Genomic DNA, 108500 nt, shown 5'->3' with positions numbered 1-108500 from the left:
TAAGAAAGGCTGAGGACATACTGGTGGGACCAGATTTCATCCCAGTGAGTTTCATTTCTGTTGAGATCAAAGTGCTTTGTGAAATCAATATGAATTTGAAGAGATTATGTTAAGAGTGGGAGAAAGGCGCAGTAATGTCAAAGTACCACATTCAATGTTATTTGGGGTGTAAGATTTTGGATTTATTTTGAAACAATGTATGCTTTCGAGAATTGGTTTGCTTTTATTCTGTTCTAACACAAAATACAAAGTCAAAAAGAACAGTTTTGAATTGCATGAAACTGAGGGGAGCAGCTTTTTGCCATCCTCCTCCTGAGAACTGTATGAACTGGGGCTTTGTCTCTGAGTCATAGTGATGCTAAATTTAAAAAGCCTTTCGAAGTAGGGCTCAGCCTTTCTCACAACTCTCTTCATAAGAAGCTCAATGTTGAAGCGATAATGTTCAGAACAAAGAACACTTAGGATAAACATTTAGCTTGTACTAAATAAATTACATTTGGTCTTACAGTCACGTTATTGGTGACAGCTTGTACAGCCTGCACCCTTCCCCTGTAATGCACCAGAGCGAAGCAAATATACATTGTTGGGAAAAATTCCTTGTCTTTTGTCAAAGAGCCCAACTGCTGTCAGCAAACATATTGTGGGAATATGAATCTGGAAACAAACAGATCATTAGAGGGTGAATTAAGGTTTTGTGATTTAATTTTAAACATATTGAGTGAGGGAACCAGAGATGTGCAATGCCAGAAAAACTACGCACCAAAAGGGTTTTTTTCTTTAATGAAAGCTGGTATTTTTATTGAATACAAAGTGATTTGGGTGACAAAGATGGTTACATATGGAAAAAATGAATTTCTGCTTGTTCTGGAGAATTATGAAGATCACTTGATTAGAAATAACATTGTGCCGATGCAAGTCTTACATTCTTTCCTTTGTGGAAAATATTCATCCATTTACAGAATTTTATTAACAGAGTACAATAATTTTCCAATGTTAAAAAGAGAATGTATATAGAGGACCTCTGCTTGCACAGAAAACAGTGACCTGGGCTTGTGCAGTCACATCTCTGGTTGGATTTCATCTGTGCTTTACCCTGTTGCAACAGTAACAGGATTGAGAAAATAAAACAACTTCCCTGATCAGAGCATCCCTGGTGGGAAGAGCCTGAGTTGGGGTCATGGTACTGCCCAGCCTGCTCTGACTGCTGGAGCCACTTGGGTCAAGGATTGTCAGGAAGGCAGGGAGCCAGAGGAGCTCTTTGGAGGTCTCCTGAGAGGACTTAGAAATCATCTGTGGAATCCTAGAGGGCACAACTGTTCTCAGCCTTTTAGAGAAATGCAGTCACAGCAGGGCAGGAGGAAGGGAGCCAGGCCCCATTCCCCAGCATGAAACCCTGCATCCCCTGGGATGGACTGTGACCAGGCTTGTCCCTCTTCTGGACTTTAGTTCTTGTGACACATCTCAAAGCCCTCCCCCGTGTCTGGACACATTACTGTGGAACAGATATCCCGATCTGCCTCTGCAGGGACAGCCACAAGACAGTCTGTGGCCTTGTGTATTTTGGCAGATGCTGGAGCTTGCACTCTCAGGGAAAAGCTGCTTTGGTCTCTTCCCTTGCTATAGCCAGACAGCTACTGTCTTGGCCCTACTGCTATCCTAGTGGCAGCCTGAGCTTGCTCCACTGTGCTTGAGAGAAGGTTAGGGCAAGGAAGCAGCAGGACATCTCCAAATCAGAGTGCCCCACCAAGCCCATGCAAACCTGGAAGCCTTCAAAGGCAGTTCCTCTTGTCTGGCACCTTTCCCTGGAGCACTTTCTTCAGGCAATAGCAGCTCTGCCATTAGTGGTTACATCTAATGATGGTCTGAGGTGGTCAACCTTGTTTACCCTCTAGCACATCCAAGCACATCCTGGTTTCCCCTAAAATTCAAGGATTTGCTTCCTGCAGTGTTCAGAGTATCCCACCTGCTCGATTAACCCAAATACAAATAGGACATTAGAAAGTGGAGAAAAACATTAATTTCTGAAAGTCTTTGACAAGATAGCAAAACATTCCTCTTCCTCAGGAGCAGAAAGATGTTTTTATTGAAGTAAATCGCCCTGGAAAGCTGGCTGCAGCCCCATGAGCTGCTTGTGGCTGGGGAGACCCTCCCTGGGGGGAAAGAGGAGCTCAAACTTGGAGGTGGCTTCAGCTGCCCCTGCCTGCTACGTGCCAGAGTCTTTCTCAGTGCCGTCAGCACATCTTCTCTTGCCTGGCCCTTCTGCTGTGCTGTTTGCAGTGTGGTCAGGCTTCCAGTTATTTCAATACTGAGTTTTATATGCTGTTAATTTTATAGTGAGGCAGAGGTTCATCAATACTTTCTGCTATTTCCTGACTTCTCTCAGAACACTGGTTCAAACAAACCAAAAACCCCAGCCAGCTCTGTGAATCCAGCCCAGTACTCAGGGTATAGTCATGAGGGATGCACAGAATGTTCCAATACTCATCCCAGGGTGAAGGAACAGCTTCTTGCTGCCCTTCATTTCCACCTGGGAGAGAGCACTGATGCAGGGGCAGGCTGTGAGAACAAAGGAGCACTGCCTGGAGATGTTGGGCTGTCACAGAAGATACCAGGTGATAGTTTCAGAGAATATGCCCATCGGGATCTGAGGTTCAGAAGCGCTAATGGCAGAGATAGTGTGTTATTTATTGCAAACAGGCATTTGCAGTGGCCTCAAAGGTCTGGGTGTCTGACTGCCCTACTACATGTATCAAACCCTTCTTAAGAGTTTCAGCCTCAAATTTAGCCTCCAAAGCTAAACGGTGATGGTATCACATTCGCTTTTCATTTCTGTGTGGGCACTGTGCCCATGCAGTTACAACACAGCTGAGTCTGATTTTCGTATAGTTCATTGTTTACTTATGACTTACTATAAAGTTGAGCTTGTCTTATTTATGAGCAGCCATGAAGATATGGGATTTCATCCACTGGGTGATGACTCATTCATTGGGTTGGACTCTTTAGCTCTTAATACGTGACATATTTTGGACTATTGGATGAACAGCCATTTCTGCATGAGCCCAAATTAAATGAGGTGAATGGAAATAATTAGTTGTTTGTTTTTAAAAATCATGTTTGTAGCTGGGTTTGTGCTGGTTCAGCTCCCAGCTCATTCTACCAATCTACACAAGGGCAGGATGAGTTGCTATTTGGATATGGTGGAGAGGTGATGTACAGCATTTCAGAGTCAGATGTCTAAACATGTCAGGAGTTACTTTGCTTTGTTTCTGTTGCACAGGGAAAAGCTTTGTGGCACTGGAGCATTTCGTACTTTCTATGAACTTCAATGACTGCAACATTTCTTGTGCTGCTGCAAACAATTTGAGAAACTAATTTGTTAAATCACTCATAAAAATCTCGTGTTCTTTCTGTGATAATAAAGCTCCTCATCTGGAAAAAGAAATACAAATCCTCAGAAAAAGCAGCTCAGCAGGAGTGTACTTCAGCCACTCTTGTCTCGGGCATGCTCTCCCCTCCAGTGGGTGCGTCATGCCCCATGAGTTCACAGGAAGGATTCATGCACAGTCAGAAATATCACGCCTGGTAATGTTCAGCTATGTAAGGAAAATCAAAAGTTTTTAAAACCTTTTCCCCCTCTTCCTGCCCCCGGTTCTGCGGAATGGGACTGGGACCATGGGAAATGTCGGAGTAACTTTGTCGCAGTGAGCGGTTGTTACGGCTTACAAGTTTTCACAGCCAGGAGCCCTGCCAGCAGAAATTTATGCCTCTATTTCAGCAGTAACGATGCTTCCCAGAGCTGTCGGCCGACGGCCGGCTGGGAGGCTGCGGCGGGGCGTGTGGGGGACTCGCCATGACATAACCACATTCCTGAGGCATGAGGAGATACTCCCAGGCCTCGGCAGGGGCAGCACAGCCCCTTCCCTGCTTCCACCCCACTGCTGCAGTTCCCAAGACTTGGGGTGAGATCAAGTGAACCCGTCAGCTGCAATGGCTTTGGGTGATTTTGGGGCAGAGTGGCTGGAAAGTTGCCCATTGGAAAAGGCCTGGGGGTGCTGATCGATAGTGGCTGAACATGAGCCAGTGCGTGTCCAGATGGCCAAGAAGGCCAATGGCATCCTGGCCTGTATCAGCAATAGTGTGGCCAGCAGGACCAGGGCAGTGATTGTACCCCTGTATTCCTCGTGAGATACCTCAAATCCTGGGGTTAGTTTTGGGCCCCTTACTGCAAGACACGCATTGAGGTGTGTCCGGAGAAGGGCAATGGAGCTGGGGAAGGGGCTGGAGCACGAATTTGATGAGTGGCTGAGGGAGCTAAGGGGTGATGTCTCTGAGATTAACTCAGTTGATTAGAACATGGTGCTAATAACACCAAGGTTGTGGGTTTGATTCCTGTATGGGCCATTCAATCGATGTGGGTCCCTTCTAACCCAGAATATTCTGTGTTTGCCCAGGAGAAGAGGAAACTCGAGGGATCTTATGGCTCTACAACTACTTGAAAGGAGGGTGTAGCCAGGTGGGGTCGGCCCCTTCTCCCAGGTAACAAGTGGAAACAGCCTCATGTTGCACCAGGGGAGGTTTAGATCGGATATTATGGAAAATTTCTTCACCAAAAGCACTGTCAAGCACTGGAACGGGCTGTCCAGGGCCGTGGTGGAATCACTGTTCCTGGAGGAGTTTAAAAGACTTGTAGATGTGGCACTGAGGTACATGGGTTAGTGGTGCCTTGGCAGTGATGGGTTAATGGTGGGCATTGGTGATTTTAGAGGGCTTTTCCAACCTAAACGATTCTATGACTCTATGATTTCACCGCCGCAATTTTTTTTTGTTTGTTTGTTGGGTTTTTTTCGGGGATTTTGATCAAATTAAAACTATCAAGGCGTTTCGCTGGGGCTTGTCCGGCGACGGGAGCGGCGAGGCCGCCGTGAGGGCCGGGCCGGGCGGGGCCGCCAGGGGGCAGCAGTGACAAGGGTTTGGGGGGCGGTTCGTTCTTCGCGGCGGGGACGGAGCTGGGCTGTGCCCACAGAGACCCCGGGCTGTGCCCAGAGACCCCGGGCGGTGCCCACAGACACCCCGGGCTGTGCCCACAGGGACCCCGGGCTGTGCCCACAGAGACCCCGGACTGTGCCCACAGACACCCCGGGCTGTGCCCAGAGACCCCGGGCTGTGCCCAGAGACCCCGGGCTGTGCCTTCAGACATCCCGGGCTGTGCCCACAGAGACCCCAGGCTGTGCCCACAGACACCCCGGGCTGTGCCCACAGAGACCCCGGGCCGTGCCCTTAGGCATCCCGGGCTGTGCCCTCAGACGCCCCGGGCTGTGCCCTCAAGCACCTTGGGCTGTGCCCGCAGAGACCCTCCCTGCCCTTTTCCACTTCATTAGTGAAACTGTCAGAGGGGCTGGATCTGCTGGGAAGGGAAGCCTCCCTGCCCCAGCCGCTGCCCTGCTGCCCTTAGCCTTCCAGGCCCTGCTACAGACAAGGAAGCCGTTTTCCACTTGCACTAAACTGGTTTGCAACCACTTTGTCACCTCCCACCACTCCACTACTGGAAATTTCTGCTGTCAAGGAACCTCAGAGGGCATTTCTGCTTTGCAGAAGGAAAATTTGCAGCTTCTGCGAGAGCCACAGAAAACACAGAAGACACTGCTGAGGCTGGCAGAGGAGCAGAAGGAAGGCTCCTGTAGGGCCAAACCAGCCTGTCATGGGACAGGGAATGTCTTGTCTGTCTGCATGGAGCTCCCAGGCCCTGGGCTGTGGCTGCACCACAGTACCTGTGCCAGCTGGGCACCAGCAGCACCAGTATTTTAACAGCCAGATTGGTGCTTTCCTTGCAAGAGTGAAGGCTGTCACTGCAGAATCTTCCCACCATTGCTGCTCCCAGAGAGATGAAGATAACACAGGTGTACTGGCATGTGCCCCACTTAGCCCCATGCTTTAAGACACAGTCATATCAGCTGCTTGCCAGCCAGTGATGGCTGTGCCAAAGGGACTAAAGTCCATGCAGAAAGAAGAGTTTTACATACAAAGTTTAACAAAAAGGAGATATATCCAGAAGACTACTGCCATGCAGAAAGCAGAAGGGGGCTTCTTGTGGGTGCCCCTGGCCCTCCTGGTGTGTGTTGCAAGCTGGAAGGTGTTTCTGGTCCCTTGAAGACCGTCTCCCTCCCTAGGCTCAAGCCTCAAAGAAACCAAAGGCAAACAGGGGCCCTTGGAGGCACCTGGGCGGCCACCATGCTGTGCCTGTGCAAACAGCCAGTGCCTCTGAGAGGGCAGCAGTGACAGCGCAGAGCTTTGCAGGGCCCCTGCAGCCCTGCCTGGGCACGGGTGGTGTTGCAAATGCCAGGCTCCTGTGGGGCCCCCACAGAGAACGACTGGCCCCAGCTGGATTAGATCACCTTCATCCCGCTGCAACCCATGTTATCACCATGGCTGTAAAGATAAAACTACACACCTGAGGCTGTTGTATCTGTAACTCACTCTTTCCTCCCCCTTCTCTAACACCACTACTGCAGCAATGGGGCAGCTGGAACTAAGGCGCAGTGTCCACCCTCAAAAAAGGGTCAAGCCATGCCCCAACCCTGCTCCCCTGTTCCATTTTGTTCTTGCTCACTCTGATTAATAGGATTGGGCTTGGTAAGGCTCTGTTTTTACCCTCTGTGTCATACCAGACTCTTGGTTGGTGTTTTAACCTGTAGGGAAATGACAATGCTTACAAAGACAGGGTTCCTTGCTGCGAGCGCTGTACCAGATGGCTGATGTGAAGTGCAGTGCCAACTGCTGCAGTATGACTGAACTGCCCTTTGAAATACGCTGTTCTTTCATTGAAAAGGATCTGTTTTTACTTTTTGGTCCTTTTCAATCAGACAATGTGTGACCGGGCTTGTTTTTGATATTATCTCCCATTTCGGATCTCTGTCAGGCACATGGAGCAAGGCACCAGCTGTCCAGCCTAGCTCCACCAGTAAGACCTTTCCGATGCCATCTTCTCCCAGTAGCATACCTTTTATTGCCTTTTTTTTTTCCTGGTGATTTTGGATCTGCTTTGCAAAATCGAGGAACCACCATTTCGACACAAGCAGGAACATGGGAATTGCAGGTTTTGCCCTACAAGATAAGGACTGAGTCAGAGCAGAGCCAGGATCCCCGCAGGGAAATCTCACATTTTTTTAGGAAATATTTACACCCAGAGAAGTTCCTAGGAATAGGTAAGGCACTGATTGTTCTGTGGCGATGGGTGATCTGCTCAGCTTTCTTCCTGCCCTGTTTTCTCCCATCTGGGAACTCCAGTTTCTCTGGATAAACCCCTGCCAAGCCACCCCTGGATACCCAGCTGCCTAGTTCCTCTTGGAAGCTGTGCCAGCACACACAGCCCAGGGTTTCCCAGGCTGCCACCTTCCTCCTGCCCACCCTGGAGTGGCATGTCCCATTTTTTCTGGGACAGTGGCAACACCCTGCCCTTTGCCCCTGGCTGGTGCTTCTTGCACCCGCACACCCGCCTCCGCCTTCCGTCCTCACAGGGTGTTGCTGGGCAGAGCTCAGCTGCAGGATATTGTTATGCTGCAGTATATTAACGGGAGAACTGACTAACAGCTACACAGGGGGAACGGTGATTTGAGGCTGCTGACTGCTGGCCAGGTCCAAGTGCTTTTCTTCCACCCTTTATTATTCCTAATTCTCACTCATATCAATGTCATGCTGTCCACAGAGGCCTCTACCATTCCTTCTGCTTCTGCAACATGTTCGAAATGTTAGCTTCCTTTCTAGTAGAGAAATGCCCCCAAATACACGGTCTTACATGTACAAGCATTTATGGAGGAAGTTAAATTCTCTAATTGCTTGGCTGGATCAAGCCCAGGCTGCTAGCACTCCACCAGGCTGAGCAGCAGAACAATGCACAGCCCTTGTGTCCTTATGCACCAGGCAAGGCTTATCAGCCCATGTAGGGGCTAATAAAGCAGCTTTCAAAATGAGTCAGTAGACTTAGGGCTTCTTATGCAAGATTTCTGTCTGGGAGTATTTTCCTGAGAAATGTTTAAAATAGAGAAAGGAGCGTGACTTCAGAAAGCAAATCCACTTAAAATGCAACCAACTTTTTGAGTTGGTTGCTGCTCACCATGAGAACACTGTGATGGGGATGGTGGCTGTAAGTACTGTGCAGCGTCGTGCCTTTCCTCTGAAATAGCTGGGAAGTGCGTGTTTTCACTCACCCCGTGCCCTGGCATTCTCATCCGCGCGGCTGCCGCATCCCGGGGCGTGTGCCAGGAGAACCGAACGACCTCCCCCTTTGGCTGCACATAGGTCAACAATTTTGTTTATGTCACACAGAAGAGTTTTGGTTTGTTTAAAAAAATATAGGCTGTTGCCCTGGAAAGCGTTCCTTCCTACGCTACCTCCAGCTGTCCCAAGGAGGAGCTTGGCCGCTCCTCTGCAGTCAAACACAACTATTTATCTCCATCTCAGGTTAAAACAGCTCCTGAAGAGTAATTGGGGAACACTTGGAATTCTGTGCAGTTGATGAGCTCTGGCAGATGTGAGATGTTTAATTCTGATCTTACACTGCCACTCCTATGAATTCCAACACGCAGAGTAAAAGCACAAGGAAAGAAATTCAAATCCTGAGAAAAATGGGTGTATCATCTTAGGAAGAGAGCTCTGGTTACTCTGAATGCAAACACAAGCAGTAGGTAAGGTTGGAAGTAAGCACAGAAATGTTTAACGAGGCCCGTGCCTGTGGTATCTGCTAGGGGCAGGAAGCTGTGATTAGCTGCACACTGGAGCATTGTGTGGGTTTGTATAGGATCTGACTTCCCAGGTCATGAAATCAGATCCTGAGTTATTTTAAAAATGAGCTGCTATTTCAAATTATTTTTCAACCTCGTGTTTGATATGTCAAGTCACATTTATTTGGGTAAGCTATGTTTCGCTCGGACACCCACAGAGTGGCCATTGCTGCATTCCTGGTGCTCAGTGGGGGTTCTGGCTGAGAGCAGGCACTGCCCTGGGGATGTTTGCACTGCCAGGCATCGTCCTCAGGTACAAACACAACTTCTTTTGGATTTTGGAAAGATACATACTTATCCATGGCTGTGAGTATATGCTTTTTTCATTTAAAACCATCTTCACAAATTAGAAATTAAACACCCTGCAGCAGTTTATCAATCAGAAAAATAGATGAACAAAGAAAAAAAGATGAACTTCACAGCATTTTCATGAGAACAAGCAGCAAGGGTATTTTGGACAAATAAATGAGGTGAATTCCTGCATGAGACACTCCCAGGGAATGCCCTGTCCTTGCTCTTCCAGTATGTGCTAAACAGATTGCAGTTTGGTTGTCTCCTCTGATTTCAGGATAGCAAAAAGCATAAGCAGCCTTGCTCTTGGGCTGTTTACAGCCTGTGTCAAAAGCAGAGCTTTAAATTCCATTTGCAAGTCTCCCTGAAACCCAAAGCAAGAGCAGCACTGTAAGTTCTGGCAAAGCACTGTTTGCCAGATGGATGGCTGCTTTTGGCACCAGTTTCAGCTTCTGGATACATATATAATGCAGCAAGACATATATAAACACATATATAATGCAGCAAGAACTCTGCACAGAAGAAAAATCCTACTCTTTCAGACACAGAGAGATGAAAAAATGCCCCAGACACAACTGCTACTACAAGCAACTGTTGCCTAAATAGACTTTCAAAAGATTAATTTCAATACAAAATCTAGAACAAGTCATATTTTTCAGCACATTTCTAAAGATTTCTCTGCCTGAAGACATCCCTCTGTCCAATTTGGACCAAACTTTTGCTGCATACCCTCATATTGCTGTCTTCCCTGGGTAACAGAGGTAGGAGGAAAAAGAAGATGGAAAAACTCAGAACAAGTTGTATCAAATGCCCCAGCCAGTATTTGTATAATGCAGAGCTTCTTTGCCTTCCATATAGCTGAATAAGGAAAACGCAATCCATGACGCAATCCATGGGATTCATGCTTTGACTTGAATGGCTTGTCTCGGTTTTGCTTCGCTTGGTAGAGATCACGGTAACGAAAGGAGAGGCTTAATGACTGCTTCATCAATCGAGAAGAAACACCTCTATTGTCTTTCAGAACCCAGTAAATAGTGTAACGGGTGAAGAAAATGTGCGGAGTGTTTGGAAACCTCTGACGCGGCAGGCTGGGTGCTGCTCCCGGGGACCCGGCTGTGGTGCTGAGCCAGGAGCGGTGCTGCCAGCTGTGCGGCACTGCCATTTATGGTCACTTAGTCATGAAATCCCATCGCGTTACAGTGCCTGCGGCTTCTGAAAAAGCAAACCTTTAACTACTGTGAGCCTCAGCTGCTCTGTCTTTAGCGTTACTGGCTGGGTGCTGGGTTAGCGGATGAGCTGCCCCGCAGGCTGTGAGGATTAGCATCTGCACACTGGTTTGAATGTGCTACAATTTATTTTATGGCATTTGCTGTGCATGGCTTTTGTTTTAATGCACAATGCTGTCCTGTGTTTGGATAAGGCTATTATGTGCCAAAAAATTATAAATATTTAAAATCTCCTGATAAATTTCTAAAGCTACCCGGGTGCTATAGCACATGGCCCAGTTATCCTTTTTCCAAGCCAGTGCCCTGACAATTCCCAAGTTTTGTCAGCCCCAGGGTATGAACCCTCAGTGTGCTACGGTTTTGACAGAAACCTTTGGAAAGGATGGAGGCATCTTGCTGGTTTTTCACCACACATTTCTGCTGAGACATGATGCATCTTCCAAGCCATTTGTATGGGGTTACTTGTAGTGTGGGGGAAAAAAATCATTGCTCCTCGTGTATTAGCAGCTCCACTGAAATCTCTAAAAGATAACCTTTCTAGTTGCACAGATCCTCAGAGAGGTGATAACTGAACCACGATCTGCCAATGGCAGAGAAAAGCCCTTCCATCTGTGAAGACTCAGCCTGAATGCTCAGCCATGGCTGATTCTGCTCTGAGAAAACTGTGCAGATTGGGTTGATATTAATTCTGATTCTTGTCCTCTTACAATCAAAGCAAGCTGTTGCTGAACAATGCGTCAAGCAGAGAGCATGTACAATGTCCCAAATGGCTGGGATCTTTCATATATGGCCCATGACTTGGAAGAATCCAAGAACAAATCATCACATGAGACTGTGACAAGTTAATTACCCTGAAGCAGTCCCGACTTCATTAGTCACCCCATCTGCGCTGCCTGTCCACTGATGTCAGCGGGGGCCTGCTCCCCACACCCTTCTGCTTTTGCAAGCCAGGCTTCAACAGACCTTTCCTCAGTGAAACAGCCAGAGTCAGGGCTGCCATTTCCCTCTGCTATTAGGATGCTCCAAAAAACTAATGGCAAATGTCCACTGTGGAGTCCCATGCTACAGTTCCAGGGCCCTGGACGATATGATAAATAATCTGTGCTGAGATTAAATTTTCATTAAGGATTATCACAGATCCCAGTAAGAGCAGCAGCAGACCTGTAAAGGCCAACCAACCTTTATTTACCTTTACAGTTTAAACTATGCTCCTAATTTTTTTTATTCCTGCCAACAAAGCAACTCCCTGTAAATTCAGGGAGCCTAATGCCATATTCTGGTTTGAGAAACATTCTGCAGTGTCTTTTTGCTAAAATGCAATAAGTAATTGCCCTTGCAATTCATGCCATTTGTCAAGGCTGTATTTTCAAACACAGCATATATTCTGAGCAGTTCCATGATAAAACTGTGAGTGTGTGGCAGTGGAAGCCCTCTGCTGCTGAATTAAACAGGGTCTTTTTAAACCCAGCCTTGCAGTGAATGACCATAGAGGAAGAGTATTTTTAAAACAGTGGAAAAAATTCATTGCTGTGTTTTTGCAAGTGCTTAAGCAGAACCAAAAAAGCAATGACAGTGTTCTTCCTTCCTTATATCTGCATCTAGTGAACAAAGGAAGAGTGGGATGGAAAGATCCTTGTCATAGAAGACAAATCAAATGAAAAAAGTATCCACCCCAGACTGTAGTGTTGAAATCTCCCTCCCTTTCTGCCTATATACATACATCCACACAAACATCTACTCATATAAATATACACATAAGGTATTTCTGCAAGGCATACATTAGTTCATTTGTAATAATATACAGTACCAAGACGTTATTCCAGCAAGTACAGATTCATGGCTTAGCTTGTTTTTACTTCTCTGCCTCCTGATGAAACTTGAAACACAGGTTCACTTGTGCTAAAGTGTCTTCCAACTTTATTTCAAAGGAAATGCAGCTTTTCAGGTTGAATGTGACCCCAAGAAGAATTCGATCACAGAGCAGTACAGGCAGACTCTCTCATTGGTGGGTGAGGACAAGGCATTGATGCCCAGCACAGCAGTTGCTGCCACCACTGGATATCACACTTGGGGCCTGGCAGGTCCCAGACAGGGCACCTCTCTTGATCTCAGACAGCCAGGCAGGTGATGGGGTGCACACAGGGGCTGCCTCTCTCTGCTGCCTGTCAACCAGAAACATTGATCAGACCATAGCTGTGAGGGTCATCTGTGACTGGAAAGGAAGGAAGGAAACAAGATATGTTCCTCAGAGCAGAAATTATTCTGCTTTTTTTCATTCTCTTCCCATAAAGCAGTCTTTGTTTCCCAATAATCCTGAAAGCAATCAGGATGCAAAAGGCTGAATTCTGTTCAAAAGCCCTGTGATGTGCAGGGAAGGGCAGATGTGACATGGGCCGCTGCGACGTGGGCTGCTGCATCCAGACCACCAGTATCCCACCGACCTCACGCTGTCCCGAGCAGCAACAGTCCTGACTGTGCCACTGCCCTTCTCCCAAGGCTGGCAGGGTGAGCTGGGTTTGCATGTCTGTGCCAGAACTTTGCTGAGCACTTCACATCTGGTTTTGAGCCTTAGTGCTTCTGATGGGATGGATGGATGGATGGAGTGGTGCAAACTCACTCAAAGAAACTGCCATCCCTATATGTGCACAGCATGTTGTTGCACAATACATAGGATGAAAATTTTCTTTGCTGAATCTATGGAAAAAAATTATTGAAAATTTTAACTAAATATTTAGGCTAAAAATAGAGGTCCTGATACTAATTCTGCCTTCTCCCTGTTTAATGTCTACTCACTTCTTTTCTTGCAGAAAAAAAATGTCTGAAGCTTCCAATTTCAGTGTGGCATGGGCACAAAATGATATTAAAGAGAGTGTGCATTACTAGGTGTGGGAGTGGAAAGGAACGGAAATTAAAATGTTATAAGCAATCAGCTAATCCGGATGTGGAACGGTTGCTAAGGAGTCCCAACCCAGGCCAAAGTCAATAAGCAATTAGCACCTATTAAAGATGAAGTATAGGATGATGGGAGAAAAACCCTTGAGAAAAGACTCAGCTCCATGTTTCCAGGCTGCTTTCCCCTGGGCTGGACCAGCCTGTGCTGACAGCAGAGAGCTGCTCATAGAGGCACAGCCTGCCCTGGCTGCAGCATCTCTATGCCCTGTCCCTGGTTTTGCTGTGTAAAAACAATACCTCAGTTAAAGTCAGTTTTTATTTGAATCCTTCCTGCTGCTTGGCTCAGTAATTTGAGGAAAGGGCAGTGGCTGCTATGGCATGAGATACACCTCAATATTTTGGTGTAATGAATCTGATCTCCAATACCTTTGGTAGTTTTAAAACAGGAGGCAATGCTGGTTGGGGAACAATGGAAGTTTAGGCATAACTCTCACTTTACCTCACCTTCATATTTTCTTCTTTCTTATTTTATTGTCAACAAATGAAACTAATATAACTTAGTCTGGGGAAATGACCTGTTAGATCACTGGAGAGAAACTACAGTGTCACGCTTTAGGGGATGCATTAGAATAAAACCCTTGAAAGAAAATAGTTAGAAATCTGTATTCCAATTTTAGCTGAGAGTGGCTATAGTAATATAATTAAATCACACTTTATTGACTGTGTCTTAATGGATTTGTTTTCTCTGACAGAATCCTGCACTTTTCAGTGTGGCAGCCTTGATGTAAATAGATACACACGTTGCTTGAATTCGTGGAGCAGCTCCTGGTAGCAAAGCCAAGACTGTAAGTGTGTGCAAGATCGGACTCCAAGGAGAGCGTGAGCGGGTGGGCACAAGCTTCCCTCGGGGCAGGGACACGGAGGGACACCTCACCACAGCTTTCACTGACCCAGTAAATGTCATGAGATGTCCCGGCGGCCTGCACAAACCCAGCATGTAGCAACGGCAGCTGGAGTAGTTCTGTTGACTCTGCTGTCGTTAAATGAGTCACAGTCTTGTAGGTCAGCAGGGAGTGGCGCGCCAGGAAATCAGTCACAAAAGTGGGGGAGAACCCCCAAGAATTCAAGCCTTAACTGGCTGCTTTTAGAAGTTTTTATTTTCTTCAAATGGCCCATAGAATCGTGTGTGTCGGCACAGCGGTTGCTCTTCTTTCGCAGAACCGCATCTCGTGCGAGCACCCTCGGCCTCCCCTCACCCGGACTGTGCAGAATGGAATCCCCCCAGCCCAGAGCCCGGGATCTGCCGACCCCGGCGCTGGGTCACCCACCCACGGCTGCCTCTACCCCCGGCCGTCACCCGGCCGGCGGCCTGACCTGCCCGAGAGAGGCTGTGGTGGGGGTGCGCGGGTGGGTCGGGGGCTGCGCTCCTGTTCCCACTGCGGGGCTTGGTTGTGTCTGTGGGGCGAGGGGGCTGTACCCCGGCCGGGCACTAGCGCCAGGCCAGCTGCGCTCCCGCCCGTGCCCCGGTGCCAGGGGGTCGCGCTCCCGCCCGTGCAACGGTGCCCCCGGGCCACGCCCCGACCCCGCCCGGCGCCTCGGCCAGGTGAGGGTCGGCGCAGCGGGGGCCCTGTTACGCCAAAGGCTCTTCCAACCCAGCCCAACCCAGCCCACAGCCCAGCCCTGCCCGGTGCGGCGGGGCGCGGGAGGCTGATGCGGCCGAGGGCGTGCCGCTCCCGGCGGATAAAGCCGGGCGGCGGGCGCGGGGCCGCGCAGAGCCGGGGAGCGGCGGCGCAGCGCGGAGCGGGCGGGCCGGGCCAGCGGGGGCGGCGGCAGCAGGAGGAGCGGTCGCAGCATCCAGCAGCAGGGCGGCCGCGGAGCGCCGCACTCCTTCACTCCCTTCCCTCCCTCCCCGCAGGCGGGCGGGCGCGGCCGGGCGGGGCGCGGGCGGAGCGCAGCGGGCCGAGGAGGCGGAGCGGGGCCGGCCATGAGCACGCAGGCGCGGGGCCAGGGCGGGCGCAGAGCGGCCGATCCCGACGGCGAGATGCCGGCCACCGAGAAGGACCTGGCGGAGGACGCGCCGTGGAAGCGGATCCAGCAGAACACCTTCACCCGCTGGTGCAACGAGCACCTGCGCTGCGTCAACAAGCGCATCGGGAACCTGCAGCATGACCTGAGCGACGGGCTGCGGCTGATCGCGCTGCTGGAGGTGCTCAGCCAGAAGCGCATGTACCGCAAGTACCACCAGCGGCCCACCTTCCGCCAGATGCAGCTGGAGAACGTCTCGGTGGCCCTTGAGTTCCTGGAGCGGGAGAGCATCAAGCTGGTCTCCATCGGTGAGTGCGTCTCCGGCGGGCGGCTTTTGTTGTTTTCTCATTTTATTGTGTTTTTTTCCTGCGCCGGACCTTTGCCTGGGGAACCGTGACGGGCTCAGGGTGGTGGGGGCTCGGAAGCTGACGGGTTGCTGCAGCTTCTGTCCTTAAAGAGCTGTGTTTGCCGTGAGGTTGCCCCACAGCCCGACTGTCGGGGCTGGCAGTGCTGTGTGTGCCGTGGGGCTGCACAGCCCGGCTGCCGGAGCTGGCAATGTGCTCCTGTGCTCCTCAGCGTCTCTCTTGGTCACTACTTCATAGGTGAGGCTTTGCTTTCTGGTCTTTCCTGAAGAAAGCCAGTGCTAGAGCACGTTCTCTCCTTATGTAGCCAGTTTCCCCAGGCACTGACCCCTCCAGCAGCCCGGCAGGAGATGGGACTGGGGCGATGCCTGCCTTAGCCGGGCGTACCTGGGCTCTGGCAGAGTGCTGGAGCCAGACTCTCACAGCCGTGCGGAGATAGCTGCTGCCGTAGGTAGTACAGGAGAGTGAGGAGACTTTTCTTGCTCACCACAGCCCAGTAGATGATGCCAGTGTTCAGATTAGCATTGATGCTTTCCTAAGCACAGTTGTAGCTTTTGAACAGGATTGCACTTTCTCCTCAATCTTTCTGCTGCGGTAGGTTAGGGTAGGAAATGTACAAGGAACCCTGCTGACCCTAGGCAATGGGTGCTCTGAGGTACCGCCACCCTGGCTGGCATGAGATTTGCCCGTCCGTGCCATACTGGTAGATAACTGGTGGCTTGCACAGGAAACGAAAGCTGCTGGCATGCACGTCAGATTTCAGATCCCTCAGGAATGCATGCGGTGACCGTTTTGGGAATAGCTCAGGTGTGGCCACAACGTAGTCTGCAAAGCAGTAATTTGAATGCCTGAGAGATCTCTGGGAAGGAATGTGACTGTCTTTTCTAGCTCTTTGCCAGATAATTCTAACTACTACCTCCTGATGACTGGCCTCGATGAATTGCACAGCTGAATTTCGGTGAGTGCAGCTCTCCTCAGTTGTCTAAAACTCTTGGCCAAGGTGAAAGCTGTTTCCCTTCAAAGGATTCAGCAACAATAACAAGAAAATAGAAACTTCTGCAGTTTGGGGGAGACCTACCCCCCTCTGGAAACCGGTGGCTAGGTGGAGTAGCTGGATACTCTACTAATGTGTAAAAGCAGCTTTGGACAAGTAGAAGTGAGTACTGTTTGTGTCCCGAGCAGCTGATTATCCTCCCAGGGCAGAACAGTGAACGTACTTGCAGCTGGGAATGGAGTTGGTGCTAATTATTTACTTAGAGATGAATTCCCTTCTCACACGGTGGGGTTCGAGTTGCAGCTGCTGGCTCCTGGGCTGAGCTTTTGCTAACATCGGCTCTCACCTTTCTGTGGCAGCTGCTGGACTGGCTCCTTACAGCCACAACACAAACACCAGGCCAGCGCTCCTTTCTTATTATATTGTTTACTCTAGAAGAATGTTGCTGCTCCAACTGCCTTCCTATTTGTCTGTGGGACTTCCCGACGGCTGTGGTTTTGAGAGATCAAGGTTAGTCCAGCCAGGTCTGGCTTCCAGTGACTTCCTTTCTAGAAACACTGCTGCAGCAGCACAGCTCCCTTACAGGATTAGGCTGCGCTGCAGGGTGGCTGTAATCATTTAAGACACATCTAATTGTTTTACAGCTTACTTGCATTGTGTTGGCTATTAAAAAAAACAAAAAAACCCCCAAAAACCTAAACAAACCCTGAAAAAACTTGAAACTTTGGCAGAATGGAATGACTATGACTAGTAACACCTTTGCCATGTCCCAGCCTCTGCATGAAGGGATATACAGCCTATCCATGCTCTGCTACCCATGCTGGAGCCAGGAGGGTAGCACAGGAGCTCTACTGTGCAGTCTGTCCTGGATAAATTGAGCCAGTCCTGAAGAAACATCCTGAATGTCCTTTCCAAAATGATATTCCAAGTGAGCCTTGCAGTGGTCCATTGGGTTGAAGGGCTGAAGCTCTCAGCATCTTTCCTGCAGGCACAACATCTGCTGGGATCACTACCTGTTCCTGCTGTGATTCTCCCTGCAGGTTCTGAAGAACTTGGAGCTTTCTTTTTGTTTCTATTGTTTAGTCTCTTTTGTATTGCTGAACAAAACCAGGACCATTGCAGGTCCTGGAGCTAAAGTGAAAAAAAGAAACCAGTAAAGGCTTTAGGTGGAGAACTTTTATGACCATGTTGGTGTTTAGGGCCAGCTCTGGGCCAAATCAACAGGGAAAACCTGACAGCTGCGCCTGCTGGATTTCTGGCATTAATAATGCCATCAGACCTCTGCTAAGTGGATGCAGTGCCTGTTCCAGTTATTATTTAACTTCCAGGAACATTTTGGAACCCATGTATTATGGCTCAGCTACCGCTATACTACAACCACACTAAACCTTTTCAGTAGCAAGCTTTTGGCGTTCAGTGTTTGTCCATTTAAAATAAGTCTGCTTATACACAGAGAACTCGGTTTAATTTACAGTGTTTGACCACAACTCTTTCTGGATGCACATTAGCAGCCCAACCTCTCCTGCTCTTGTTACCCCTTGTTTAGTGTCTGCTCAGAGTCTTTTGGTAGTTTCAGGAAGCTTTTCTTCTAGGCATGAAGTTCCTTCAGTGCAAGTTTGAGTGCATGTGTGATCTACTGTAAAAAAGGCCATGAAGGACATGGGTGCTTTGTGCCATCCAGCGAGGATGGGACTGAACACTCTGAAAGAGTTGCTCCTGGGGGCACGTGACTTCATGGAACCTTCTGCTCAACATGAGGTGGCTGCTGTGCTGCTGAAGTGCTAACAAATGTTAAGTCTAGCTTTTTTCCTTGTCTGCTAGACTGAGATAATTGCAGATTCCTGGGTGCTGAGTGGCATGTGGCATGACAGGCACTGAGAGTAGGATGCCAGGAATGTGGAGCACAAGGGCTTTGCTCTTGGCTGAAGGGGCTGATGGACTCTACAGATTGCTTAGCAGAGAAGGGAGGGGGGTGAAGCTTATTTGGCACTGAGCTTGTCCCTAGAAATCCTGATAACTGGCAGTAGGAGTCAACTGATTTAGTTTAGAAACAGAGGAGTTGGGTGTCTGAAGCCTAGCAAGAGGTTTTGGGCTGTGACCTACCAAGTTACCCACAAGCTTGCAGCCAGCACACCCTAGGAGTGTACTCTGATGCTGCTCAGTGCCTGTTGACAGTGTTCTCTTGGCTACTGCTTGCCCAGCAGCCTCGTGTCACTGGCAGAGGTGGGATGGATGCCAGGCTGGCTTGTTCGATAAAACTGCAGTCTTGGGCTGCCAGAATCAGACTCATCAAACTGAAAAATGTGGTTTCTCTGCTAGATTGCACATTCAGCAGGTAAGTGAGCTGATCTGGCTTGCCTTGCAACAGCAGGATGTCAAGTGGTGATGCAAGTAAGTGGATGGGCAGTGGCAGGTCTGCTGCCTTGGCACTAGGATCTGGTACTGGCCTTGGCTACAGCTGTGTGGTTTGTTTTCAGGGTTGTCTTTGTGGTGGTCCTGAGTGCCACGACAGTGCCTGCAGGGAGTTGAGCTATGCCAGGAAGGCGATGGATGAGGAGACGATGGGGTTATAATCGTGGTCTGTTGGTACTTGCCTCATGGATACTTTGGTGGTCTTGGCATGTCTCAGCTGCAGGAGTATTTCTGGAAGGGCTGTCTCTGACCAAGCCTAACCTGTGTGCGGGGTGGGGTTTTGGTTAATGACCAAGTACTTGATGCACTCACTGTGGTCTATAGTGCAGACCTCCAGCATGCACTAGAGGTGAAAGTATCTTGACCTGTGAGTCTGAGTACCTTATGGAAATCTCATTTTAGGAAAATGATTGAAAACCAACTTTCTTTCCTAGATTGTTGATACACTAAAGGATGATAAAACAAACTTTACATTTCTAGAGGAAAACTAGTGTCTCCTAAAACTTGGTGAATGTGTTGTCCTGTAACACCTAGACCTAGGTCCTTGAAAACTGAAAAAAAAAAAGGTGTTTTCAGCCTGTGTACATTTAGGGGCCCTTCTGTCTCACTCCTTGTTCTATTAACACATCATAAGGAGGTAGTCAAAATACACTTGCATTTTGTCTGCCACTTATCTGTGACTTCCCTGGAGGCTGTTTTCTGGAAAATATCCAGTGTATCTTGGAAGCAGATTTGTGCTTCTTGGAAATGTGACACTTAATCCTTCCCCTTGAAAACAATTTTTGACGAGAGTCAAAAATTTTGACAAGACTGGCAGTGGACATCACTGCTGGAGACTGGAGGGGGCTTCAGCTTCAGAGGGTCCTTGGTCTCCTCAGGACCTTCTGTTTCAGTTAGACGGCTGGTCTAATGAAAAAGTGCCTTTGGCTGAAGTATTAGTTCCAAGTTACAGGAAACTTTAAGGTAGCTTACACAGACTGTTCTTGCATTCTTTTACATATGAGCGGAAACTTGTAAAGTGATCAAACTTCAGTAAAATTACTTGGGACCAGTTAGACTAATGTGCTAAACAGCTTTTTATTTAAGGCACTGAAAGCTATGCCAGCTATTCAAGAAGGACTGAAGTCTTAACTGCTCCATATTCTAATGCTATGTCCTGTATTGACTTACATGGGGATGTTTAAATGGGTTACGATAACTCTTTTCTAGCCTGCAACTGGAATCTAAGAAGGTGGTTAGCCCTGTGTGTGGCCGTGCTGCTATGTTGCCAGCATTGTTCTGTGTCTGCTTCAAGCAATGGGAAGTAAAACAATGGTCTCTGAATCCCCCAGGCTGCAGAGGAATTCTGTTTTCTCTCTGCCCCTCAGAAACAGACTTTGATGCGCAGCTAGTTTGGGCCCTGAACAAGGGTTTGCCAAGTTAGACCACTAATGCATGCAAGCTCACCAGAGTGAGAGTGTGTTGGAGGTAATGCTGGTGTGAACAAACCTCTGCTGTGCTGTGACACCAGGTCCCAGCTGCCAGCATCAGTTGGATCTGTGTTCCTTTACTGCCTGGCATGATACTCAGCTCATGAATGTGGCACCTGGCCTGTAAGTCATTGCAGTAAAAGAGATGCAGAGCTCAGTGACCTGGGGTTTGGCTCTATTAGGGCTTGGTACAGTGTGCCCGAGGAGCCTGTCACAGCAGCTCTTGCTTACAGAGCATTAAGCCTGACTCTGGCTGTTGGTGAGGCAGCCAGGCTTTCTGTAGAGAAACCTGTGGGTGGAAGTATGTGAGGATTGGTAGCTGCAGTCTGCTTGGATGTGGCAAGAAAAACAGAATCAGATATCAGACCAAGTGTGTCTCTTATGGAGGAAGGAAATGCTGTGTAGCTGAATGTTAACTGTTAGGGGAAGAATCCAAAAAAAATATATGTAGAAAAGGCTAGGGGAAGACATTGCCCACCCTTATAAGGAGATCTGAGCAGTCTGTTACAGCCTTCAAGGTATGGCGCTGCTTTGTTTTGTTGCAGGTTGAATTAATGCAAATAGTGGTAGCGTTTGGGGAAATAAGCGTAGCAGTTTTCATGAAAATACTGTATCTGTGAAATTTGTGCTATCTGCTTCTGTATCTACTCTTGATTGCTGTAGATGTATGTGTGTGTGGTAGAGGTGGATACTCACCCAGCCTCTTGAAACCACCCACCGAGTGGGGTGAGTGGAGCTACCCTTGCTTTTCCTAGGAACTTGACCTCAGGTTCAGAGTTGTCAGCTGAGATTCAAGGTTCTGTGCAATGGGCTAAGTGAGCTCTGCCTGTTGATTTGGATTAATGCAATGAAGCTCTAATGAGGTTTTTCCCCTAGGCCTTGCTTCTGGGGACTTGGTGCTGATTTTTTTCCCCACAAGGCAAAAGTTTTTGTAGCTTGCAATCTGCCTGTTTGTGTTCCTCCTGAGGAGGAACCAGTGCTCTGTAATCTAATAGGGAGGACTTTCTTCAAGGTCATCATTAGGAGATAAATCCTAGTCCTGTACTCAAAAGCTTTGCAGTAAGTGTATGTTGTATCTTAACCAGATGGTTCTCTGGACTCTGATGTGGTCGCTAACCTGTTAGTTTGGCTTTCTGTCCCTCCTGCAACTAACTTTGAGTTTTGAAGGTGTCTCCATAGTATCTGGTACATCATAGTGAGGATTGTATGTGGTGTGGTGAGCTTCAGCTAATGGATTGCAATTCCTTGTGTAAGCACCATTCTGCTGTAAGCAGTTAAGTCTAACATCTGTAGTGAGATGTATGCAATGTCTAGTTCCTACTGTGGTGGTACATGGCAACGATAATACAACCGCTGCAAGAATAAACCGGATTTTTTGTGTTAGTGAGAACAAGCTAGGCCACTTCAAACAGCAGCCAAACAAAGCTTTGCTCAAGTTCCTGGGGAAGCAAGGGTTGCCTGACACATCCTCCCTTGTGCTGAGTAACCCAGCAGACACTGCCCTGGGCTGCCTGAGGGTGGGCAGAGGGTGGAGCAGCTGAATCCTGTGTCCCCTGGTGTGATGGGTTGGGGCTGCTTGGACCTCCTGCTGATACTGCCCTTGAAAGAAGCCATGTCTCTTTAAACTGTCGGAAAAGAGTGCCCACACATACAGCTGCACTGTCTAGTTGCTAGTGAGATGCTTCCCCTGAGTCAGAGGTGATGATCCTCCTTCCTTACAACTCGTAGAAGTAGACAACTAATGGGAAGGAATCAGTAAATACAGAAGGCAGTCTCTAACTTTATAAAACATAAATTCAGCAGTTACCTTCAGAATTAATTTCTCTGGGTCACTGAAATATAGCAAGTTTTACTGATCAGGCTGGTAAGCTGGTAGTGGCAGAGCTTTGGTCATCCAGGCTGGGGCCTTTCTTGCAAAGGGACAAGCTGTTTTCATCTAGCAGCAGCAGCAGGTTGCATGAACTCTCCTGCCAATGTTACCCAGTAACAGCACAAAAATCACTGTGGGCTGCAATGACATCATGGGCTGTGGCTCCTTCTCCCTTGCTTCAGGCCATGCCATAAATCATGACGCATTTATTTGTCAGTGCATTGAATTACTGCAGCATGAGCTGGCCAGGCTGCGTGGCAGCACAGCTCCCAAACGATGGGTCCTCTGGGGGTGAGGTGGGCACAGGCTGCCATGCTGACACCCAGGCTGCCTGCTGAGAGGGACAAATTGGGCAAGGGCTGTCTCAGCAGCACGTCCCAGTGTCGCCCACGCTCATTGCTGCGGGTGGTGCTGGCATGGTGTGAGTGCTGTGCTGAGCAGCCAGGCAGAGGCTGTCAGATGCCCTCTGCTCTCCCCACGCTGCCAGGGTGGCTCTTGCTGCCTCCTGCTTGCCTGGGTGGGGTGCAGGCACTTGTGACACTGACCACATCCCTCTGCACGGCCACTCTGCTGTGGAGCAGCAGCTGAAAGCAGTGGAGCCACCCTTCCTGCTAGCCCATGGCCAGTGTGCTTCCATCCGCTTTTTGTGCTGAAATCTGGGGTTTCAGCTCTCTGTGCTGAAACTTGTGCAATGAGCTCTGGGCTGAGCTGTTAAAAGCTGCTCTGAAATGCCAACTCCTGTGCTTTGCATGGGTGCTGTGAGCACATCTGGACCTGGGGGCTGCCTGAGCCTGACCTGGGAGTAGGATGCTGGTGGCTGCTCTCCTCCATGGCTTGCAGCCTACGGCAATTTTGGGCTACCCTGTATGCTTGTGGCTGCCTACTGCTTTTGATTAGTCTGTGGTTGCTCTTGGGAGGAGACAATGTATGTGTCTGTATTTCTGAGCCTATATGAAAGGGCACTCTCGTGGTTGGTGGGCCCAAAATCAGCTGTAGGTGGCAACTGGTGAGCTGTGTTGTGTACACAGCTTTGAAAGTCTGCTCTGGAGCCCTGCAGCAGAAGGCAGGGCATACAGAGCTATGCTGAGCAAACACTCATGATATGTGCATCTGAAGGTTATTCAAACACAGAAGAGGAAATACTGTTCCCCTTGGCTAGATACTAACATGCTCTATCTATGCTTCCTTTAATTGGTGTAATTAACTGTTTTGCATTCCCTTTTCTCACAACAACCTTGCAGTAGTAGGTGCAGCAGTTTTAGTGGACTTTCCATAGGCAAATACTGGCAAGCCAGGTCTTGGTTTAGGTCTCAGTGCTAAGACACTGACAGATAGATCTTGGAGGTGAACTTTACCTTTTTGCAGATCCTCCTCTTGTTATAAGGTGAGTGATAGGAGCAGATTGCCCTGGTCTTGAACTGCAGAAGTGAAGAGCCTGAGCTGAGGGGTGTGTGCAGGATCCTGCAATTGTCTTTGCATTTTTCTTGCTGGGAACTGGCAGTATAACAAATACACCTTGTATCTGTCATAGTGCGAGACGAATCTTGGATTAATCTGTCTGCTTTTGATCCTTGCTACAGAACAGGAAACGCTGGCTTGCTAAACAAAATTGGTGTCTAACTGTCGTTTTGATGGTGCAAGTGTTACCTCACCATCACAACTAGACAGTGAATTTCTGCAGGGTTTCCTTTTCTCTGCAAGGCTGTAAGTAATTCTACTTGTCAGTCTCCCAAATAATCTGAAGCCCAGACAGCTGTGAGCCTGCTCCAGCACCTGGGTGCTCCTGCAGAGCTACTGTTTGCTGGTGTCACTCCAGTTGCGGTGGTGCTCTGAGCAGTTGTCGCTTGCTCAGACATGGCTTGTTATCAAATTCCCTTGCGGGGGAAGAATTGGTGTCTGAGCAAACTTAACATACAGGCTGTGGGAAGACTGGGGATGCTAATCGTGTTGTTTCAGCTTTGTTCCGGCTGTTGATTAACAGTGTGGCTGCATGCAAATATCCGATAGCTCATGTAACCGCTGGAGCAAGATCAATGATCTAATTAAAAGTCAAATAGAAACAGCTTTAGTAGTCTCTGGGGATTATTTCTTTTGGTAACTCTTTTAGGCATGTGGTAAAAATGCTATGAAGAAGTAGAAACACTAGGCTGGTGACTGCCAGGAAAATTCGTGGTGATACTTGAAAGGGCAGTGACTTCCAGTGCCCCAGCCCAGGCTCAGCAGCGCTAGACATTGCAGCTGTCATAAGTCAGGACATGTAGGCTTTTAAACTGGGACCATGGGATTCTCTATAGTCATGCCTTCTTAATGCTCCCAATGCTTTGTGATCATGTAGCCCTGTGCTATCCTTGTGCTGGCTGAAGTGAGTTTGTTGCTCTTAACAGAGGATGCAGCATATATGCTGGACAACTGAGCAGCTACATCAAACATGGGTGGCCAAAGGGAGGAAGGTGACTTGTGACCGCCCAATGCAGCTGCTGTTGGAGAAGACTCTGGCTGGCAAAGCTTGGCCGCATGTTGATAAACCAGCTCCTATAATAATAGTACTTCCCTGGCATCACCTGAGTGCTGAGCAAGAGCAAGGATTGCCAGCTCCACCAAGTCACCAAAGACCAAGTGAGATGTCCACTTGAGAGGCCACGAAGTCAGGCTACCCAGGAGTGCCTGCAGATCCCCGTGGCCCTGAGCTGCGGTGTACCCCAGGGCCATGCAGAAGCAGGCACAGCTCCCAGGTAGCCAGTTATATTTTGTGCATCCAAAAAAGTTAGAAGAGCTTGAGATAGTCTTCCAGTGGTTCAGACTCTCCCCAAAACCATGAGTGAAGAAGCCCTGATTGCATTCAGCTCACAGCCACTGTACAGCGGGGCGGCTCAGCACTGCCCTTGGTGCTGTCACACCAGATGATCCGTGGCTGCTCAGTCAGCATTGCTGAGCATGCTAATGACTTGCAGACATCTGCAGTTATAGGGATAGGAGCATGGGGAACTCTCCTGGACAAGGGTATTGCAATGCCCTTGTCCCAGAGAATTAACTGCATTGCCGTCAGGATCCTCACCTGAGTATATCCCTACGTCCTGATTTCTGGAAGGAAGCAGTTTGGAGCTGCTCTGTGAGGGTCATCTCATGGAGGTGGTTTGCTGTGCTGTGAAAGCAGCATGAGCAGCAGACTTCAGTGAGGAGCTGCTAGTTCAGGCCCTGGAAACAGTGGAAATGTCTGGCGTGTCCTGGATGGAAAGCTCTGCTGAACAACATTGGACTCAACTAGGGAAGCCTCCTGAAGTTAGTGGCATAAAACCCTACTTCAACAAATCCACTTCAAATTTTGCTGTGGTTTTGTAGCCTAGCTCGGAGTTCAGTGTTTAAGAGTGAAGAAATACTTCTTCTGATATAGATAAATAAGAAAACTATGTCCCTTTGACAAGTTCTAATTGCAAAGAGAAAAAATGAACTGCTTCACACAAAGTGCTGCAGCTATTGGTTGAAAGCACTGCCTAAGGTAGAGGAAGCTCAAATATTTTAATTAACCAGCTTTATTACTTAAACATAGGCTTTAACAAGCTGCACAATATTTCTTACTCTACCTGTAAGAAAAGTAACTCAGGCTCCTGAAGCATTACCTGGACAGCAAGAATATTCAAGCTCAAATGTAGAAGCTGAAAGAAGCAGCCCAGTATTCATCTAGGAGCAAGATAAACACCTATGGGGCTCTTGTTCTGTCTGGGTATAGGTAATAGCATGCTACTAAACATTTTTTCACTGCAGAATGGAGGAATTGCTAACAAATGAGGTGGCCTAATGCTGTACTAAACCTGGTAGGCAACTGGAAGAGTTATGGGAGATCAGGCAGAGCAGCGTAGCTTGTGATGTTACTGCAACTATTCCAACTCTCGAAAAATTGCCCCTAGAGCGAGTGCTTTATTTCTGTGTGCTGTGTTAAAAATGTGAAATACAATAGGCTTGCAAATGTGAACAATGTGAGACTGCAGATTAAAAATGAGATCTTGCAGCTGGTGAGGATTTGGGTAATTGCCTGCACCCTGCTTGGTCAGCATATGTGTGGTGGAGTGCTGTCCCTGAAGACTAGGGAGAGCTGCAAGCTTGTGAAGTTTGGAAAGACTCGTGTGAAGCCTTTAGTTGGAAGATTTGAAGTCCAGCCTCTGGAGAGGAAAGGTGGTATCCCTCTGAGTGCTGGCTGGTTTGGAAATGCTGTTAGCATCCAGAGCCTGTTACGGCTGAGCAGCTCCCAACAAAGTTGGATTAGGCTGATGGTGTCAAATGAGCGGAGCTGCTTCTGCCTCTTGCTAAGAGCAACCTTTGGGGGGGAGAGGAGGAGGATGGCCACTGAACAGAGCCCTTGCATGGCACAGGACCTATGGGGCAGGAGGGTAGCTCTGGGGGCTGGGGCCAGCCAGCCCATGGCAGCTGGGGTGAGACGAGGGGGTCTGCTGGACTACTCAGGGCGATGCAAAAGCCCCATGTTGGAAGCAAAGCTTTGCTGTGCAGTGACTGAGTGGGAGGAGGGGGTACATGGTCTCATGAACTCACATTGCACAGCTGGGGCTAATGTGTGCTCAAGCTGTACCATTAATCCCATATGGTCCTCTTTAAGGTGCTTAGAGACCACCCGTGCAGACTGTGCCTCTGCAGATTCACCACCACTCTCCCGCTCATGAAAGCTCCTCTCAAAAGAGGTCTGTCTGATAGTGGCTGCCACCGTTGGATGAATTACCTGGGCCTCAAGCCAAGCGTCTATTCCTTATGTTAACGGCTTGTAGCTGAAACTGTATAAACACAGGGCTGTCGTGTGTGGGATGTTAAACACACAGGGCTGAAATCGCCACCGTGCAGGGGCCAGCCTTGTGTGATCTGCAGATGGAAGTGTGTTTACTGCTGGTTTGCATAAGTATACAAAAATGTGTTCAAACAACTTCACTGTTCCCCCAGAGAGAGGGGAAAGCTTCCTCCTTCAAGAAGCGGCTGCACAACACTGAATATTTTTTTATTTAAGAATTTACATTCTAGGAAGAAAACGACCTTCCTTCTTTCACAGGGATGGTCATGGTTTTCTGTGGAGGGAAGAATAGGTGTCTGTGTGTGAAAGCTCATGAAGGGTTAAATCTATCTGGCTTACACATAGAAACATTAAGACATCTTCATAGTGGTCAGAAAAAGTAGCAGTGCTTTCCTGGCCCATGCGTGTGCTTGTAGTGACTGTGTCCTGAGCATCCTCACTTGATGTGTGGCTGCAGAAAGCAGCCTGGATGTGCAGATGTGTCACCCCCTCCTGATGGGCCCTCACGTGGCAATGCTGTGGCAGTGGCTGGAGCTGGGAGGTGGGATGATGGCTGGTGTTAGTGAGTGCAGGGCTGCTTCTGGTGCTGTGTGTTTGTGTTAGAAGGGTGTGCTATGTCTGAATGTCAAAATGAACTGGTGAAATGGTTCAGATGTTGGAGGGGTGTCTCCAAAGCGGCTGTTCCTATCTGCAGTGGGGGTATGGCAGCTTGTCGTGGTTTAAACCCAGCCAGCAGCTCTGCCCCGTGCCGCCACTCACGCCCCTCCGGTAGGATGGGGGAGAGAATTGAAAGAGTAGAAGTGAGAAAACTCGTGGGTTGAGATGAAGACAGTTTAATAAGCAAAGCAAAACAAGGCATTCATTCACCACTTCCCATGGGCAGGCAGGTGTTCAGCCATTCCCAAGAAAGCCAGGCTCCATCACACGTAATGGTTACTGGGGAAGACAGGCAACATCACTCCAAACATCCGCCCCTTCCTTCTTCTGGCTTTGTGCTGAGTGTGACTCTATAAGGTATGGGATATCTCTGGTGTCAGTGGGGGTCTGCTCTCCCTTCCCAACTTCTTGTGCACCCCCAGCCAACTTACTGTTGGGGTAAGAGGCAGAAAATGCCTTGACTCTGTGTAAGTGCTGCTCAGCAGTAACGAAAACATCCCTGTGTTATCAACACGGTTTTCAGCACAAATCCAAAACACATCCCCATACCAGCTACTGTGAAGAAAATTAACTCTAGCCCAGCCAAACCCAGCACAGCAGGTTAGCATTTAATTACTTTTCCTGTTGCTTCTCAGGGAAGTGGTTGGACTGAGATAGCTGACCTGCTGATATCTTCTGGAATAACTGTCATTAAGCTGCAGAGGGCTTCAGAGCACCTGTAACGTTGTACCTGGGTTTATATGCTTCAGAACAAGCCTGCATAGAGCAGTGCTGTTAGGTGCTCAGAATCAGAGACTATCAAAACTGAGACAAACCACAAATCTTTTGCATAGCTAAAGTAGTTGGCAGGGTGCTTTCTGATGTGTTACCAACCCCAGACCACAAAGTGTGCTCCAGTCCTGTGCTTTGCTGCTGCAGTGTGGAGATGGGTTGAGCTGTGCAGGGCTGCATGAATGGGGATTTCCTTTGAACAGCCCTGTGCACAGTGAATCACAGTCACTACCGCAATTCTGGTTTCAAATGGAAAAACTGAATCTTAGTGTCTGTTGTGGCCAAGGATTTCCCCAAACAGTAATCACTTCTGATAATTTCTAATGTGTTGGTTTTGGCTTCAGAAAGTCCATCCATTGCAGCTTTTGTGCCTGGTGTCTGTTGCACAGAAGATGTTAGACAGCCCTATCTGAATGGGCTCGTTTATCTGAGCAGGATTTTACATGCTGTTTCATATAACTATCTTGACCTACTCCCAGTGTGAGTAAACACACTGTTAGCAACACAGGGGTCACTCTGCTGTCTGGAAACCTCTGGATTATTCGTTGCTTCTTTGGTCTCGCAGAGGCATCTATTTCCCCCCCCCCCCCCCCCAGCTGTATCTTTTGCAACTTTTTCATCTCCAATGTACTCTGGTGGCTGAGGGTGGACCTTCCCTTTGTCCTCTGCACCAAAGCTTGGTAACCTTCCTTCAGTAATGTGAGATACAGCAAAGCACTAATGGCTCGTCACCTAATGCCTCTGCCAGCTCCTGGGAGGCTTTTGCAAGAACTAGACAGTTTTTTGACCTTGGTGAGACCTGAAGTAACCTGTGAGATTTAGGATTACCTTAATCCTGCTGAGATGGTTACAGCACTCTCACACTTCAGAGACAATTCATTGCTTTGTTGTGTTACTTGTCGAATTCTGACTCTACAGTTGTTTTTATCAGTTCAGCCTTGCTGATGAAGAGTTGGCTTTCTAGTTATGTAAGCACATGATGTGTTATGAGGAGGTACTTTTTTGTTTGCATGCCTGAATGAAATAACAACCTTGAGTTGATCAGGCTCCTAGACAAGTATTTCACGCGAGGCTGAGACAATTCTGCATTTGACTAAACTTTTAATGTCTTATTTAAAGTGAAACTCGTTTCCTGTGAATTGGCCAGTGGTGTTGCCAACTAAAGTGTAGCTGCTCACTCTGATGGGAAGGTGAAGCCTTCCTGTGTCATGGCAGCAAATGTACTGACCCATAGGGAGCACAGACCTTGTGGAGGATCATTCCCCTTTCACTCCTGCCTCATGCCTAGAGGAGGGACGTGTAGTTTGTGTCGAATCACTTGGTTTCAAAAGCTGAGCCAAGTGTTTCTCAGCAGAGTGTGTCAAAGGCAGGAGGATCCCTTTTCTTCCCCATCCCTCCATCATTTAACAGAAATCCACTCTCTGGCATGTTTGAGTCCCACTGCAGGGACTTTCCTTCCTGACCAATTCCTGGATGATTAATTGGCACTTGAGTGCCTTGTGTTACCCTGTCCTCACTGCTTTCTGGAACTTCCCTTCTCCAAGCTCTGACCCTGGGGCAGTGTTGGGTGTGTGTCTGTGTGAGTGCTGTCCTGCAGCCCTTCTTACAAACCCATCCCACTGTGCCAGGTGCTGTCTGGGGCCTTTCCCAATCCACTTGTTGTCCAAGAGGTTGATGCGGTGGGTCTTGGCATGATGCCAGCCATGCTGTCCTGGAGGATGGGGGTCTTCTGCATCACCCTGAGCCCCTGGGGAGCAGGAATGTCCCTTGCGGGCTCGGGCTCTCTTGGCACAGCAAAGCATGAAGGGGCTGCTGTCCTGCCACACAGCTGCCACTCATTCGTCACTGGAAATGCGGATCTTTGCCATCGAGGGGATTGAACATCAACTGCTGGTTCAGTGCCGGTGCAGGGCGCTTCCGCCGCCCGCCCCCGGCATAGGCAAGTGGGAGCCGTGGTGTCTCAGCCGCTCCTGGGGCCGGCAGCAGCACCGAGGGGCGTTGGGATGAGCTCAGCAGCAGGGAATGCGCTTTGCTGGGTGCAGGGACTGTGCTTGCAGGGCCCATTGTCGGTGGTTTTGGCAATGATGCCATGGCCGGTGTCGTGCCGAGGCAGGCCCGGAGCGCGCTGTGCCGCCAGCCATGTGCTGGGCAGGAGCTGCAGGTGGGGCGTGGGGGTTCCTGGCGATGTGTCCTGCCCCACGGCTGCCGGCGCTCGGCCGTGCTGGTTCAGGAGCCGAGCCGGGTTTTGGGGTCAGTGTGGCGGTGGTGTGGCGGTGGTGTGCTGGCAGGCTGCCCCGCCAAGCTGGCGAGGGGCTGGTTGGCTGTGGACAAAGCAGCACTCATGGCAACTTGCTGCTGTACAAAGGCTGAACATTCAGGCTCCCTCTTCCCCCCGCCCCCCACCTTCCCCCAAATAAGAATCTCAAATAATTAGCACAGCATTCCTGTGTGCCAGCTTGGCTGGGTATCTGTGCTGCAGTCCTGCATCTGTGAGTGGGGACCTGCTTGGCAGGGAGCAGCTGAGTCCGAAATAGCCAGTGTGAATGGCAGTTTTTATTCTTCTCTGTTGCATCCTTGCTCACTGCTAATCCCATCCCAGCAGCATGCAGGCAGTGCGGAGCCCTCCTGGTGCTCACGGGGGAGATGCTCCCTAGGACCACTCATGGCAAAGGTTGGACATGCACTAACACCTGCCTGCAGCTCTTCCTGAACAGTAACGCATTTACCTTCTCATATTGTAACTTGGTATATGTCTCTTATGGCAGCTGAAACCTTAGGTGTGTTCAGATTGAAAGTATTAAGGAATTTGATCATCAGCCACCCGCAGTTTGACTTTTTTCCCCACCCACCCTAACAATTCCTAACTTTGAAATTCTTGACTTCTCTTTCCCGCCCCCTTGGGTGATTTGAGTTTCTCTTGGAGAAGCTGGGTTGGTTTCTGCTGCTGTTACATTGCTGGCTTAAACTTGCTTTGTGTTATGCCTTTCTCTTCTGGATGTGAGACATGAGTGGTCTCTGGGTTCCTATTACAAGGTAGGGCAGAGCTATTTTAATCTGTGTTTCACTTCTGTGAGCTCCACTGTTTGATTATTTTTATTCTTTACTATATTAAAAGTCTGTATGATTTTTTTTCTTGTGAAACCTACACTGAAAGGACTGGATTTGAACTTATTTTTTCAGTTTTCAGTTCCACCTCATGAGATCCTTTCCAGAGGCCCAACATGCACCAGTAGACAGTACAGGGTGATAGATGCAACAGTGGCCTGAAGTTCTCTGACATAAGTGGTTTCAAATCCAGTTAAAGTAAAAACTATTTTAGTAGTTTAAAAACCTCTGAATTGTGATGTTTAATGTTTCGAATCCTTAAATGTGTCTCACAAAGACATGTTACTTTTTTTTTTTTTAAATAACCAGACACCCTGGTAAGCATAGAGGAAAATGGTTTCCATCTCCTTGTAAAAAAATAAAAACCCAAATTTTTTTTCCATCCTTCTGTCTGTGCCCAGATCATCACTCTGTTACTGTTCTTACAGCCCTCCAGTGAAAAGTCATTCCTCCTCTGGAAAACCTACCTTGTAAAAAGCTTAGTAGGTCTCTAAGTGTACATGGTGTATCACTTAGGCTTCCTGAAGATACACTTCCTCAGGTGACAGAGTCCCTGAGGCTCGTCAGTGAAGCTGAGTGCTGGCTGTGCCTCAGCACAGGGCAGGAGCTGAGCTGGGAGCAGATGAGCCCAAGGGTATTCAGGTAATCACAGGTAAGCTGGATGCTGAGAACCAGCTCTCCTAGGGGTCATAGCACCAGCTGCACATGCTGCTGAGAAGCAGAGGTGCAATGGGGCTGGAGCATGTGGCTGTTAGAGGCTGGCAGGTTACAGCCAGGAACCCACAGAACCAGCCCGAGTTCCGCCAGCCCGGTGCCAGCTCTGGGCAGGAGGCACAGCTGTGCTTCTGGGGGGTGAGGGCTGCACGTGGCTGGGTAACAAGCGATGGGCTGAGCCCTGGGGAGCTGAGAGGTGGACCTGGGCTTAAGGGTCACTGGAGGAAATGGTTGCAGTATGTTCTCAAAGCACAGAGGAACCCCTGTAATTGATTTAAAGACATATTATCCCTACAGAGGATGTCACTAATGTCTTTAGCAGGTACAGTAAGCCTGTGAACACATACTGTATGCTTCAGCAAAGAATTTCTTTAGGCAGCTTGCTCAGCTCCCTCTCATCTGTGTACTTCTGTTTGGCATGCAGGAGCCAGGCTTCTGAAGAGCTCTGTTCAATGTGGAGTTTTCTTTGTTCCAGAAGATTAAGCCCTAATGAGGCCTTAATTTTTCATTCCTCCAACTGCTATAGCTGTTTAACTATATGTATAACTATATGTAAGGTGAGAATAATTAGAGGTAGGGAAATGCTCAAGACTTAGACATCAGGGGTTAAAATTCTTGCAGTCTCTACATAAATGATCCACAATTGAGATGAACTTTGTGTGCCATACAAAGTTCCTTCCATGTCTGAAAATAAGGATAAGGGCTGCTGGTAATACTGCTCCTTTGTTTTGTATTAAGGACCATGCATCTTGGGTTCTCCCCATAGAACAAAAATTAAAGTAGGGAAGACATAAAAATTGAAGAGGATGACCTCTTTTTAGAGAAGCTGGATGAAAAGATCAGTACTGGTTGTGGTTTAACCTCCACATGTGAAAATCAACAGGAAAGCTTCTGAGATGACTTTGCTGAGACAGCGAACAGGCTGTGTTGACTGCAGCCTCAGCCAAGAAACTATTTAAATAAAATAAAATTCACTACTCAGAAGTTGCTCTTTCAGTCTTTCATTTGTTTTGCAAGACTTCCACAGTCTGTATGACTAGCTCGACTTAGTAAGGAAGCTGTCTGCTTCAGTAGCTTATCTTGTTTCCACTAATTGTCCAACAGAGAATGACTTGCAGCTCTGCTGTGGGGCAGAGTTTAAGGAACATTGCTGTAGTTTGGGTAGTGCTTAATCTGAACGCAGAGCAGACTTGCACATGAACAAAAAATACCAGTCACAAACTTGTTTGTAACACTGGTTTTGGTTTGGATTATTTATTTATTTATTTTTAATTGTAGAATTATAGACCTAATGAAGGTCATATAATTCAAGAGCCGTGTGCTCCAGGTAGAGTTTAGGGATCTCTACTGGAGTAAACAAATGTGCAAGCCTCAAACCAATGCCAAATTTCAGTTCTGGCACTTGCTCCTGGGGCAGCTGCAAGCACTAATGCAGAGGACCCAGCACTGGCAGTTTTCTGCTTGGTAGGTTGGGTTGGGAAGTTTTTTGTGGCCCAAGCCTTGAAAATGACACACATTTGTCTCAAAGTGGTCACGTTGCTGGCTCAGACTAGTCATGCTGCTGGCTGAAGCCATGGCACTTTAACGTCTTTCTTTGTGCTTTGAGGAGTGTGATTTTAAGAGTCCAAGTGTAACATATCGTATTAATATTTAGTATAGAGCAACAATTATAAATCAGTTTGAGCAGTTGAAACTTGGTTCCTTTTCAAGACTTGAGACTGGTGGTATGTACTGCTGGCCTATGGAATTGCCATAATCCATTTTTTGGGCTGGTTGCCACTTAATTAATAGGATAATAAAAGGGTAAGAATTACAATCTAGACTTAGAGGTGTGATGGGGGAAGAAAATGACCTCTGGTTCAGTCTGTTTTCCTCTTCACCCTACCAGGCAGCCGCTTAAATCCTAATAGCTGACTAGGAAGCAGGATACTTCTACATAAAACTTAATGTTGGAGGCTATATATAGGCTTTTCTTTTTTTTTTTTTCTTTTTTTTTTTTTAAGAAGAATGAGTGCTCTCTTGTTCAATGCTGGTGTTGATTCTGCAGAACAGCTTAAATTTGGCTGGCAGATTTTCCCCAGCAGTCAGCATGTCGAGATGTATCCCGACAGCAGGACCTCGGCAGTGGGCTGACAGCAGCCCTTCCCTGCAGAGGCTCCTCCTGAATGGGGGCTGTGTCTGGTGTGATGGCTGCTGCTATTTTGTTGACCTTGGATTGCCATCGGGTACTTTTAGAGAAGGAAAGCAAGTTGCAGCTGGAGAGTTGAAGCTAAAATGCACGTTGAACAGTGTAAGTGGGAATGAAGGTTTGTGTTAAATCTGAACTTGAGCGTTTCTGCTTTTTCTGCTTCTTGCTGGTTCAGGACAGCATGTCTAGCCATGAGGACTTGCAGACTGTCTGAAAGTGGTCACCTTACAGCATTCAAAATTTCAGAGTCCACAGCAGAGGGTCAGGAGGACTTGCATGTAACACCACCAAATTTCTTAGTTCTAATGGAAAAAAACAACAAACCAAAAGAAAAAAAAGCAAAACCAACAGCACAAAAAAACCTCTCCAAACCCTTCACCCACTGGCTCTTCTAGATGGTACCTCTAAAGTTGTCTGTTTCTGGTTGAGCCAAAGTCCTCCCAGTTGCTGATCTGAGGCAGGCAAGATAGCCTGTGGCATGGGTTCCTGCTTCATGCCTGGGCTTCCAGAAAAAAGGTGTTTTTAGAAAGCAGAAGTCCAGTGGCTGTCATCATGTATGAGTCAGCTGTGCAGGGACTTTGATCTCCAAAGCACACATCTCCTACCGGGAACAGGGGAACAGTGTGCTCTGGCACGCCTGTAAGTGCATCTTGCAGATGTTAACATAAGCACTGTGACGTGAATAAAGCAAATTATGCAGATGACTACGCTTTCTCCAAAAAAGGTTATATTGAATCTGTCTACAATGATGCTGTAAAGAGTAGGTTCAGCCTCATTAAATTATCTTGGCGGATGAGGTGTGACAGCTCAGTTCCTCCGAGCCCCGGGAAGGTGGGACCTGTGTGGAGAGGGCTCCTTTAATCTGCAGAAACTCAGAGTAAACACTCTCTCCATTTCAGCAGAAAGCAGGCAATTTGTTCCCATCCACCTAACTCAATGAAGCTGAAAGCCAAATGCAGCTGGGAGTGGTAGAAGTGAATTGTCAAGGGGCCAGGCTGCTGCCCTGTGGTTCTGAAACACTGACCACAAGTGTGCATCTCTATGTTGTAAATTTAGTATGAGCTTCAGAGGAGCAATTGAGAAACGTGGCTTTGAAGGCTCTGTAAAGTATTGATTGTACGAGAAATAAGTATGCTTAAAAGTAATTTTCCTAGTAGGAAAGCAGTGGTGCAAGTCTGCTTTTTATGTAATCCATTTTCCAGCCTGGAATGGCCAGAAAGTGTCTTGAAGTAAACCAGGAAATAGGGGGGAATTCAGTGGAAAGCCAACTGAGCTGGGGTACACAGCATTGCCTGCAGTAATGATTGTTGGTCTTAAGTGTCATTGGAAACATTTTTTTCCACCTTGGCGGTATTGCACTAGCAATGTGCGCTCAGAGCTGGTGAGGGATGCCTGCAGATTTGGTTGTACTAAAAGTGTTCTCAGGGCCAGCTCTGTGCTCCCTGTGCAGGACCTGTGAACTGATGCGTGTCTTCCTGGATGTCCCTTACATCTTAAAGCCCAAGAGACCTCGAGGAGAATGCACTGAATATTTTTAGTCAGTTAATGAAAAAGGCAGCACTAATGTGGAAGCTTTTCTAGGAAGGCTGAATGCTCAGGTGGAGTTGAGATTTACAGCAGTGCTTGGAAGCCAAGCCTGCTTTGAGCTGAACTTTAGTCTTCTCTTGAGTGTGGAAGGTCCTTTTATATAGCGATAGAGATTGTGCTCCAGCGTTGAGCTGCTGGTGAGGTCCCCCATAGCTGGGAGCGGGGTGCCTGCGGGAAGGGCATGTGGGCAGCTCTGCTGGGTGCTGATAAGGTCTCCTGTCCTGCCCATGAGTTCTTCTCCCTCCCTCCTCCCCACCCCAAATGAAAGCAGACAAGCCCTCTTAAAAGCAGGCTTGGAAAAAATTACGTCATGAGATCCCTATGCCTGTCAGGAAGCCGGGAGGCTGTGAGAGCTTGCTAACTTGCTAACAAAGTGCAGTCGTGGCGATGGCATCAGCCCCAGAGAGGAAGAGCCGTCCCATTCCTGCGGTGACCTTTTCCTGTCATCAGGGCAGCAGCTCTGTGCCCGGCCTCTCTGGAAGAGGCTGATGAGATGTGATATTCTTACTGTCAATGTGAAGCTGTTTTCTGTACAGGCTGCTTTTTTCCCAGGTCAAGGACCACAGCCCAGCTGTGCCTATGGGTGGTGGAGGAAGCTCTGAGCATGCAGCTGGTTGCTGCAGTAACCACAGTGCATCCACATATAGACATTATTTATGTGCTATAAATATAGAATCATAGAATCAGCTGGTTAGAAAAGACCTTTGAGATCATCAAGTCCAACCCTTGATCCACTACCGCTGCAATTGGTAGACCATGGCACTAAGTGCCACATTCAGTCTCATCTTTAAAACCTCCAGGGATGGAGAATCCACCACTTATCTGGGCAGCCCATTCCAATGCCTGATTACCCTCTCTGTAAAAAATTTCTTCCTAATATCTAACCTAAACCTCCCCTGGCAGAGCTTAAGACCATGCTCTCTTGTCTTACTGATAGTTGCCCGGGAGAAGAGACCAACCCTCACCTGGCTACAATGTCCTTTCAGGTAGTTGAAAGGAACCATTCTTTATCTTGAGTTGTATGTGTGTGTATGTAGCATTGTGCTCAAGGTGGTTCCGTCCTGCTGGCTTTCCTCCCTAGAAATGCTGGATAGCTTTCTGAAATGCTTGCTTGTAGCATACTAAATTATTTCTGTGTCCCTCTAGTAAAAATGCTGATGTCAATATAAATCTGAAACCAAAGCTTGAAGGCGTTTCTGGCGCAGGGATGTGATGGCCAGTGTTATGCTCCAGCAACACAGTGTGCCAGGGGGTGGGATGGAGGGGCTGCAGGCACAGGGGGTGAGTGGGCAGTGGGGCCTTGCTCCAACAGTCTGGTGTAAGGGAAAATCTTCCCGCCACTGAGCAGTTTGCAGCTCAGCTGGAAAGGGGATGGAAATGGGTGACAGCAGGGACTCTTTAGTTGTCCCTAGGAGACACACTGCTTACATGATGTAGACTTTACCTTGGAACCTGTAATTAAAACTCAGCAGGGCTTAATCACCTCATAGCTATTTATTGTGTATCTCAGACTGGATGTACAATTAGCAGTGAGCAGGCAAGTGGCAGACACTTATCATAATCCTGTAAGATTATTGGATTTCTTTAACATCAGTTTTGACTACAACTAAAATTGGAATAGAAACCAGACACTAACCAGTCCAATCACCATGCAAGGTCTGAAGTTACAGTATTATCTGTTCAGGACATACCACTCTGTTGTGTAACCATGTAAATATTAACTGCTTTGCCTGAGCATTGGGTTAAAGGGAACATGCTGGTGCTTAATGTTCTTGGTCACTATTCTGTATAATCACTTGTTTTGAAAGTCAGTAGATCTTTTTGTATTGATAAGTTGGTACTGGGTTGCTGCTGTGATCTCTGTACCTGAAGAGGAGCAGGTAAGACATGCCCAGTGGGTGTTGGGCACTGGGAGGACTCTGCCTGTTAGCACTCTGGATTTGAACTGGAGGATGCAATCTCACTGCTGAACACTTTTGCTTTTCTAGCTAGGACTCTTGAAATAGCCCTGTAGAATTATTCTGGTGGCATGAGAGGGAGTTTATACAGCTGTAGTTGTCTTTACTCTAGCATCTGCTCCAGGAGCTGGAGAACAGACAAAAGCTTCCAGGTCACTTGTAACTTCTGTTGACTAATAAGGGATTTCTATAACAATTTTTACTGAAATGGAGGAAAGAACGGAGAAATGCTGTGCTATAACATGCTGCTGTGAATGAAAGGAACCGTCAGGCTGAGGGCATCCCGAAACATTGCTGGAGAGTTCTGGTTTAGGTGAAAACGTGGAAAAACTGGAGCTATTACAAGTGTAATACAACCTGAGTAGCAACTACAAGCTCAAAGGGAGGGAGGGCATCCCATCTGTGACTCATTAAAGCCAAAGTAATTAGCACAACTATTTGCAAAACTGTAGTGGTCACTTCACAAGGCCGAACTGATGCAGAAAAGTATCCTGCCCCTGCAGACAGGTGCTTACTGATCTTGATACCCAGCAGCCTTAAACTTAGCTCCCTGGTGTGTCTTACAGCAGAGCTGCAGCATGGCCACTGTGGTGATAATTTTTGCTAGGCTCGAGTATACCATGAAAGAGCCAGAGCTGGCCTTTCTTTTCTGTAACTCTGAATTTGTAGCATAAATGGATGACTTCTTGTGCAAGCAGGAAGGTGATGGTGCAAAGGATCCTCTGTGGACCTCCACCACCTGCTTTGCTGATTGTACAGAGGTCTTGATATATCTGGACTTTGTTCTAATTCCAAACTCTGTCTTTGCTTGTCTTCATTATATAGCACTTCTTTTTCTACCATATTTAATGCAAATTGTTGATATGTGTGGGGAGACATGTTTCTGTATATAAATTCTGTTTCCTAAATGGTGCTTTCAGGTATGCTCTGGGCTATTTCACCCTGTTGGGGTGCTGTTCTTGTGAACTCCATCACATGCTGTTTGGCCTTTTTCATAAGATACAAATGCTAATGGAAAATACGGTACTTACCATCTAAATCCAAAGTACTGGAGACTTTAAACTGCCAGTTCTCCTAAGCTAGGATTGTAAAGCTGAAGGGCAAGTCACACCACCCTTGGAGAGCACTGGTCTCTCAAGATAGCTGGAGAGCACTGAGTACTTTGACTCTTCTCTTTCCTTCCCCTCCCATCTAATGCAGCGTGGGAAGAATGGTGTCTGCCTGAACAAGTGCCTGCAGTGGCCTGGGTCAGTTCTCTGGTCCTTGATTATTTGGGCATGGGTGCAGGTACACTGTTTTAAAAACACACCTCTTTCCTTTAGGATGGCAAATAATCAGTTGTATGTCTTTTGTCTTTCAGATAGTAAAGCCATAGTTGATGGAAACTTGAAGTTGATCCTTGGCCTGATATGGACCCTTATCCTGCACTATTCCATTTCTATGCCAGTGTGGGAGGATGAAGGTGATGATGATGCAAAGAAGCAGACCCCTAAGCAGAGGCTGCTGGGCTGGATCCAGAACAAAATTCCTTATTTGCCAATCACAAACTTCAATCAGAACTGGCAGGATGGCAAAGCACTGGGTGCTCTTGTTGACAGCTGTGCTCCGGGTAAGTCCTTTGCTCTGCTGGTCAGTGTTTTCCTTGCTTGTTGTCCTTGTGGCTGCTCTTCTTATAGGAGGAGGTTTTCACTGCCGATCAGGAGACAGGAATAAGGCTTTTAAGAAAACCCAAGTCCAAAGAGGCCAGCTGTGGGAAGCAGCAAGTTGTAAACGACTTGGCCAAGAGAAATTCTGGCCTGCAGCAGAGTGTGTGATTGCATTATGGGAGGCGCCACGTCTGAGCTTTGTATTGGGTGCAGGGGACAAAGGCGCAAGTGCTGGCTCCTAAATGGAAGAAAGGCTTGTTCCCACGGCAAGTGCCAACAACCTTTCAACTTCAGGGTGCAGTGGGAGGCTTCATGTGTTCTCCTGAAATAGGATTGCAGAGGGAGCATTGAGCAGCCAGAAGCTGCACACTACCTGAAACTTGTGTTTAGCAAGCTGAGGCTGAGCTGCTTAAGGCAAATAATGGGATGAAGTGTGAAATAGGCAGTTTCCTCACCTTCTTCTAGAACAACCTTGCTAGTGGGATTGCTGGTGCTCATCTAATGCAGTCTGGGATGCTGTGGCAAGTGGTTGAAATTTTCTCTACCAAATTTGCTGCAGGAGAGCCAGTGGAACATAAAAGATGCTTAGATGTATTTGTGCTGAATTTAGAGTGGTGTCTTGCACAGGTTGCCCAGAGAGGTGGTAGATGCCCCATCCCTGGAAATGTTCAAGGTTCGGTTGGACAGGCTGCTGTTAAAGCATTGCTGCTCATTGCATGAGGGTTGGTCTAGATGACCTTTAAAGGTTCCTTCCAGCCTAAACCATTCTATGACTGTGCTGATTGTTGTCTCAGAGGTGTTTCAGTGAGCAGCATATGCTTGTCTTGTTTTGGTTACTTCTGCAAAGTTCTGAATGTCTTTCTACATAACAGTGTAATACAAGCGACTGTGGAGTTCGTACCTGGTTTCTTCAGCTAGAGAAGCTCCTTTGCAGATAACATCTAACAAATGAAATGTGCTTGCAGGCTTGTGCCCTGACTGGGAGACCTGGGACCCGAAGAAACCCGTTGACAATGCTCGGGAAGCCATGCAGCAGGCAGATGACTGGCTGGGTGTGCCACAGGTAAGGCCACCAAGACATGGGCTGTCTGTAGGAGCACATGGATGGCTTTGTCCTTGTGACTGGCTTGAGTTTAAATTGAGGAAAGCAGGTGAGGCTGCTTGGACATTTCAAAAAGTTACAGTTAACTCTTGAAATTGCCTGAGAAAGGGCAAACTGTAATGAAACACACTATTACATTTCAGAGCTCTGGCTGTGAGATTTTGTGTAGGTGTCTCTGCTGAGGACAGCTGCTGTTGCAACATGTGGTGTAGGGGGAAAGTGCCTGTGTGGTGGTGCCTGTTATGTTAGTCTATGGAGTGAATTTGTTTTGAATTCCACAGAAGAAAAACTTACTGGTTTAGGAAATCACCTGCAAAGACGATGTTCAAACAGAGAACAATGTGTTTACAAACTGGATTATTTTCATGCTGATAAAGTTGGACAGAACTGCTGAAGTCTCTGAAGCTGTGAGAGCAGCTTGTGTTGTGGAAGCAGGAGAAGAGACTACTCACAAGTTTTACTTTGGAAGCACTGCAGTTCAGAGCTGTAGCATACAGGATTATGAATTATTCATTTTTTCAGTATCAATTATCCCCACATCCCTTTTCAAGGGGAACATAACTACCATTGTCTTGCCTTGATACCATTAAACTGGTTGCAGTCTCATGAGAACCCCTAATAATCAAGGCACAAAAAGCCCCCAGGCCACAGTGGGACCATAACGAGCTTCTTGATTTTCTTGCCATGAGATAATAAAGGATGTTGTGTGTATCAAAGGGAAAGTAAATGTAAGAAATCGCATTAGCATGTGGGAGTTTTGAAATCTCAGACTGTGTCATAGCTCTGTTTCTGTGTTGACATGTAGTAACCAAGCACTGGTACAATATACTTAATTGCACTGTCTTTCAGGTTATTACCCCTGAAGAAATTATCCACCCTGATGTGGATGAGCACTCTGTGATGACTTACCTGTCCCAGTTCCCCAAAGCCAAGCTGAAACCAGGAGCTCCTTTAAAACCCAAACTGAATCCAAAGAAAGCAAGGGCTTATGGCAGAGGTAAGGACTTGGTGAGCTGAAGCTGTATGGAGCATGTAACTCTTCAGAAAGCTGGGTGGGGTTTTCTGCGTATGTTGAACTCCAGACCTACTGTAACTGACTTCAAAGTTTCACTTGTATACTCTTGGTGTGGTGCCTGGTTTCAGAAATATATGGATATAGTCCAAAAGACACTCCTAGTTCTAACATGTAAATTCCCCAAAGTCTCTGAACCTGTTCTGCAAGCTGCCAGCCTCCCATCCACAGCTGGAAGAAGTAGCATGATATGGGGCTAAAAGAACCTTAGTGTTAAATTCAAGCAAGCAGTATTGCTGCTGCCTGTTGATGATGTAGCAGTGAATACTTCTCGTGATAAAGCACTCCTTTAAAGAGGAAAAACCTCATCAGTTCTGTGTCTCTCTTATCCTAGCACTTACCCTACTTGGGGTTTATGTCCTTTGTTGGTGCCTTCCACAGCAAACCACAATACATAGAAACATTTTTCAGGCCCCAAATGTGTAAATGACTGATCAACCTGCCTCAATCTGTCAAGTCTCACTTCAGTAATGTTCTTATTCTTTCAAAAACTGGAATTACTCTATTGTACTCGTGCGTGTGATGCTCTGAAGCCATTGTAATGGAAATTATGAAGGATAAGTGGCTCTTCTTGGAAGATTGATGCTTTTCTGAAGTTAATTGCCAAAACAGGAAATATAACTGGCCATTCTGACTGCTACCATATATCAGCACTGAAAGTGACTCTGGAAGCAAGGGGCTCACTAGCAAGCTGGGCAGGGTCTTTGGGCAGATGAGGAGAAGGTTTACATGCTTCCAGAAAAAGGTGACTGTTAAGTGTGAAGTGGGTCAGTCTTAGCTTTTTTTTATTACCGTTTTTCCATGTAAGTTGCTCATAACCTCCCAATATGAGCCTTAGCTGTAGCACAGCTCCCTGGATGCTGCAGTGGTTTGGTTGGTTTGCACTGAGGGCAGCTGTGCGTAGACCTGATGTGAAATGAGCCCGCAGATGGGAGGTACAGAGTCATGCAGATCATCAGTGGTGCACTATGAGTTCTCATTTAACCAGCCAAAGCAGACCTCTGATAAGAGAGTAAAATCTAGAAGATGAAATGTTGGCCAAGAAAGTGTTGTGACTAATGCTGTCCTGGCTGAAGCTTTCTTCGGAGGATAAGCAATCCTCCTTGTGCTCGCAGAAGGAGGGATACATAACTTGAATACCCTACCTCATGCTTGTGGGGTGGACTGAAGATATGCAGAGTGAATTTATAGCTGTTTAAGCTATAAGACTTCATAAGACTGAAGAGTGAAGTTATAGCTGTTTAGGCTAGATGATAATCTAGGGCTTACTTTGAGAGATTGAATATGTCAATTGTTAACACCTTATCAGAATGCTCAGATTTCCTAGTAAAAACATGATCTTCCTTGCATTGCTCTCAAGTTATTGTTTTCTGAAGATAAACAAGTTCAGGAATTCTGTTGTTCACAACCACTTCCTTTATAATCTATCAGACGTTGCACTTTCCACTAATTGTGCTATGGAGCAGTAGTGCCCACGGTTTTATGAATAAGCCAAGGAGCAATTCCCTTGGACGGAAGGGTATATGTGTTTGGGCTAGTCTGGAACCAGCAATTTTGGGAAGTTCTTCCACCCACTCAGTCTGACACCACCATGACAGATGTCATGACCTGGGACTATGGGAGATGATGAAACCCTGCTGGTAAATGCATGCTGTAGCAGGCCCTGTGCTGAGGGATAGGAAACTGATTAAAAGTGGAAACCTCACTGAATAGCAGGATTTTCGTGGTTTAAAGAAGTTCCTGCATGCCATTTACAGTGTTCACTCTGGCAAAGTAGTCTGAGCAGCTTTCAAAGAATAGTAAATCTCTGAGCAGTGTCTGCTGTTGGGTTCTGAAGATGGGACAGTACAGGTAAAAATTGTCTTGCTTCTAGGGTAATACCTTTACCAAAAGGCTTCCCAAAGTTTTTTTCCTGCCTCTCTAGTCTCCCTTCCTGTGGTGCAGCACATTTCAGCATTTAGCTGGATGAAGTAGAGCAACTCCTAAAGAGCAGCTAATGCACATACCCCACTTGCTGTTGGCATCAGACAGACACTTGCCAGCAGTGGGGGTGACCCTCAGGACGTGTCAGGGTAACCTGAATCCAGATACCAGCTGGGTTCCTGACTCTGTCAGAGATCCTAAGATGAGTTTAGTGCCAATGATTCAACCAATTTTTAAAAATGCTTGTATGATAAGAGTAGACCTTATTATGAGCATGATGCTCTGGGCATTGGGGAAGCTAGTTCTGGGAGCTAGCGTGGGAGAATGGGTTGGACAGCTTTTTGGTAGCCTCCAAACTGTCTTTTGAGTTTTGTGGCAACAGCTAATGTGCTGTTCTGTGTCTTTCTCCCAGGGATTGAGCCTCATGGGAACATGGTGAAGCAGCCTGCCATCTTCACAGTGGACACCATCAGTGCTGGGCAGGGTGACCTGATGGTTTTCATAGAGGATCCAGAAGGAAACAGAGAGGAGGTATGTATGTTAAATGTTTTTTGCGGAAAAGTAAAGTTGGTGTGCATGCTGAAGTTTTTGTAGTAACCTTCATCTTTCACAAGTGAGGTCTTAACAGATAAGTCATCTAAAAAGAAGTTACAAAATACAATATATCAAAAGTGCAAGAAGCCTCAGGCCTTTCCTAATTGCCTTACTGGATGAACTTGGAAAAAAAGTCACTATCTGCAACTAAGCAACACAACTCCGGTGTCCAGTAGTTGCAGTGCTTTAGCTTGACTGGCCAAGTACACTCTGACCTGCTTTTAGATAACACAGATCACTAAATCACTGTCTGCCCTTACTCATTCTGCAAGAATGGCTAAAGCAGCTATTTAGGTGCCATGAATCATTTTAAGTTCAAATGCTGGTTTTAATGTTTATAGAAATTCTCATCCAAATGCTCCACTTGATCATGTTACAACATTCCAGAAAAATACAGCTGTACATTGGACTTAATGTCTCCTCAGTTTTGGCCTGCCTCAGTAGAGCAATTAACAGCGAGGGAAAGGAGTGGGGTGGGGAGAAGGTGGCTTACTTCCTCTCATGTAAAGACAAAACCAATGGGATGTTTTTCCATGTGAGAAGAGGAGGTAGCAAGGATCCCTGCTCCCACAGCAACAAGTCTCTAGCACTGCTGACTCTGGAAATAGTTTGCAGTATAAAGTGCTACTCAGAAAAGTCTTCAGCTGGCATGTGTAGGCACAGCTCAGTGATGGATGTGTTTTCTCTCCTAGGCGAAGATAACACCTTCCAGTGACAAAAACAAGACCTATTCAGTCCAGTATGTTCCAAGGGTTACTGGGCCTCACAAGGTGGGTTGTGTGTCAATAACCAGTGTTCTCTTGCTAAAGACGCTGCTCTGTTGGTTGTTAATGTGAGCCCCTGAGGGCTGCGGGTTCACTGACAGCTAATAGCCACTCTGGGCATCCTGAAGAAAAGGAAAACTGGTGCGGCCTTAATTCTCCATCTGGCCCTTTGGGCTGCTCCCTTCTCAAAGGGGAAAGAAGTGTGTGTTGGGAGAAAGTGCATGTGTGACCTTGGCTCTCCTCTCACATGTGATCACTTCATGCAACTCATGAAGCCAGTTTTGTGTGTTGTCACAGAGATGCAGATGAAAATACCAGGTTGTTTCTTTGGTGATGGTACTGTACACTGTAGGGGTTTTACAGAGAGGGTTCCCCACCCAGCTTTGTCTCCAGATGCCCACAGAAGCAGGTTTACGATGGGTGATCCTGTTGCTTTGGCACTTACCATAGTGACTGGTTCCCACAGCCAGCCTGAAAAAATAAATGGAACTTCTGCTTCCACTTTATTGCTTGGTGGAAATCTGCTACTTTTTGGCACATCTCGATTCAAGTATCCCCACAGGTGTGGCTGACTCTGTGAGTAGCACTTTAAGGAGGTGGCCAGCAGGTACACTGTATGGACAGGATGAAGGCTCTGGGATGGATGGTCTCTCACCTCTGAGGCAAAGACTCTCTGTGCAGGAATGCGGATGTTTGACCCTGCACTTGGTTTCATGGCGGCGATGCTGAGCTCTGCCTCTGCCCAGTGGGTCTGAGCTGATACTCTGTCTGTAGGTTTTAGTCCTGTTTGCTGGGCAGCACATCTCGAAGAGCCCGTTTGAAGTGAATGTTGACAAAGCCCAGGGAGATGCAAGCAAAGTGACAGCAAAGGGACCAGGACTGGAGGCAACAGGGAACATTGCCAACAAGCCTACCTACTTTGACCTCTACACAGCAGGTAAGCAGGATGAAGGAGGATGGAAATCCTGCAGTTTCCTCAAATGTCGGAACCTAAGGCCTTGGAGAAATAAAAAAACTGAAAAGTGGATGAGGATTTTTAGCCTCATCTAGTTCAGACATGAAATAACAGCCAGGCAGCTCTGAAGGCTTCAGCTGTGTATGAAATGTTTGATGTGTGGAGCTGAGCTGGGGCAAGAGGGGGCTAAACCTTACCCAGAAATTTGCCATGAATTTGCTAGATGGCAGCAAGCAAGTTCCTGGCTGGTTTCTTCCCTCAGCTCGTTTTAAAAAGGAATGTGACAGGTTGGACATAAAAGCGAAGGATAAACTGTGAGCAAACTGTAAATGCATAGTGTGTTCTGTATTTAGCTCTGTAGAAAGAACTTGCTGCAGTGCTACTTGGAGTTCATACTTCAATGACTAACTGGTGTCGACCTCTATTGTAATTATTAGAGGGCTACTATCTTCATTAGGGCATCTCCATCACGTTGCTTGCTGTCTGCTATTAGGCCAATGCCATAGCCTAGAGGAGTGAGTCAATAAGATGCTACAAATGCTAATTCATTTAGAACAATGTGAAACTACTTAGGGCAGTTACTTGTAGCATTTAAACACTGAAATATGCTGAGTAGCATATTTTACATTGCCTTTTGCCTGAGGGAGCTTAGGAATAAAATTAAATGCGTTATAGTGAGGGGAAGTATTATGTTCAGCCTCTAATTGGGAGAGGGAGTGGTCTGAATCATGTAAAGACATGTCTGGCCTCTGAAAGTGTATAGAAAACTGTTTTATGATGAGTTGTATGATGAGTTGAATAAAATGAGAGAAGAGCAGGTGTCTGAACCCAAGTGAATATGTCCGGCAGAGAAGGATCCTTGTCCAGACCAGCGTGCACGTTGTCCAGTCTCTTGATCTAAACCACTTCAAAGCTTGAGAGATTGAACTGACTGGTAAAGATGTGAGCTGATCTGTGATCGAGCTGTTACAGCATGGTAGCCATAGGATAACCAGGCAGTATGTATTTTAAGTACCATAATACTGTTGTGAAACCCTGTGGCTGGAGCAGGAGAGCCCTTGTCAGTCTGGCTTCCTGGAAATGCCACCATCCTGTCTTGCCCTCCCCACTGGAATGTTTGGTTGCTGTCAGCAAAAGCTGAACATTTCTAGGCCATTTCTGTGCCTAGAAATGGCAGCAGAGCATGGCTGGCTCAGCCCAGACAGCTGGCAGTGGTGCAAAACACAGTGCCTGTTGCTGTGGGGAAACCGAGGCTCAGGTGGACTTGTTTCCTTTGCAGGTGCTGGTGTGGGTGATGTGAATGTGGAAGTGGAGGATCCTCAAGGGAGAAGCCTTGCTGAGGTTGTAGTAGAAGACAAAGGCAACCAAGTCTACCGTTGCACCTACAAACCTGTTCAAGCTGGTCCTCACATTGTCAAAGTGACTTTTGCTGGGGAGGCAATTCCCAAAACTCCTTGCACTGTTCTTGTTGGAGAGGGTATGTTTTTTAAAAATGCATTTGAATGTAGATGGCCACTTTTCTCCTTGGATGTGGTCACAGGATATGCTTGAATCTTGCCTTGTACATTCTCTGTACCTTTTCAACATCTTGGTCCTGATTCAGTGGGTCACTGGGTATTCACAGGGTAAACCAATGCTCTCTAACAGTAATATGGCTTTTGTTGCTAGTTTCCTTTCTGCTTAGACTTCCAAATGTTAAGCTGCCCTTTGTATTTTTTTTGAGTGATTTATGCAGCTATGCAGCGTCTTGCTGTTTTCCGCCTTCGTTCCTCAAATGACTATATTTACTGTTTTCCTCCTTAACTGACACCTAACTTGCTTTCTGTTCCATCCTTACGTGCTCCTACGCTTTTAGATCTCTGCTCATCTCTCCTGAGCTACCCTCCATTTGTGGAATTTTGGACTTCACTGCTAATGGCTTCATAGTTGGTAAGAGGTGTGCAGGATGCTCTGTCATGTTTGCTTTTTGTAAGCTTCTAGCCTGCAGCTTGTCCCAGCCAAAAGGGCTTTTGGTTTTGTTGGGGTTGGGGAGGAAAGTTGCAAGCGAACTGAAGCGGTGTGTGACCCAGTCAGTGAAACTGGCTTAACCACAAGCTGCCTGATGCAGCTGTGTAAGCTCTTTGCAAGCTGTTCCCGCTCCACGTCGGCCACGCTCCTGTGTGTTCCCACTGAGCTTTCAGAGCTAGCAGATGGCACACGATCCTCGCTCACTCCGTCCGGTGTAGGACACTGAGTGGTGTTGGCTGCTGCAGGGGTGAGCTGTCCTAGTGAGGGAAAACCTAAGGAGTTGCTTGGCAGACTTGTGCTCCTGCTGTAAGCACGATGTGTTTTGGGAAAATGCATGTTCAGTTTACAGTGCTGGGAAGCTGTGGTTATCTGTAAGTCTCTTCAAACCCTTCAGGTCTATGGTGTTGAAGACCTCATGACAGCTGGGACTGTGTGACAAAAACTGTTCATAAGTGCGTGGTACTTACTTCTGTAGCCGCTCTGCAGGCCTGGAGAAGCGCTTGGAGTAAAGGAGCCAAGCATAAGCCTAAGCCATGTGTAACCTTCTGCCCCTACCCATGGCTGCTGCAGTCTGCAGAGGGCTTGGTGGCTTTGCTTCTTTGAAAGTGTGAGCTGCGGCAAGCAGGGGGGGGGTTTGATGCAACATCTCTTAATGAAGCACATGCAAAACTCAGCCTTGCTACTAGCAGTTATCCCAGTCATGTGCTTCTGAAAGACCAGCACAATAATACTGTTCAATGGGGCTTATCTGCAGAGGGAACCTTCCCCCCACAGTGCAGTGTGCCTCAACACAAAAGGCGTCACGAAGGTTGTGTCTGTGGTGAATTATCTGTATGTGATAGCTGTGTATAAGTCTTGTATTGATAACTGGCATAGAATTGGAAAGCAACAGGGCTTCAGTGTTTGCTATAGTTCTAAAAAACAGCCCCTGTAGGGGGTCGGTGTTGCCTGGCTGCACTGACCACTACTGCCCAAAAGCCATAAGGCATAGACAGGGACTGGGCAGACTCCTGTCTGTCTGCCTTAATGCTATAACCATAAAGCTTGTGCTGAAAGCTAAACTGTGGTTGCCCTGAGTCAACATTAAACTAAAGGTTGTTCCAGGCTGGCTAGGCTACCTGTACGTTGAGAATCAAAGACAGTATTAATGGCTGGGGTTGCCTTGCAGCCTGCAATCCCAACGCATGCCGTGCCACTGGTCGAGGTCTACAGCCCAAGGGCGTCCGCATGAGGGAAACGGCCGACTTCAAGGTTGATACGAGAGCGGCGGGGAGCGGAGACCTCGGAGTGACTATAAAGGGACCAAGTGAGTGTTGGGGTGAATCTGTGCTGTGGATGTGTTCTGGAGAAGATGGGAATCAAAACATGGGAAAAGGAAGAGTGATCAGGAGATGGTGTCCTGGTGGAACTGATGGGATCTGTATCATAAAAAGCCAAATTTCAGAAGAGTTTTCTGGTACTTTGTGTCTAGTGTGAAGGTTTTGACCTGCAGGGCTGGGTAAGACAACATCTGGTTTTAGTTCTTTCCATTTTCATGCATCAGTTAGCAAAACTGAGAAGACCCATGCATCTGCCTGCCATGGCCTCCAAGCTTTATGGATGCTCACCGCATCTTCATCTGATTTGTGGGAGCAAGTCACGCTCCAGAGTCTGTGGCAGGGTGAAAATTCTGCTCTCATAAAGCTGGGAATGGCTCAAAGCAGCACTCCTGGTGGCATTGGCTGCTTGGGCACATGAGCAGAGGAGGAAAGGGAACCTGTAAGCTAACATGGAGACCATCTGCCAGGATCCATCCTCAGGTCCTTTGGTGTGTCCTGAGCTCTGGATGTGGCCCTCTGCCTGGCAGGCTGGGACGATGGGAGCGCAGTGGCTGCTGACTCGTGAGGCTGCCAGCAGCAGTGGCTGTGCTGCTGCTTTCAGGGAGCTGCGGTGCCTGTGTGGTACTCGAGAGCCAGTCACCTCCCCCCAGCTGGGACTGCATTAAAAGGTGCATTGTATTGCCTTCACCTCCTCCACACGCACAGAGCCCCGACTGTGCGGCTTTGTGCCGTTGGGGGGAAAAAAGGCAACAGATGTATCGATGTAAATTTTAGTGTGTTAAGCTTTTCTCCCTAAATTCTTCATCTTGAAGAAAATGAAAAGTAGGCATTCCCTGCATATTTGTGGTTACAAAGTCTGACAAATGTTAAGCTTTTTTGTTTTAACATATGACATGCATCATACTGCAGACTAAGAAAATAAAACACAAGGGAACCTATTAAGTCTGGTAACTTAAAATACTTTCTGCTGTATTTCTTCTGGAAGTGTTTGCTGTCTTTGTCCTAGAGGGCAGCTAGAACTAACTTCCCTTATAACCTGACCTTTTTTTTTTTTTTTTTTCTGGTGGAAGAAATTTATTCTTGCAAGCTAAAATAAATACTAGAAAACATGAACTTGTCTGAGTAATTGAAAGCAGGATGGAAGCTGTTAAGTTTAATGCTGAACTGATCTTTCAACAGAGGGCTTGGAGGAATTGGTGAAACAAAAAGGCTTTATGGATGGTGTATATGCATTTGAATATTATCCAGCTACCCCAGGGAAGTATGTTGTCACGATTACATGGGGTGGGCACAACATCCCCAAAAGGTGAGTTAGAAGTAGCTTTTTGGGCATTTTTGTGCGCTTCAGTGGGTTATATAGTTGGTGAACATTTAAAGCAACACTGATCTTTGAAAAAACTGGGGGGACGAGTTAGTGGCAAATGGCTGTTGTAACAGTTTATCTACAGCCTGTTTTAGGACCGGAGCTGCTTATATTGAGAAAGCTCTGAAGGGTGATTTGCATCAGTCTTTCTAAACCCAAAATCATGAACACAAAACCATTAAAACTTGGTGGATCATGCAGCTCGGACTTTACTATGTGTTTTTAAATGATTTGTTATTTTAGTGTCCAGGGCTACAGCAAGCAGAGCAAGCCAAGTATTTGACACTCAGTATTTGTGGTGCAAGATGTAAGCACATGATGGGTTGGATGACCTCTCTGCTAGAAAGACACTCTGCTGGGCACCGTGCCACCACATGGTAGCATCTATTAATTTGGAAAATCCAATGTAAAGCCTCATTAAAATGCCTGGGGAAAAACACAGATGTTATATTTGTCCTCATTTCTAATACTATGCTTTGTTTTTATCTTGTAGCCCCTTTGAAGTTCAAGTGGGTCATGAAGCCGGTCCTCAGAAAGTGCGAGCCTGGGGGCCAGGGCTGCATGAGGGAATCGTGGGCAAATCGGCTGACTTCGTGGTCGAGTCCATTGGCACAGAAGTTGGCTCTCTTGGTTTGTTACTTTACTTAGTTTGTCTGAAATATGTATATATTGCAACCCTAGCAAAGAACTCATGAGAAACAATAGCTTTCCCAACAGTAAAAAAATCCAGATCTCTAAGATGTTGTGGTCTAAATACAAACATCTATCAGAGCATCAAAGGAAGTCCTAGAGACAGGAACGTGTGTTAAGGGGTGTGTGTGTTAGTCTGTGTTTTTGTGGCATGAGATCGAAAAGGGAATGATGGATGATGGATTATCTCCCATATTGCTGAAGAAGGGTGATGGAGAGATCAGGCATGGTTATAGCTGACAAAAAGCTATTTGTGGAAGTGTTGTTAAATTGGCAGCCACCACAAACCTAACGTGAGGAACCTGCTTGTTCCTTTTTTCAGGCTTTGCAATAGAAGGCCCTTCTCAGGCTAAAATTGAGTGTGATGACAAGAATGATGGCTCATGTGATGTGAAGTATTGGCCCAAAGAGCCCGGTGAATATGCTGTGCACATCATGTGTGATGATGAGGACATAAAAGACAGCCCTTACATGGCCTTCATCCGACCGGCTTCAGGAGACTTCAACTCGGATAAGGTGGTGTATGAGAGTTCACCTGTGGCATAGCATGTCTTTGATGTAACTACAGTAGAGATGTTTCTGAAGGATTCTAGTAGCAGACTTGACTGTTAAGCTGCCTCTGCTTAAAGCTCTGAATCTGCCAAGCTCCAGCCAGATATTGCCCATCTTTTTCTAATAACACTGTTGTGGTTTTGATTTAATGTAATGGAAACTTGCTGAAGTAGTATCCTGTGCTTCATGGGTTTTGTGGAGGGGGCAGGTCTTTTATAAATATATCACTTAGTTTTGCTTCTCTTTCTGAACTGCAAACTAATAGTCTTGAGGTGCTTTTTTAGGTGAAGGCCTATGGCCCAGGCTTGGAGAGGACTGGCTGTATAGTGAACAATCCTGCTGAGTTCACAGTTGAAACCAAGGACGCTGGGAAAGCACCTCTGAAGATGTATGCACAGGTAAGAAGCCAAAGGCAGCTGTGTGAAACTTCAACAAAAGGGCTTTAATATTGTTGAGAAAGTGCCTTAAGTATTTCTACTCGCTTACACACCACTTAACTCTGGGCATGTGTAATTCACTCAGAGTTCCGTGCTTTGATCTGTGTAATGTAGTCAGGCAACAACCTAACTCAAGACAAGGTGACTTCTCTGTGGTGTATGAAAAACATGGCTTTGCTTCCTTACTTTAGAGTCTCCTCAGCAAAGCAAGGTGTAATTTCCTGGAGTTGTCATTTGAAAGCACTGAATTGTCTCTGAGCCTGTGAATTTCATATGTGTTGTCGGATGGTGTAATGAATGAGTGAGTGTTAGATGAGAAAGACTTACAGGAGTGTAAATTGCATGTTTCTTCAGTGTTTCTGAGCTGCAGTTCTGGGGAAAAAAAACTGACATATTTTGGAACAGTCTTAGGCTGTTCAAACTGTGCAAATATTTTTTAAGTACCTGAACCTTCTGCTTGTGTTACTGCTTTTTAGGATGGAGAAGGAAACCCTATTGATATCCAGATAAAGAGCAAGCCTGATGGTGTGTTTGCCTGCTCATATGTGCCAGTTAAACCAATCAAACATACAATTTCTGTTGTCTGGGGAGGAGCCAATGTGCCCAACAGCCCATTTAGGGTAAGTTCAGAGATGGATAGTACTTAGTTCTAGCCAAGTAAGACATTTGTGCTCACAACCAATTGCTCATACAACTAGGATGATAAAATCCTTCTGTGAACTTCAAGGAGGTGTGCCCTTCTGCTCTTTTTTAGATATCTATCCCCGTGAATAAATCTTTATTTTCACAAGCTTATATGGTGGAGGTCTCCTGTCAGCCCAGCTGCAGCCTGGGGGATTTGGGGCAATTCACTTGGTCCTGTTTTCCTGTAGCCTCTGTCCAAGCAATGCTCTGAGTCGGCTGTGATCTCAAGCATGACACAGATATGTGATTCTGACCCTTGTGAATCTGTGTAGGTCCTTATAGGTCAAGGGAGTCATCCTCAGAAAGTGAAAGTGTTCGGACCTGGTGTGGAGAGAACTGGCCTGAAAGCAAATGAGCCGACTCATTTCACTGTGGACTGCACGGATGCAGGAGAAGGTAAAGGCAGGCTGGGCTGTTGCTGTGGTATCAGACCCACAGGTACCACACACAGAAGGGAGGGGATTATATAATGTTCTATCTGGTTTTCCTTGTTTATTGGAAAAACCTTGGGAAGCAGAACATTGCAGTGAATTGTGATCTGATCTGTTGCATCAGTTAACATGGTGACTTGAACAGCTCCTGGGAATGGGAATGATCTGGCCATTTGGCTGGCAGTGCCTGGGCTGTCTGGTAGTAAAACCTCCGTTTGCTTTTCCTAGGTGATGTCAGTGTTGGAATTAAGTGTGATGCTCGTGTGGTCAGTGATGAGGAAGAGGACATAGATTTCGACATCATCCACAATGCTAATGATACATTCACAGTGAAATACGCCCCGCCTGCCGCAGGGCGCTACACCATTAAAGTGCTTTTTGCAGGAGAGGTTCGTAATCTTCATTTTGCAGCCTGATGTTTCCAGAGTCTGTTTATCTGCTCTTTGATCACCAAACACGTGCCAGTTCACAGCTGGCTGCGGCAGTTCACAGCTGGCCCTTCCATGTCAGCTCATACGCACTTTGTCTGGTCACTGTTTCTTCAACAGTGTAAAAAACCTAAAACTTCTTTTGTAATACTTGGGTGTACACAAATGAGAGGGGTTGGCTGGGGACATTGAAGTTCAAGTGTCTGACATGTTGGACTGGCAATACTGAGTGTGGTCTCAGTGATGGGACAAAGCTGCTTTCTAAAGGATAAAAAACCTAAGTGACTCTCCAAGGAAAATGGGGGGGGGGAGTTTTCCTTAAAAATAAAAAAGGACCAGAATAAACCCACGACAGGCCCCTACAAACTATCCAGCTGTTAACTTTGCACTAGACTTTGAATGATACCACTCAGTAAGCAGAGCGTTTGAGTGAGGCAAAATTCTACTCAAAATGGTACTAGAAATGGAGCAAAATTATCTTAAAATTACTATCTGACTAGTTCTGGCTACTGAAGAGTGACCTGTTTATGTTTAGAGCTGTGTTTCTGTTGCAGGAAATTCCTGCCAGCCCATTCAGAGTTAAAGTGGACCCCTCGCATGATGCCAGCAAAGTGAAAGCTGAAGGACCTGGGCTGAACAAAACTGGTGAGAGCTGGGTTGATGTTGTGTGGTCAGCACTGGACTGTGAGGGGCTGTCACAGGGTAGCCATTGCCTGGCTGAGCATTGCTGGGATGCAGCAATGCAGTCCTGGATACAGCAGGGTGGGGTGCCAGGCAATCAGAAATGACACCTTTCCCTTGGCACTTTGCTTGACTGGGCTTTATTGGTACTGAGCTTCTAGAGAAGAGTTTCTGTGTGCGAGCTCTGCATAAATTAGAATGAACATTTTTCTTCAGGTGTGGAAAATGGCAAGCCAACTCATTTCACTGTGTTCACCAAGGGAGCTGGAAAAGCGCCACTGGATGTGCAGTTCAGCAGCCCAGTGCCGGGAGAGGCGGTGGTGGATCTGGATGTCATTGACAACTATGACTATTCCCACACTGTTAGGTACACTCCCATACAGCAGGTAGGTCTGATTCATGTAGCAGTACAAGAGTGAAGAGCTCATGTTGCTAATAGTGCAGTGACCGCCCTTCATGGTACCTGTGCACAGAGGAACAAGCAAGAAAGGCTTGCCAGGGTGTCCTGTTCCCCAGGATCCCTAAAGCCTGCAGTACAATTAGGACTGGAAAGCAATAATGCAGTTTTCTGGTGTAGCTGTCGATAGATTGCCACTGTTTTCTTTTCTGGGGAAAAGAGAGTGATTGAAGCATTAGCATACAGCTCACATCATCATTCCATACATTGTCAGTTGAAGAGGAAAGATGGCAAACCTTTCCAGACTCTGAAACAGAGCTGGCTGCTACCCCAGCTGCTCTGGGCTGCTGTGGTCCTGCAGAGCTGAGGTTGTGGTGTGCTGCCTCTCAGCAAGCTGCTGATGTCAAAGGAACTGAAGGGCAAACCAGAGCAGGGATAAAAAGAAGAGAGTTTGGGTCATGCTATGCCAGTTCCCAGTAGGAAAATGAACAAGTTGTTGCTGCGGAGGGAAGCTGGGCTGCAGATTAAATGCATCCAAAGTATGTGTCTGCATATAAGGCTTGCCTTTAAGTTGGAAAAAATTGAGTCTGACTCGTTTGGTTCAGAGGCTGATGATTCCTTAGCAACATCATTAAAGAGCTGAAAGTGGAAGCTACTAATAACTAGAAGTATTTTTCCTCATGCTGTGCTTGTGTGTTTGTAAAGGGCCACTAAACTCCAGAATGCACGAATCTCATATAATTCTGAAGACGTGGATGCTGTGGTGCTGAGATCAAAGTGTTCTGCTGCTCTTGTTCTGCTGAACAGCCAAATGAACTACTCATCTGCACCAGCTTTCTTGAATGGAGCTATGTAAAAGGGAATGATAAGGAGGACTGCAGTATTATTTAGCTGATAATGCTGGATTAGCGTTCTTGGAAGCACCATAGAACTAGCGTTTGTTTTTGGATAAAGCAGTTGCATGAGCTCAGGAGGTGGCTGGTGTGCCTGTTTGGAGAGGCCTTGGCCTGTTGGGTCAGGGCTGGTATGCAGAAGGGAACAGTCATCTGCATGTGTTTGTGAGTAGTACCAGATTGCTATGTTTCACCTGAAAAGCAGTGTTGAAACAAGCCAGGATGCCTAAACCAGGTTTCCCACTTGGTCTTCCGTCTGGAGAAGTGCCTTGGGTCATGGAGGAGCTGTGGACTTACAGGAGATACTTGGAGATTACAGTGGCAGGAAAGCAATGGTTAAACAGAGAAGATGAAAATAGAATGCTCAGTAATTAGAGTAGCCTTGTTGTCCCTCCGGGCTGTGAGCACATAGGTCATTCCTGACCCTGTCTTTCTCAGGTTCCTAAGCAGTAACTTACGAATGAGACTCTGGAGTCTTCAGAATAGGGGAAGGATGGACTAGGTTGTTAAATTCCTGAGGGGCTGTGTCACTGCAGAGGAGCCTTGGTTAAATGCTGTTTATTCGGCCTTATCTATCTTGCGGTGTTGCTACAGCTACCCGGGTGTATGTTTTCTAAAAACAACCAAGAATAATCATGGAAGCTATTCACTAGCTTGCATGAAACATCCATAATTATTTCACTTGGGAGCCGAACCAGCCAAGAATGAAAAGTAAGCAAACAGTGAATATAGCTAAAATATGGACTGCGGTAGGAGAGAATAAAAGGAGCACACATCGTGGGCTGGAGCTTGCCATGGCTGTGCAGTGTTCCAGCCAAAATACACAAGAGCATTAATCTTTCTGACTTGTAGAGCTTAAACCCCTGGTATTTCAGATGCTGTAATAATACGACCTCTTTGCAGTCTTGGCTTTGGCCAGGCCTCTCCATGCAGTGGAAGGGGATACCTGGTCTGGAGCACTGGGACATTCATTCAGCTGTTGGGTCTGAGCACTGGGAGGGTGGGAGCCAGCCTGAGCTGGAGCCTTTGCCAGGCTGCTTGAATATAATCTAATTAAATGTTGGAAAGATCTGTCTCTTTCTCTCTTCCTGTATTAGATAAAAACCATTTAATACTTTGGAGGGCTGCAGTGGGTTAGAGCTTTAGTGTCCATAAACCAATAAGTTTGGCTGTGGCTGGCTAAAATGGATTAGATGAAGTGGTTATGTACTGTTTGGGTGTTAGTGTGTCTGTATGAAGTGAGGAACTGAGCTAACTTAGACATTCTCCAACTAGGGTCCAATGAAGGTTTCGGTAACTTACGGCGGTGATCCCATCCCTAAAAGCCCTTTCACTGTGGGCGTTGCTGCTCCGCTAGACCTAAGCAAAGTTAAAGTCAATGGACTCGAAAACAGTAAGTACCTGTGGGCTGGAAAGCCCCATAGCCTGCCTCTGAAGTGTCTCCTGAATCTGGGTGATTGCCAACATGTGCTGCTGCAACAGGAGTGGGCAAAACAATCTTCTTTTAAACTTGCTACAGTTGGGAATCAACCAGCTCCAACTTTGTAGCTTGGCCGCTCTAGCTTAGCTGGTTCTCTTGAGGACTGAATTTCATTTGAGACTTTTATTTTTTTCCCCCAAAGATTACATAGCAATGTGGACATGTGTTATGGTTTGGTCCTTTGTGGTGAACAGAGCTGGACTCTTCACCCAGCTGGGCACCCACTGATGAAATCTGTTTTCTTCAGGGCTAGATGGCTGTTTGTTCAAATGTATGAAACTGGTACAATGCGCAGTGTCATTTATAGTGTCTTTTTGTTTTCCAAAAGTGGAAGAACTTAAGGCTGTGAAACATTGTTGCTTTCCTGAAATGAGCCCTGATACTGTCAGACCATGTCTTACACACACTTGTTACGCCCTGTAACTTTGTAGCTCCAACTAACCAAAGCATTTGTTTGTTTTTTTGTTTGGCTTTGGGAGGTTTTTATGACTGCAGGGGGATGCAGACTGCCCAGGGCTCTGCCAGTGCCTGCTCCCTCAGTTGTATGTGCATGGGAGATTTCTTGGACCACTGTCTGATGTTAAGTAAGTAATGTAATATGGGTTTTGTCTTTTTCAGGAGTGGAAGTAGGGAAGGATCAGGAATTTGTAATTGATACCAAAGGAGCTGGTGGGCAAGGTAAACTGGATGTTAATATTTCCAGTCCTATGAGAAAAGCTGTACCATGTCTGGTGGAACCGGTTCTGGGTAAGGAGTGCAGCACTGCAAAATACATCCCACGGGAAGAAGGACTGTATGTGGTGGATGTGAGTTATGATGGCAACCCAATCCCAGGGAGCCCCTATACTGTGGAGGCCACGCTACCTCCAGACCCCTCCAAGGTAAGTGAATGGTTCAGGGCTGTGACAACAACTGATAGATGAAAACTGAATTGTGGGCTATTGCGTGAGACTTGGCTTGGTTTTGGCCAAACCAGACCCAGGAACATCCTTACTCAGAGTGCTCAGTCAGTCCTTTTGCAGCCTCCATGACTCATTAAAGTCATTCCTGTAAGACTGTATTTGAATAAGAACATTGAACTAATCAAGAATACTGCAAACATCCTGCATAGTGTGGCAAAGAAAAGTATTGCTCCTAATTTGATAGAAGTTGGCCTGATGAGAATCTCTACTGTATTAAGATGCTTTTTTCTAAGGACATATATATCAAGAAAAAAATGTGTACAGCCATCAAATATTTTTACATTTCCACCTTTTATATCCCATGGCTATATAAAAACAATTATGGTGAGAGTATAAATATCCTTGCCTAGAAACCCCTTCGGAGGAGAGGTACCAACTTTACAGTAAAACTGGAATGAGTGGCAAAGGAAACATTGCTTTCTGTATATTTTTAAGAGCTTCTTAATCGAGTCCCACATACAAACAACTCTAACAAGGCAATCTTCTGGCAATTATATGGAAAAGGCAGTTTAGCTAAACTGCATATTCTCTTCTAGGTAAAAGCTCATGGTCCAGGTCTTCGAGGGGGCCTCGTTGGAAAACCAGCCCAATTTACAATAGATACCAAAGGGGCAGGAACTGGAGGTTTGGGTTTGACAGTAGAAGGCCCATGTGAAGCTAAAATTGAATGCTCAGACAACGGTGATGGAACCTGCTCTGTCTCCTACCTACCCATGAAGCCTGGAGAGTACTTTGTAAACATCCTCTTTGAAGAAGTTCACATTCCCGGCTCACCCTTTAAGGCAGACATAGAAATGCCGTTTGATGTCTCTAAAGTCATTGCCACAGGCCCGGGTCTGGAGCGTGGTAAAGTAGGTGAGGCAGGGCTGCTGAATGTCGACTGCACGGAAGCAGGTCCCGGGGACCTGCGGGTGGACATGGTGTCAGATACTGGTTCCAAAGCCGAGGTCCAGATCGATGATAACAAGGACGGGACCTACGTTGTTACGTACGTGCCGCTCTCGGCCGGCATGTACACAATCAAGATGAGATACGGAGGAGAGCAAGTGCCTAAATTCCCAGCCCGGGTCAAAGTGGAGCCAGCAGTGGACACAAGCAGAGTTAAAGTGTTTGGGCCAGGAGTGGAAGGAAAAGGTGAGAATAACTGTTGTTGTCAGAGTTTGTAGGACTTGCAGTTGTTTATGAGTGTTTTGGGCCCTGAAAGCTGTTAAAGCCTTGCATATTTCCATGGTGACCCTGGGAAGGACTGGGGAGTCTCATTATGTTCCCAAACAAGTTGTTTATCGTGCTGCTTCACCAAATGTTTGGTCATTGGAAGTATATGCAGTTCATGAAGTGACTCTTGAAAACATTTCCTGCAGATGTCTTCCGAGAAGCTACAACTGAGTTCACTGTGGATGCTCGACCTCTAACGAAGGCCGGTGGTGACCACATCAGGACACAGATCACGAGCCCGTCCGGCTCCCCCACAGACTGTCTCATCCAAGACAATGCTGATGGAACATATTCAGTAGAGTACACGCCGTTTGAAAAGGGTAACCTCTGGGTTTGGGTTGTTTGGTTTTTTTTTTTTTTTTTTTTTACTTGAAAGGGGAAAACCAAGAGCAAGCGGCTCTTCTGCCACTTTCATTTGGCAAACTGCTGTGGTCTGCCAGTAACTTGTTGGCATCTTAGCAAGAGTTTAACCAGTAGAGGAGCTAATTCTACAGGAAGCAGCTCTATTTTAACTTGAAAAACTGACTTTTATGGTAACTTGGCTTCAGAAGGACAGAGTGTAGATAGTGTCTCTAGTTATGAAACACTAGCAAAGTCTTGTGAAATGCAGAAGGAAACTCTTACTCATATACCGACATTTAGGTCTGTAGCATCTTGTAGAAGTGATGTTAAGTGATGAGTGTATTTAGGGAATTCAGAACATGTTTTCCTCCTCTTAACAGGTCCGCACACAGTCAGTGTAACGTATGATGATGTACCTGTGCCAAACAGCCCCTTCAGAGTGAATGTGACAGAGGGCTGCCATCCATCACGTGTGAAGGCACAAGGACCTGGACTCACAGAGGCTTTCACAAATCAGCCAAACCCCTTTTCGGTTGTCACCAGGTGACTGAACCTGTTTGATCTTCAAGGAATGTCTGAGGAAGGGAGGAGTGCAGTGATGTGTGCAATGCAGGATGCTAAACTCAGTACAAATATTTATAAAGAGGCCAAGCTGTGTCCATCTGGTAACTGTGTGTGCTACCTCATCATCTGCTGAGCACTCTGCTCTGCAGACGTTAGACATTAGGGGTCAATAGTTGTTGAGGATAAAATTGTAGGAAAATGTGAGTGAGGCAGTCTGAACAGCTTTCCATGCCAGTGCACACTGAAGGCTGGACATCAGAAGTCAGGTTACTGCATTTCCAAAAAGGATGAAAATGCAGCCAGAGCATGTGAAAGCAGTAAAGCTGCTGTTTGAAGCAGTTAATTCTAACAGTGTGTGTTTCTGTCTTGCAGAGGGGCAGGAATTGGTGGCCTTGGAATAACTGTTGAGGGACCTTCAGAATCTAAAATTAGCTGTAAAGATAACAAAGATGGGAGCTGCAGTGCCGAGTATATTCCTTATGTTCCAGGAGATTATGATGTTAACATCACATACGGGGGAGAGCATATTCTTGGTAAGAGCTCTTGCTCAGTGGCTGTCAGAAGAGGGAAGAAGCCAAGCTGAGGGCTCAATGCATTGGCTGCATATCCCTTATACTGTGGGATGTTGATGTGATTTTGTCTTTCTGCTTTTCCTGGGAATTCAGGCATAAAAAGCAGTGGCATTTCCTCGAGTGGGTACAGATGAGTGGGACAGGGAAGGGGACACTAACCCTTGACAAATAACTGGTTTTATGCACAAGTGGTGTATAAGACTTCAGGTCGTGAAAATAACCCTTTGGTATTTGGATGTCTTCAAGATCCTGTTCTGCAATAAGAGGGTCAGCCTGTCATGGGGATTATATTAAACTCTGTGTTTACCTGTGCATGCATTTGAACTGGATGTTTCCTGTTGGTCCCATTCTCTTTGCTGACGTACTGAACTTGGTAAAATATGAAGGAAACAAGTGCCTGCATGATGCTTCATTTGCGCTTCTGGTTTCTTTCATGTTTATTTTTTTTCCTGAGGTGCGAGGAGTAGACGGTTCACAACTGAATTGTTGAATAAACAGTGAAAATGTAGAAGCACCATCCTTATGCTTCTGGCTTTTGCAGAAGCAAAGGAGCAATGTGGAGGCTGTGGGGTTGTCACTCATGCCTGTGGCTGAATGATAGTAATAAAAAAGCCCAAGGAAAAGTAGGGAAAAAAGACCTTTTTCAATTTGTTCTCTCTAACTGTTAACTCTGGTGTTTAACACTTGCTGTGTCGACTTCCAGGCAGTCCTTTCAAGGTTCCTGTGAAGGATGTCGTGGATCCCAGCAAGGTGAAGATAGCAGGACCAGGTCTGGGAACAGCTGTTCGAGCTAAAATCCCACAGTCCTTCACTGTAGATGCCAGCAAGGCTGGAGTAGCACCCCTCGAGGTGGTGGTGACAGGACCCAGAGGTAAGAACCGAAGTACTCCATCTGGCTGTGGCCCCTTCTCTGTGTTTGGGTTGGTAACATGGCCCTGCTTGCAAAGATGGTAATGCCACTTGAATGAGCATTTCTCTCTGTTCCTGTTCATCTGTGAACAGGATAGCTGACCCTTGTGTCATGCTGTGAAAGGAGAGCTGTGTCCTAGGTAGTGCTGCTGTGGACAGTGCCTTTGATGACTTTAGCTTAATCTTCAGAATGGGAGAAGTGATGTGAGTAACCGTCACTGGTGAACATTTGTGGCTTAGTTTTAGACATAAAAAAGTAAATCCAAAGTCTAACATGCAGTGCCTTGGGAAACCTGTGTAACTGGGTTGCAGAAGTCTCTGAATCATGGTGGAACTGCTCAGTGGTGCCCAGAGAGCAACATGGCCCTCGAGTGACAGCGTTAGTGATGTTTGCATTAACCTAGAAAGTTGTGTCTCAGTGGCACAGTATCTTGGCAGTGAATACCTGTTGGCTGCAAGTCTCACCTTGTTAGGAGGCAAGAGCTGCTTCCCCATTGGAGTGTCAGGTCCCTTTGTGCAGGTGCCCCTCAGGTAACACTCATTTAATTCTAGCGGATGAGACGAATTCCGAGGGATGGCGTTCCCCATTGAAAGCAATTTCGGATTTCTTTAAAGGTGGTCCAAAGGGTGACACTGAGACAGGTTTGAACTCTCACTAGCTACTGGCAATTCTGGCTCTCGGAAATCCAATTGGCAACAGCAAGAATCATCTGGAGGAGGGAGTGGGAACCAACGGTGTTGCTTTTAGGCTTTGCATGGCAACTATATAGGTTTCTTTTATGCTTGCTTTACTGCTAATCCTTCCTATGTTTTAAAGCCAACTTGTAATTGTAGACTGCTTTGTGTGTTGATCTGAACTGATATGTCGCGTAATCTGTTGTAGATTTAGCTTAATGCAAATTGAAATAATTGATCCTGCTTTCTTAGGACTCTGGCAGCTTGCAGGGCGGTCCTGCCTAGGCAGCAAGCCTGCCTTTCCAAACTTCTGATTGTGAAAGACTGGGTTGGTGAATGCTACACACCAACTGGCTTTAGGGCTCAATTCTGTGCAGTGAATCCCAGTAACAGTGTGTAATCTTATAAATGACAGTTCAGACAATTATAAGTATTACTCATTTTCTGTCTTGAAAGATCTTCCATGCACTGTTAGCAATTGCTCTTGACCTGGACTGTACAGAAAGGCAGAGATTTCTCCGGTTTTTCATGCTAGCTTTTGTTTAGAGAGAGAAGATGGGAGCCCAGAGAGTGGTGGATAACAAATCTATTACAAGTCAATGGCTTTGAATGCAAAATTAGGGAAACTGATCACTGATCTATGCCTGTTGCCTTCCTTCAAAAAAATAAAAGAATTTAAATTTAGCTTGTTGCAAACTGTAAATAAGCAGTGCATCTTGGAGCTTTGTGCAGTAAATGGCTGGTGAGGAACTGGGTTTTGACAGTGTAACTGAGAAAATCATATGGGTTTTTTTTAGGAGTTGTGGGGCCTGTTAATGTGGTAGACAATGGAGATGGCACCCACACGGTGGTGTACACCCCTATGCAGGAGGGACCCTACCTGATTTCTGTCAAATATGCTGATGAAGATATTCCTCGAAGGTAAGGTGGTGAGATAAGCTTTGGTGAACTGAAGATTTAATGATTCAGTTGTGCTCTCCCAGCACATGAGCACCATTTAAGGACTAGCTGTGCTCCTTTCTACTTAACCAGTGCAGCTCCTTGCACGACTTCTGGGTTCAGTGGTGGTTTGAGCCTGCTGCACCTACAGCAGATGCCACTGGGGAGGCGTATTTGCACCTCAGTGTGTGCTGCAGCAGCTGCCAGCCACTGACTGGGGAGGAGGGGGCAATAATGGGTTTCTCTTTAAGTCCCTTCAAGGTGAAGGTGCTTCCTACATATGATGCCAGTAAGGTGACGGCGAGTGGACCAGGGCTCAGTTCCTATGGCATTCTAGCCAGCCTGCCTGTGGAGTTTGCTGTGGATGCTAAGGATGCTGGGCAGGGACTTCTGGCTGTACAGATCACTGTAAGTAACTACAAAACCATGCAGGACTGGAAACGTGTTGTTCCAGGTGGGCAGGAGTCTCTCCCATCAGAACTGTCCACAGCTTTACCCCAACATACCCAAGGTCCTGGAGACTGGGCTGCTGGCTGGACCCTAAGGTCTGGTACAAGAAAGTCTTGCACCCTGTTTATGAAGCTCTTGAGACTGCTTTTATGAAACTTCTGTCTTAAAATCATTAGCCATGCTATATTTGGCTCTTGTTTAACCTTACACTCTGCAAATGCCCAAAATGAGATAAACAGTTTCTTGTAAGATTATGAAAATACTGGCATTTGAAATGGAGACAGCCTTCTAGCAGTGCAGTTCAGCAAGGCCATGAGATAACATCCATGCTGAGCATGACATTATGATAAATTAAAACACAAGTCTCCCTCAAGGTTGCCCGAAGTCATAAGCTGCTTAAGGAGATACTGCAGGAATGTTTTTATTTGGCTTTGTTATTGCTCTTCCTGAAGTTTCTGGTGCCTGGACTCTGTGGCCTCACAAAAAGGTCTCTGGTTAGTGGACCATAAAGCACATAGCTCAGCTCTGGCATGCCTAGGTCATGGCATGACTGGTTGTACTTGCCCTCCTGCATTCTTGCTCCTGTGCTGTCTCAATGTCTGTTCAGATGCAGCAAAGCAGTTGCCATTATTCTGGCATGCATGCGTGGCCTTAAAGGATCCAAAATGCTTATCAGAGCTCCCAGCCTGGCTGTGGCTTTGAAAATCAAGTTCCACAAGCCCTGCATGGTGGAAATGCATAGGTGATCCTCCTGGCAACATTTGTTTGCTTCTTGTTCTGAGCTGTTGAATGTCAAACATTTCACAAGCCTTCCTGAAAGAAGCCTTCTGTGCTGTACCTAAATCTCAAGTCCTTTACAGGCTTATACTGTACCCCAGGCAGTGTTAAGTCATAAAATACAAAATGGAGTCAACATGTGGTTCCCCGTAAGCAGGCTTGGAAGACTTTCTAAAATGCTTTGTGCTTTGCAGCTGGTAAGAAATGGTAGTTGAAGTGACTGCATAGACCTACTTTTAACTGTAGACTTTGCAGTGTGCCAGCAGCTGGATGCCTCATGCAGGAGACAGCAGACTCCAGTAATGCTTCCCCCTGCCCTCAGACCTTTCAGGGAGCAGCTGCCCAAGGCTACCCAGTGCTTATTCAGGATGGAGCTACACAGTCTGGCTCCCCATCTCTGCCTGAGGGACCTGGGAAGCATTCTTCATTTCCAGCAGTGATATAACAGTAAAGCCTGAAACTTCTTACAGTTATCTTATAAACGTTCTTGTATCAAACAAAGGGTAGTTGATGATAGCACCAATTGTTTTATAGTGGTCTGATACCTTTCTACTCCCAGTAATCTGCTGCTGGTACTAGTCTTTGAGTAAAATATATTTAAACCTCAAAAAGCTGCAGTTCTGTATCTGTTTAAGACTATATAAATATATATTTGTTGCCCTACTAGAGGAATTCAAAACTAACTTCATAGTGGCGTAAATCTTCTGGTGTGCATTCCTCAGGACCAAGAGGGCAAACCCAAGAGAGTGGACATTCATGACAACAAGGATGGCACTTACACAGTCACCTATGTCCCTGACAAAACGGGCCGCTACACGATTGGTGTTAAGTATGGTGGAGATGATATCCCATCCTCTCCCTATCGGATCCGGGCCTCTCCATCTGGGGATGCCAGCAAGTGTTTGGCCACAGGTGAGTGTTTGGCCCCTCTCTGTTGCAGTTGTTTGTGCTGGGTGTAAAGGTGCTTTTTGAGCATGGTACAGTTGATGTAATGGGTGTAGAAGACATGCTAGAGACTTCTGTAATCTGGCTGCTCTTACAAGGAAGGGTTTTCCTAAAGACAAAGAAGTGTCCGCCCCGCGGGTGAGCAGGAATCTCTTGCAGCCTCTAGCAAAATCTGTCCAACTGCCTGGGCTGTCATAAACAGCCAGATGCAACCAAAGTCTGATGCTTATTTTGGCATAGATAAATCCTGCTGAGAACTGCAGTGAGGTTGATTTAAAAATAACACATCTGTGTGTGTGTCCACTGCATCATGCTCCTTTCACTGTGAATGTTGCAAGAAGCTTTTCATTCCAAGCAAGAACAAAATTAATTCTGAGGATGTAAGTGTGTGCTTCTATGTTAGCAAATCCTGTTCGGGCTGGGTATGATTAGTGGAGGTTTCTGCTGCTTTTCTGTCTGTTCAAGGTTAACCAGGGTCTGAACAGGCTTTTGGGAAGGGCAAGTGCAAGGGGAGAACCTGAAGATAAGACATTGCTATGACTCGAAAAATCATTGCCTCAAAAATCAATGCCTTGGTGTAGGGGGAGGACTCCAAATTTGTTGCTGCAGGAGCACCCTTATGGCTTTGTCCCTCACTTGTTCTCAGGGTGGATGTTCATCACATGGCTTTGGGCTGGTCACTGCAGCACGGTACCACCTCCCAGGAGGTTGTGGCAGGGAGCAGAAGTGGCAGGAACTAGTTACAAGAATGCCACTGATTTTAGAATAAAGAAATAAACTAGGCAAGGCCAAATTTAACAGGGAAACTTAATCTGTTATAGTTCTGTGAGAGAGTCTAGGCATTGTGCTGGACCTGGCCATTGTGCAGTTAGAGTGCACCTGATGCCTTTCCAGGAGCTGGCTGCTAGTAATCTTAAACAGAAATACATTCCTGACACAATGGGGAAAAAAAGAGAGGGATTCCCTTTACTTCACAAAAAAGATGCCTTAATGGGTGAATCTGATACTCTTCCAAGTAATTCAAGTCACTACCTATTCAAAGTAACTGAGCTGGAGATTACTGTCAGATGCCAGCTAAAATTTTCCCTTTCCAAGAAGTGCTTCTGATTCTGTGCTGTAAAGCTGAAATACAATCGCTGTAGGTAGGAGTAGATGCTGGAATAGTGCCAAGGTATTAAACCAGCAGGTTCATTGCCACTTGAAAAGGAGCTGTTTACCTGGTAACAAGTGCCGGTCAGAAGCAGGAATGTTCAATACGTACTGCAAATAAGACATAATAGTTCTCATTTAAACACAGTGTTCTTCAAGCTGGATCTGATAGCTACAATTTGGGCATTGTTGCATGATTTTCTTTTTTTTGGATGTGTGGCAGAACAGTGGAAAATCGTTTGTGGTTAATGGAGGAAACATGGCCATGACTGCTACTGTGTCCTTTTATAGCTGCTTATACAGGGTGGTTTATGTTAAAGCAGTGCAGCTGAGTTGCTGGCTGGGCAGAATAAAATGCCTTTGGCTCTGCATAAAGGAGTATGATGATAAGAGTATGGGTTAAGGCATTGCTTTCTTCAAACTTAGCTTTTTTCCCCTCTGTTCTCATCCAGCCTCTCTGATTGCAGAGGAGGAGGAAAGCTAGTAGCCAGCTCTTGCATGCCGCTGTGCTGACCAATTTTATGAATGTCCCTTGTCATACATCTGCTCCCAAAACCACATCTGTAGGTCCCTGGGACCAGCATCTTGGTGCCGTGCTCCCCAGGCGCCTTGCAGGGAGCCTTCCTGGGAAAACTGTCCTCTGAATGCTTTCTGAAATGAAAATTGCCTTGTAGGTCCTGGAATTGCACCCACTGTGAAGACTGGTGAGGAGGTTGGTTTTGTGGTAGATGCCAAATCAGCAGGGAAGGGAAAAGTGACGTGCACCGTCCTCACGCCAGATGGGACAGAAGCTGAAGCAGATGTTGTTGAAAATGAGGACGGGACTTATGATATCTTCTACACTGCTGCCAAACCAGGAACCTATGTGATTTATGTCCGCTTTGGTGGGGTGGACATTCCCAACAGTCCTTTCACCGTCATGGTAAGCCAGCTCTGCTCCAAAAGTACCTCCCACTCGGATTCCTGCTGCCATGTTTTATTTAGTGATAGGTTTAACTCTGTGTGTAAATGTTTGCTCAGACATTTATTAGGCTAGCAGGAACTAATGAATCCTTGTTACTTGCAGAGCTTATTTTGAGCAGGCAATACGGTTAAGTGAAGCGGGATAGAAGCCATCAGAGGATGAAGACTTGGCTTCTCTGGAGAAATTTGTTTTTCATTTCCTGACCATGTAGTTCTTTTTCTAAATGATGTAAGGGTGGTTGTAATCAGCTTCTACAACTAATTACTTTAGCCATTGTCAGATACAAAGCTCTGCTTTCTCTGTCTCTTGCTCTTTATTAAGTTGACCCCAAAATAAGGAATGGTCTGCTGACAGATCCCAGGGAAGTAGACTGTTAGCTCACACTTTAAAATTATTTGCAAGTGCTAGTTAAACTGTTATAGCCAAATTCCTCCTCTTTCTAATTATCTTCCTTCCAATGTGCAGTACGTCAGCACATTTAGCAAGCAAAACCCCAGCCCCCTGAGAAGCAGACTAGGTGCCTCTCAGGGCTCACAGAAGCTCTTCATGTGAAGAACAGCTCTCCATGTTGGCAAAACAATTCCTGGTCTTGTAATCTCAGCCAAAGCAGCCTCCGGTGCATGTCAGTCTGTGAAACCACAGGACAGTACTTGTGCTGAGTGTGGATGGAGCTCACGAGTCCTTGGGGCTGGGTCGTCCTGCCTGTCACCCTGGCAGATCGCTATGGGTGTCTGAAGATTTCCTTGAGAAAAGTGACTCCCTTGGTCTCTGCTCAAAGGTTGCCACAGGAAATGCCTCTCGAGGTCAGGGAGCCCACTCCCAGCCAGCCAGAATTCCCACTTCCTAGTGACAGAGTACATGTTTGACTTGGGTGTCGCAGCTGGGAACACAGAACACTGGAACAGCAGCATTTCTGGTTTGCATTGGTTTTCTTAGTGGAGTCTTTCCAAGCAGAAGTTTCCAGTGGGTTATTTCATTAGTGGGGGGTTGCAGTGGTGTGAACGGGCAGGAGGGGCTGGGGTGGCTGAGCCCAAGGGAGCTGCCCAAGGGAGTGTGGGTATCAGCCCCAGCCACTCTAGTCTGATTAATGGGGAAGATGGGAATTTGCAAGTCATTCTCTTGGCTTGCCTGGTGAGAAGAGCGGCTGCACCAGGGGAAAACACATTCCATGTCTTGACAACGCTGTCCCGGCTATGAATCAGAAGAATGGCTTTGCAGCTATGGCTGGATGTGGGCTGGGTCATTCACCCCAAGTGCATGAGCTAGAGCAGCCTTCCCACGGCAGCCTGCTCCCCTGCCTCCCAGCTGGCACACCATGCTGCGCAGCGCTCAGGGACTTACAGCTTAGGTTGAAACCTTTCCCTTCCCTCCCTGCATCAATCCCGTAAAAAAGCAACTTTGATACTCAGTTCTGTCAGGCAGAACTTTCAGCTTCCCCTTGAGCACCCAACAGCGGCATGTACTGGCCTTGTCCCTTTGCTGGTGGCTTCCCCCAGTGCCCAATGCCTGCAGATAAGGGCAGTTTCCCAGCTTCCCTGACTGGATCCAGGTCTTTGCTATGGTGAGAGGACTGGGAGGGCTACATGGTGGGAGGAAGATGTTGAACTAGAAAGAAGTCTGTGTTCTGAACTGTGAAAGGTGGAAATGCCTCCATGCCAGAATAACACCTAATAACACCTAACCTGCCTCTACCCCTGCCCAGGCTGTAGATGCAGATGATGTCGCCGCACGGTCACAGGAGCCAGTGGGCGCTTCCCCTCCTGGATTCCGCCCTTGGGTACACAATTTTTACATTTTTCAGCTGCTTTTCCCCATCTGTGTTCCATTTCAGATGACAGCCTGCTTCTTGGGACTGCTTGATCGCTCTGGTCATTGTGTTCATTCTTTCTGTTTCATCAATTGTTCTTGGGATCCAGACTTTGTTTTTTCTTTACTGCTTGAAGGGAGTCTTCAAATAAACTCTAATTTAAACACGAAGAGGATCATTGCACCCACAGCTTCCACTTCTGAAATGTCTACTGTTGGCAAAAGCAACCTGAATGTACTGCTTTGTTTTCCCAGTAAAATCACAGTGTCTTGAATTCAGAGTCACATTGTGAAACTTGTTTCTTTTGTCCATGTTGTGTTGCAATCACTCTGCCCCATTTAAAAATCACTTTCTCTTCCAGGCCTTAAGCAACTAAATCCTTTCAGATGGAGCCACTTTGGGTCTTGTGTGTGCTACATTGTCTTCCATCCCTTTGTGTTCCATTTATATATCTAACTTTTTTCCAGCATGTCTTCCATCCGCGCCGTGTTTGATTTGCTCTGCTCTGCAGCGTGGTGTTGTGAAGGAGAGCTTGGCCGGACACTGCTCTGGTTGGGCCCAGTCCTTGGCTGGCTGCAATAATCACCGCACACTCTCTTCTGCTTGTGCTCACAGGGGAGTTGCTCAGTGCTCATTTGGCTCCACGACCCTTTTTGAAGTGACCCATCTTTTTGCTTCCTTTAGGTTACAGAAGAAGCTTATGTCCCGGTTGGAGACATGAATGGCATGGGATTCAGGCCCTTTGATTTGGTTATCCCGTTTGCTGTAAGGAAAGGAGAAATAACAGGTACCTGGAGTGCCTCTCAGGGTGGTTTATGATTTTTGTTAGTGTGTTTATCCATTTGCAGCTATCAGTCTGGGTGGTCCAGACCACAGCATGTGGGGGAGGTTTGTATCCTGCCAGCAACTAAGTTGTTTAATTTCACATCAAGTGGTACCCGCTGAGGGATGAGTAGGATACACCCTGCCAATGGTTTGAGTTAAGTGAGGGGATTCTTAGTGCTGCCATGGTTCTGAGTGCTAGGCTGTGAGCTCCTGCGCTGTAGGGTCTGTTGCTGCTTTTTCCCTTCTGGAGCAGCTACATGCATCCTTGATAAGCTCCATTATTTCTTTTGAGCAGATGCTGCAAAACAGTTAATCCTGCAATCCTGTTACATACCTTCTCCAAAGTAGGCAACCCCTCTTCCACAGCTCTGACAGCTGAGAGCATCACCCAGTAGCACCCTGGTTGCACTAAGTTCCTGCACACAAAGGCTGTGTCCCCTCTGCCCTCTAGCTCAGCAATCCTACCCCAAACCCTGGGCTGTCTCAGCTTGAAGGAACAGTTGGTCTTTCCTTTTCAAAAGAGCAGGAGATGGAGCATCTTGCTACAAAGTAGTTTAGTGCCTTTTCTGGGGCTTGCTGTGGAAAGCTTAGTGGCTGCATCAAACAGCCCTGCCTGTAGAGTTTGTAAGGTCACAGGACTGTTTGCCAGATGTCTACCACTGTGCTGTATTCATGTAGCTTAAGTAGAAAACATGTCTGGTTAGTGTTCCCATTAGTCTCCTATTTGTGCCTGTGGGTAAGACATTTAACAATTTAAAATGCTTGTTTAAAATGGCTAGACAATTCTCTGTGGGTGGGAGAGGGGAAGCAGGCAGCTTCTCCTTCTGTAACTCCCATGGTGGCCTTTTGTAGGTGAAGTACACATGCCCTCTGGAAAGACGGATACGCCAGATATCGTGGATAACAAAGACGGCACAGTTACAGTGAAATACGCTCCTACTGAAGTTGGGCTGCATGAAATGCACATAAAGTACATGGGAAAGCACATCCCAGGTGAGTCTGACAAAGCAGGTGATACAAATCCGAGTGCAGGGTCCTGCTGATGCATCTCCTCCCTGGTGAGGTTCTATAGCTGAGTTGTACACACTGTAGTAAGAACCGCCTGGGTTGTCTCATTATTCAGCAGCACTTCCTCTGCAAGCAGTCCAGAGAGAACTAAAGCAAAGGAGTAAGTGCTGGCACATGTGAGCTTCCATTGTGGTTTAATAGTACCAGCCAGGCTTAAAATGGATTTTGGTTTTGGGAACTAGCTTTTGTGGCATTTTATTATGAAGAAGAAACATGCAATTTTCTAACTTCCATTTTTTCTGCCATGGTGCTCAGCAAAACTAGTGGTTACAGTGTGTGTTTATCCTTAAAACTGCATTGGCAAAAAATCTCCAATCAGTGGGGAGGACTGAGTGGCTAAAACACTATAGTTACTGTTTCCATCTCACTGCAATAAAATAAAACACACATGCACACTATGCTGTAATCTTTCTTTCTTTCTTCCTGGCTGCTTCTTAACAAACAGAAACCACTGCCTTTCATTCCCTTTCTTTTCTTTTGTCCTTGCTTCACCAGCTCCCCAGTGGAAGCTCTGCCTCGCCTGGAGGCTGCAGCTGCCTTGCGGTTCTCCGGACATGCTGGCTGTGTGGGGCTGGGGGAAAGGGGCAGATCTGTAGGAAGATGTGTAGACATGAGACAAAATACCTTCAGCACTGTCTGACCGGGGCTGCTGGTTCTGTTGGTGTACAGAAACACAGGATAACTTTGGCTGAAGCAGGGAGCTTGATGATGCGATGCATGGTTGCTACTTCAGTCTCTTCAGCGCTTGTGTGGGTATAGAACCTCTGTAAGTGCTGAACTCTTGGATGTATTAATTCAGTAAGACCAATACCCTGCACCAGGACAGAAGGATGATGTTGCCTTCTTGAAGGCTGTCACGAATCAAATCTGCTGCTGGCTCAGCTGCAAAATTTAGCTTTGGACTAAAGAGCTATTTGTGCCTTCTTTTGAAGCCATTGTTGGCTGTTGGTGACTGTACTTTTTGTTCTTGTGCACCAGCTTAGCTAATCTGAGGCTGGCAAACACGTTTTTGGATACCCTTCAAATTTGCTGGTTCAGGTTCATTGAGTCAGACAATGTGCTGTGCTAGTTCCTAATTCTGAGCTACCAAAATTCAGAATCTCTGCTTGAACTGAAAGCCTGCTTCTGAGTCATGTTCTGATTTAATGTGCTAAAAATAAACTTGCAATGAACAAGACCATTTACAACATCATTGAAACTTATTTTTGGTAATTTGAGGAACACTTTTTCATGACTGAATGTGGAACAAATTGTGAAGAAGTACAATTTGAGGGTGGAAGGGGAGGCTTATTTGATTTTTAAGTGCATTACAGTCACATAAAGGTTTTTCACATACCAAGTAGTGAGAAGGGCATTGAAGAACATTGTGATCAGTTCTTGTAGTCCAGGCCACTCATCCTTAAAAGTGCCTCTTTTGATTGGTTTTTTTTCCTTTAGAGAGCCCTCTGCAGTTCTATGTGAATTACCCCAACAGTGGCAGTGTGTCTGCATATGGACCTGGCCTCATTTATGGGGTTGCCAATAAACCAGCAACTTTCACCATTGTCACAGAAGATGCAGGAGAGGGTAAGTCTGTCCTTTAAACCCCTCCTACCCTAAACTAGGAACTTCTTGGTAGTTTAATGCACACTGGTGGTAATTTCCATTCCTGTGTCCAACTATGAGCCTCTGATATGATACAAATGACTTGTGCAAATATCAGGCTGTAACTTGCAGTAAAAGCTGTTTTATTACCACTTCCCAAGAGCAGTAGATGTATCTAGATGTGTCCTGTGGTACAGGGTGCAAATGGTTTGTTTAATTAAAAATAAACTGAAGGCAGCTTAAATCTAGTGGGTGATGACTGGGTGTGGAATCACTGTTAGGTAAATCTAACAGACTGAATAGAGCTGTGGCCTTAGTGGATTGGCCTGACCTGTTTTTGCTGCTGTCCTTTGAAAACACACATCTTAAGCTGCATTTTAAGTACCACGTATTGGATCTTTCTCATTGGACCAAGTCTTTGGACTTGATGTGCACAAAGATTTACAGAAGTGCCATTCTCCTTGTTTCCTAGGTGGGCTGGACTTGGCTATTGAAGGACCTTCAAAAGCAGAGATCAGCTGCATTGATAACAAAGATGGGACGTGCACAGTCACGTACCTGCCTACTCTGCCTGGGAACTACAGCATCCTGGTCAAGTACAATGACAAACACATTCCAGGCAGCCCATTCACGGCTAAGATCACAGGTATAAAGTTGAGACTTAGGGAAGCACTTCATATAAAAATTAACATCTGACAGCATGGGGGACCTGGTTTGTGGTAGGAATTTGAAGTCCTCTGACTTGTTCTGCACTTAACCTTGTAAAGTTTTGTGACTTGTTTCTGTTTATGTATTCAGATGATAACAGAAGACGGTCTCAGGTTAAGCTTGGTTCTGCTGCTGACTTTATGTTGGACATCAATGAGACTGATCTCAGTCTCCTAACAGCCAGCATTAAAGCCCCATCTGGTCGTGATGAGCCTTGTCTTCTGAAGAGGCTGCCCAATAACCACATTGGTAAGCTCTGAGAGATTAGTAGGGTAGCCTTTGCTCCAATTTGCTTTGGCATGTAAAATCACTGACTTCTCTGCTCCTTCCCAGAAGAGTGTTGTCAAACCACGTGGTTGATAGTGTTTGGTACAGTTGCCCAAAGACAGAAGAGTGTGAAGAATGACCTTGTCTTAGGTTGCGTGTGACATGTCAGGTTGCAATTGAAGTGGGTTTTGTCAGCATATATGAATGGCTTTGTGGTCCACTTAAGAGCAACGCTTCAACATATGTGAAGAGAGCGCTCTTCCAGTATTTCATTTCTTGGTGTGATTAAGGCATTTAAATTGAGTATAACATGAATAAAAACTGAATAAATTAGTCACATTTCTCTGCTTCATAGGCATCTCATTCATTCCACGGGAAGTAGGAGAACATCTGGTTAGCATCAAGAAAAACGGGAGCCATGTACCAAACAGCCCTGTAACAATCATGGTGGTCCAGTCTGAGATCGGGGATGCCAGACGGGCAAGAGTTTTTGGACGTGGCTTGGTAGAAGGACGGACCTTTGAAATGTGTGACTTCATTGTAGACACAAGAGACGCAGGTCAGTTCCACGTCAAAGGGACTGTGAGATGCTGTGAGATACATACCCACTCTACATGAGAGCATTGCCCCCTCATGTGTGACCACCAGCTGCAAATAGTGTGTTAAAGATGCGTGGTCATTGTCAGTTACTAACTACAGACAACACTATTAACTTAGAATACACTTTGCATGATCCTGGCTGATGTCTTCAGTTACAGCCAGCAGGGACTGTCACTGGGGCACTGATAACAGTTTTCATTTGATGGTGCTGGTTCTAGTATCATTTGGTAGAATGGAAGGGAAACAAAGAAGGAAATGAGGAAGATATTTCCCTGTTGGTTTAATGTGGAGCCTTGGATAACCTTTTAGCTTTGAAGATAACTTTTCAATATTAACAAAATAAAAGGGATATGGTCAGAGGATTTTAGGAGCTGAATACATGCTGTGCCTTCAATATCTGACTGATTAGGAGTACAGAAATGTCATTAAGGCATCATGCAATTCCTGTGTGCCAATTATGATACAATCCTACTGCTATGGGTTTGAACTATTTAATGTCAGGTTTAGAGTAGAGCTGTGGAAATCTGAGGCTAACTTACGTGTATTGTAGGTTATGGTGGGATCTCACTGGCAGTTGAAGGACCCAGCAAGGTAGAGATCCAAACTGAAGATCTAGAAGATGGAACTTGCAAAGTGTCCTATTTTCCAACTGTACCTGGCGTGTACATTGTGTCCACTAAATTTGCAGATGAACATATTCCAGGTAAGTGAAAGTGTTGGGCAAAATTTTGGTTAGTACCACTGAAGTCCTACCTAGCTGACCAGTCCCTGGAACTGTGGGTGGGCTGTGTGATCTGGCTTGCACCTTAAGTCCCAAAGATTCGAGGGGGTCCTCCACAAGCAGCAAGCATCAGAAACTGTTCTGCTTCCATGGGTGTATTTCACTTGGACCTGACCGTTGGCTGTAAAACTTCCCCTATGATCCCCTACAAGTCAGAGGAAGCTTTCACTTGTCTCCTCAATGCAGCGTGTAATGAGCAGAGGAATGACTTGCTGTTGTACTTACAGGCAGCCCATTCAGTGTGAAGATAAGTGGTGAAGGAAGAGTTAAGGAGAGCATCACACGAACAAGACGGGCTCCCTCTGTTGCAACAGTAGGAAGCGTATGTGATCTGAACCTAAAAATCCCAGGTAAGCAGCAACATCCTTATCCCCAAAACCACAACTTGCACTTGTGTAGCTTGGGTGCACCTGAAGCAGAAATACAAACTTCAGTGTTGTGAAGACATCCTCATATTAAGATAGTTTAGGGAAGAAACACTGGTAGTGTGTCTCTTTGAATGTTAAAAATAAGCATGACCATGATCAACATATGGAGAAATAAATACCAGAGAGGCCTTAATTTAATTTACTGTGTGTGCAGCAGGCTGGGGAATGGGCTGCACAGCTCACCCTGGCTCCAGGGGTTTAAGATCATCATGTAGGCTGTTAAATGTTTGTATTGCTGTCTGGAAACTGTGAATCATGTAGGCCAGGCTTAGCTGGCTGCACTTTTCCAACCACTTAATCTGCCTCTGTAGAGGGAGCTTAACTGGGAAGCTGTAACTGGCTGGGCTTGCTGCTTGGCAGCACACACCTGCCTGAGCATACGAATGGGCACCTGTGTGCCTCTTCTGTCATTTGTACTGTGTAATCACTTCAGCTCAGGTCCTGCTTCCAAAAACAAAATACCAAAACCCCTTGTAACTTTCTAATCTGCGTTTTTTTTTATTCTCTTCTTGTTAGAAATTGACTGTAGAGATATGGAAGCACAGGTAACTAGTCCCTCTGGGAGAAACTTCAGTGCCGAAATTTCAGAGGTTGACAAAAACACCTACTGCGTCAGCTTTGTGCCACAAGAAATGGGAGTCCACACTGTGGATGTCAAATACAGAGGGCAGCCGGTGCCAGGCAGCCCCTTCCAGTTCACTGTGGGACCACTGGGTGAGGGAGGAGCCCATAAAGTGAGAGCTGGAGGCCCGGGGCTCGAGCGTGGAGAGACGGGTGTTCCAGGTGAGTCCTCTGCTCTCACTGGGCTCCAGTGTGTGCTGTGTGCAGCTCTGCAGTGCAGGGGTTTGGTTTCTGTTGGCCTCTTCTCTGAGAGTTTGAGCAGAGCTTGGTGTAACACTGTGGGGTTGTCCCAAGCCAGAGGTGGCCAGTGGAGAAACATGGAGAAATAATATTGCTGTGTCATGTGAATGGAAAAGTCTGGAAATACACATTTTGGAAACTGACTGCTCTCACAGAGTGAACTCGAGGTTGTAAGGTGTGTTATACAGGGCTGATAGGCTAATTCAAGGCTAATAGGAGCCTTCTGGAGAAACTGCTGAGCAGTATGTCCCAGGTTGATAGGACAGTGATGATACATTTAAGTATGAGATACTGCACAGTCTTAGGAAGAAGCTGCAACCCAGCAGCAGCAAACTTACTCTTGTGTGCTCGTATGCTTCAACAGCTGAGTTCAGTATATGGACACGGGAAGCTGGAGCTGGAGGACTATCTATTGCTGTAGAAGGCCCAAGTAAAGCAGAAATCACCTTTGATGACCATAAAGATGGATCATGTGGTGCATCATACATAGTTCAAGAGCCAGGTATGTACCAAGACCAGATCATAGGGAAACAACATTGAATGTGACTTTCAAAGAAACTAAGGACACTCATTGCTTCTTTTCTCCCTGCAGGCAACTATGAGGTGTCCATAAAGTTCAATGATGAGCACATTCCTGAAAGCCCCTACCTGGTTCCCGTCATCGCCCCCTCCGATGATGCTCGCAGGCTCACTGTCACTAGTCTTCAGGTGAGACATAAGGAAACATCTCTACAGCTTACCACACAGACTGATTTCGTCCTTGTTCTCCAAGACCAAAATGGTTGTCATTTCTTCTTAGTAAAAGTCTTGCCTTGGTTGGTGCTTGTTTTCAAGCTCAGCTTGCAGCCAGAGAGGTTTTTGGCAGCTGGCCCAGCTCTGGCAAGCCAGAATTCAAAGGCAGAAGGCTCAACTGAGTGTATTACAGGTGATGACACTTGGGAATTAGGAACAAGAGGCTACAGAAATACCATTGGAGGAGTTTAAAAGTGTTTCCCACCCCATTAGCTAGGGGAGGGCAAAGGAGAACTGAAACATGGAAGTGAACTACCAGTGATCATGCTGGCACTGGGTTCCCTGGTTGGCCCACAGAAGAGCAGCTGGGTTTCCATGGGTAGTGTAGGGCTGTGCAGCTGGGATGTCACTGCAGCCTGGCTGGGCAGACAGAGGGGGCCCCAAGGTGAGGTTGGGGTGCAGATTTGTTCTGGCTGATGTTATGAAACCACACAGTCACAGCTCACGTGATTCATGAGCGATAGCGAATCTCAGAGTGAGTCACAGCTTTGTAGCTGGTCTGGGATCATCTGCTAACCTCACCATGTCATTTGTGTGTGTGTGTGGTTACAGGCATTAAAATACAAGTAATATTAAAGGCCTGACTAAAATCTCCAAAGCCAGAAGCTTGGATGTCAGACTGAGAATCTGTGTCTAAATATACTGTACCTCAGTCCTCATTGAGTGGTGATTAGTACTTCAGTTGAGGCTTTTTTTCAGCTATGGTTTTTTGGCTAACCCAGCTGTGGTTCCCAGGAGTTTACCTAGGCTGCAGGACTTCTCCACCTCTGCTGTAAAAATGAACCATGACAGCCTGATCCAATAGTATCTCTTCTAACCAGGAGTTACAAGGGCGTTAATTAGTCACTGTGGTATTGATGTTTACCTTGTGTTTCATTTAAAGACTCTTTGACAGGAATACTCACTTCAATTAAGTCCTGGAGAGGCAGATAAAGCTGAGTATTTGGTAATGGAGTGCATTGTGCAGCATCAGCCTCCACTAAACCCACATCAGGGACTTGTTTATACATTGTACCTCAGTTCTACTCAGTTGCATTTATTTCCCTCTTCAGGATTTAGTTGAAAACAAAATCAGGTAAAGTATGTTAAACATGAGATGTTACTGGTAGATAGCTGCATGTGCTGTGCTGGTTGAGGACCATTGCAGCTCAGATGTGGAGCTGCCTCGCCTTCGACCGACGGCCTGACAGCACCGCAACATCTGGTTTCATGTTTTAAATTGCTTTCTCATGTTTAAGACATCTTGTGGTGGCGTTCTAAATGCAGCCTCTTGTGGCAAATATAAACATGCATATTACTCTTTCAGACAACTGGATTATCAGAGGCTTTTCCCTGAATGAATCTGGAATGAGTGAATGGGTTGTGAAAATGGAGCTATAGCTTAAGCATCTTTTAAATCAAGTGCCTGAATACCGAGGACTGACCTCAGTGATAACGGGTGACTAGTCTTGTAAGCCTGCCTCTCTTTGATGTGGCAGAGCCGTCAGGCTTCCAAAAACCCGTGTTACCATGGGCTAAGTCAGCCTAGCCAGTGTGGGTGACTTCTGAATCAGCCACCCCCTAAGAGGCAGAGAGGTGATATGAGCATTAATGCAAGTAACAACATTATGCCTTTTGCTGAAACCTGAAAAAACCCTCATGCTGAAGCGGTTATTTCCCTGCCACAAATCTTGTGCTGTCTGAAACAAGAAGTTTAAATTTGATAATCTGACTGTTGCATTCTCAGGAGTCTGGATTAAAAGTTAATCAGCCGGCATCCTTTGCTATAAGGCTGAACGGGGCAAAGGGCAAGATCGACGCTAAAGTCCACAGCCCCTCTGGAGCTGTCGAAGAGTGCCATGTGTCTGAGCTGGAGCCAGGTGAGCACAGCTTTACGGTGTCATAACAAACTGTCTGACCTCCAAAACATTTGCTGTCCCACAGCAAGAGAATTCAGTTTCTTTGGCTTGTGAACAGTGTACCTAAGGGATGAGGACCATGCTTCAAAAATTACTTCTTGGTGTCAAGAGCTGTTCAGTCAGGGTTACGTCCATGCTTTTCCTAGATAGCAAATGAACTGTCTGACCCCCATTTGTGTAAAGTACAGACATTTAAGTCTTGGCCTGCCAGTGAAGGTACAGCGATATTAGTCATAAATGAAATATGATGTGAGAGAAATATGATGGGGAGAAGTTTATTTTTCAAAGCTATGCTTCCATCTTTGACTAATAGTTTATTTTTAACTTGCACTCACTCCTTCATATGAAATGTCAAGGAAGCTGACTATAAGCAAACACTACAGAAAGCTCAACACCTGTTTCAGCAATGAGCTTTTCTTTTTCACTTGAAGTCTCTATGAGTTATGGCCTGTACTATGGACAGACAGCAGCTGTCCAGCTGGGGGAGATCAGTCCCTCCTCTGAGTTAACACGCAATCAAAAATGTTAAATATCAGCAAATTGCTAAATTACATCATTAGATAAAGGTGCTGTGTCTGTGGTGTCAGAGCAGCACGCTCAGCCCACTGGTGAGATTTGGCTTGCTCTAACCAGCTGCTTTTCTTCTCTGCGCTGCTCCCTCAGCTGCTGACAGGTTGGGCTGTGATTCAGTTGTCATGTTTAGTGCACCAGTGAGGCAAATAACTCTAAAATTCACCCTGCAGACTAGATGACAGCTGAGATCAGATCCTGGTAAACAAGGTGAAAATCCAATCTGTAACACCTCCTGCAATAAATACAGCGTTTCCTACTTAAATATGAGCTTAGCAGCTTGTGTAGCTGAGTTCACTAAACCTGGGACCAAAACATGTCAAAGCATTACAGAAGCTTGGATTGCTAACCAGTTGGGTTTAATTGCTGGTTTACTGTTTGATTGTTCTCTCTGATGTGTCAGAAAAGCCACTTCTCTCTCACAGATAAGTACGCCGTTCGGTTCATCCCCCACGAGAATGGCATCCACTCCATCGACGTGAAGTTCAACGGGAGCCACGTCGTGGGCAGCCCGTTCAAAGTGCGTGTGGGTGAGCCCGGGCAGGCGGGCAATCCCACGCTGGTCACGGCCTACGGATCCGGCCTGGAGAGCGGCACCACGGGTAACCCTCCTCTTACAGCTCCGATACAGACCTGTTTGCACTTGGCTTTGAGGCATACACAGAAGTTGTTCCTAGGCATATTTTTACATGGCTTTGCCTGCTAAGGCAGCTGAACTAACCCACATTCTCTGCTGACCTGAGCACAGGCTAATTTTGCTTTCTAGCATGCTCCTCATGTCTTATAACCATCACTTACAAGTCTGCAGGCTATACTGAGCCTTAACAACCTTAAAACTTGTGTAAATCAGCAGCTGCAGCGTGCGTTCCGTGGAACTGCTGGTTAGCAGCTGGGCTAACTCTGCCAGTTAGCTGAGCTCCACCTCGGTGGTCCCTTGGAGCTCTGGAGATGCTCTGGCTCCCTTCCACGCATGAACACAATGTCTGAGTTGGCTGTCTAGTTGAAGAAATCTTGTTTAACTTGTGTGCCCCTGTTAATTAAATGGGTACCAGGGTGTACCCTGTTACCTTCCGTTCAGTGCTTGCAGCTCTAAGAAATTTCAAGTTAAATGTAGTATGATGTGTGAACCCTGGGGAGAACAGTGGATTGTTGTGTTGGCTGTGTGCTTCAGATGCAGCGTGAACAGTCTCTTCTTGGAAATCTGACACCCCGGTGTCTGCTGCGGTTTCCTCATCTGATAGTTCTCAGCTCAAGAATGTAGAGTTTAGGGTTTGTTTTTTCATTTCTATGATTGGTGGCCTTAGTAAGAAAGTATGAAAACATTCCAGGATATGTACATTGATTTATTTAATTGTGTGCTTGCTCAGGCCACACACACAGGTGAATAGCAGAGTAAAACTGATTATTTTTTTTTCCTTTGGTTATGCAAGGGAATAGCTAGTTCCTCTTATCCCATCTACTGCTGTGTCTTGTGGATTCCATTTCATTACCTTTTTTCTCCCTGGGAAAAAAAATACTGCAGTTATTCAGTTAAAGCTTCTGGTGTTCTGGAGAAACCAAGCAGTTGGTTTTGGAAACATGCGGATACACCACATAAAATAAAGATACAGCCTGTGCTGCTTTAATAGGTGGAAACAAAAGCACTCATTAATACTTAGCCACTGATGCATCAGGGACAGGGGAATTTTTCTCCATCTATAAAGGTGCTTGGGGTTGTTTTAAATCTAAATAGACTGTTTAACTTCAGTAAAGTTACTCTGTGCCCCCTTGTTGAATCCTGGCTGCTGCCAAAGGCCCAGTGCCCTGGGAGCTGCCAAGCAGCGTTTCTGAACAATGACCCAGTGTAGGGGTTTCAATAGCCAGTGGCTGAGCACCTGAACCATCCCCCACGAGGGCTGCGTGCCTGCAGCCTGCAACAATGCAAGCCTTCATCTGGGGCACAGGGAAAACCAGTGACTCTGGAGCAAGAAGTCTTAGTGAGCAGCTGTGCAGCTTACTGGCTTTGGGAATTAACTTCCTTCCAGTTGAGCGGGGCATTGCAGATTGATGCCTGACCTCCTGGGCAGGCAGTGCCAGGGACATGGGCTGCTGGATGGCACAATCATCTGTGGGAACTGGGCTCTTCCAGCATTGCGACACAGCAGCCTCTTGTGTGGAGAGGCTACAAACTTCTCCCTAGTTTATTCCCATGTCTGCATGCTTCTGTCGCAGCAGCAGTAAACTTTCCCATGGCCATCCTGATTTTGAGTGAGCTTGAGCACTTTATTCCTTCTCAGCAGTGTCTCATGCTACAGCCCAAAGATCATAAATATTTTAAGCCAGAGTTTGACAGTAAATTATTTTGGGGCTGAAAGCCTTATTTAATTTTTTTCTTATGTCGTTGGCATTGTGTCATTGGCTTAGTATTAGCAGCAATAATTCAGCTGTGTTAACCAGATGCTGTAATTAAACAAGCTTTTGTTTCCACAAACTGCTTAGAGTGCTGTTGCCAAGCAGTTCAGACACCCATCTCCTCCAGGAGATCTCCTGCCCCTTGTCTCTCCTGCTTTCCTGTAGGCTCTTCAGTGCTGATTTGTGGTCCAGGCAGCAAGACAGCTCTGAGCTCTCCGAATTTATACATGCTGGAGCTGTGTTAGTGTGGGCTCTGACACCCAAGAGAAAGGCTCTTGCTTTCTCTCTAAGCCAGTTTTTTGATGGTGAATTACTTCCATTTCAGTCCTGAAGGGCTCTCATGACCCCTTGTCCCACACAGTCACATAACCCAAGCAGAGAAGGGAGCAGGATGAAGCTGGGGAGACTTCCAGGGGTGCAGAGCCCCTGGCTGGGACTCGCCTGTGAGAGGATGTGGGGCGGGGGGATGTGGTGTCCCTCCCTGCCTGCAGCCTTGAGCAGCCTGGTCTTGCACCGAATTACCCCTTCCTATTTAATGACTGAGGCTGCATGTGTAACATGGGTGTGAGGAAGAGTGTGTCTTACTGTGCTACATCTTTCTAGGACTGCAGTCGGAGTTTTTCATTAACACGACCAAGGCTGGTCCAGGTACCCTCTCTGTTACAATTGAAGGGCCATCAAAGGTGAAAATGGACTGCCAGGAAACTCCAGAAGGTTACAAAGTCATGTACACACCCATGGCTCCAGGAAACTATTTAATTGGAGTTAAATATGGTGGACCTAACCACATAGTGGGCAGCCCCTTCAAGGCAAAGGTTACAGGTAAAAAGCTAACCAGTACTTACTGTGTGCCTGAAGCAGCTCGTGTCATTCAGCAAATACGTCCCTCTTGAGACAGTGGCATTCTGGTCTAGATGCCCAAAAGCATGAGAAGAAAAATGTTCCTCCCTATCACCTCCAAAGCCTAGATGAGGGCTCTCAGGAGCAGCTACAAGAGCAACAGTCATGGAGCTTACCAGCTTGACTCAGTGGTGGGCCATAAAATAGTGTCATGGGGGAATATTAAATCATGATCTAGTGTCAGGGTGTTGCAGTGGCAGTAGGGAAATATGACTTATTTACCCATTTTCCCCCCAAAACCTGAAACCTGCTTGCCTGTGGCATAAGTGATGCCTCTCTTGGTCTAATTTTGGTGCAGGTGTCACCTAACCAAACATCGGTAACATCTGGGAGGCTTTTAGATGATGTGAGGAAGGCTGGTTTAGGAAGCTTGTTTTCTCTTCACCACTGTGTTTAAGCACAGGCTGGAGCTCATCTCTGCTGCTGCCCCTGAGCTAGTGAACCCTCTCGTGGTGCCCAAAGTGCAGGGATGTTCTTGGGAGAGGGCGGCAGGGACTGCACTTCCTCAGGCTGGGACACGCTCTGCTTTCAAAATGGGTTATTGCAAAATTGCACCTGCTTTTCTGCCAACTCAAGTTTAATTTTTGCCATTTGGTGATTGGAGCACAATTAACTCTTCTTAAGCCAGCTTTGCTTAATGAATCCTGAAGTTCCTGTGGTCCTTCAACCACTTGAGGGCTCTGGGATGGGATTGCTGCCAGTGGTGCTGGAAGATGTCAGCTTAAAAACCCAAGTAGGAAATTGCTCCTCTTCAAAAATGCATTTTGGATGCAGAATGCATGCTAGTCATTAGGAGGGTTTCAAAACCTCCTTATGAATGCCTTTCAGATGGGGTGAATCTGAATGTCAGAAATCTTCTCTGTTTCCAGGACAGCGACTGGTTAGCCCAGGCAGTGCCAACGAAACTTCTTCCATCCTGGTAGAGTCGGTGACGAGGTCATCCACTGAAACTTGCTATAGTGCCATTCCCAAATCCACCTCGGATGCTAGCAAAGTGATTTCCCGTGGAGCAGGACTCTCAAAGGCTTTTGTGGGTCAGAAAAGTTCTTTCTCTGTGGACTGCAGCAAAGCAGGTATGGATGCAGAATCCAGCTGAATGTTCAGGGTGGGTGGTTTAGCTGGGCTGTTTTTATCTCTAGACCAACTTGCAGAGTTAAAATTCAGAGCTTGAGGTGTTGATCTGATTCTAAAGAAAAACTCTAAATACTACACTGTACTCACTGAGTCAGTCCTAATATAGAGTCTGTAAAGATGCCAGTTCCTCTCCAAATGACTTCATCTCAGCCAGGTGCACCTGAAAGAACCACAGGGTTATGGCATGAGAACAAACAGGTTGCTGAACTTAAGCAACCCTTGTGGTGCATTGTAGCATTTAATGCACGGTGTTCCCATTTGCCTTGAGCACTGATCAGCATCATCAGCATCATCCAGGAGCTCTGTGGAGGGTGGATTACAGGCCAGCTGTGTTCACTGGCCCCTGCTATTAACTTCTGATGAAGTACTTGTAAAGCAGTGCCAGCTCGTTTTCACAAGCAGCATTGATGTCTCCTGTGCTCTAGTTAGTTAGATAGTGGTACCCTATCAGATCTGGCAAAATGCTCAAATAAACCCTTGCCTCTATGAGGTTGAAAGCTTTTTAAAATAAAATTCCTTCTTATACCAAATTAGCTGAGCCATACCTCAGACTACCACTCTGTGAATTGAAATAACAAAATCCATGTGTTACAGAGCCAGTATATTAAGGTACAACCATGCTGGCTTATTTAAGCTCAGGAATGTTGACAGTGTGTTATTTTGCTGTAGGTTCCAATATGCTGTTAGTCGGTGTCCACGGACCTACAATACCGTGCGAAGAGGTGTCCATCAAGCACTTGGGCAGCCATCAGTACAACGTCACTTACGTCGTCAAGGAGAGGGGTGACTATGTCCTGGCAGTGAAATGGGGTGACGAGCACATCCCTGGGAGTCCCTTCCATGTCACCGTTCCATAAACAGCGCCAGAATCGGCCTCTGCCTTTGCAGTCCAGGTGCAGAGTTATCCTGGGTGCAGTCCTGTTGCAAAATGCAGTATCTAGATACACACGGCTCACATTTCAGTACAGTCAGATGTAAACTCTGTAACTATTTTGTACAAGCATTTCACTTCTATCCTACTTACCAACCTGATGTCAATCTATTTAATATCCTCCTCAAATTGTACCTTTGCAGTACTGTCCGGGTCACTTTTAATGTTCGGAGAATCATATGGATGACTAGACACTAATTTCCCTTGTGGATGTTAAAGACTTTGGATGTTAATTGAAAACTGGAATTTGTCTTTGTAATTGGGTATCTTAACTACTGATTTTATTTGACTGGAGACTTTACATTTTAGTTATGGAATATGACTTGGGCTGTCCCCAGTTCAAATTCTTTTCTGTAAAGAAATGAGGTAAAACTGGTACTATAATATGTGCCTTTCTATACTTGATCAATTTTAACGCTTAACATTATAAAAAGCTACTATAAGTGGCTTTACCACTCAAATTTAAAATGTTTCTGAAAATGCTCTGCTAGTGGTTTACATTTAGAAAAAGTTTATCTTTTACAGAAAACCAAAAGCAGATGGAAATCGACTTCCTGGAAGCTTTCAGCCTTTCTATATTAATGCTTTGTAACTCTAGACAGGTAGCTTTTTGTCCATGATGCTAGCAATGCGGTTTTTAATTAGCTTGGGATTCTGGTGTTGTTTCTGTAACTTTACAGGTAACTCCCCACACTCTTTTTATTTAAGAACAAGCCCCTGGATTGGCTGGGTTAAGTAAATCCCCTAAACTTGCCGAGCCAGGGATAGCTCTCGCCTGTGTGACCCACAGCTGCTGCAGGACAGAGCACCATGGTGTGTTGGGATGATGACCAGCAGTTTCCCTGGAGGCCACGGGCCTGGGGAGTAGTTGAGATGGTGCAAAGAAACCAGCCTGGGAAGGGGACCCACAGCTGCAGTGGGGTGTGGGGAGGGAGGGAGGGTGTGTGAACCTACCAGTGATAGCAGTACAAATAATAGCAATAGTACCATGAACAGACCCATCTTTGGTCCAAGGTGTTTTTTTGTGTCTCAGTCCAAGGACATGCCTGAAGCACACGTGTCTTCTGAAATCCCCTTCGTGCTGCAACAGGCATTGCTGAGGAGGGTCAGGGAGTGGAAACTTCCTTATGACTTGTCTGTTTGTCCCGGATTGCTCCACGCTGCTTCCCAAGTGCATATCTGAATTGCTGTCAGCTGCTGGGGCTTTAGTAGACTCTCCTAATGAGCTTTAACTCTGCGACTAAGAGAAGGTAGGATTTGTTGAAATGTCACTGTCCCTTGGGAGAAGTTCATGCTTATGGTTCTGTAGTTACATGTGGATGCACTACTCTCCAGCACAGTCATTGGGAAAATAAAGGAAAGTTGAGGGTTTTTTTACTGTGCTTTTTTTTGTGCCTTAATGTGAAATGCTCACTACATTGTAAAGTAGGAATTTAAAACAAAATAAACTGGAATAAAAATACAGGATTGTAAAATTGTATGTTATAACTTATTAAATAGAAATGTTTGCTTCATTAAAATGTGCATGTTAAAAACAATATTGGATTCTTTTCATATGTAGTCAGTAAAGTTCAAACTGAAACTACACACATAGCAGCTTCAGGCAGACTGGATAGCCCATGAGCCCTGCATGTAGCCATGAAAATTTGGGCATAACCTCAGTGCTATTCTTTTTTTAACTCTAACCCCTTTTTTTTTCCTTAAAACAAAATGCCAGAAGTTTAAGCCACAGCATAAACACCCTGTGCCCCTTTGCCCCTGTGCAGACCCCAGGCACGGGGGCAGTGGAGCTGGCACTGGTGTGTCCCTTGAGCTGCCAGCTGGGTTATCAGTCTGATCCCAGGGCACTCCAGTGGCACCCCCTGTTCCTCCAGGCTCCCTGGGGTTGTTTGCAGAAGGTGTCTCCCTGCACCTGGGACCGGCAGCTCCGGCACATGGCCATGGAAACCAGCAGATGTTTTCCCAAACACACTCCTGCTGAAAGCCCCAGTGAAACCTGAGATGCAGTGGCTGCCAAGGACTTTCCTGCCCCAGGTTTATCAGATTATTTCCTTTTTATAGTTAACTGTGTTTCATTAGCCTTGTGCTACGTCAGCATGAACCTCCTATTTAATGTTTTTAAACAAAACAAAATAACCTGGATACAGCTGTTGGGGTGAGTAAACCTTGAGAGCGTCTCACCTGTGTAACCCCTATGTCCCAGTCACCCTGCCCTTGTCTGGCCTTCTCTTGCCTGTCACCCCTTGTCTGGGTTTAATGACAGTGGCTGAAATTAGTGGGGGTTGTCTGTCAAGTTGAGGGACACTGGTTGGTACCGTGGCTGGGTTTACCTTCAGCAAAAGCTGAGCTCTGCTTCAAGTGACCAACTCTGCCTTGCCTGGGCACTGACAGCTGTGGTGGAGTGTCCATAAAAATTACCTTGCTAAGGAGAGCAAGCAGCCAGTGGCGGTGATGAGAAGAGCTTCTGGTGTAACTTGGCTGTGTTGATCTTTGGCAACAACATTCAGCCACCTCCAGCAGCTCTGGCAGCTGAGGACTGACTTTGTCTTGGGCACAGAGTGGTGCTTTGGGGGACATTCTGCTCTGCTTTTGGTCTCTGGCATCGGGAAGGTTTCTGTGTGCAGTGCCCACCTTAGCAGGCAGCTGTGGGGCTGGGGTGTCAGTGTACTGGGTTACTGGTGTCCCAGTGCCTCCTGCTGGGTAGCCTTGCAATGGTAGAAGATGCACTTTCTTCATTATAGACTACCAGTCTATAGTACTACCATAGACTGGTAGTACTTTTTTGCCTTTAGCTGTGAAAGTGTTTTTCTGCCACTTTGGTTGAACTTAAGTTCTTTTTTTATTGTTTATAGTCTCTCCTTGGTGCAGGTTTATAGCAGGGTTTGGTCACCTAGTGCCTGTGAGTCCCACTGGGAACTCATCCGTCCCTCTTCAACTGGCCCAAACTGTCCTGTCAGTGCTCTGCTGGATCTGGCAGTGCCCTCGGTGGCCACCTGGACCCCCTGGTGGCCACTGACCCAAGGCAGCCCCTAAGTCATGGCATGGCCACATAGGAAAACACTGGGACCCTCTGTACCTCCGGGAGGTTCACTGGATGTTTCGGTGGGTGGTGGAAGGTAAGTCCCTGGGGCACACCAGTTCCCATGGGATGGTCACTCTCCGGAGCATTCCATCCCCTGCCTGGTGTCAGTGGGGTTTGATGCACTTGTACATCCCAATGGGCAGAGAGAAGGGATCTTTAGAGATGCTGTCCTGGAGCTCCTCACAACCTGCACGCTCAGACTGTCCTTCACTCCCTGTCTGCCCTGTAGTGGTCCCTGACCCTGTGCTGTGCTTGTTCCTGCCATACCCTGGGGTCTCACCTGCATTTGCTGCCCCTGGCCTTCTCCTTTGGTTTGGGGAGCTTTGGAGTTCCCTCTTCAGACCCCTCTGGGTGTCCCTGCTTACCTCCATGTCTCTGCAGCCAGCATGGCAAATATCTCGTATACTGGGGCGTGCTCAAAACTGAGAATTGCATTTCATCTTGTGCAGCTGTGAGTATCTATAATAAATTAAATATATGTATTTAAATAATTTTAATAGCTTTGGGGTTAAATAATTACTATTAATTAACTTATTCTAATAATTTAAAATATTCCAATGATTATTCTAATAATTAAAATTATTTAATATTTTGATTGCTTCAAATTAATAATTGAATTATTTTATATGTGTATATATATATATGAAGATAATCTAGTATAATTAATTTTTCTGGAAACATTACTGCAGTGCTCAGTCTCCAGGCCTGGGACCGTGCAGAGCACTTTGTGTGTTCAAGCTGCATCTCCCTTCACTCCCCAAAAAGCCCTGAGCTGCTCCGAGTCTCTTGGGTGCATTAGCAATGTGGGCACTGGGGCTGTTGCTCAGCAGAGCTCTGGGTTTGGTCAGATTATGCAAACCCTGTAATTAGTTTTCCCTCTAATTGTCTGTGGAAAGTGAGATTGTGAAATTTCCAATCCAGAAACTGCTTTTTTCTCTACTCACTTTTAACTTCTACATGTATTTGTTTTAAACCGATTTGATTTTATTTTTCAATTTGGTTTTTTTGCCCCATATTGAAATGTACTTGCAGGGCAGACAATGCACCTTTCTTACCTAAAAAAAAAAAGGGAGCAAACTGTGTATAAATCACCTTTAAAAGCCTGTCCAAGGTGGCTATGTATAAACAGACATCACTTGACAGAAACTGGGATCGAGTTGCACGAAACTTAACTCAGGGAATGGCACGATGCTTTTTTACACAGTGTTTTTTGTTTGTTTGAGGAGAGATTCTTTCCAAACCATTTGTTATTATGACAGCTGGCTGTGCCATGCTCTCCCATGAGCCAAATGAAACTGGTTGTCCAGTTTGGCCTCTGCCAGGTCAGGGACAGCTCTGGACCCACTGGCATGCAAGGGATGGGGTCTTGCAAAGCTGCTGGCAGCATCCTCAGGTGTTTATTCTGTGCTCTGTGCCAGCCAGCTTGGAGGAACTTCTTTTTTAAATTATTTTTCTTGTCTTTCACATCTCCTGTCCGCATCCAGAGTAGCACAAAGGAGTGTTTGGAATTTTGCTGCCAACAGCAGCAGTGCAGGACGTGCACCAGGGCACCCAGCCCTGCTGTATTGCGGCAGGCTGGGAGCAAACCCACCCGGTACCTGAACCTTTAGGCATCCCAAACTCCTGTAAGCAAAGGTTTGTTTTTAAAAGTAATTTTCCTCTGTGTTACAGTGACTCCCATTCCCATCCTCCCCCCACTGTGAGATGCCACATCTTCATGGCCCCATCCAAGCTGGAAAAGCAGCAGGAAGGGAGACAGCAATTTCTTCCTCCACAGTAATGGTTAATATTCCCAGGTCCCTTTCGCTGAAGGTTATCAAAACAGCCCCACTGCCAATCCCCCCTCTTGTGCTGGGCTGTTTCCCCAGGGCCTCCTGGGAAAATGCTTTTAAATGGCTTTTCAGAATTTCTCAGACTTTCAGAGTTAATTTTCATGGTTGTGAATTTATATTGCGCACTTAGAAAAAACATTGCCACTAAATCAGGGTGGATTTATAACTCCTGTCGCTGTTAATTTGACTGAAATTTAAAGCACATTCTTTATATAACATGAATGAAAGGCTAGTATTTATGAATTTTTTTTAAAATTAATAGGAAAATATGATTTAGCAGGATCCAGAGGTATGTTTGACAGATCTTTCCTGCGCTGAGCTGCCTTTCTGCAGGACCTTGGTACTGCAAATATTTACATCCCTGCTGAGCTGGAAGCCTGTGAGTCCTTCGGGCCCCATGGAGGAGCTGGCCCTGCCAGGGAGGTATTTCTTTCTGACAGAAATATCCAGCTAGGGTGTTTTGTTTGGGGGGTGGGATTTTGCATCTGGCTTCCCCAAAAATGACTGGGGTCAGGCCCTCCTCCCAGCAGACAGGCACAAAAAGCGGTCATGTCTCAATGCCAGCATTTGCAGAGCTTTTCGGGGAAGGTTTCTGGTTACTTTGCCAATATGAAAATTAATTCCTATAAATCTGTCTCCTGTCTAACAGAAAATTGCCCCTGCAAACACTGACAGTTGAGACATTATATTTAAAATGACACACAAACTATTTAACCTTGTTTTTCTCACTAGCTGAAAACCAGCCTGCAGAGAAAGGGCGCTTGTGGTTATTATATACAAGGTGAGAGTGCAGAGGTTGTGTCCCTGAACTCTTGGGATGATGGAGAGGAGCGTGTGCTAAACCCAGCTCAGGGGGATTTAGGCTGGATATTAGGAAAGCATTCTTCACCCAGAGGATGGTTGGGCACTGGAACAGGCTCCTCAGGAAAGTGGTCACAGCACCAAGCCTGACAGAGTTCACAAACCCTTTGGGCAATGCTCTCAGGCACATGGTCTGATTTTTGTCCTGTGCAAGGCCAGGAGTTGGACTTCAGTGATCCTTGTGGGTCCCTTCCAACTCAGGATATTCTGTGATTCTGGCACTGGAGAAGGGGTTGGTGGCAGCTGTGGCAGAGAAGGGATGGTGGTGCTGGTGGCCAGAACAGCCTCACAGCTTCCCCAAAACCAGGTACAAATCACCAAAGAGCAGAAGCAGTCACTGTAAGACATCCCGAGGGGCTGGGCAGGCAGGAAAGGCTGTGGCTGCTGCTGGACCAAGCCAGCTGCCCTGACGCTCCTGGTGCAGGTATGGCAGGGACACCCACGGGTCCCTGGGGCAGATGTGTCCTGTAAGCTCCCAGCACCAGGTCCTGGGAGCCACTGCCTGCAAGCAGGGCTGCCTTGTGAAGGTCATCGCAGCATGTTCCCAGTTAAATAACCCTGGGCAATGAATAACCAGCCCTGGAGCCAAGGAAGTGCTCCCTTTTTGTTGCAAAACTCATTTATAGACACGGTGGGCTCAGGGATGGGGGTCAGCCACGGGCTCTCTGCAGTGAGTGAAGAGGTCTGTATGCAGACACACGGGGGGATGCAGATCCACGAGCTCCCAGTTAAGTGTGAAATCGGCTTCCTCGGCGTGGCTGGGTTTGCTGGCCGTGCTGAGGCGCCTGGGTGTGAATTTCACGGGAATTCTCCAAGACACTGGGACTTACAGCAATGCCACCAGAGGGGGCTCTGGTAATATTTAATGTGTGTGTGGCTCCTCATGGCGGGGAGTGGGCAGGCGCCCTGCAGCAGGGAAAAACGCCTTATTCTGGGCAAGGGGCTGACGGAGGTTTGCAAATGCTTTTAACGAGCCATAGATAGAGGGAGGGAGGGGGGGAAAGTGATTTTTCAAATTATTTTCCTATTGAATAAAGGCACGAGAAGGATGACTGCCGTCCTCACCTCCTGCTCTCCATCTCCCTAGCTTGCTTGGCAGAGAAAAGCCCCGCCCAGGGACCACTGAGCTCTGGGCTACAGGAGAACCGAAAAAGTTCCCCCTGGGTTGCCCAGGGACGCCTTGCTCCCCTCCTGGTCCTTTTCTGAGGCAGATGCTCAGTCAGTGAGTGGCCAAGTCCAGCCTGGGGCACCAATGCTCCCCACAATCCCTCCAGAGGCTGAGGGAGCCATGAAGCAGCTGGGCTTGGACCAACTGCTGGTTTTAGCAATCCCACACTGGTAGGCTCTTTGATTTTTCTGCCTTTGATTTTGCTATCAGTGCTACTGGCCCCGCTGTGCAACAGCACAACACAGCCTTTCTAGGGCTGCAGCTCAGTTGTTTGCTGCACATCTGTACATGGCCAAACATCTGTTCACGTGTACATCTGATGAAGGGTCTGGGGCACACATCTTATGAGGAGCAGCTGAGAGAGCTGGGGGTTTTAGCCTGGAGAAAAGGAAGATTGGGGAGGACCTTATTACTCTACAGTTACCTGAAAAGAGGGTGCAGACAGGTAGGAGTCAGTCTCTTCTCCCAAGTAACAGGTGACAGGACTACAGGAAAGGGCCTCGAGTTGCACCAGGGGAGGTTTAGATTGGATATTGGGGAAAATATTTCACTGGAAGGGCTGTCAAGCATTGTCACAGGCTGCCTAGGGACGTGGTGGAATCACTGTCCCTGGAAGCGTTCAAAAAACAGGATGTGGTGCTTAGGAACATGGGTTAGTGGTGGCCTTGGCAGTGCTGGGTTAACAGTTGGACTCGATGATCTTAAAGGTCTTTTCCATCCAAAACTACTCTTTGATTCTGTGATCTGTATGTCCAGACACAGGATGTATATGTGTCCCAGCCCAAACACCATCAGTGGTGGCTTTGGCACCTCCTTCTCTTCACCCATCGCCCGTGTGGTGGGGAAGAAGCAGGAACTCTGGAGGGTGTTCAGGCTTGAATTGCTCATGTCTGTGTGCATTCATGCACAGACTTTCAGGAAAGCAAAACAAATGTGGATGTAAACTGAAACAAGAGAGGCTGTGCTGGGCGTGGATATTGCTGTGCCAAAGAGCTTAAGAACTGGGTTCACTTACCATGGTGGAGAAAGGGGATGACCCCTGGTCCAGCTGACCCCTATCCTTCAGTTTGTTAAACAGCACATCCCAGCATGTTTGCTTGATGATGGTTTATATATAATTTTTTTATGTTCCCCTAATGCTGCAGGTTCAGTCACGGTGCATGATCCATCAGTCTGTGTTGGGGGATGTACAGACCCTGAATGAACAAGCCAGGATCCCGTGGGGTCTTGTACCAGCTCTTCTGTGTGCTCATTGCTGCCAGTAGCTCAAAGGAGGCAAAAGGAGGTAGGCAGAGCCTTGCTCAGGGCCAAAAGGTCTCTTGTTCTGTGGACAAGGAAAAGAGGTATTGAGGCTCTCTCTGTGGATTAGTGGGGAGCAGTGCCAAGGCCAGGAGAAGGACATGAGCCCTCTTCAGGTGAAAGTGCAGATGGACAAACCAAGCCAGCAGAGATGATGGAGGCAGTAGGGAAGTGGCAGTCCTCCCTTGGGCTGCTGCTGTGGGTTCTGGGGGTTTCCCTGCTAAGGGACTCACACCCCCAGGGCAGTAAAACCCATCCTTGTGTGGGTTTCTGCAGGGTGAGGAGCAGCCCAGGCTCCATCCTGGGAGCAGGGCAGCAGGAACTTTCTGTGGGCTGGGAGAGGTCTCTCTGTGGGGCAGTGGAGACCTTGGGTCTGCAGGAAGTGAGGATGTCTCCAGCACCATGCATTGGAGAAGGGCTTCCCAAGACCCAAACCTGAGGGATCTCAGCACTTTTTGCTCAGCTGAACCCTGTCTGCTCTGTGTTCTTGCCTGGCCAGGGCTGCTGGGGTGAAAACAGAGTTTTCAGTTTCTGAAGAGCCTCTTTGTTTCTCTCCCATGATCTGAGACCTGGCTTGCATGAGATAAAGTCTTTCCAGGAATTTTGGATTCACAGTGTAAAACTTCTGTTTGATCATAAATTAAGCTCAAGAAGCCTCATTCATCAAAAAGAGAACCTTTGTTCTGGCTGCAGAATATCGAGGCTCCTGCAGGCTGGAACAACTTGAAAACCCCTTTGCAGTTGGAACAGCTGGGTAATGATCCCCAGTGAGGAAAATCTAGAGATGACATGAACTGTTAAACATTTTAGGATGTAATTATAATACGTCTAATGAACGTATGGAATAAACACAAGAATATCTATAGAGACTGTGCTGACAGTAGGAGCTTTGGACACCTCCCAGCCCCTATCAAACATTACAATCCGAGTGCAGATGCTGTCTCTCTGCTGTGAATTCCACAAAACTGTGTCCCAGCTCTCCATGGGGGAGCATCATTTTGTATTAAGCTGTCTCTCTTGGTCAAATGCTCAGCATCTCTGCAACAGCAGCTTGATGTGATTTAACACCAGCTGACACCTCAGCCCCACAGCCGCTCACTCACTCCCCGCAGGTGGGACGGGGGGGAGAGAATCAGAAGAGCAAAACTGAGAAAACTTGTAGGTTGAGAAAAATACAGTTTAATAAGCAAAGCAAAACAAGGCATTCATTCACTGCCTTCCCATGGGCGGGCAGGTGTTCAGCCATTCCCAGGAAATCTGGGCTCCATCACACGTAATGGTTACTGGGGAAGACAAACACCATTACTCTGAACGTCCTCTTGTTCCTTCTTCTTCCCCAAGCTTTGTGTGCTGAGCTTGTCTCTCCATATGGCATGGGATATCCCCTGTGTCAGTGGTGGTCTGCTGTCTCCTCCTAAATTCTTGTCCATCCCAAACCAACTCGCTGGTGGGGTGAGTGGCAGAAAATGCCTTGACTCTGTGTAAGTGCTGCTCAGCAGTAATGAAAACATCCCTGTCTTATCAACCTGGCTTTCAGCACAAATCCAAAACACAGCTCCATCCAACTACTATCCCAGTCAAACCCGGCTCACAGCTCCAAACCAACAGGCACTGACATCACTCCCAAGGTTGCTCTCTGGCTACATCTCTTATCTTCAAAGGCTGGGTAAAGGACTGTATTCAACATTGCAAATAAGGACAAATATTTTCAGTAAAACTTAGTCAGAATTACATCTTTTTCATGACTGAATGTGCCCATTATGGCTTTCCTGGAGCGTGATTTATTCCTTTGTGCACTGTTCCTTTCTGAAAGCCAAGAGACAGAAGGGACTTACGTAGGAGCAAGACATGAGGCCAGAGACTCAGGCTGACTTCAGCCTTCACATGAGCCATCACTGCTGTCAGCCAGACAGTGGCATCTCTATAAAAATCTCAGTGTAAATATTTGTTCTAAATCAGGCTCTTTCCTTTGCCTTGACCGCAGTATAATCGAGGGAGCTTATGAAATGCTGTATGATTTCAAATTAATTGCTACTGAAAGTTGGAGGATTTGTTGTCTGCCTTGCACACACCCCCTTGGGATCATTTTCTCTTGATTTAGTTTCTTTCTTCAAATTCATTTCTCACTGAACAGTTTCACAAAGGCCAAACTGTTTTCCTCCTCACAAAGCCCCTCTTGCTTTCTTGCCCTCCCTGCCCCTTCAGCAGGCAAGCCAGGGCTCATTGATGAAGGGAGATGAATATTTGCCTCTACTAACAGTTGGATTATTCCCACTTTTCGGATGCCATCTGTGTGACAGGGTTTGGTTTGCACTAAATACAGCCTGTGGGCTGAGCTAGGAAAACAGATTGCTGCACCACTACGTTAAATAATCGTCATTAAAATCTGGTTCATTGGAGGACTTTGAGCTGCATTGGAGAGGGGTTTTTTTGGAGGGGGAGATGCAGTTCACTTCCATGTCAGGATGTTGAAATCAGATTTTAAATGTGAATTTTGTGACACTCAGTTGGCAGCAGAGTCACCTGGGATCCACAGGATGTCTCAGGTTTGCAGGTGGGCAGGCAGGGGTGAGAACCACCAGCTTCCTGCTGCTCTGGGCTGAGGGAGTGCAGAAAAGGGGCCCTCGCTGCTCTGTCTTTAATGTCTGTCTTTCCCCAAGCCCTCAATGCTGCGAGCAGTTTCAAACCCCCACCGAGAAATACTCTAAATTCAGCAACATCCTTCATTGCAAACCACCAGGGCACAGACTCCTGCTGGCTGCAGCTCTGAGGTTCATACACACACACACAAGATGCAGAAAGCCCTTTTAATTCTTCTGCCCCTGCAGAAGAGTGGCAGAGCTCCATAGCCCACAGGAATGTGTGGAAATCCCTGCCCTTCAGGTGTTGCAGGTAAAGCACATGGAAGTATTTTACCCTTGCAGTAGCTCCTTACATTTGCAACAGGTACAGTAAGTATAGTGTGCTGCTTCTAGCTGGTTTATTTCTGCATACAGAAAATAAGAAAATAACCTGAAGGTTTATTTTGCCTTCTCACCCAAAATATTTGAACTTTAACAAAATATTTGGGGGTGGTGGGGGGTGTTCCACTTGCTGTGAGTATATTTACACAAGATCTGTTGGCATTCGTGTATTTCCATGCCATGGATGAGGACTCAGCATGATCATCATCTTGATTGGCGGCTCTTCCTTGGCCTCCTATTCCTTGAAAACTTTGATCTCAGCCAGTTGAAGAAGCCACCTTTTGCTTTTAACTCAAACTCTACTGGAAAATGGTCGCTCACTCCCAGTGCCTGCAAGACAAGGGCACAGAGGGTTGGGAGTGGACACTCCCACTCTCTCCAAGCCCTGTCCCAGTTGGGATATGGATGTGGGGAGGTGCAACGCAAGCACTGCATTACTTTGGGAAGATGCAGCAGTTTTATGGCCAGGACCATGTTCAGAATTGCCTGGACACCGCTAGCTTTGCACTCCTGTGTTAGCCCTTGCCCCGCTGCTGCAGAGGCTGTGCTGTGCCTACCTGCTCCTCAGTCATCTGAAAGTCCTTCTGGAAATCAAAGATGTTGGCAGAGTGTGGCACGACAGCCTGGAGGAGCTTCTGTCCGCTGACTACGATCCTGCAAGGATCAAGGGAATGGGGTGCTGTGATGAGGTGCCTGAGCAGCAGCAGCCACACTGCCCTGCTGTATAGTTTGTCCTTACCCATGGGCGTCCCACCCAGACATGCCAGCTCCTTTAGGTGCCTCCTTGGCAGCGAGGCATCTAAATATCTTGGCATGCATTGCTCTTGGAAGCCAATGTCAAATGGCTTCTGTCTAAACCCACCTAACAGTGCTGGGAAGTTGAAAGCCCTGCTTTGGATACAAAACACACCAATGACTGGAGTCTCAGTGAAGTCCTCCTTAGATCCAGAAGCTCATTCTGCAAGAGGACTCTGGGCTCCAACAGCTGATGTATTTTTTGTCCCTGCTGAGGGAACTGCACTGGCAACAGGACTTGCCACATGCCAGAGGAAGGTGAGGTGTCCCCTCCCCAGGCAGAACCTGGCTTTGCATTTGTCAATTCAAATTACAAATGGAAGAGCCAAAGTCATGGTGCAAAGCTGGCACGGAAGAGGCAGCAGCACCTTCCTCCAGGTGTCTGCAGAGCTCCCTGCAGATGAGAAGTGCTGCTGAATGGCCTGTCATCTATCCCCACCTGAGCCAGAGCTGGTTCTTGCTTGAAATCCTGCCTGTTCTCCAAACCTACTCACCAACAGGTCTGCAAAGTGCTTTGTGCTCCTGACTATAAGCATTTGGATCACATTTCCCCTGGACACTGTTTGATGGCCTCATGTACATTTGTTTTCTCTGTCCGTTACTGACACCTTTTGATATATTTTTTCACTCAGAGAGTCATAACCAGTGATTGGTTTGGCAGTGGCCCTTTACCTGTCATATGGGCAGCTCGTGCTGCTCTTCACCGTCGTGTCATTTTTGTCACCAATTAGCCAGATGAATTCGGAGTAAGTCCTCAGCCGGATGTTCTTCCACTGCTTTCGGGGAACATAGCTACATCCAGCATTGAAGTCTCCCATGAAGATGAAGTTCTGGAAGGTAGGAGGTTTTTCAAAAGTTTCCATGAGGACAGCTCTTCAAAAGAAGACTGACAAGGACTTTTAAGGTTCATGGATGCTCCCAGTAGCCATTACAGCTCTAACAGCAGCCACTCTCTGAGTGCAGTGGGACTTCTCCTTTCTGCTGGGCACACCAGGGCATGCTGATAACAATCTTACTGGGAGATCGAGTTTACTGTATCAAATATGGAGAATTCAGCAAAAATACATCAAAGAGATACTCAAAACCTGGGTCTCATTATCAATGGATTTAAGATTATCAGGTGTGAATAGTGAATAGCCTGCCAGGTGACTCTACCAAAGCCCTGCCAGTAACACAGATGTAGCAACCAACCTCGGTTTCCCAGCGCTGTTTGACATCTAAATACACATCATAGAGCTCATCAATCTCCCGCACTGCAGTGTCTGGTGTGGTGTGCAGAGGGATTATAGCAAACTCATTGACAGCTTAAAAACAAGGCAGAAGAACAGAAAAAATGTAATGGTTAAACAGAGAATCAGTCACAAAGAAACAGAGACTGACTTGGAAGCAAGGGTAGTTTTTTTTCTGAGGAAGTTTCTGTTCTGACTGTGGACCAGGGGCAGTCTCTGTGTGGTTGCCCCCTCCAGGCACTCAGCTGAGCCTGAGATGCTGTGCCAATGCAGGCAAACCCTGATCCAGCACCCGTGGCAATCACTGCTCCCGGCCGTGCCACTAACTCATTGCCTGCAGCAGCAGAGGCTTTCCTGGGGTTGTGGCCTTTTCCAGAAAGGCAAAATGCTGCTCTGGGAAGGAAAAGCAGCATGGGGTCTGGGTGTGGCCCCTTGAGCCTTCCCCTGACATGCCGGGGTCCAGCCAGTGTTGCCTTGATGACTCACCAGTGGGACAATGACACGTTTCTGAAACATCTCACCGGTTTTTGGAGACTGGAACCAGATGACAAAGGGCTCCCTGGAGAAGACATCCTCATCCCCAGGCTGGGTGTCAGGGTACTGGTAGGTTTGTTTCACCGATACCAGATGTTGCCTGCAGCAGAATGGACAGGATAGGGAATGTCACACTTGTGGCTCGCTGGGACTTGTCTGACACTGACTCCATGCTCGGCCCCAGACCCTGGGCCATGGTCTGGGACAGATACAGCAGCACTGGTGGCTGTGTCTGGGATGATCCCCACACCCAGGCACAGCCCATCCCACCCACAAAGCCTGCACATCTCCAGCTCCCTCAGAACAAAGCCACCACCATGTCCAGCCTGTCTCTGTGGGACTGTGACCCAGAGGGCAGGATGAGGGCTGGCTTGTCGGCAAGGGGCCTCACTCACCTGTAGATGAAGGCATACTGCTCCTTGTAGCTGTTCCTTCCCAGCCTCTGGCTGGTAATGCACCTGTATTCATCCTTTGGCTCCTTCAGCTGGCTGGAAGGAAAGTGGTGTTCCTGAATTCATTTCTGCACTCAAAAGCGGTTGAGAGCGAGGTAATTTTGCCTGTGCCCAAGGGTGTGGGACGTTGCCTGCCTGACCTCAGAGGCAGGTGGGTAAAGACACTAAGCCCTTCTCAGGAGCTGGACCCTTCTCCCTGCTCATTGCAGCCTCTGTCTCTCCTTCAGCTGGGTCTCACATCCAGCCAGCCAAACGCTGCTGTTTTGTCTGGACTGTCACTCCAGGCTGTCAATCCCTAATCTAAAGCAATTCCCAGCCCTGCAGGAAGGTGGCTGTCCTGCTGCAGCACCAGCCTGGTGAGGTCATTTCCCCTCTCTTCTTTTTTCCTTTGGGAATTAATCTGTAGCAAATTGAATTTAACTTGGTTATACTGATTTAAAAATGTGTTCTACAGTGGTCTGGAGCTGGCTTTGCCCCTGTCCCTCAGTGAGACTGCCAGAGCCTGGTCCTTCCTTGACATTGGGACAGAGCCCAAATCCTAAGATTTTGCCACCCAGCAGGGTGGCACTGAGCAGAGCACAGGCTCTTGCCAAGCATCTTTCCCAATATTTGCCCATTTGCCCTTGGCCACCCTACCTGGTGAGCTTCTCCACTAGGAGAGGACAAACACGGTTCTTGTTGTCCTTTATTTCCATCAGCAACATGATGTCACAGCGAGAAATGATCTGCAAGGGGAAGGAGCAGGAGGAAGTTCACATGTGGTGGGTTTTGGAGGATTAGGAAGGGGTTAGAAAGAAGTGGCTACTGGTGTGGGGGAAGTCCTTTGTGGAAGAAGTGGCACTCAGCCTGGGATCATGGGAGGGGAGCAGTGGCTGGAGCGAAGCTCTTCTGCTTTCTGAGCAGCTGCACACCCCAGCATGAGCTGGGAGAGGAAACTCGGGAGCAGAGTGGTTTCGGATTTAGTGAAAAACTTCTGCACGTGCCCCTGAGGAGGAAGTGTGGAGGGGAAGGGGCAGCAAGAGCCACTGCCATGAGCCTGATCCCCCCCTGCCACTGCTGGGGGGCTGCCCCTGCCCAGCCCCCTTTCCCTGCGGTCAGCATTCACCTGCCCCAGTCTGTTGCAGACCCTCTGAAATAGCCCCTGGAGCCCAAAGCAACCTCCTCTCTGAAAACAGGGCTGCACAGCTCAGAGGGACAGCAGGGCTCAGCTCCTGCAGCTGCTGTTGGGATTCCCCACGGGAAAGCCCAGTTCATGCTCAGCCCAGCATGGTCAGAGGCTTCTCTCTGCCCCTGGTTTCATTGTTCTTTAAACTTTGTGGGTGATTTCTGTCAGGAAAAAAGCGCCCCTTTCTGCCCCCTGAAACTTACCCATAATTACCTAAATTACCCATAATTTAGTAGATACTGCCCACAGTGATGACAGTACAAGAAGAACGGTCTGCAAATGCAAAGCCCACGCAAACCCCTCTTCTCTGGCAGTTTGCAATCAAAGTATTAAAACCCAACTACATGGTGCTGTTCCTTGTTGGTGCCATTCAGGACACACAGCCATCCCACTAATGCCGAGCACCACGTTCTCCCTTACTGTGGCATCTTGGAGGGCACTTGCAAAAGCTAAGAGTCTAAAATGTGGTTCTTTTAAAAGGCAGAGTTATCTTCAGCTGCTGCAGAGGCAGCCTGGTGGTGAGGGTTTGCTCACATAAATTAGCAATTGGGCTTTTCGGATTTGTACCAGACTCTAATATGACAGATACTCTCTGCTGTCCTGAGAATAGTTTTAATTAGACAAGAATATTTCAGAATGATTAGCACATAAGGAAGGCAAATAATGTATCACAAAACAAAGCTCTGTGGATTCAAAGTGAAAATTACTTTTACTGAACGCTGAGGTTTTCCTCCTTTCCTAACTCCATTTTCCAAAGGAAACAGCAAATGTTGTTTCTGTTATATTCTCACGCAGGCTAAAATAACAGCAAACATCCTATTCAACCACAGGCTGATATTTACTTTCAGAGTACAATTTTTTTTAAATTATGCACTCATTTTTTCACTTGAAAAGAAAAATAAAGTGAAAGATAAATAAAGTTCAAGATTCCACAGCTAAGAAACCCTCAGAAAACTCAATGTCTGTCTCATCCAAGCAAACGAACGTACCTTTACCACGGCATCAACGACTTCAGGTCTGGCTATTTTAGCTTCTCCAAAAGACCTCACATTGAAGGAGCAAAGTTTTAGGCTCAGAGATGGGTTGAAATTGAAGAGTGAAAGTAAGAAGAGGAGCAACATCTTGAGGGACTTGGGCAAAATGAGTTGCTGCGAGCGTGCCTATAAATATGTACGTGTGTGTGTTTATGCACCCGTCCCTCTGCAGCTGGTTGGGAGATCAGATTGAGCAGTCAGCTGTATCCATCACGACCAGGAATAACCATTTCCTCCTTTCCCTCATTTCCATCTCCCAGCACAGAGTAGCATGGAGACTTTGAACTTCTGCCTGGGGGGAAAAGTGGCTCTGCTGAGCCAACCTCCCTGTCCTGGTAGAGCAACTGCTCCACCAGAATTCAGAATCCTTCCCCACAGAGAGACACCCCTTGTGGGATGCCTGCCATGACTGAGCACTAGCTGGGACCACTCCAGGCAGTGCTGGGCCAGTCCAGGCCAGAGGTCAAGATCAGGAGATGGATGGGGTAGATGGTGAAAGGGTCTGGGAAGCAGCAGGGGTTTCTGGAGGGCACCAGAAGCCCCATTGGAAGAGGCAGCCATGGGAAGATACGTGATGCCCCAGCACTGTCCTTCAAACTACTGGCCAGGTGTTCCCAGCACAGCAGTCTTGGTTTGTGCACGTGGGTCTGGCTTGTGCTGTGTGGTGGAAGGGCAGACATGAGTTTGGCTAAAACAGCACTTGAGTGAGGATGCTGCAGATGGGATGGTTCGGTCACCTGAAGTGGCATTTGCAGGGAAACCATCCCCCTGCCCTCCCTTAATCCTCTGCCACATGTCAGCCCTCAGACAGAGACACATTTGTTGTCCCCCAATCAAGTATAATGGCAGGAGGTACAATAAGAGGTCAAGCTAAATGACATCTTTAAGCATCTTGGATTTTTCTCCCTATGCTTACAGGGCGCTTTCACATCCTCCTTCCTTTCTCTGGGAACAGCCACACAGCCTGCACCCCACTGCCCTGCTCGCACGGCCACCCATGCAGGTCTGATCCAGAGGCACCAGCACACAGCTCCCAACACTGTCTGAACCAACTGAACAGGCTCAGATGGAGCTGGCACAAAATGCAGTTCATGGAGGGGCTCCCAAAGACGCAGCACAGTTGAAAGCAGTGGGATCCAGGTCTTGCTGGGGAGGCAGCTGCAGCTCTCCAGGGAGTGTGCTGCAGATGTTGGAATGGGCACCACAAATCCGTTTTGGCCAGACAGGGATTTGGAGCACTGGCTGCTAGCAAGGGACATGCCAGTGTGCTGCCCCAGTGTTTGCTACTCAACCCAGCTACTGGGGAAGTGGGCATGTGAAATAACAGAGTTTGAGCACTCCTTCCTCTCTGCTGGGTCTCCAGTGAGCTGGCCCAGGGCAGGACAGGCTCTGGAGAAAACTAATAAAGAGGGAGGGAAAATGAAGGTCTTGGGCGTCGTAAATCTCCCTCCTGACCTTCCTGAAAGCACAGCCTGAGCTAAGGGCTTGCGACAGCAGCTGCAGCCTCGGGGTCAGAGTCATCAAAACCTGCAGCTGACCCCAAAATAAGGCTTGCTTTGGCTACCCTGGCATCAAAGAGTAAATGTTTGTTGTGGTGCCCATGAAGGCTCTGACCCTGAACTGCGCCTACCAGTGCCATGTTTGTCCCCAGGGCCCCTGGCTTATCAGCCTCCCCTTGCCCCTCCACCTCAGGCATTATCAGGGGGACAGGCAGCGGCCAGGTGACCTGTTTGGGGGGACACTGGGAGCTCACATTACTTTCTGCACTGCTTTATCTCCCTGTTTACTGCACTTCCTTTGCTCCTTATCAAACCATAAAACAGCCTCAATGGTGCATGAACATTGACAGTTCAGGCCTGCCCTGCTCTTGCACAAGAGGGTGAATCTACTGATGAAACCAACATAGGTTGGGGTTTCTGTCCCTACATGGTATGATGTCAGGTGAGCAGCACCTGTGGGACATTCCCTAATAAAGCCCCTCCTCAGCCTCTCCCTCCTCCCAGGGGAGAGGCAGGTGATGAGACAGAAGGCAATGCCAAAGCCATTTGGGCAAGAGCTCAGAGCAATGAGTAGGTGCTGCCCAGGGCCCTTCAGCCGGGCTTTGCTGACAGCACCTACTGGGCATGGGGGCTGTGGCTGGTGTGTTGCTACCCCTGGAGCAGCAGTTCAGCCCTCCATCTTCTTTCTGCTCCCAAGAAGGTGCTGTGGGATGGATATGTGTAAGTGCCTGCTTAGGGTCCCCATGGGACAGTGGGGTATGAGGGTCTGTCAGTGATGTGGGGGTTCCTCCTCTGCCTTCAGGTACAGACTCTTCCTTTTGGTCACAGTCCTGGCTGCCCTTGGGTCACCCACAAAATGGTTTTTCCTGGCAGAGATGGACTGAGAGGATCTCTGAGGTTTCCTGTACCTTTCTATGAGGGTTGCAGGCAGACACTGGGGGATGAGCCCACATCCCCTCCTGCTCTGGCGGAGGAAGCCTATTCTGGGCTTGGAGCACCGTGTGACTCACGGGGTGTTCAGTGGGGGGGAGCACCTATGGGGTATGAGTTCACCCTGGGACTCTGCTGAAGCTTCATTTCTCCTTTGTGGGCAAGTCGTGGTGTCTGTGCTGGTCAGGGGTTTGATACTGCTGGGGTCACCAGTGCTGCTGTGTCCTTTCTACAAAGGGTGCAAAGGCTGGGCCAGTCTGCCTGAGCCCTGGTCTGTTGAGGTGCCCCTCCTGCCCCACTAAACAGCCCCATTAGCCTGTCCCCCTGAAGGGGAGCATGTGGCTCCAGGGAAGCACAGGCAGAACAGGCAGAGGTGATGCTGGGTGCAAGGGGGCAGTGTGGGGACGAGCACTGCCACACTGGTTCTCTCCAGGTGCCACCACAGCTCTCTTTTCCAGAGCTGGGCTTCCCCTTCCACATACCAGGCTTTAAGGTGTTTTGTGTTTCTTGATTTTTACCATTTTTACCCAAATTGCAGCTCTGTCTACATCTGCTGTGGTGAGGGGAGGACCAGAAAGGACCAACCCCAAAGTCACCAGCGTCATCAAGAAAGTAAGTTCTTTGGGGCAAATGAAATGACCTTTGGTTTCTTGGTGACCTCATCACAACCATGAGGCAGAGTATTTTACCTCAGTCTCCTGGAATTTCAAGTTAATAAGTAGCAAAGCACTTGGGCCATTTCGTATTTCTAAAGTTTATAGCTGGGCTGCAGACCAAATATGGTCATTTGGGAAGCGGCTTCAGTGCCAATGTAATGGCAATAAGAGTCCTGGAACGACCGTCTGGAATTTTCGAGTAATGGAGTGTAAAAGCATTTGGTGTGCAAGATACATGGAATGTTTTGAATCAATTCTTTGATGCTTAATTTTTATTTATAATTCTGGAAGGTACGTGTTCTATTTAATTACTCTTAGGGCATAATCCCTTTGCTGATCCAGGACTCTGATAGGGTTTTCTTTTTCAACTTCATACGTCAGTATTGTTCAACTAGTGGCTTGAAGCGTGACAGCCTGCCTGCTATAAGGCAGTGCAAGGAAAAATGCCTCATCATGTTTTCAGTTTCTTGAATGAAGCCGTTTAGCTGAGCTGTAGGGCAGCACACGGTAATCTGAAATACAGGCTTTGACGCGTGACGAGGAGATGAGGCTTTGAAGTTATCCCTCCAGAAAGACATTGCAGCCACCAAATAAGCAGGTTTTGTGACATTAAGTACACCCGCATTGTTAGCAGGGAAAGATGTAATTAAAATGTGTGTAATATATGCATTAACTTTCAGTAGAGTTAAGAAAGTATTATTTAAAGCTATTAAATGGAAAGTAGGTCTAGCTTTATGATGTTTTAAAAGGTGGGGGCATGTGTTTGTCCCAGGTTGTGCAACGAAGCCACTGAAGAGTGACAGGGCAGCTGCTGAAAGCGGTGCCCAGAGGAGTTATTTACCCCTGTGCTCACTGGGAGCTGCTGTTTGCAAACTGGAGCGATCCAAGATCTTATCCCTGTCCTGAGGGGTGAATTTTGGTAGCTGTATGTTATTAAAGTCTCACACTGCTTTGGGCATGGCAAGGTCCCACGGTGGGCTCTGGGACACCCGCCTGCCCCAGCGCTCTCCCGTGCCCACAGTCCCCTGGGGATTGCTCACGGCATCGTGCCACAGGGCCACCACCACGTGAGTGGAAATACATGGGGACTCGTCACCCTGGGAAGATGATTCACCTCACCAAAGCAGCGTGCAGTCACTTGTTATGATTACAAACAGCCTCACCATGTGCCCTGGGGATCCATCACCCAGCAGTGGGAAATAGTATGGAAACTTTTCATCTGGTGGAGCAATACTGCTTCTCAGCTTGGTGAGGCAGAAGCTGGAGTTCTCCATAGCTACCCTGGCCTGATTCCAACCAGAGCTTCCACCTTCCTATGGAAAACAAGACTGCTTACATGAAAGTCTCGTTTAGTGGTTTCTGCCATGGGACAGCTAATTCTGATTATTTTTAATTTTTTTATCCTGCGGTTGCTCTGATATAGGGAGACATTTTGTTTCTAACTGGATCATAAGTCATTGTTGTGGTCATCCTACATCCTGCTCACAGCATCAAGGTTGTGCTCTTGTGCTGGTGGGAAGCCCAGCTTCTGACCCTGGCATTGGGAATGAGTAATTTCCCACTGAGGGCCAGGAGAGCTGGCACTGGGCTCCAAAATGCCAGCAGCCTTGAGGGGTGATGCAGGGGTGACTCGATCCTCACCAGCTGCCACATCTGTGTGATGAGTTGTGTCTGTGGGCTGAGAGGAGAAACAAAATTCATGGGGCAGGTCAGTGCAGTCACTGGCCTTTAATTTTGGCTTGCCACAGTGCAGCCACCCCAAACATGGCCTCACAGGGTCCTAAGGAGGTGCTCAGGGAGCTGCTGGGGCTCCCCCTGAAATTCATCTGCTCCCTGCAGGGACAGGGAGCCCAGCTGTGCCCTGCGCTCTCCCCACAGCCCCCCATGGCATCCGGAGAGCCCAAGGTCTCCTCCACTTTGCTGGGATGGAGGATCAGCCCCTGCCTGGCAAAGTCACCAGAGCACTGCAAACTGCCTCACCAGCGCTGTGACCTGCTGAAGCTGTGGTCTCATCCCAATGGTGGTTGGCTCGGGAGAGCCCTGATGATCCCTCCTTTCCCCGTCGCCAGTGAAGGAGTCTCCCAATGACTCTTCCCTGTGGCTGCGTGCTGAGATTGCAAGAGCAGGTTCCCCAGTTGGCTCATGCCATGTTTCAACATAAAACCACTGCATGTCTCTGCTTCAGCTATTTTAAGAGCCATAATTCGCCATGACTATCTCCATGGACTTCCCACCAGGTGGCCTGGAATAGCCATGGTGTGGGTAATCCATCCCTGGAGTGAGTCAGTGCTGCTCTGCACGTGTCCCACGGGAGCCTTTGGCCAGGCATGAGAAAGCTGAACAAACAAATACGACTATCAACAATGTTTGGAGGCCTGTGAAGTACCTCCCATGTCCGATTAGGTCACTTTAGCGGAAGCTCAACTTTGTTTTGCCCAGCTTGACTGGGAAGCTCTTTAAAGAAAACCCAAAGCAGGCTGTGCCTCACCTTCACCAGGCCACCTAAAACCCTTGATTTTAGTTATAATCTCTTCTAACAGCTCATATTATCAAAAGCTTATGGTTATCGCAGTAAACTCTGACCTGGAAAGCCATTTATACCAGTTATCTCTCCCAGCCGAGCAGACCAAAGGGACATCCTTTATCAAAGCACAGGTGGGGTGAGGATTTGACCCAATTTGCATTTACTCAGGAGCTGATCTCATTTCCAATTTAATTAAGTTTTCTCATATTTTTTGGCATATCCTAAAGGTACGCACCAGCCTGATATATGACCCAAGGGGAATGAATGTAAATTGCTTATAGCAAAAGGATTCAGGTGGCAGTTTTAAGAAAAAACAGAGTAGATTTTAAATGCAGGTTGAAATGCAGCTCCTGAGAGCAAGCAGTGTCATCTGTTGGGAAGAGAGAGCAGGTAACAGGCTTGTAACCTAAATGGCAGACTTACTCTTATACGGGAAATAGGACTTTTATCAGTGGGATGCTCTGATTTTAACCTTTGTGCCCTTTCCACAGGAAACAGGGCAGATGTCCGTGCTCTCTGATCACAGCCCACACCAGGACCTGGGAAGGTGACAGCCGTTCCCCATTCCCGTGTTTGCTCCCAGGCCTTGTGCAAGGGGACTGTGAGGTCTCTCTGTGGGATGCAGCACTGCATTCCCCTTCATATCTCCCTGGTAGTCGTATTGCATCCCCTTTACCTCCCTGTTGTAACCCCTGTTGTATCCACCCTTGTATCTTCTTGTTGTAACCCTGTTGCTGCCATTATCAAATTCCCTTTTTTATCCCTGTTGCATCTCCATGGCAACTCCATTGTATAACTTCTGTAATCTCATTGGATCTTCCTTGAATCCCTGCTGTGTGTCCCTTGCATACCCCCATACATCCTTGTTGTATCCCTGTTGTAACTGCATACCCCACTGTACCCCCTGCACACCCTAAACCAACTACAGCCCTCCCTTGCACCCCCACTGAAGTCCCATCAC

General features: G+C 47.1%; 2 protein-coding genes across 7 annotated transcripts; one reads left to right on the top strand and one right to left on the bottom strand.

Moving 5' to 3' along the window:
• The first annotated feature begins 15050 nt into the window (after positions 1-15050).
• On the top strand, positions 15051-87054 carry FLNB (filamin B). 6 transcript variants are annotated; one of them, XM_064667567.1, is made up of 47 exons: positions 15055-15519; positions 39451-39699; positions 40702-40799; positions 41688-41835; positions 44246-44364; positions 45120-45197; positions 45966-46128; positions 47426-47623; positions 49322-49459; positions 50652-50778; positions 51329-51465; positions 51848-52041; positions 52362-52475; positions 52991-53134; positions 53471-53594; positions 53858-54018; positions 54612-54702; positions 54955-55124; positions 57304-57421; positions 58127-58389; positions 59007-59604; positions 59832-60005; positions 60408-60570; positions 60964-61124; positions 61867-62034; positions 62625-62714; positions 63545-63668; positions 63938-64094; positions 65636-65825; positions 67682-67929; positions 69674-69748; positions 70463-70565; positions 71456-71596; positions 73109-73237; positions 73728-73901; positions 74054-74212; positions 74586-74789; positions 75381-75533; positions 75839-75961; positions 76556-76822; positions 77265-77402; positions 77493-77608; positions 79419-79551; positions 80586-80762; positions 83155-83373; positions 84321-84524; positions 85255-87054. In XM_064667567.1, the coding sequence occupies exons 1-47, from the start codon at positions 15171-15173 to the stop codon at positions 85440-85442; spliced, it is 7959 nt and encodes a 2652-aa protein (XP_064523637.1). In that variant the 5' UTR covers positions 15055-15170; the 3' UTR covers positions 85443-87054. The 6 variants fall into 6 exon arrangements, with proteins under 6 accessions (XP_064523636.1, XP_064523633.1, XP_064523637.1 ...); XM_064667566.1 differs by lacking the exon at positions 83155-83373 and having other exon boundaries at positions 15051-15519; XM_064667563.1 differs by lacking the exon at positions 69674-69748 and having other exon boundaries at positions 15054-15519.
• A 7860-nt stretch (positions 87055-94914) lies between these two features.
• Positions 94915-102099, bottom strand: DNASE1L3 (deoxyribonuclease 1L3). The gene is made up of 8 exons (XM_064667630.1): positions 101886-102099; positions 100368-100456; positions 99675-99767; positions 99267-99379; positions 98708-98820; positions 98189-98346; positions 97279-97375; positions 94915-97051 (listed from the first exon to the last, which is right to left on the bottom strand). Exons 1-8 carry the CDS (start codon positions 102015-102017, stop codon positions 96926-96928), a joined length of 921 nt encoding a protein of 306 aa, XP_064523700.1. The 5' UTR covers positions 102018-102099; the 3' UTR covers positions 94915-96925.
• Between the last annotated feature and the right edge of the window lie 6401 nt (positions 102100-108500).

This window comes from Pseudopipra pipra, chromosome 11 (genome assembly GCF_036250125.1).
Source record: "Pseudopipra pipra isolate bDixPip1 chromosome 11, bDixPip1.hap1, whole genome shotgun sequence".
Classification (NCBI taxonomy): Eukaryota; Metazoa; Chordata; class Aves; order Passeriformes; family Pipridae; genus Pseudopipra; species Pseudopipra pipra.
This window is presented reverse-complemented; position numbering and strand designations above follow the sequence as displayed.

Excerpts from the sequence above, each read along its gene's own strand:
- DNASE1L3 (XM_064667630.1), bottom strand. The coding sequence starts at position 102,017 with ATGTTGCTCCTCTTCTTACTTTCACTCTTCAATTTCAACCCATCTCTG. Across the intron at positions 99,768-100,367 it reads CTAGTGGAGAAGCTCACCAG|CCAGCTGAAGGAGCCAAAGG; the intron begins GTAGGGTGGCCA and ends CTTTCCTTCCAG. Across the intron at positions 97,376-98,188 it reads ACGAGCTGCCCATATGACAG|GATCGTAGTCAGCGGACAGA; the intron begins GTAAAGGGCCAC and ends TGATCCTTGCAG.
- FLNB (XM_064667567.1), top strand. The coding sequence starts at position 15,171 with ATGAGCACGCAGGCGCGGGGCCAGGGCGGGCGCAGAGCGGCCGATCCC. Across the intron at positions 69,749-70,462 it reads CTCCTGGATTCCGCCCTTGG|GTTACAGAAGAAGCTTATGT; the intron begins GTACACAATTTT and ends TGCTTCCTTTAG. Across the intron at positions 75,962-76,555 it reads TCTGAACCTAAAAATCCCAG|AAATTGACTGTAGAGATATG; the intron begins GTAAGCAGCAAC and ends TCTTCTTGTTAG.